The sequence below is a fragment of the Vanessa atalanta genome, chromosome 8 (assembly GCF_905147765.1).
Source record: "Vanessa atalanta chromosome 8, ilVanAtal1.2, whole genome shotgun sequence".
Classification (NCBI taxonomy): Eukaryota; Metazoa; Arthropoda; class Insecta; order Lepidoptera; family Nymphalidae; genus Vanessa; species Vanessa atalanta.
The window spans coordinates 12,616,382-12,742,352 of record NC_061878.1 but is presented as its reverse complement, the minus strand read 5'-3'; the positions used below and the strand labels follow the sequence as shown (position 1 = coordinate 12,742,352).

The 125,971-nt window shown below is 34.3% G+C and overlaps 5 protein-coding genes across 7 annotated transcripts; 1 reads left to right on the top strand and 4 right to left on the bottom strand.

The window, feature by feature from the left end:
• Positions 1-7,037: 7,037 nt before the first annotated feature.
• Positions 7,038-8,634, bottom strand: LOC125065843 (sucrose-6-phosphate hydrolase-like). The gene has a single exon (XM_047673688.1). The coding sequence runs from the start codon at positions 8,626-8,628 to the stop codon at positions 7,159-7,161; it is 1,470 nt and encodes a 489-aa protein (XP_047529644.1). The 5' UTR covers positions 8,629-8,634; the 3' UTR covers positions 7,038-7,158.
• A 17,019-nt stretch (positions 8,635-25,653) lies between these two features.
• Positions 25,654-27,987, bottom strand: LOC125065726 (lipase 3-like). The gene has a single exon (XM_047673512.1). It carries the CDS (start codon positions 27,853-27,855, stop codon positions 26,344-26,346), a length of 1,512 nt encoding a protein of 503 aa, XP_047529468.1. The 5' UTR covers positions 27,856-27,987; the 3' UTR covers positions 25,654-26,343.
• A 6,255-nt stretch (positions 27,988-34,242) lies between these two features.
• LOC125065658 (forkhead box protein K1) lies at positions 34,243-87,045 on the bottom strand. Of its 2 annotated transcripts, XM_047673414.1 has the most exons (13): positions 86,247-87,045; positions 44,322-44,482; positions 43,511-43,650; positions 42,698-42,792; positions 42,157-42,312; positions 41,561-41,716; positions 40,625-40,736; positions 40,128-40,236; positions 39,854-39,949; positions 39,158-39,260; positions 38,784-38,883; positions 38,305-38,357; positions 34,243-38,217 (listed from the first exon to the last, which is right to left on the bottom strand). In XM_047673414.1, the coding sequence occupies exons 1-13, from the start codon at positions 86,609-86,611 to the stop codon at positions 38,205-38,207; spliced, it is 1,659 nt and encodes a 552-aa protein (XP_047529370.1). In that variant the 5' UTR covers positions 86,612-87,045; the 3' UTR covers positions 34,243-38,204. The 2 variants fall into 2 exon arrangements, with proteins under 2 accessions (XP_047529370.1, XP_047529371.1); XM_047673415.1 differs by lacking the exon at positions 38,305-38,357.
• Positions 87,046-87,495: 450 nt separating this feature from the next.
• Positions 87,496-93,157, top strand: LOC125065659 (GSK3B-interacting protein). Of its 2 annotated transcripts, none has more exons than XM_047673416.1 (2): positions 87,496-87,696; positions 92,231-93,157. In XM_047673416.1, exon 2 carries the CDS (start codon positions 92,233-92,235, stop codon positions 92,587-92,589), a length of 357 nt encoding a protein of 118 aa, XP_047529372.1. In that variant the 5' UTR covers positions 87,496-87,696; positions 92,231-92,232; the 3' UTR covers positions 92,590-93,157. The 2 variants fall into 2 exon arrangements, with proteins under 2 accessions (XP_047529372.1, XP_047529373.1); XM_047673417.1 differs by having other exon boundaries at positions 92,217-93,157.
• Positions 88,529-125,352, bottom strand: LOC125065950 (dynein axonemal heavy chain 3). Its single transcript, XM_047673810.1, has 71 exons — positions 125,166-125,352; positions 124,954-125,067; positions 124,099-124,296; positions 123,104-123,245; positions 122,138-122,276; positions 121,622-121,797; positions 121,005-121,208; positions 120,595-120,831; positions 120,427-120,514; positions 119,625-119,832; positions 119,158-119,372; positions 118,702-118,892; positions 118,290-118,474; positions 117,679-117,941; positions 117,331-117,488; positions 117,062-117,254; positions 116,378-116,604; positions 116,110-116,287; positions 115,721-115,983; positions 115,352-115,553; positions 115,068-115,238; positions 114,762-114,909; positions 114,363-114,561; positions 113,894-114,062; positions 113,331-113,524; positions 113,005-113,133; positions 112,633-112,834; positions 112,363-112,515; positions 111,828-112,051; positions 111,535-111,703; positions 111,259-111,364; positions 110,711-110,877; positions 110,335-110,449; positions 109,622-109,836; positions 109,045-109,251; positions 108,662-108,733; positions 108,330-108,473; positions 107,850-108,035; positions 107,465-107,691; positions 106,984-107,164; positions 106,469-106,616; positions 105,878-105,966; positions 105,453-105,566; positions 104,998-105,123; positions 104,581-104,741; positions 104,154-104,297; positions 103,958-104,077; positions 103,644-103,809; positions 103,189-103,441; positions 102,761-102,887; positions 102,052-102,163; positions 101,674-101,787; positions 101,151-101,328; positions 100,659-100,763; positions 100,301-100,462; positions 99,638-99,824; positions 99,331-99,451; positions 98,959-99,126; positions 98,475-98,710; positions 97,929-98,112; positions 97,379-97,515; positions 96,990-97,127; positions 96,382-96,619; positions 95,928-96,135; positions 95,571-95,821; positions 95,290-95,447; positions 94,686-94,845; positions 94,309-94,491; positions 93,689-93,897; positions 90,880-91,090; positions 88,529-88,826 (listed from the first exon to the last, which is right to left on the bottom strand). The coding sequence occupies exons 1-71, from the start codon at positions 125,350-125,352 to the stop codon at positions 88,530-88,532; spliced, it is 12,351 nt and encodes a 4,116-aa protein (XP_047529766.1). The 3' UTR covers position 88,529.
• Between the last annotated feature and the right edge of the window lie 619 nt (positions 125,353-125,971).

Genomic DNA, 125,971 nt, shown 5'->3' with positions numbered 1-125,971 from the left:
CTTAATATTATTATTAAAATTATATTATTTTTCAGTATAGTATTTATTTAAGATAAAAAGTTTTTAATAACATAATTAAAAAAACGTAATATGACAACTTTGACACTTAATTTTTGTATAAATACCCCTTGTAAGTATTTTACCGGCCTCTTTTGGTGGCGATCTGAAGTGTCAACGTCTACGAGATACGTAATGTATTTTTATTTTTGCTAGTGTTAGTAAATTATTATTTTAAAATATTTGTGTATAAAAATGATACTAATATTTCCCTATAGTTGTTATTGCTTGTTAAATTATGGATGAATATATGAATTGTGTCTTTTACAATTATCAATATACAAAGTTAGTATAATGTATTTAACTAACATGATTGTATTTTTGGACATTGAAAAAGAGTAACTACTGAGTTTCTTGCCGGTTCTTCTCGGTAGAATCTACATTCCGAACCGGTGGTAGTTTTACTTTAAAATAGTTGGTTAAATGACGATAAAAGCCTTCTTGAATAAAGTATATTTTAATTAAGGTAATTGTTTGGTTTTATTGTAATTATTAATTATAAATTGAATAAACAAATCTAACATCAGAAGTGGGATATGCAATTCACATAAGTACCTACTAATTTTTATTTTTTGTGTTTCAATGGTCTCGTCAACGCGATTCGAGGAGCTGTATCTGGCCGTCACCGTAATGATGACGACGCAGCACTCCGTCTACGATCGAGCAACCAGTGACAACAGTGCGGAAGGCTGGTGTCAGAAGATTAAGAAACCGTCAAAAGAATTTCGATGGAGCAGCGTGGCTGTTCCTAAGGCTGGTAAGACCCTAAGGGGTTCCGTTTAAAATGTTTCGAGTCTGGCGCCTTCTGGAGGTCGAACTTTGGAAAACATAGTTGTCGAAAATAGCCTTAGATGATAATAATTACATATAACTAATTGTTACTAGATATGACATATTTGCCTAAATTGTAATGTCATATTATTTATATTTCTATATATGATTAGGAAGGAAATTTTGAAGTATACAAAAGTTGTGATTGTTAATAAATAAAAATAAAAAAAAAAAGTGCTTGTCCGACGCACTGGCAGCGAGTGATTGGGTCAAGCATGTCGAGGTAATCAATATAAAAAAAAAAAATCTGTTTCCGCTGGTCGGTCTTTTGCTTGATGCAAGTCTATCCCACTAGCAGCGGGTGGAGGGACTTGACATGTCTAGGCAATAGGCAAAACAGAAAAATAAAAAAAAAAAGATTTTGTACTATTTGTCGAAAACCCGGACATACAGATAATATTTGTCGGTACGGTAATAAAAAAGATGATAATAAGGAAGTCAATTTTTTAGGGGAACCCAGCCTCAGTCAAAATTAACAGTAGTATCTATTAATAATGTTAAAATCAATTCATTAATTGATACTGGGGCAAATTGCAGTATAATAAGAGAATCTATAGCAAAGCGATTAGGTTGCCATCTAACGCCATGTTGTTTTTACGTTTTTTGGTATAGGTAAAGGTAGTATAAATATATTTTCGAAAATTACGGTACCCGTTAAATTTAAAAGTTATGTATCGAATTAGATATATATGTGGTTAAGGACAACGATTGTCGTTATGATCTTTTAATAGGTAAAAATGTTATACAGCATCCCGATATTGAGATTATAACAAATTCATTAGGTTCTCGTTTAGTACGGAAGTATCCACCTAAAATTAATCTTGAAATTAATTCATTAGAAAAATTAGAATTTTCAGACGACTTTAATAAGAAATTGTAACACCTAGATGATAGTATACAGATAAGGATTAAGGATATTTTTCAAAAATATCCGTCTGTTTTGAAACCCATTGGAAATGTTAAGACTGGTAAACTAGAAATCAAATTAAAAAGAGACGAAGTTGTGTATTATAGGCCGTATAGATTAGCTCCAATTGAGAGAGAGAAGGTTAAAGAAATAGTTAATGATTTATTAGATAAACAGATAATTAAAGAAAGTAATTCAGCTTTCGCTAGTCCTATGATTTTGGTTAAAAAAAAAGTGACGGAACTGACAGAATGTGTATCGATTACACAGCTTTAAATAGAATAATAGAAAAAGATAGATACCCCCTCCCTCTCATTGAAGACCAAATTGATAGATTAGGTCAGTGCGAGTTATTCACATCTTTGGATATGAAAAATGGGTTTTACCAAATACCCATAAGTGACGATTCGACTAAGTACACGGCTTTCGTAACACCGGATGGCCATTGCGAATTTCTCAAAATACCATTTGGAATTTGTGGTGGACCTTCGGTGTTCCAGAGAGCTATTTCTAAAGCTTTACGACATTTAAAATTTGTATTAGTATATATAGATGACATTTTAATACCATTTAACAACATTGAAGAGAGGGACTTGATTATTTAGAACAAACAATTTTGGCTTTGGATTCTAATGGTTTTACAGTAAATATTAAAAAATGTAAATTCTTTGTTGACAATATTGAATACCTAGGTAGGCACATATCGTGAAGGTGTTAGGCCAAGTGAATCTAAAGGTAGTGCTTTAGTAAATTCTTGTATACCCAATAATGTCAAGCAAGTATATTTTATTAATAGTTGACGGTTTTACTAAGTTTTGTTTGTTAAGGCCACTTAAAACTTTAAATACCCAAGAGTTAATACCTATCATAAGAGAAACGATTACAATATTTGGTACGCCATCCTTAATTATCACTGATCGCGGAACAAATTTTAGTTCTAATCAAATTAAAAACTTTTTTAGAGAATTATCTATAGAACATCACATGATAGCTACTGGTACACCTAGAAGTAATGGACAGGTTGAACGTTATGTAGCCACAGTAGTTAACATGTTAAGCACTATATGTAACGATTTGTCAGACTGGCCGAATGGGTTATGGAAAGTACAACAATCTATAAATACCACAGTCCAAAAATCTACCGGATTTTCTCCTTTGCGCTTACTGATCGGTGTAGAAGCAAATATACCCGTTGTTCAAGCTCGTCTAAACGACATTCTCGACAGTAATAGCTTAAATCCTTACATTGACGTACAAGCTGATCGTGAACTTGCTAGACAACGTTTACAGCAGATTTAAAAAAAAAATTCAAAGATCGTTTTGATTCTGTCAGGCGAAACAATATAATCTATAATGTAGGTGATTTAGTTTACGTTAGTCAGGATCACAGACACAATGATAAATTAAGACCGAAATTTAAGGGCCCCTATGAAATTACTTCAATTCTTTCTAATGATCGTTACGCTTTAAAAGGACTCGGTAATTTAAGAGATACTGTGATTGCAAAGTCGCATAAAACATTAAATTTTAAATTATTGTTAAATATATAATATAAATAAATACAATTTCGATTAGCCCTTTCTGAAGTTATTATTTGGAATAAAAAGAAAATATTATAAAATGATTGTTTAATTTTTATAATTAAATATAAAACATTAATGTTCGAATAGTATTAAGACAATTGTTATCGATAATACATAAAACATCTGTTAATAAATCATTTAATTTGATATTAGTATATTATTTTTTTTCTAGATTATAAGTTATAAATAAAAATTAAAGTTATATTTTTAAAATACAATTCTTACAAAATTTTATTGTTATAAAACATCTGTTATTGAATCTTACTTTGATATTTGCACAATTTTTGATATATTATTTTTTTTTTCGAGTTATAAATTTAAATTGGGTAGGCTGCTGGTAGGCCATGATTTGGTGCTGATTAGTTACTCATCCTCCAGCGGGTGAATGGAATCAGTATGTCTATGTTATTGGCTGAAACCTCGCTGGTAGGCCGTGATTTGGTACTGGTTAGTTACTGACCCCCAGCAGGTGAATGGAATCAGTATGTCTATGTCACTGGCTCAACTGTTTCGCTGTTAGGCCTTATACTTGGTGCCAATTATCTCACAAGCAGCGAGTGAATGTGATTGGCATGTCTATGTATCTGGCTCAAATACAAATCTTATATAATATTTCAAAATCTAATTCTCGCAATTGTATGAGAAAGAAAAACAAATTGTGCAAATAACAAGTTAATGTTTCAATCAAATGAAACGTAAAAAAATCTTTAAATTGTTACAACTTTTTTACAGTTATTCCTTTTGGTTATTAATACTTCTTTATCATTTTTGTTCCACTATTAATTTCAATTATTCAAGATTGTCAACTATTACGATATTATATTTTTATTCGAGTTGTCCTTCGTGGACGAAGTACTGTCAGTATGGCCGTGATAGATAGTTGTATAAAATTATCAATATAATTAATTATTGTGACTTAATATTATTATTAAAATTATATTATTTTTCAGTATAGTATTTATTTAAGATAAAAAGTTTTTAATAACATAATTAAAAAAACGTAATATGACAACTTTGACACTTAATTTTTGTATAAATACCCCTTGTAAGTATTTTACCGGCCTCTTTTGGTGGCGATCTGAAGTGTCAACGTCTACGAGATACGTAATGTATTTTTATTTTTGCTAGTGTTAGTAAATTATTATTTTAAAATATTTGTGTATAAAAATGATACTAATATTTCCCTATAGTTGTTATTGCTTGTTAAATTATGGATGAATATATGAATTGTGTCTTTTACAATTATCAATATACAAAGTTAGTATAATGTATTTAACTAACATGATTGTATTTTTGGACATTGAAAAAGAGTAACTACTGAGTTTCTTGCCGGTTCTTCTCGGTAGAATCTACATTCCGAACCGGTGGTAGTTTTACTTTAAAATAGTTGGTTAAATGACGATAAAAGCCTTCTTGAATAAAGTATATTTTAATTAAGGTAATTGTTTGGTTTTATTGTAATTATTAATTATAAATTGAATAAACAAATCTAACATATGCATGTATGTAAACTCTTCAAAACAATTTGACCAATTTTGATTAAATTTTAATATGTGCTTAACTGAGTCTACGGATGGCTTATATTGAACCCGGTAGGTGGGGCTGCGACCGATGTTATGTTTTATATAAAAAAAATGTATTAAAATAACAATAATTCATTCTCACGTATTTATGTAAATAGTAAAGTACAGTCCGTTACAACATAACAAAGTAATATCGATCTTTAATCTTTTTAAAAATTAAATTAAAATATGTTGAATTATAAAATGTTTTCTGTTTCGAGCATGTTTTAATTAAACGCGCGTTAACTTAATAGTAAAATGTCGATCACATTAAAAATTGTTTATTTTTTTTTTTTTTTTAATTAATTTATATTTTAAAAGCAACTACCATTATCGTGATATTTTGTGTTAGATGTGGTTACGAAAGCAGCATTGGATCAGGATTCAAGGGGATATATGGTTTTTTTTTTTTTAATGACCGTGATTTTAGTTCTAATCTTTAAAGAAAGATTTAACACAAAGAAAAAAATTATATATGTTTCAAACTGGGTCTGCAACTGAGCTCTGGATAACTAAGCCGCTGTAGAGAAGGTGGTAGAGTAATCTCCGACGCTTAAAAGAAATCTTAGCACCATGCCCAACTGTGGAACAACTATGTCTACTTGTCCAAATGGTATTATAGCTTAAGTACTACTAGCCGCCCATTCTAATTTCGTACGAGTAAAATAGGTTTTTTTTTGTTTAAATTGTAAATGACGTACCATCAATCTGCACGAAAATTCATCAAAATCGGTCCAACTATTTTGGAGTAAACTGACTTACATAGGTGCAGAAGAATTACTATATATATAGAGATAAAATTATGATGTACCATGTATGTGTACTAATATATCAAAAATGAGGACATACATGAAAGTCACCTTATCACCTCTAGTCTAAATTTATACAAACGAGGCTATATTATATACCAAAACCGTCTCTGAAACGTGCTCTATCATCTGGTATATGTATATAGTTTTAGTATGTTTTTCAGTTAAAACGTCTTCTCGTTTCATAGTACAGATATCTTGTTATGTTATATGATTTAAATTTTTACATAATATCCGCTGTGTGTGACGCGCTTTAAGCGCTTAACAGATTGAATTGATCAAACAGACGGTGCATAAAAATGCAAATGGTAGCTGAACGTCAGAAACACTGAGAATATATGGTTAGACCAAAATGCATGTAGAGACGGATAAAACTATTCGAATTTTTATTTCATTCGGTTAAATTATCATCTGCCTTGAACCGTATCTGGTAACGAATATACTGGATAACATGTTCAAATCCGGGAAATGTTAAAAAACAAAAATAATTCACATATTGCTAAGTACCGTGATTAATTTAATAAACCACAGGCCCACCCCTCGGTCCAGCTATATTGCAAACATTTCCCTTGGGTCACAAATACAAATGGCGGTCACGGAATAATACAACACACACAACAACACTTGTGAACTATCAATATCTCATCAAGAATTAGACTTCATTTATCTTATTATTTCTCGTAAAAGTAAATTACAACATAAAACATTATCTTGTTATACATTTCAGGTAATATTATTATCATACTCATGTTATGTAGCAAATTTAATTAAGTGTGTTTGCTTCATTAATAGGTTTATATCATAATAGCCGTATGACATTGTAAAAATGTAAATTTTGTAATTTTTAAATTTACAATGCATTATAATTTGCAAGTATCTCGGTTGCATTAACGTTTTTCCATTTATTTTATGCAAACTCCGACTAATGTACAACGTTATATATATTTGCTTCCGTGATAAAATCAGAAACAAGTAATATAAACTCTATTTCAAATAGCTTTAAGACCTAGAATAGTTTCAAAGTGATTATTTTTTTAAAACATATTTGAATACAGCCCTCAATCTTAATTTAAATCTACTATTTATAAAGAACAAAGGGAATTGTGCGGTAATCTAAAACCGACTATTTAAGTTAACGAAACGTTGATATCAACTTCAACATTTTGATTATATCGTAATACTAATTGATTCTATCGTAATTGAACTTATTTCTAATATAGTGCAAATTATTAGTTATATTTAATGGTTTTCATAATTATTGTAAGCGTTTAAAAAATAAAACAGGTTATAAAAATGAGGATTTATTGAAATTTCGTTTCATAAAAAAAGTAAAACAAATACTAATTTAGATATTTACAAAAATGTCAGAAGTCGTTATGAGCATAATCGTTATCAATTTTCTTGCCAAATTATTCCGGTACGCTTCTTCTTAAATTGTAAGCCTTAACGCGAAGAGCTTGAGGACTCTCGTTGACCATCCTCCAACCGCCGAGAGGATACACTCTACTGCTGAAAACTGCTTCACCCTCTCCGCAGAAAAGTTCTATGCTGCTAGAATCCAAGAAGACTCTCCAGGTTTTCGATGCAACAGGTTCCCATAATACTTCCCTCACATCATTTGCGCCTCTGTCTACAACAACTTTGCGAAACTCTGGATTCCAACGTAGCCATACCTTACCACCACCATCGCGACCATCAAACAACACGTCGATTTTCTGGTTGAGATCACTATCAATGAATATTTCAACCGCTTTTCCGAACTCCCGAACTTCATACGATCCTACGTCACCATCGACCGCTACACCATCACGCAGGTTGACCATCGCCTCAACAGGTTTCATGTAGATGCGGTTGTTAACAATAGACATTTCTCTAGGCATTGTCATTGCCCCGGCCCATCCGTCAACGTCCTCGGGGTGCGCCATTTCCCACATACTATACCACGCAACCACGTAACGTTTTCCATTTGCTTCAGTCGTTGTTGCAGCGTAGAAGTCATGTCCATAGTCTATTTCCTGGAATGGTACTTCTGGCACGAATTCATTAGTATCGTAATTGAAGCTGCCGATTATGTAACCATTTTGGAAGGTGTTTTTGTACCTGTCTCCTTGGGGTGCCATTCCTTGGGGCGACATAAGAATAACGAATTTTCCGTCTAGTTCGAAAAAGTCAGGGCATTCCCACATGTAGCCTAAATCTCCATTGGACTCACCTAATACATTTAAAAACTCCCAATTTTTCATGTCCCGCGATTTGTAAAGAAGAACTCGTCCTCGATTGTCCGAAGTCTTACTTCCGATAATAACGTAGTAATCGTCACCACGTTTCCATACTTTCGGGTCACGGAAATCAGGGGAGCCGTTCGGTGATCTTGGTAGAACCGGGTTGCCCTCGTACTTGTGGAAATTGATTCCATCGTCGCTGTACGCTAGATACTGGCTTTCGTTGTAATAAGGTTCGACGTCAATGCTGGCATGGCCGGTGTACATAAGAATCATCGTGTCGCCATCGCTCACAGCACTTCCAGAGAAACATTGTTCCTTTTCAGGCAGCAATGCTGTGGGTAGCGTCTTCCAGTTGACAAGATCGGGACTGCTCGAATGTCCCCAATGCATCGGGCCCCAGACGCTGTCATATGGATAAAATTGGTAGAAAAGATGGAATTCACCATTGTGATACGAGAATCCATTTGGATCGTTCATCCATCCCACGGGTGGGACTACGTGATATAACGGCCGAAATCTCGGATTGATGTCCTTTTTCTTGTTCTGTATGTATTCTTCTAACTGCACTTTGGAATTTTCATAATTGTCAACAGATGCCGAATAGGTTAGCGCGAGGAGACACAGGAAGATGGAACAATTACGTAGTAAGGCCATCTTGATATGAATGAACGCATAGCGTTTACCGCATTATTTATATACTCGATGATGACAATCACGAAGATACCGATTATCTTAAGTGTTTTGTTTAGTGTCCACTTTATCTCTGATGATTTGACAAGAATACCCCGTAGCGATGTATATTAAAACAATATTTTATGCATCATATTTTGGTAAACTCACAGAGTAAAAATGTTTTCAAATGATTTTTGAGCGTAGCCTCAGTGTGAATCAATTCACACTGAGGCTACGCTCAAAAATCTTAATCATTTTCCCCCATGCTTGCACGCACCAGTAAATGCCCTAAAAAAATAACTACTATAGGTAATATATTAAAAACCATGAATTCTAACCGACCATAATCCAAATCACTAGAATTTCATGTGATAGCTGACTGAGGAGACTCCGAGCTCAAACCCAAGTAAGCATCACCGAATTTTTATATACTTAATATGTTTATGTGTGAGGAGATTCCGAGCTCAAACCCAGGTCCGAATTTTTAAGTGCATAAATTGTGTTGATATATCCTTCTCGTGCTCTGTAAAGCAGGAAAAAGATGTGTGCAATACAGGAAAATTGTTATGTATTTTTTTCTTGCACTTGGAACTCGAACGTATGCTAATAAAAAAACGTTGATATTATTCTGTTTACCGGACTTACTTATCATGTAAAAAACAAAATTACATCAAATCGTTTTCTTGCAACAAAGATGAACAATTAAGATTTACAACTTAAACCAGTAATTTCAGATATATTACAAGATTTTTTACTAAATGCCTGAGAAAAGAATATTCGTTGAAATTAGCATAGTATAGTAGCGCACATGAAAAAATACCTTGAAACCTATTTATCCATGTGAAGACAGGGCAGGGGAAGGTTCATAAAATAAAGACACTCTACAATTATTTATTATTCATTCAACTGAAATAAGAACCAAATACATATCTTTCCTGTTACGATATTAATTAAATATTTATTTAATGCGTCTAAATCTTCAAATTATTATTTCAAGTTTTTCAATAAAATTCTTAATTCTGGAAATCAGTAAATATGATCACTATATTATAAAACAAAGTCCACCCGCCGCGTCTGTCTGTCTGACTACGATAAACTCAAAAACAATCGACAACTCTAATTTACAATTGTGCCCAAGCAGGCTTTTTTAGATTTAGTCTACATTTTCCGCACTAGTCCGTTGTATTAAGTAACACTATGCTGCCTTTAGATTTAATTTAATTAGGTACACTATGTTAAATCGACTTTCCAAATAATTGGCAATATATTTATAGTCTATGGAGAAACAGGATAAGACAAAGAATTACATTTATATAACAGAAAAATAACAAAAATCAACCCTTTCAACTATCAAAGAAAATCTTCTAAAAGAATAAAATCTTTTTAGATTTTATTCGCATATGGAGCCCTCTCAGTATGAATGAGTTCTTTACGTAGCAGAAATAAACTACTTTAATATAAATTCTCGACGAATGTAAATGTAAGGGAAACTTAGAGGGAAAATGGCGAATCCGATGAGCCGAAGCCAGGAATCGAACCAGAAAATCGGTAAATAGTACGAATACTGCTGACTAGCTGCTTTATTACCTACCTTTTGCTTCCACTCATATAAAATTCTAGATGAACTTGACTTTGGAACAAATAAAAACCCGGCTTCGCTCGGGTAAAATAAATAATACTAAACAACTATAAACATAATCTAATTATCATACCCCTGCACGAAATTATTATTTGGAACACACTTTCTGAACGCACCCGTAAACGTCAAACATGGCCGCCCGTTGAACTGTCATGTCATTGAATTTCATGGATTTAATATCGAAACATCTCGATTATACGAATTTTGCGAACATAATATGTTATCGATTAAAAATCATTATTTTTTAACGACCAATAATTGTGGATAGGTTTCATTTGCGTAGACCTGCACGAAATTATTAATATAGATAATCTGAGTCAGTTTTCTTTGTTATTCGTACACAGGCTTTAGTAACTTTCTGAGAAATAATAATAATTCAATATTACGTACAAAGCTTCTTTTTATCGTTTCATTGCATTGACCAATTTTTACAGAATGAGACGTAATTAATGAGCCGAAAACGGTGGTGACCCTTCTGCTTTTCTATATCAAATAAAACCAATAAAATGTTCACATAAAATAAAGTACCCTCTCAAAAAGTTTCTCGGCATCTGTTTTAGACAAAAAAAAAAGGAATATTATGAAATATCTTTTATGAGATGAATTTTATGAAGCTATAATAATAAATAGAATAAGTTTTATCACTTAACTTTTGTAAAAGGAACAGTCTAATCTATATTAATTATTAATATTTTTCTTGATACATTAAGCATGTTCTTAAATAAGTCAGACATTCGTTAACATTCTATAGAATGTCCCACTAGTTACAAAAGCATTTCTTTAAAAAGTTTATGATTTGGAGTTTATACCACTCTGCTTCGCGAGTGCAGTACATCTGGTGTCTTCATGATAAGAGTGAATAGAGATCTTAGAATAAGCATATTGGTAGTAGGGCTTCGCGCAAGCAGGGTAGGAACCATCCACTCATCATATATTGTACCAAAGAGCAATACTTAGTACCCTTGAGCAATCGTGTCGAAGACTGCCACCACCAGTGTAATTAAAAGCACAAGAAACATAACTCCTTACAAGATTGGTAAATATGGTAAATATTTCTTTCTGCCCCAATATCTATGGTCTATGTGGTCTGTTGGAAATAAAAAAAAAAAAAATTCCATCTTGGACTGCGTATTTACCATCAAGCATTAATGTTATCAAACTTAAGCTTTCGGACTGAATTTCCCCCGACTTAATATTCAGGTTTCCTGACATAAAAGGTAAAGATAATTAAGGCAGCGTTCCACCTGGATTTGAGCCCACAATCCTCAAATAAGACGACGAAAACAAACATAAATAGATATTCATCTATGTTATAAATTAAATATTGAAATCCATGACCTATTACGATAATACTTGATGTTTATGAAAGTAGCGCGGCTAAATAAAAAAAAAGATTCATTTATCTCATTCTATCGTTCATATCTACAAAGATAAGTACGTTGGGGGGATTATCTAAACATATAGACATGGCATATTATCTGATTTGTTATATAATAAAACTCTAGATATGTATCTTATTGAATATTATATATCATATAAAATACATATACATTGTAATGGGCATATATTTGTCTGAAGCTACTTTTCAACATTTGGCGATATTGGTTGATGTTTCTTTTTTAAAGTAACATACAGGTCAAATCAATAGTACAATAGAATAGTAATATTAATAAACACATAAACCATTATTTCCACTAATATCGAATACAACTAAGAATCAGGAAGTAATAAGGAAGACAAGAGTAGTTAAAATCAGAATTTAAACAATTAATTACAAAATCAAAACCTATTCTATTAATAACAGTGATTAAATCCATAAAAAACAATAATCGCACAACATGAATTAACATTCTTTGATTTAACAATTAATAAATATTACTTTTAAAACTTAAGTTATTTTGGCCATATATATTTTTGGACAGGGTATATGAAAAAAACAATATTTTCGCTTACAAAATTTAGGGATGTTGCAATAATATTATTCAACAGGTTAAATACAAAAGTTTGATCTCTGAGCGTACGGCGAACTTTCTAATGGACTGAATTTAGCCGGACTGTGACATTTGAATTGAATGTGATCGATTAAATTTAATTTGTACTTTTTCTAGAGAATCTTTATAAGTATTGTATTTACCTTTAATATATAATAATATATATATATCTTATATAATTTCACCCGCACCACTTAGATGTCCGTAAATCCACAACAGCGCGATTTTAAGGCATTTTCTGCCTCGCACAACCACTCTGTTGAACCAGCTTTCGCCGGCGGTTTTTCTGAACCGATACGACTTGGGAACCTTCAAAAAAAGAGCGTACTTATTTCTTAAAGGCCGGCAACGCACCTGTAACCCCCCTGGTTTTGCAGATGTCCATGGGCGGTGGTAATCACTTTCCATCAGGTGAGCCTCCTGCTCCTTTGCCCCCTATACTATATAAAAAAAAACCTATCTTTGTGGTACCTACCCAAACGGGCTTACACAAAGCCCTACCACCAAAAAAGGTGCCAATAACTTAAGTAACAAGATTCGCTTGTTTTAAAAACTGGTGAGTCATTCTCTGATCTGCTATCTTTATAGACAAAAAATATATTTGGATACAATAATGTATCATGACAGTTTCCTGCGATAGACGACTTTATCAAAAGTACTTTTTCTCAATGTGTTTGATAGCATTGATGTATTTATACGCAATACTGACTATTGGTGTTTCAGTTTTTTATTAATATTATACTTAAAATACTCACCTTTTTAGGGTGCTGTAGCTTTGAAGATATATCATCTCTTATCAAATTTTCTCTTTCTTTTATGCAGTTGCATCACCTAGCGGCGTTAAATAGACGTATTAGAATATATATATTTTATAATAATTGGAAATCGAGGAGGCGATCCACCTGATGGTAAGTGGTCACCGTCACCCATGGACACCTACAACATAAGTGTTGCTGATACGTTGCCAGCCTACAAGGAACCTTTCTTCTCGATATTTTAAAAGTTCCAAATTGAAGTGCACCAGGTAAACCACAGGAGTAAGATCATTCCACAACCTGCACGTGTGTGTAAAGAACGATTTTGAAGGACGCACATTGGTGGGATACCAAGCATCGACATGCAAACATCCGTACCACATGGATGAAATACACTCCAGGGTGTGCGATGGCGGAAATATGACGGTGGCACCAAGTCAAATAATTCCATGGAGCATTCCTCATTATATGGACAATATTTTCAATTGATATTGCATCTCTGCAATTACTCGACCCCTGTACACGTTTCGATAGAGTCAAACGCTAACGACGACTTTTTAATTAAAAGACTTATCAAAAGAAATAACACCCTAATTAGGACTACTATTATTTGATACAATGTATTTGCAATGCGTATGCAAGAAACACGTGGAAGAATGCGATTAAATAATATATTAAGGCACTGTAAGCGGATGTATCGCTTAACCCGACAATGATTTTAATAAAGATGTAGATTTATTCTGTAAGGAGACACTCGAAGCTCATCGCAGAACACGCATGTGATATATGAAATTGACTTTAATATTTATAAAATTAGGAAGTGAATTCTGACAGTATCGCACTGCTTTTTATATTTTAAATGTAATATACATTTTTAAATTGACAAAAATCTAAATTTAATTTTATTTGTATACTCTAATGTAGACAATTTGATCGTTTACGGAAATATCTAAAAGCTTTTTGAGGTAAATTGGGCGTTCCAATCAAAACCTTTGCATACAAACTCAAGTGTACAAGGTTATGACTTTTCTAAAAAGATTTACTTTTTTTTTAATTTTCTTAGGAAATACCTCATTCTGAATCGCTCTTAATACGCATATATATATATTTGATAATCAAAAGATTATTTATAATATAATTTATTGTGATTAAAAGTTTTATTTGTTCCTAATTCAAAGCCTTTTTTAATGCTGTATCAAAATTGTCACGTTTTAAATTAAACAGCATTCACATGATTCGATTTTAATCGATCAAATATCTATATACACAGACGAAAGGACTGATTTAATATTCTTATCCTCAATATGCGTCACATAAAACCCTATACGATTATTAAAGTTTTCATGTAATAGTTCCGAAGAAAAAGGTAATAAGAAAATCTCATACTATATCACTGTCAACAACAAATGTTAGGTTTGTATAAATCAAGGCGCCCTAAGACCCCTTCACGTACCTTTGTACATACATACGTACCTCGGCCATTTTAGAAGATCGAAACACGTGTTACATTATATGTATTATTGAAATTATACTGACTAATCAACTATAAAGGGGGAAAATAAGAGTAGAAAGTTTATAAGGGTGTCCATCATTTTAGCGGCACTCGGCGCTTACGACGTTTCGATCTATTCTCCATAAGCATTCTAGCGCTGTATGTTTTAACAGTTTGATTAGATGACAAAATGAAGATTTATCGCTGCAGCGAACTTTAGTTCTAACTCTTACCAATATTTGAACATACTGTTTACATGAATAGAAAAATTAAAAGTTATACCACTGACGTGCCGAACATTATGATAAAATTATGGGAATGATTTCATGATGCGCGCGCATATGGTGACGCAAAAACTACGCGATGAAGTGGCTTTCTAAGCCGTCTATTAAGTGTCGAGGCAATCGAAATGGACAATGTCACACCTTATCTTATTTGACAATTATTATTTTACAGTAAATTTAAAATGTGAATGAAATGATAGTTGTGATGAATAATAATTGCCGAGATGGCCCAGAGGTTAGAATGCGTGTATCTTAATCAATGATTGCGGATTCAAACCCAGAAGATTACGGCTGAATTATGTGCTTGTAATTGTCGTGCTCGTCGGTGAAGGAAAACTTCGTGAGAAAATCTGCATGTGTCTAATTTCAATGAAATTCTACCACATGTACTCACCAACCCTCATTAGAGCAGCGTGTTGGATTAAGCTTCTAAAATATTCTACTCAAAAGGGAGGCTATAGCCCAACAGTGGGACACTTAAAGGCTGGACACTTTTTTAATTGCTTTTTAAAATTTATTTGCGTGGAGTTAAAAACAATTTTAACTTCGCCAATGAAGTAGAACTTCTCACGAGCATACAAACGTACACGCATCTTCTTTTATTCTTATCTTTATAAATAGCTTAGATTAAAAAGTGAACTTTTGAAAAATTTTAAGAAGTTATGCTTTAAAACCTGGCGCGCGACCATAACAGATTACGACTTTGATAACACTTAACAAGTTTTACCATTATAGAACTACTTGCTTAGCGATTTAAAGTCGGTCGTCCATTTGAAGCTATTCCAAACTTGTATATAAATATTTTAATATAAAATATATATGAAGTCGTTTGAAAAGAGTTTCGGCGAAGCATATGCACAACTGCCTCGTCGGTCTAGTAACTGTATAAGGACACAGATATCAAAGTTCTGGGTTCAAACCTTAAATCGGGCCAATAAATTGCTATTGGATTATTCTGTCGAAAAGTTCTCAGTCACGGCCCGAATTCTGGAAGTTGGAAGCGTGTACATTCCCGTGCCTTGCCCAAAAAGCCATTGCTCCTGCGCTTGAAATCTTTCGTTTCAGATTTTCCGTCCGGATTATGACTGACGGAATAGAGAGTGTGCCTATGTTTTTGCACACATTTGTGCACTATAGTACGTCCTGCGCAGTTGGCTTGTTTTTTTGTGTTTGAAAACTGCACACACACACTGCAGTCAGTTTCCGCACTTGTCATAAACCAATGGAACGCGAATCTCATACGACCGGAGAATTAGTATGTTCTATCACTCAACTGCTTCTCAGATTATCTAGGCAATAATATAATCATTGATGTGACGCATTCGACTCAGTAAATAAGCTTATATTTTTTTAGTACACTTATCAGAGAATTATGTATATACGCTTTATGTATGATAATTTCCAAGTCATAATATGATTGTGTGTGTATTTGTGTGTAAATTGCTTTTAATATATTTTTATTGCATTTGCCAACATCGCTTTTGATGTAGTGATGGGTTAAAGAATATTTTTAAACACATTTTAGAAGTGCAAGCCACTTAAATATTTTATGTGAATAGTTGGCGCAGTCTGCTCTGATGAAGAAGATTTTGATAGGATTTGTAACCTCGAGTATGTTTTACATCTTGTTACTGAAACGTGAACATTGTGTTTGTCATAAGCTTTCCTTATAAACCGTGCCAATAAAGAAACATTTTATGAACGGACTTTTTACTGTTTGAAGAAAAATCAGTGAACTCGATATAAATATTACATCTTATTATAATTTGCGACTCGCCCGCATCGCACGGGTGCAATTTATACATTAAATAAACTATCTTGAGACTTGTTTACCAATGTAAAATAGATAAAAATAGTTATAAAAGTTCACCTTAAAAGATAGAGTCACACTATCGTGGAACTCTATTAAGGTTTTATAAGATCTACATTTTTCTAATACATTGTTTCGATGTATCTCTTAAGTAAATAGTTTTTGTTGTATAAGACGTCATAGTTGAGACATTTTGTATAAAATATTTACAAATTTTATATACCTACCTCTTGTTTTATTAGTGAAAATCGTATTAAAATCCGTCTATTGGTTTACGGGGAGGAAGTGGAGATATTCATTATAGATATGATCTCGGTATAAAATGAATATATTTAATGTAATTTATTCGTTCAATAAAATATGATTTAATCAAAAGAAAAATAATTATTCAATAAAAAAAGCATTCCACTTACTAATCGATTCACAAGAAAATATTCCCCCCCTCCAGAAACCCCTCAGACCTAAAAAGTAAGGAAAGAAACTCAACGGAACTTTTTTGTCTTCTATATTTCAACAATTGTATTTGCAATGGTATTAATTATATTTCTATTTGAAACGGCTTGGAGGCGATCGTTTCATTCCCTAGCGTAAAATGCTTTATTTATTTGCTCGTACTACATGGCGTTTCAAGAATTATAATATATCTTATAAATTTATGGTCGGACCAATAGTGCACCTGATGTTAAGTGGTCACACCGCTCACAGTCATTGTCGCACTAAATAATATTAATCATCCCTTACATCGCCAATGCGCCACCAACTAAAATGCATGTATATGGCCGTATTTATTAAATAACTTATGAAAAATTAGTCGATATAATAATCTGAATTAATAATACTATCTGGAGGAAAATAGTCATCTGGGTCTGTCCCTGGTTAACATGCTAGATCTCAAACAAGCTTTTTGACGTTTGAACAATAAGACGAAGTATTATTTCGAAAATATATAATTATTTTAAATTACTTTATTTAAACGTAGCGTAAGCGTATCGATCTCATTTACGGTACATAATGGCCAAGGTTAAGTATAACACTATTAAATAAATAAATAAAATTACATTATTTCCGTTGTTAGTATCAGCAACTTAAAACTTCAACATCAAAGATAATAAGAAAATATTTAAATAAATTACGTCAGAGATATGGACGGATATAAAGTGTTATTAAACAGCAATGACTGGCTCGGTGCGCAATGCAGTGCAGCGATCATTTGCCTTGATACTGACTGTAGTCTGCTGTACTATATAAATACAAGTTTATATTAATGTAAAAAAATGACTTAACATTTTAACAAAATCCGTGCGAAAACGAGACACGGATTACTAACAAAAGGATCGATATTGTTTTGTAACCAATTTGGTTGGTATTTATTAAAATCAGATCAAAGGATTGGTTTCTTTAAGGTGTACATCGAACTATACCCTTTGATAAGAAGAATTACAAGATATTAAATATAATCCACATTCCTAACCCGCGATAACGCATAACGATACAACAGTACTACACCAATGAATAAGTATAGGGTAAATGGATAGTTTTATTAATAAAATAGATATTTATCTGTATATATACACACTGGTACACGTCACAAAAATGTGAGGGAGGCGACTAGGAGGCATGACGATAAACGTTATACCGTTTTTGGTTACGGCGTTAAAGTGTGGTTAAAGTGTGTCATGGCGCGGCGCGGCGTATGAGACACTTTAACCCTAAACGCGCCATTATGTGTGTCATATTAAAAAATAAAATTAATTGTTTTTAAATTATTATTTTTTTAGAGCCGAGGTGGCCTACTATTTATAACGCGTACATCTTAACCGATGATTACGGGGTTAAACCCATTTAAGCACCACTGAATTTTCATGTGATTAATCTGAATTTATAATTCATCTCGTGCTCGGCGGTGTAGCATTGTGGAACTAACCTTCTCCTTAAAGGGAGAGGAGGCCTTAGCCTAACAGTGGGAAATTTACAGGCTGCACATGTTGTTACTTTTTTTCTTATTGATACAATTTATTTCATGTAAGTTAAGGTATATATCATTCAGCCAGTTATCCCAAATTTAATTTTGAATATTTCTATTATAGATTCTAATTAGTAACAGTCCTCACATGATGTAGTTGAGGAAATCTTGTTCTACAAGTAGGTACTTGTGTTAGGCGTCTGAAATACTTAATAGACGTAAAAACATCACGTTGTTAACTGAAGTGTTATTTCCAAGATATGCGAAATATTCCATTTCGTTACTAAAATGATATGATTTATCTTCTCTATTTATAGTACAAACGAGACTCTTTATAATAAATAAAGCTATTAATATTTTAATTTAAATAATATAGATTTTGTACAGCTAAAAGTATTAACGTGTTCGGTATTCCTTAAATAAAAATATAATTAAAACGAGATGTGTCATGAGATATAAGATTGGACCGACGTTGCTTTCGTTATATACAGAGGCGGGCTCGCGGTGCAAAGGGCCCGCACCTCACAGCCGAAAATAATTTTGACAAGGATTTTCTTCAATAATACATACATTAGAATTAACATTCAACTTAAATATATTCCACTCTTCGGCGCACGAAGTCAATGTGAATAAAATAATCGATATTTCTTTACAATAAATTAATAATCTCATCTTTGTCGTTTATATTTAGTCTGGCAACATAAGTTGGTGTTAAACTCCTATCGCGAGGAGTCCCCGGTCCCCGGTCAGAGACAAGGCATAGCTCGGGCCTTATATTTATTAGAATGTTAATCAAAGTACCTATCGCATGCAGACGCAGTCTCGCCTACTTGAATAAAGTATATTTTGTTTTGTTTTGTAAAACCAAAAGTAGAAAATTTCTATATCTGTTTTCTATAATTTCTTTTTAATTTAATGTTTCAAAGAAGTATGATTAAACATTTAGGTTTGTCTCTTAATGAATAAAAAACTTTTTAATTTTTAACTTTTAACTTTTTAAAAAATAAAATTTAAATCATTTTGTAATAAGCATACAACAAGTTACACAATAGCTAGAACAACAGTATACAATAGACGGAGAAATAGTGGGAAGGTATTCTGGATGGGTCATAAGCATAACGCTTTTAAGTTCATTTTCTGTAAGCCGTGTACTACTTCGTGCCAAATCTCCTTTATTAGCAAAGAAAATAAGGTGATCATTAATAACTTTATCAGATATATATATAAGCTGGTCCAATCTAAATAATATATGTAAACTATGCTATATAAAAATGATGACGTACGTACATTTATAATGCTAGAAAGTTCCAGAGTCAATGAAATATCTTAAATCCTTATTTGAAATTCGTTTATGAATACATAAAGCGTAAAAATATGACCAAAGTCATTATAAAATGACACTGTAAACATTAATTATTAAAACTTAGAATTCATGATTATTTAAGACGAAAAAAAAAACTAATTATTTTTTTATAATAACTATATATTAAATTTAATTCAGTTGTTTAAATGTAATTATTATAATAAAAAGTTAAAAAAAAATAATATTATTTTTTTACTGTAGCACATAAATTATTTATATATATTTAAGTGGATACATTGTTGGTGTCGTGGTGTCGTCAGCACTACGTGGAATGATTGAACGATAAATTGATGTATAAGACCATACTTTAGTGATCGTCACACAATCAACTTGAGTACCACTCCATATATTAATACTTTAAGCCCCAGGATTTGCTTGCCATCTAGTTAATATAGTTAGGAAAAGTTGAAAGAAGTCTATTCAATTCAAGTCTTAGTTCAAGAGGTTGTGAGGAGTATTCTTAAAAGAAGTGCCAAGCTAAAGAATTAATGTCAATAATGTAAAAAATATATCAAATATTTTAAGTATGCTAAGATATTTTTTTTTGTCATTTTTGTTTGTAGACTGGTAAATTGGCAACCTGATGGCTTACCATACCATCGTCACCACTGCCCACTGCCATAGGAGCAAGAAATATTGATCATTCCTCGTATCACCAATGCACCACCAATCTTGGACACTAAGATGATATATCATATGTGTCTGACTTTACTTTGGTACACTCACTCATCAAATGGAACACAATACTTAGTTTGGCTTGCACGAAGCCCTACCACCAAGTTCGAATCTACACTTCTTTTATTTTTTATTTTTTATAAAAAAACCTTTATGAATATTTAGTAAATAATTGAACAAGAACCAATAAACTGAATTCGATGGCTAATTTAGCGAAGGGTGATTATTCTAAGACTTAAGCAAACTAAGACAATATTAAACGCCGGCGCGTCACGATAGCATACGCAAGCCAACCTGTGATGTCCCCGACGAAACGGAGTGGGTACTACTGGTTTTTTAATTGGTATCTATATATAAGAAAATATCATTGTTCAGATATATTTTTATCTATGCTAATATATGTGACTTTGTGCAAGCCCATCTGGATAGGTACCACCCACTCATCAGATATTCTACTGACAACCAGCAATACTTGGTATTGTCGTGTTCCAGTCTTTAGGGTGAGTGAACCAGTGTAACTAACGGCACAAGGGACATAACATCTTAGTTCCCAAGGTTGGTGGCGCATTGGTGAAGTAAGGGATGGTTAATATATCTAACAGCGCCAATGTCTATGAGCGATGTTGACCACTTATCATCAGGCGGCCCATATGCCGGTCCGCCAATCTGTTACATAAAAAGAAAATACAAATATAAATATTTACTTAAAAAGATATTCAATTAATAAAATATATAATTATGTGTATTAATTTCATGTTTTTATGTATAGGTATATACATATGATATAAGTATCATAGGTAGTTTTAAAATTGTCGTGAATATAACGTCAAAGCAGTTATCACACAGAAACCGGGACGTCACACAAGGGATTTAACCGTTTCCTAAATAATCAGAACTTTCAGTGTTATCAGCGTGTTGACGTTAACAGCGTACTTATGTATAATTTAATGACATTCAAATATTATCAATCTATATTCAATTGTTTCAAGTATAATGTAATGGTTTGTGGACATTTCTGGACCAAGTGGAGGAAAATAACGTTAGAAATTTGTATTTCTCGGGTGAAATTCAGCTATACACAAATCCATACGGAATAAGCGCCAAAAACTTTTCCGACGATGATTGTCGTACCAACTGATGGTTGCATGTTCGATAACTTAAATAAATGGTTCAAAAATGTGATTCATTTGATAATAAAGTAAATCATGATTAATTTATTCATTCGCAATAAGCTCAAAAAAAAATCATATAAAAAATTATCTACAAGTTTAACTTGCATTTCATCACATAGTTAAACCATATGGGCAATTTAACCATCGTAGATCAATATACAGTACATAGTATTAAGTATCGTATGTGTAGTAACATGACCTCATTAAATTAACCTTTGGATTGCATAATAAGAGTTATCTTAACATCGTGTCGACGTACTGTGTACGCGAACAAAATACTCATTATGACTCAAGTATATATCTCGAAACTATATTATATAGTTTAACTTACAATCATTTTTTAACATACACATATGATATACGAAATTTTTAGCAATGCGATTCTGTAACATATCACTCTGTATCTCACTCGTGTATTGTTGACAACCGACTTACGGTGATACGCGATTTTGATACGTATATCCTAAAATCATTATAATTATTATAAGTTAATAACGCATATCACATTATGACATATCAAGCTCGTTTTCTGCGGTGAGATTAGAATTTTTCTTACAGAATACTATTTTGTACTTTGGCAGATCAACGCTATTTTGTACCGTATACCATTGACACGGACACTTCACACTATAAAGTACTAATCATAATATTCCCAATGTACCGCCAAACATAGCATCTAACCGTCCTCCAAACCAGAACACAACAATTTAAAATGTTGATGTTCAGTGGTGAAATTAATGATAGAGGATCTATACCATGACTCCACCTAGGAAGCCCTACCATCTGTTAAATATATTTGATTTACAACAAATCAAATTCAATTGTATAGTCAAGAAATATACTTACTCAAACAATAAATTTTTTTTACAGAATATTAAATTTATTTAAAAACGAAACAAATGAATTATAAAAAAATACAAAAAATATATTATCATATACAAACATTTATTGTGTAATGTAACTATCCCATCAAAAACATAAATGTAAAAATGAGAGCCAAGTTAAATATTATGATATATACCTTGGTTGTTGACTTCAACGACAAAAGAAGTGAGATCTAAATTTGTGCCAAGTTAAATAGTCCTTTCTGAAATTTATTTACAACTACATAAAATATCATTTCTTCTTAAAACTTGGGATAATATATTGTTGCCTAAGGTCTGACTTTGCTAGTTCTCATATACGAATTATATTATAGCCTTCGTAAGTTCTAAGCCTTTACAAATTAATTAAAAACACAAATTAAGCATGCAAATATTCAATGGTACTTGTCTAGATATGAACTCGCAATATCTGGTTAAGATTCATGTTTTCTAGTGACTGGACCATCGCAGCTTCTAATGTACGTTAATACTAACTAAGCAATACTGAGCTGTTCTCCATTCTTCTTAGATGTTCTGAATTATAATTTGTTATTCTAAACACAAACTACAAGTTGTGTTTATAAACATATAAGAACTAGCCAAGTCAGACCTTAGGCAACAATATATTATCCCAAGTTATAAGAAGAAATGATATTTTATGTAGTTGTAAATAAATTTCAGAAAGGACTATTTAACTTGGCACAAATTTAGATCTCACTTCTTTTGTCGTTGAAGTCAACAACCAAGGTATATATCATAATATTTAACTTGGCTCTCATTTTTACATTTATGTTTTTGATGGGATATCACTACTTTTTGTATATAAATTATTAGTAGGTACTTATTAATAACAAAATTAATACCAAATGGTTTTTGTTAAGCTATTCTATTTTCCTACGTTTACGGGGTATAATTGTCTTTTTTTTGATACGTTCTTATTTTTCTTGTAGGTACTTCTGAAATGTTCGAGTGAATTGCCCATTCAGTGTCCGGATTTTTTTTCCGCGTTTTCTGTTTATACTTAATTTGGCCAAGTAGGGGTGGTATAACGTGCGCAGATGGTTGTACTCTACAATAGAGCTCTCTTGTGTCTTGATTTGACTTGGACCTAAATTGATAAGATGTACTCCATCTAAGGTTTTAACTCTGGAGAGGCCAACGTAAGCCTGCTCTTTACTTAATATAGAGGAGCCTATGTCGAAAAGAGCACTTTCAATGCGAAGGCCTTGTAATTTGTGTATAGTAGTAGAATATGCTAAGCAAATAGAGAATTGTTTCCTTTGAACATATATGTACATTACTTAATATCTGTAAGTTGGTTTTGACTTCTAGTTCGCAAATTAAATTATGTTTAAATTGAATCGTTATTTTACGTGCGCTATTGCTGTTGTCGACGTCCCCAATGTACCTTCTCTATTTTTCCATTGGACCCATACACCAGTCCTTTGCTGACATCAGCCTGCTTGCTCGATACTGTTCTTCCAAGCAATAAGGATCCCCGTTTGTAGCGCTAGAGTACAAACTTAAATCATTCCAGTTACGATATACATAGTCTACTACAGTCTCACGAAACCTATTTTATTGAAATAATTCTTATGAACGCGGTTGCCACTCGCTCAGACACGTCCACGTTAAGGTTTAATCGCAACGCTCCTTTCCCGCTACTCCAGCGTCGCGTCGCACGCCGTGTACCGAAATGCCTTTTATTATTATTTTTTTAAGTATAATTATTTTGCACCATTGATGTGCGCTAAATGCTAGTTAATAACCTAATAAATACGAAAGTCAGCTATACTCATAAGTACTAAAACGGAAATATTTGGATTTAAAAAACTTAAGGGTGGTATTCAACTTGTTATATATTCACGTGAAGACTTTAAAATCCACATTAAGACCGGCTGTCATAAGTTTATATTGCTGATTCTTACATCATTTTTTTTATTACAGTTATTACAGGAACTAATAAGTATATGTGTTCCTAATAGACCCAATAAATGAAAAATTATAATAAAATGAAAAAAATTACCAGTTTCAGATTTTTTCCTTTATATTGGCCTAATTATCTACCTGCATGCCAAATTTTAACTTTCTAGGTCACATGGAAGTAGGATATAGTTTTGATCTATAGGTCAGTCAGTGATAAATATGACGATTTTTAGACGTTAATATCTAAATAACCATTTGAGATGCGTGTATGAAATTTGGAACACATATGTATCTCGCGACTCTCAATATATGAGCCAAATTTGACACTTTTATGTCAAATAGGTTTTGAGTTATGAGGAGGTCAAAAGTGGCTCCAAATGGTTCGTGTAATATTACACACGGTGCTGCTCGCCAGTTCTGTTACTAGAACTTGGCTGACACGCTACCGCGTGTCTAGATAGTTAATTTAAAATTACAATTTTAAATAAGCAAGACTATGTTCACAATGGGTTCAAAGAGTTTATACGTTTTTTAAACGATGTTTTTACCTCATAAACAATTCAATCTTCTAATAAAGAAACAATCCCTCGTTGTCCGACCTAGTTTTTTCCACTGGACTAACGTTACAATTGATTTCGTAATATTTTATTTGGTCTGTGCTACTGGAACTAAGTAATAGTTATTTAATTATAATCTTTGTTCACGAAACAATAAGGTATATTGTTCTTCAATTATTATTATAGAACAAAATTGTGCAATAATAACGAATCTGCACTTTGTACCGTTGCGGCGCCTGTCGTCCAGCTGACTAACAGAAATTTAATACTTTAAAATAACTGATAAAGTCTTAAAACTGAGTACATGTAAAAATAGTACGAATATTTTCAGAACCGTCTTTGGTAGTTATACAACTGTGATATGTATTATTATAATTGTATTTAATTAAAATTGATTTTTAATTTAAGTATCAGAAAAAGAGTAAATCAATGTTACTTAAATATTCTTTACTGGACACAACATCACTAAAAAAAACTAAACTAATTTATAAGCTTCTTATGGGTGTTCTTGGTAGAATCTACATTCTGAAACGGTGGTAACTTAAATGTAATCATATTGAACTACTTTTTAAATACTTATAAGAGTCTATTTCAATTAATTATATTTTGAAACTTACAAATTACATTAACACAAATTATATTTATTATCAATCATTGAGTAAGAATAATATGTTTTCAAGACGAGATTGGAAATGAAACATTCTAGCACATACTATTTCCAGCAATATTATCTTTAATTACACACAAAAAGTCGTATTAAGTATTTAATACAAAATCATTTATAAAATAACCAAATTACTTATAAACTTCACTCAATAACCGTCATTATAAGTATAATTTAAAGTTTTACATATTAATAAATCATAAAAGTTTTCATAGCCAATCATAATTAGTAAACAATCAATTCAAAAATAACTATTTATCTGTATAATAGTATAAATATCACAAGACGAACAACAGCTGCAATGGTGGCACTGGCTTCTCCTTCGACATAAATCCTGCGTGTGTCGCGATAAGCTTTAAATGTCTGTATTCGTATTATCTTTTGTTCAAGTTACTCTTTCCGCTTAAATAATTCTTCTCGAACTATTAATATAGTAACTTATAGTACAAAATATCTTGACTGTCTTTTGTAACAATTGAATTCGTTGTCGAATTTCATGCTTATTCACTTACAATGAAACTTTGTTAATCTTTCTATATTTTATCATTTTCCACTCCCTAAAAGCTGGCCCCATAAACTCGTAGACGCTGAATCCGCAGAATAAGCCTTATTTAAAGTACTTATAACTTCCTCGTTCACTAATTTAGATACATCGATGGCCCAAAGATAATCTAAATGGTTGAAATCTTGATCTGGAACCTTATAAATTTGCCTCGAGGATGGTGGCAGGTTTTCGAAAAGAAGTTTTACGTCTTTCTCGCTCGAAAGTAAATCGTTTTCTGCCCAGAATAAAGTAATCGGTAATGTTATTTTACTGAGATCGTATTTGGGTGGTTTTTCTGTACCATAAATTTTCAGGTTATCTTTCGAACCGTAATCGAATTGTTGAAAACTGCCATCTGCCATTATCTCCTGGGCAAAATGAACGGCTGTCTTCCAAGATGTCCCCGTTCCCAGATTTGATAAGAACACTGGCAATAGAGTCTTATTGAACTGTTTCTCATTGTAACCACAAATATAGAAGACAACATTTTTACACACTAAAGAATCCATACTATCGGCGTCACAGGACTTTGTCATCCTACCCAACACTGAATCCTTAGGAATGAACTCATGCGACCCGTATAGCATCTCCATATATGCCACATTGCTCGCTATCGGCGCCAAGGATTTCAAAGGCGACTTTAAATCAGATAGAAACGCAACAGGAGCCAGGGCAATACCCGCCTTTAATATATCGTTGTATTCTGGTCGTAACGTCAGCATTGCAAACAATATAGTAGTTCCCATGGAGTGGCCGATGTATGTAATGGCGGCGTCTCCTTTAACTTTTAGGATGTGATCAATAACGGCGGGAATGTCGTGCAAGGCGACATCATGCCAAGAAAAATTCCAAAATGACTTAGAATCACTTTTTAACGACACGTGCTCTTTTGAATATTTATTTCCTCTTATATTACACATCCAAACATCATATCCTGCATCAGCCAAAACATATCCTAGGGCTTTATCGGGTCCATTTAATATCCAATCAGCGGAACTACCGAAGAGACCATGCTGCAACAATACAGTTTTCTTTGAAATTTTTCCACCAGCTTTGGGATGTGGTATTCTATGAACATTAATTAAATAGCCCTGAGAGAGAATAGTATGTGTTTCACACGTGTAACCTTGACGAAGAATTATAGCCGGCACCGACAAAAACATGTCTGGATTCTCCATCACCGCTCCAGGCTCCTCGGTCGGCAGATACGACCAGGAATCCGTCACTTTTCTTCCACTCTCCTTAACACTTTCAACATAATTATTAATATCAGAACTGATCTTCTTTTGTTTGTCATCGACGTAATTCGTCACTGAATTCTTCATTCGGATGGCATCTTCGTAGCTCGAATTGAAGGCCTTTTCCACTTTATTTTTTTGTTCCTCGAAAAACGATTTCATATTCATGGTTTGGTTTTCGAAAAAATCCTGAACATACACAACTTCGAGTGGCCAAGCTTGCATTTGTTGCGCAGATAAAAAAAATACCGCTACAAACACGTATGTGTTCATAGTTTGATTCTAAATTAAACTAACCTCGAGAGATCCATTTCGTATTATGTATCTGTGACCCGACCGCCGGCCGCTTCGAGACCGACGCGTCATTCGAATGAAATCATTGTATGCGTGAGCGTGCATGAAACAAATGTTTGGAAATATTTATCGGTTTAATAAAAAATATAACAAACTTGTTGACGTATTCTGTGTCATGGACGAGATAAGGGTAAACGGATATAAAAATATAAACATGTCAACTGTAAACAGTCCAATCGATATAAGAAATGTTGTTTTAATAATGTTTAGTTACTATTTATTAAAATATCCATATCGAATAAGGAAAGGGAGAAAAGTGTAAATATATGTTTCAATAACAAATTATATCATTGATTTCTAATAATTCTATTAATTAAAATTCTATGAAAGACGTTAATACATAGACGATATAAATAATAAAATTAATTATTATAAACAATGCAGAAACATATATATATTATATACATATATTTATGTAGAAACTTGAATACACAAACTTATATTCATACCTCATATTTTTAACTTTTGTTTTTGTTTGGCTTAAACTACCAGCCAGTTAATTTCCCACAACTGGACAAAGGTCTCCTCTTGCTTACCGAGACGGCCTGGATCTTACTCCAATACGCTGTTTCAATTCGTTGCAGAAACTATTGGTACGAACAAAAAGAAAATACTATTTCTATTATTTTTAGGAAATTGTTTTAAAAAATCTTGTTTATATAAATGCACTGTGACATGATAACCATATCAGAGGTTTTTTGTAATAATATTGTGCTTTACAAATCTAAAACCATTTACGACATGCAACTAAATTGCTGATAACCGATTATTATGGACAATAACCGTTATAATTAATTATGATGCAAATTACAAACCGTTATTCAAACAGATTTGAACACACACGATACAAACTTGAATACCATCGTGTAATTTCCTAAACCTACCATTCCTAAGACTCCTTGCTACTTCAAAATAAAGATCTTGTATATATTAACTTGTAGGTTTGTTATTAAAGATAGACAAAAATGTAACATTGTATTTATATTTTGGTGGTAGGGTTTTCAAGCCCTTCTGGGTAGGCACCACCCACTCATCAGATATTCTACCGCCAAATAGCAGTACTCAGTACTGTTGTGTTTCGGTTTAGTTTTCGGGGAGCCAGTGTAACTACAGGTACAAGGGACGTAACATCTTGGTTACCAAGGTTGGTGGCGCAATGATGATGTAAGGAATGGTTAATATTTCGTTCAACGCTATTGTCTATGGGCGGTGGTGACCACTTACCATCAGGTGGCCCATTTGCTCGTCCGCCTACCGATATCATAAAAAAAGACATTGTATATAAACTTATTATTTAAAAGTCAAGCCGTTACAATACATTATAATCCTATAAGGGTCAATAAAACTAATACTACTAAGTACTAATACTAACTATAGTATTGTAATATAAGATAATAGCCTTGTTAAGATTTGATTATTTAATCTTAGTGCGTATTACCTCTTTATTTTAATTAAATTGTGTTGTTCATATAGTGGTGTATCAAACTGTATCAGTCCGTGTATTTTTTATTACTTTCTCTTTGTGAATATATGAAATCAAATAAGCTTTAAGTAAAAATTGAGTCGGCAAATTCTACATCGCTTTAAGCATATTCCAACACGCTGCTCCAATACATATATATATGTATATGTGTATCCAACTCGTGAGGCAGAAATATAGTGAAACGAACGAGATGTCGCACGTGGCTTCGCTTGCGGCTTCGCTCGCGTTTAGGGTTTGCTCGCAGGTGTTAGGTATGGATTTCAAGTTGCTTAAACGAAAAATTTCATCAAATTCGCCGCTGAGCATGCGATTGTTTATACATGATATGATGATGAAGCGAATTAATATTCAGTGGTGAAATAAGATATAAACCTATATAAGTATAGCTATTTATCAATATAAGTTATTTATTAGTAAATAATAATTATTTGTTAATTGTTATAATAATTGTTACTTATCAATTAATCCATTATTAATAATTAACTGTATTAATTCCAACAAATTACACTAAGTATATGATTTATAGGGTTTACCTTGAGTCATTAAAATTTTTCTTTTATTATATTTTAGTCATATCTTATGATAAGCTGTTTTCTTCTGGTTAATCGTAAAGTATTTTTATCATGTCTTGATATCTATAATTAGAAGTACCTTTATTTTTTATTTATTTTTTTCGGTTTTGAATTATTTCTAGCAAGGCGTAGCATCTTCGCACGAGTGCAAGTTACAATTTTTTTTCTGTCACTGGAACGGCTGGACCGATTTTGACGCGAGTTTCACTGGCAGATAAGAAGTTGCTTAGCCTAAGTTTAATTTTGGCATGAAACCACTCCGTCGTAGAGTCGGGTGCCTTTTACAAGCGACTTTATATTACAAAAGCTGTGTAATACAGAATTAATAAGTTATAATAAAATCTGCGAACTGAATAATAACTTTTTTGTTAAATTCTAACGTACACGAAGTCGCGGGCACATCTAGTATTATATAAATATAATTGACACCGTATATATTTCTACCAGTGAAATAAATCTAGGATTGGTTAGTGTAATCATTAGTTCCGAAGATTATTATCTACATACAAATACCTCTTTATAATATTCGTATAGATAACTATTCTTACTCATATTTTCTGATACCATCTTGTAGTCTTTGCGGTGTATCTCAAGAACTATTAAATACTATAAAATTTTGCCTATAGGTAATCAAAGTTGTTGACAAATTTTCTATGAACTTCAAAAGTCATTTAGAGCACAAGAAACGAGATCCGTTTTTGTGACCTTTGACTTCAAATTTCTTGATCGCGTACACAAGACAATTTAATTTTAAAACAGATATAAAATGTCAAAACAAAATTTATTCCAAGAAAATCCCGATGCAACGGAATGTCATTGGGTTTTTTTCGTTAAGAACGAAGTGATACTCTTTGTTAAGAAATGCACAGACAAAATAAATTTAAAAGTAGGAATAGCGGAGCTATCTTAGAGCAGGCGTTGCGGTTTAAAAAAAATAAAGACTATTATTATTAAATTATATTTTTGCTGTTTTTTGACATTTATAAAGTACTGTTTTCAAATGTAACGAGACTAGCTAGAAAAAAAACACGTACTAGACTGTCATATAAATTATTAATATATATGTCAATAAATTTATCTATTTCAATGCAACTCCGCACTGGGGTCTGTATCCGCCTAGTTACGCTACTAGTCTTTAACGGTGAGGAAATAAAGATAACAAAAAATATATCTTGCGTATTTAACTTATATCATTAAGAAGGATCATAACACAATTTTATATGCGAAAAAGGTAAAAATTTTACGTCGCAACTTGCGACTCGCAAGTCGCGGATGTCTTGTTCGCTAGCAGAGATGCAGAGGCAAATAAAGTAACGAACAAAACCTTTACTTATTGTATTTAGCTTAATATTCAAGGGCGAAACAAATCATAAAGAGGACGTCCTAATTATAAATACAAGGGAATTACCATTGCCCAATATATTAATCAAAAAGATTGTGATGTCTGTGAAACGTCAATGATTCAAGGCACTGGTGTTTATTTACATTATTTATTTAAAGAGATAATGGCCAATTATATTTTTACGCTTGGATTACACGCACGTTTACTTGTTTGATATGTTTGTTTAGGTATTTACCATTATTACCAAGATTATTTATTCTGATTTTTTAAATTAAATGGCAACACTTCAAATTTATGCAAACGTTGGAATGAGGATTGTTTTTTTTTTATTTGGAAGTGTTTAGTCATTTATTAATATTTTACATTGCCTATATGATTACCACACTAATTAACTGTCTATACTAAGCCCAGTTTAGTGTGTCTTCCTATAAAACGTTTTGTCCTGATTGGTCCTAAAACTTTACGAAACGGGAACGTTTTACACTATATAGTTTATATACTATATCTATCTAATATATAAATAAGAATATATGAGTACGCTAGTGTTTTCTAAGAATTACTTCCGTGGCTGAACAGTGGCTGTGCAGCAGGGATTTTATGGACCTCCATAACCGTAACCCAAACTATCGAACATCCAAATAAAAATCTATCCTTAACACGTCCGTCTATCCGAACCGATATTTTTTTTTTAGGTATATTATCATTTTGTTTTTTCATAGTGTTATACTTAGAGTGGCTAATTATATTTTAAAGCTATTTGTTTTTTTACAGTGATTATATCTAATACTAAATAATAGCCTACAGATAAAGTCAAATTCATATATTGTAATTTTTTCTTTTACAATTTCTAAATAATCCTATATCCGTAACTGTAACGATACGAAACAATCGGATTATCCGAAATAATTTCGTATCCGTAACCATATCTAAAACTGATAAAGTATTATTCATATAAATATATTATTAACATATGCAGAGCCAAAATGACGTATCCATAGATTCCCTATTGCTCAGCAGTATGTACTCAATTCCTCAGTAAATAAAATGGAAAGATTATATAGTCTACACCGATTTTTTTTTTTTTAAACTGAATAGATATTTCGCTATTGAATAATTATTCGTTTTTTATAGTTTTAATCAATCCTAAGTTATTTTTCCTAATTAATATTAATATATATACTAACATATATACGCAATAAATTAATAATTATGTTTCTATACGACAAAATAAAGGCGTTCTTAAAGTATCCTTTGACGCGCGTGTAATATTATAGACGCATGCTTCGTCACACAAATTTCGTTAACTCACAAAACGTTATCAGAATACTCATTTGTTGAGGTAATTGCATCGTTATTATTTGTAAACGCTGAAGTTACATATACATTATTTTTATGTGAAAATCGATGTTTTTATTCACTACACTGAATTTACTCCCCTTTATAGACACTTTTATACAAAACATATAAGAATTTACACTGCACTCATTAAGAATTAGGTAAAGAGTGTAATTAGTATTTATTATGTATTCTATCGATTCATCGAGAACAATCTAGAATCTAGCTCAGATTTTCAACATATTGTGCGGGAGAGTTCGATGACCATTACAGACCAAAATAGTTTATTTCTGATATGAATTTAAAGTCGACTATCGTTCGTAATTTTGTATTGTTTATATTTTGGTATCTGAATTCTGTATAACGAGTTTTAGTGTGTCGACTCCATCGACTTCGAAATCAGATCGCTAAGCTCCTTAAAATACTCTTTACTGTATATTTTGATACAGACAATACAGTAATCCTATAATGGTACTAGCCAGCTCATAGTGGCTTAGATTTAACAGATCAGACATACTCAGCCGTATTTTGCAACGTCGACGAAGTATAAACATCGCGAACATATAGTTAAGGAAAAATCTCACAGCGCTCTGCTGTCGGAATCGAGGACCCCGTCTGACATCAAGCAAACGAACATTACGAAAATCTTAATACTACGATCATAAGCGCACTCCAACTTATAGACCAAGCCCAGAGCAGAGGTGCGACCTAATTTTGAACACCCTCGGGATGGAAATCATTAGGAGCCGGAGAATACTCCAATTTCAAGGACGAGTCTAGTAACTGACGCTGTCACTATAAATGTAATAAAAACCAACAGCATTTACAATAACAGAATAAATTTGTGGTTAATATATATTCAACAGTATAGGTACGCACATGTGTAGACAGCGAAAAACAAGGCAGATGCAACTAAAGCTAAGACTAGACCTTAGTGAACAACTAACGAAACTAAACGATTTTTTTTTTTCTTTTAGTAATAAGGGACGTATTATTAACACCGACGGCATTTTATTAGACACAAGATCATAACACTTCGTGTCAGTGGTGGCATACCGCTACTAGAAGGCAGATGAAAAGGGATGGGTGTCTGCCTATCAAGCTGCCGAGTAGACTAACGAATGGTATTTAATATGAATCTGTTCAACAATAATCATAGTTTAAAATAAGGGCTCCATACAGTTTTCACCAATCAAATCTAAATATATTTAAGACGAAATTAAAAACTTTATTTAATATTATAGCATTATTTAAATAAGTTTGAGTGTCAAGTTTACCACAGATTCGGTAAAAAAGCTTATTTAAGCCGAACGAAATATTTTGTATTTTATAGCGTACCTATAAGATTTCACGAAATAATTGCTATAACTGCAAAAACGCTTAAACATTATCTAAATTATTCATAGTAGTAAACTACCACATCATTGCCGGTCCTTCTCGGTAGAATCTACTTTCCGAACCGGGGTGATTTAATTCAACACTGTACCATGACGAGTGACTTCAAAAGTGCTTATAAGAACCTACTTTAATGTGCTACAAATAAATAAGTGAGGATACAAAATAAAACCAATTAATAAAGGAGATAAAATACGTTTATTTCTTAAAATTTGTCAATAATAAATCGAGTACGGGTAACCGTACCACGACGCGACGTCGCACCGAACATACGCAATATACACAACAAAATTGTTTTACATACTAATATCTAACGGAGTCACGCGAATAAGCAACTTTAATCCATTAGCGATAAAGTTGCTTTTACGATGTGACGTCTGACGTTAGACACCTATTAAGCATTTTAAATGCCTTATATCGTATTGATAGTTATGTCGCAGCCGACTACATGACTACGGTCTTAGTGTGGAGATGGATGAACAGTACACGATAACATTATTTTCTATTGCAAATATTAAAAAGTCAAAGATATATATTTTTTTAATTTAGAAAACTAAATATACTTACGTTATTTTAATATGCTCTTGGAATTTAAAAAAGTAGAAATTAATGTCACAGATAAATAATTAAAATCAAGTTGCTTCATTAAATAACAAAAATGGACGATATTGAATGACATTTGAGTGTAGTCATGTAGCTTCAGTGCGCGTTACATATAGTATTTATACACTACACTCGCTCCCTTGTCTTTAATGTGTTAAAATTAATCAGGAAATAAGAAATCACTGGACCTATTTGGATGAAACTTAGACGTTAACATCAAATAAATTCACAACTCATTTTGTTTAATACTCAAATAAAATTTCTCACTCATACACACAAACATACAACTCTTAAGTCAAAGAACAGCATATTGACCTATCTATTATTACATCATTATCGGTCCAGCCGTTTAAGACACTAAGGGGCAAAACGCATATCTAACGTACACACAAAACATATATATCCTAAATATAACTCGCCGGCTAGGCCGGATACGAGTACACTCGGATCGCGTATATTCGAAAAACGGGAGCGCTACAGATACAAACTCTTCGTACTAAAGCCTCGGATATTTTACAATTTAAATGCTAAATTTAAATTACTAAGTTATTTTCACATTTGTGAATTTTACTATTAATACAACGGTATCTTAGTGACACGATACATACGAATAGGAAATAATTTGTTAGTCAATTTATAATGAAAAGGTTTCTAATTGCTTCAAAGAAGCGGCAAAAGCCCGGCTCAAATGATCGCAACATACCGTGTGACAACATTGCAATATGAAACTATGTCAAATACATTAAGAAAAGCATTGTACATAGTTACGTATATATATAGTTATGATAATTATATAGAAATATGCTAATAAAGTACAGATCACTAAGGTCCCGTCGTACACATATGCTATATGTATATAATAGTGCTAAAATAAACATTAGTTTACAATTTTCATTATTATAATATTTATTCTATATATGTATATTTTTACACCAAAACCGAGAGTTTAATTTTAACAAAATAGTCTTGCTCTGATCATTATTAACTCGAAATGTTTTAGTAAAAAAAATTAAAAGTGTTGCCATTTTTAAAAATATTTTCTTGATTTAGTCTGATGCTTTATTTCGTCATAATTGACAAAATAAGCCTTAGTATGAAATTCGCGAATAAAAGTTTCTGTATTTAATGTAGCATAGAATAAAAAAAATGTGGTCGAAAAGTTTCGAAATATTATTTGACATAGCAACACTACAAAACAAAACAAAAATTCTTATTATCTGTAATTAAACCGAAAAATAGATGACAATTGTTGTTACTATGTATGTTTGTTCTGAAAAACTCTATATAGAATAAGTTAAAATTTGGTATTTCGTAGAAAATAACATTTCAATGGAACAACAACGATTTTATTTTATAATTTTCTTTGGTTTTTCACAAGAAAAACAAAGTATGGAGACAAAATCCATTCACAAAATGGAGTCTTCATTAAAGTGCAATAAATTATAGGTTCCTTTTTTTATATAAACTTATTAATTTTCGTTAAACTAATTTGATCGTTATTCAAGTTAAAATAAGACTTAGAATCGAACTTAAGATCTATACTCTATATTTTACACTGTATTGCAAATAAGGAAATCATATTTTTGAAATAAAATTTTATTAATAACGATTGCTTAAAGGCATATTTCCGCCATTTTATTTTATTATCTGTGACATATTCACATACGTCACAATTATTTGACAGTTCAAGTCATATATTTAGCTAGTTAGTTTTAAATTGTATTTGTACAATATGCTCGAAATTGTAAATTGTTCTAACTGAATTCAGCTAATCTATTAAGTAGATTCATATTAAAAAGTTACCTCAAACTTTAGCATTCGACGTAACGCTGGTGCCACACATATGTTGTAACTGATAAAAATAGTAGCCGTTACTCGAATGACTTGATTTTATTTACCAATCTGTAACTTTAGAAAGGTTACTTGTGTCAAGATCTCAGGGGTAATAGTATTTTTTTTTTCGTTTGGTGACAAAGAAAATAATATATTTTTTAATGTGTTTAGAATTCAATGTAACATATATAGTTCTCACGTCTTACAATTTTAATAAGATGTATATGTGTATACCGTCAACAATTTTCTCATTTCTCTCGAAAAATTATCATGTAATACTTTCCAGTAATCTTATTGGGCGTACGAATGCCGTTATATGGCACCAGAGTCACGCTTACTGCCAAGTCCTATTGAGGCAGTTAAAGATTTCAAAAAAGTCAGTGCAACGATTCAACAAAACCTGAACATTATTAAACATTTTTTTGTATTTCTCTAGTATGTTATCAACAATATCAATTACTTTAATACATTGTACTTCATGAAATTCGTAATTTCACTTATAATCAAAGTCTTTACATTAAAAGGGGTTTATTTTAACGCGAGAGAAATTCTAACGAATTTTATAAAACGACGTTACATTTAATTTTTTAATAATTTAATTCAATGACATACATGAGACAAGCAAACCGTTCAACTACAGGGCGTTCGAGAGGTCCTTTAAGTTTAAATAGCAAAGATTTCAAAGCCGAAGGACACTTTTGTTTACAGACAAGTGTATACTAGCATTCAAGGTTCTGTAATATAATTAAACATTATATAAATTTTCATTTCATCATCCATATAATATATAATGAATGGACTGCACAATGCAGTAAATAATAATAATTAATTACTATATTTTCTATATAATATCGATCAATTTTGAATAAGTTCGATACTGTAGCTTTTTTTTTATATTTTTATATGTCTGTGTTAAAATAATCATTCCATTTATCGTCTAATATGTATCTGTATATTTATTCAGTGACCATTATATGTGTTATATCTTATTATATATGTATTAGTGCTTAATTGGCCAAATACTATATTACTAACACAATAAATTATACTGTATGATTGCACTTTGAAGAAAAAAATTGTACAGTGAGCCTCAAATACACTGCAACATTTTTTTTTATTACGAGCTAACGTAAAGTCGTATATTTGGACTTAATGTATCATTTTTAACTCTTAAAGAAAGCTTATATATTTGAAGTTCACTGTACAAAGTCACAGCACACATGCAATGTATACAACAACAACAAAAAAAAACTCATCCGACGTCAAAACGTCAAGTCCACTTAAACTAAAATTAAACGAAAATAACGCAATATGCCTTACTTAGCGTAAAACTTAAAACCACTCGAAACGACACTTTATACTTAACACTTTAGGGTTCAAAATTAAAAATTCACCTCTTACATCACTGTCTATTTATTGCTATACCACTGTCCCGCGCCATTTCGACCGAGGCATCCATCCGAACTCGTCGACGTCCACCAATGAATACAATAGATAGCGTTATAAGAACGCATTATGATTAGTCCGTTACTAGTCGATGGGTCGTCGCGTAATCAGCGCGCGCTGCGATTGGTCGGTTTCTGTGCAGAGTGCGGGGCGCTAGTGTGCGTGCGGGTGCGTCGCGAGCGAGGCGCCTCGGCCGCGAGACGCGGGGCTCGGGAGGCTCACGTGGTCGCGGCGGGGCGTCAATATGCGCGCCGATCCTCTATATCCGATACCTGTACACACAAAGCATTTTATTAATTGTACATTTTAAACTTTGCCTTGGATGTTACTGACGTTTCGGGTTTTAACGGCGATCATACCTTTTTATTTTGCCAGAGTTGCTTCGGCCGTGGTCTCGAGTGGGGGGATCCGGCTAAAGAAGACATGATCGCGGTTAAAACCGAAACATAATATATAATTAATGCATATTGTTATAATATTTTAACACAATCGCCAGCATAATTAATTTGCAATTATTTTCGAGTGAGATATTTACTCGATCTAAGAATCATCTTGTAGCCGATTTCAACCACAGAAGAATACATAAACAACTTTGAATTGACACGCTATTGGCCGAGATTTTGAACAATCTATGATATTCCTTACGCATTCGCAATCAAATTCTAATAAATATCGGCGAATCGTTATCGAAATTTTGGAAATCAAATTAAACTGGATATTAGTAGTTAACTGGAATAGTGTAATATCATAAATAAATATATATTCGACTCAAGTCAAGTCAAGCAAAGCTATCAGAAAATCTAAGGTTTGTTTAAGAGGACTCCTCTGATAGACGTACGTGATGATGCTTGGTCCGCTTGTGCGGCGGGTCGTCGGGCGCCTCCTCGATGACGAGCTCCCCGCCCAGCGACGAGCAGCCCTCCTCGCCGCTGTAGTTGCTGGAAACATTTACGTACAGCGTTAAAATTTTCATTCGTAAACTAAATGTCACCATGTAAATCAAATATGTTGCCTATCTGTAATTATTTATTTTTAATTTAAAATTAATCGATCTCATAAATTGAATTAAACTGTTGTTAGATTTAAAAGTATTAAGAATTATATATTAGGATTTGTATATTTTGATAACATCGAAAATCTTTATTATTCCCTTGTAAATTAATAATCATTTTTAGATAAGAAAATGATTAGTGTATGTAGTGGTATAGTTACGCGTAGTAGGGCTCGTGCTGGTGCAGCAGCAGGTTGGCGGCCTGAACCTCCTCTTCAGGGATGGTGACCAGTCCGCCGCCAGCCGCGCCTACCACGTACTTCTCTGTAACCGAGCACTCCAGTTATACTACCTACTAACTACGCACTTTATACACAGACACACCTTTGACTGGCGCGTCACGATAAAGAGACTTAAAACATTAAATACAAGGCAATCCTTGTCGCATACTATTCTAAGTGTTTTACCGATAATATAATAAATACACTTTCGAGTTGGTTTAAAATTGTTATTATTTTTTAATTACATATGTAGTCGGAAGGGGAAATGTGACACCTGTTGATAAGTGGTCACCTGTTCCCACATACATTGGCACCGTAAAAATATTAACAATCTGTAATGTTGATGACATATTTACAACTAACTAATTTAACTCAGTGTTAGAGCTCTATGCAAGCTCGTTTGGGAAGGTACCATCAACACAAACATAAATACTTCGTATTGTTTTGTTCCGGTAAGGGTAAGTGAGCCAGTATAACTTCAGACCGAAGGGACAACATCTCAGTTCCCAAGGTTGGTAGCTCATTGGTGATATGAGGAATGATTATTATTGACAGTGGCGAACCCTTGCTATTGGTAGCCCGTCTGTCAGCCCCTGTAAGGAAAACCCTATAGAAATTAAAATGTATCGCATATACCTTCCCGCTCCCCGCCGGCGCCGTTGGTGACGACGGTGATCTGGTGGCCCGCCATCACCAGCCCGCTGCCGCCCGCGCCGTACGACACGCCGGCGCCTGCGCACACATACAACATTACATTTATCATCGCCGAGGCCTTTGGGTTATATACATATATATATATAGACACAGTAAGCATTCTTATCTTTGTGATTTTTGCTTAAAGAACAGAGCAGAGCTGTGCGTGTACCGATACTGATTTCACGATTAATTAATGATGACGAAATGAACCTACCGGGTGATCCGGGCGCGCTCTGGCTGACTCCACTCCGCTGAGGGAACAGGTACTGCGTGGACTGGCTGCTATTGCCGTTGTTGTTATTCAGCCGCTGCTGTCCGGCTTGCTGCAACATAAACACAAACACTAATCAGTATTGTTCGTAACCAAACTTAAAATAAGAGTTTTATATTCAAATTATTAGCCTGTCCTTCTAGATTTCAATCTGTTTCTTTTTATCACTGCATACAATTGCATTGCTGCAATTACAATTGCAAATTTGTACTTGCAAAATCATATCTTCATATATCAATCAAGAAAACTAATCGAGCTAATCAGGTAATTATAGTAGTTCTGTTTGTACAAACTGAGATCCAACTCTCAATTGTTAGCAAAAAATTGACAACAGAAAGTTATTCATGATCAAACAGAGATACGGATCAATTTATTTACTATCAAACTAAAATAAAAAATACACACAGAAAAGATTTCTCTGTGTTTTATTAATAAACCACCTGCTGATCGTGCTCCTCCCCGGTGAAGAGGTCGGGGGTGGGCTCGCGGGACAGCTCCTCGGGCGTCACCAGCCCCGACACGCCCACCTGCGACGGAGACGTCGGCGCGCTCCTGCGGGCGGGGCACGTTAGACGAGGCTACTCACTCAACGTAGTGTAGTCTATGTAAACTCGTATTGATTGATATTATAATACTGCCTTCAACTATAAAGACATGAATGTCTAATTGTATTGTATTATATGACCGAAATACAAATATTTTAATTATTTTATGTCCATTGGATCTCGGTAAAGTGTTGATCCTACCAATTAAAAAAATAATATTCCAAAAAAAAATATACCTAGAGGACATTCAAATGACTACCAATACTGAAATTAAACCAACGTTTGACTAGTTGGGTGCCAACTTCTGTAAAACATTTTATATAAACACAAATTGGGCACAAAAAACTGAATTATGCTTGCCTGAGCTTAAATCTAAAATTATTAACATTACCACATATATTTATCTACAGAACTCCATCAGGACTTTCTAGTAATTAATAATAAGGACCTAACGTTTTCTTATAATTACAATGAATGTAGTCCTTGACGTATTTGTCATAAATTTATATTTATATAAAATTTATGCTTCATCTTGTGCTCGACAGAAAAGCAAAGTATCGTAAAGGAACTTGCACGTGTCGGATGAAATCCGCCGAATAAGCTCCTCTTAGTCTCGTCATTGAGAGAGACGATAAGATCCTTTTCCAGAAGTGGGATATCATTAGGCTGTCCTTTACTTTACAAGATTTTTTTTTTAAATACTGATTGTTGTCACCAATATGATCAAAGACACTAATTTATCAACCAAAAAACAGCACCCACTGCTGGTAATTTTTTTATCAAAACATTTTATTTTTACACATATTATATACAGTTTATATGTAATTGTACCTCGAAGATAATCCAAACGGCGCTCGGAACTGAACGCCCCGGGGACGCCTGGGACGGAAGGCCAGCTCGATGAGCTTACCCTCGCTCTGAGGATCGATGCGCCAGAAGCTACCCTTACCGGGCTCCTCCTGACTGCGTGGAACCTTTATGAAGTATCTGTAATGAATATAACATAGCATCAATTATGAGACTAGTGATTTATTTATGACAAAATTAAATTTAAGTCCATTTCATGTTATTATTTCAGGAATTTTCAGTGACGGAGGAAAATATTTTTCACCAATTTATACAAAATATTGCTGTTACTCTGCCTCAAATACCCTTCAAAACTGAACTCTACCATCTTGAACACCAATCTGATGCTAAGAATTTTTCGAAAGAAAAATCCAAAAATCTTTTAAGGGGATTTGAACAGTGTCCTCAAGATCTGCATTAACTAAACAAGCTACTCACTCTAGTGGGTGGCTTGTCGCCCATGAGGCATGCCCTTAATATATATCACAGCATGAATGTCTATGGGCGAAAGCGATCACTGTGTCATCTATCAAGTTTGCCGGCCACTTTTCTATTTGTATATAAATATAATTCAAACTCACCGGTTAAGCGAGAGATTGTGACGTATCGAGTTCTGCCAGCCCTTGTCCGCGGTACGGTAGTACGGGTAGTGCTTGGTTATGTAGCTGTATATGCCGCTGAGCGTCAGCTGTTTGTCCTGCGCTGAAGCGACCGCTTGCACGATCAGCTGGGCGTAGCTGAGAAGAACAAGTTTTTTTTTAAATATAAGACACCATTATGTATTTGTCGCAATTTATAAAGATGCTTTTATGAAGCAGTAAGACATCAGTTGAAGTCTTTAAGTACTATTAGCAAAACTATTTAGATCTAAATTTCGAACAGGAGGCAACTTTAAATTGAATCTTGCAAAAAGAGATCCTACTATAGTATTGAGGTATATTTTTGACTTTGATGATTAAAGTATTTTTATAAAGTTAATTGTAATAAGTCAACAGTGGTTGATGATGTTTTTCGACGTTGAAAATTACAAAGTAATTTTAAATACACAATGGATTCAAATACACAATCCCACAGGGAAAGCGAGTAATGCTGACTCCACTATTTTAATATCACCGTCTGTACCTGTACGGCGGCTTAGCGTCGTCTCGGCCTTCGCGGTGCTCGCGCGCGTCCCGCGCGTCGCGCGCGCTGTACGCGGAGTCGGATGCGGACGAACTCTGAAATAAGAAAATTACAACGTGTATTCCTGAAACATTATCCGTACCATTTATGATATTGTATTACTTGTAATGGAATATTGCAATGACGATGGTCATCTAATATCAGTCACGGCGGCAGTTTTCATCAGAGTCTAGCAAAATACGCTGGATATATTGCAGTGCACAAATGTTTTTGCAAACACAGGTGCACTCTCATCATCCGATTGGAGAGCAAATCCGTCATGACCAGCTCTACGTGCTGTCTGCGAAGCGGCACTCCCGCTTAAGCACTGCCAACTTTCCCGACTCCAGGTTGCTACGAAGAATTTCACGTAAGAATAAGTAACCCGTTAACTTTTGACTTGATCTACACACGGTCTACACCCAAGACTCCTCAATTTTCTTCTTTATATTCAAGCTAGTAGACCAACGAGGCTGTCAATTGGAATATTTATATCCAAATAAAGAGATATTTACAAAGATACTGAAAAATTTTCCAATCAATTATGCAAATTTATATATGGTTAAAGTTTTAACCATTTCTCATAGAAGTTACTATAGCTTAGCATCACATTGTACTTACAACCTTTTAATATTTTATGGGACAGTAGACGTCTTTAGACATTATAGTAGTTAATTATCTATTCGGTCTAGTATAATGTCCCTCAAAAGGTTAAACATACCGTTACAATATCACGAAATCTAATCCTAAATGCATAATGTCCTTAATACTCACAGCGGTTCCATTAGAAGTCGGTCGCTGGTGTTCCGCTAAAACCGCGTACTGAGCGACTAGACCCAAGTCGGGGTGCCGTCGCCCTGATGATCCAGCCCCTCGGGGAGATGTTGGACAACTGTTTGTGGCGCTAATTGTGCCTGAAATTTCAAGGTTATAATAAGATGTGCGTCCCCTTCCGGATTTTCAAGTTAACTCTTCTCATGAGGAGTTGGGTATCTTGCTGATTCAAGACGATGTTGCAACATTATATTAGGGTTCCATTATCGTTGAATGCATAGCACACTCAACTTTCCATCGATAAGAATATAAATAGTGGGTCATATTCCTTCAACAATTAGAAAAGAGATGAACATTTTGAACAGGTTTTATTTAATGATAGCTAAGAATGTTCTCGTTTTATCCAAAATCGTTGTATCAGTTTTAGAGCGTTACACGTAATATAAGACATGATATCGGAGGTTAATAAATCAATCATCAGCTTCTAAAAAATACAAGTCTTGTGATTCTTGTGTAAGTACCATTAATATCATAATTCATAATACTATTTATTAATTTCAGTTGAGATGTCTCAGTGACTATGCGGTCGTCTTAACCGGTGATTATGGGTTGTTTATAATTAATCTCGTGTTCAGCGGTGAAGTAAAACATCGTAAAGTAACCTGTCTCTTTAATGAAATTCTGCCCCAACAAAATGCAGCGTGGTATAATTAACCCCAAACCCTTCTCCTCAAAGGGATGGAGGAACATTAACAGGCCGTTACTCTTAATATTACAGTTGGGTCATTGGTGTAATCATGATCAAACTCACCAGTAGGAGAAGGCGCAGGGCTGCGACCATCATTGTCCGTCGGTATCGAGATGCGAAGAGGAGGTAAGGGAGGACCAGAGCTGCCCGACCCTCCTCCGCTCTCTTCTACCAGCGACTGGAACTCTAACCGAATGTTTGTGGATGGAAAGCGTAGAGTGCATCTGGAATTTCAAAAAAAAACATATTATAAGATTAAATGTATACAGTCAGGTTTATAATATTAGTTACAATTAATACAAAAAAAAAGAATCCTATCAAAACTCCCGCAAACCCCTTTGTACATATATTTACGAGGAGTAAGCAGCCATCTGATAGACACTCGACCTCGTATGATCTCAGTTCACGCTAGCCAAAGGAGGTTTAATATAAATATAATAAAAACATTTATGGCAACATTATTGAGTTAGCCTAGCTAGGATAGCCAGCACCTGTTTCGTTTGATGACTATTTTATTATACACTGATACCTACATAAGGGATAAGGACAGGAGGATGATGACCTACATATGTATACCGTCCTATATCTCGTATATAATATATGTATATTACGTTTCATAGATCAACCATGTAATTGTTTATAAATATTTTTTTGGTGAATAAATATATTATATATAAGTTAAACAATAAAATGATAATTGCTAACATTGTTTTTACATAATATTTAATATACTGATTTCTGAATTGCTGCTCAATAACATAACAAGATTTTTCAGTCATCGTCATTATATTATAACGTTATTTTTATAAAGAGAATGGGAAAAATGTCAAATCTGTTAATAAGTTCTTACATAATAGAATATACAAAACAATTAAGTATATATTTTTATTAAACGTTTGTACTATAAAAATAATTTGTTTGTTATAAAAGTAAAATAATCTGACTCACATAATTTTAAATCCAATAAAAGTAACGAACAAACTTTGACATTTCGAAACATTAATTTGACAGAACAAGAAGAACTGCTATCCTTTTTAGACCCAGGTGTACGAAAGAGATAGCGTTATTCTTAGCCCGGTCGAATTCACAGACTGCACAATAGAAAAAGCGTCTCTGTAGGAATAGGTTAAAATTAGCTGACAGGCTGACATCGATCAACCTGCGCCTATAAACGTTCACGTTGATTCCACGAACTGAATTTACCATCATTGTGATTTTATGTGATGGTTGTGTCACGCGACCATAATGGTTTACACGTTACTGTAACAACAAACCGACCTTTAAAAACACATCGATCTTTTAAAACTGGAGATATGGACGTTTTTAATTTTAACATAACACAAAACTTGAATAATAGAACGGATTTAACAAAACTACACCCCACCGGGGGGTAAAACGGTGGTTGGAAGTTTGTGCTTTATAAATTTCGCGCGGGTAAAGCCGCAGGTTCAGTTGGTATTGAATTCACAGAGGAATCATAACTACAACCTTAGTTTAGGATACCGAGAGCCTTCATAAATCAGTCCTGATGATCCTTGTGTATATAATACTTGCCTAACATGCGACAGTGACAATCAATCTCGGTTATTTCCTTCATCTCATTGTAATTAACCGCAGATAACTAGTTATTAGTGCATTTTGCAACGTCGCCGGCCCGTCGGAAACGAAATAGATATAAGGAATTTATCGCGTAGTCAAGTAACTTACTACAAAATGGAGTCACTCTTTTTGTCATTCTGTAAAACTGAATAATGGTAAAGAATTCAATGAAATAAAATAACATTTTATTAAAAAAGTTAAGTAACGGATGTAAATATTCAACAGCTGGGGAAAGTCAATCGGTTTTTTTTTAAATATTTTTTTTATGGTGTCGTTAGGTGGACGAGCAATGGGCCACCTGATGGTAAGTGGTCACCACCGCCCATAGACAATGGCGCTATAAGAAATATTAACCATTCCTTACATCACTAATGCGTCACCAACCTTGAGAACTAAGATGTTATGTCCCTTGTGTCTGTAGTTACACTGGCTCACTCACCCTTCAAACCGGAACACAACAATAATGAGTACTGCTGTTTGACAGTAGAATATGTGATGAGTGGTTGGTATCTACTACCTACCCAGACGGGCTTGCACAAAGACCTACCACCAAGCTCCATTAGTAGTGGACATGTGGCAATTTTTGAAACATGCTGGTTTTCACGCGATAGCCTTAACCGCCGATCACGGGATGAATTACAAACACCAATGAAAACACAATGAACATTTGATCTACAAATTTCGCCGGTCTTATTTGATCTCTTGGTTCATAAAAGAGGTCTTTGAGTCGTCATCATCAGCTGACAGCACCAGCTGATTTGATGTCTTTCTTAAACATAGGTGCGTCTATTAGTCATCGTGTAAGTTCTGAACGCATCAATCAATTAAGATCATATCAAGTAATATATTTGTTTATCGAAACGAGTGCTCATAGCTACGATTCGAGAGCGCGGTAATGCAGTTGTCATTCTATATTAATCATATGATTCAAATTCACAAGGATGATGATGACTTCCAAGAAACTAGACAAATGCGCGGGACATATTATAGTACACAAGTATGTGTGTGCACACACATGTACCTATTCTATATTTCAGATGGTATGACATATCTGACACGAACAGAAACAGTTTCTTCTGTGTCGGGAGCAGGACCAACCGCAGCATGGGAGGCTAAATACTGCAACTTCAACCCACCCACTCGTCACATGGTGTTCCGCCGAAAAGCGATACTTAAAAGTTGTTGCTCCGGTTTGAAGGATGAGTTAACTAGTGTAACACGCACAAGGCGCAAGGGATAACCAAGGTTGTGGCGCAAAGGCCATGTAACGAATAGTTATAATCGTAACAGTACCAATGTCTGAGCATAACCACCACTTACCATCAGGTGGTCCATTTGCCTGTCCATTAAGCTAATTTACAAAAAAAAAAACCTTTATTTACAAACGGTTTCCTGTTTGCTCGTCTACCTTCTTAAATTAATTAAAAAAATAATATATTACATGTAAACAAATAATCACCAACTCATACATCATAACGAGCGGTGTAATGAGACCGTTTAATTGGTTAACATCCATTAGTGGAGTAAGGCTGGCTCCTCAGTGTACAAGAACGAAATCGCGCTATAAATAAATATATATCTTCTGATGACGCATTACCTACTTTACTTTTACGTCACGATAGTAGTAACTTAAATATGTTAGATTTCAAGTCATGCGGATCTGTGAATCATGTAAATGATAAAATCAGTGATAATCATTGTATGTGCACAAGAAGTGAGGATAAGCTTATAACGCCAGGTTTCCGATTCTGCAAAGTCAATAAATCATTCTTGGGGCAAAGTATCCGTTTCTATAATAAAATTCCGCAGACATTTTTAACTTTGCCGTTTAATTAATTCAAATCATTTGTAAAAAAATACATGGGTAAAGAAGGCATATTATTCGAAACAAGATTATACAAATGATATTAAAGCGTGGAGTTAATGCTTGTTGACTTCCAGGCAGGATATATTACATACATATATAATTGTATTTAACTAACATGATTGTATTTTTACATGTTGAAAAAGAGTAACTACTGAGTTTCTTGCGGTTCTTTTCGGTAGAATCTACATTCCGAACCGGTGGTAGCTTTACTTAATATAGTTTGTTAACTGACGATTCAAAAGTGCTTGCAAAAGCCTACTAGAACAAAGTATATTTTAATTTCGATTTTGTAGTTTCGGAGATCGCGTCATGAGACATCGCATATATGTACATATAGTATATATAGATCGAAGTTTACATGTTTTATTGGATTCCTAGATTCATGTTCTATCAACTTACATATATACCAATATTATGAATGCGAAAGTACTGTTTGTCTGTCAGTTGCACGACCAAACCTCTGTACCGATTTTGATGAAATTTGATATGAAAAATCTTTGAACCCTAAGGGAGGACTATTTTTTTATGCTAAACCTGACACCCAGCCTCTTAAACAAGAGGGAGAAGCGAGTGACTAGTTTACCTTAATAAAAGTCCTGAATTACGCCTTGTAGACAACTTAACTAACTAAACAAAAGGAGTCTTCTTGAGTATTGTAACCGACATTAAAATCGCTAAGGACAGTGCTATGTGATGATATATCTCCATTGGACCGTGAGGTTAATAAGTTTACTTCCATTCAAGTAATTGCTTTAATTAACACAGCTTTGCATCTGGCATAATATTGACGAGGTCATGTTTGTTTGTGTGCTCTTCGCTGATAAAAACGAGGATGAACTGGCGCTACTGAGACGTTGGGTCAAAGTACTAGTATTTATATACTACAAATACGTGATCCGTAAAATACATCCGGACATTGAGCCGCCAACAATGAGAAGTGCACTAACTAGTATGTCAGGGTTTGATTATTTATATGACTAGATAGACGGTGTGAAAATAGTGGCCAACAGTTGGCCACTAAGTACACGCACTCGAGTAAAGTAGTATAAAGTTTGGTGATTGTCAACGCAGCTGTCACGCTCACTAAGATAATAAAGTTCACTCGTTTGTTTTAGTTCCTTTGTCGTGCAACATTCTATCTATATACATATAATAAAATTGGAGTGTCTGTTTGTAATATTAAAATAACCGATTTTTACTAAACGCATATGTACATATACCAAAATAACAATTTTTACAATTTTTGTCCGTCTGTCTGTCTGTTGTCTGGTAATCTCTTGAACGGCTAGACCTTGATTGTTGGATTTTGACGGGACTTTAACTGGCAGATAGGCTACAACAATAACTTTTTTTGTTAAATCCAAACGCGCACGAAGTCGCGGGCACAGCTAGCCTGCAATATAAATAATCTAAGATGTCAGGTACATTTTACGTTTCTATATAAAAGCAATATTTTATGTTTGGATATTTAACAAGTGGCGTGGTGCCTTCCCAGACGAGCTCGCACAAAGTCCTACCAACGTGCACCAGCCATAATCCGTCATAATCCCTCCAAATCTCACCCACTGATCGTAAAACACACTCATAAACAGCCCAACAAATTACACGTTATATTGCATCTTGATCAACAGTAATAATATAGATGCCCTAATCTAAGTTACCATTCCCGATAGGTAAGTGAATTTATCAATGTTTTTAATGATAAAATTCAATCCTATGTCAACAAATGCATAGAAAACAAAACACGGCACGTACGACAAACTAGCGACACAGATCTTATGGAAAAACCCGGAGTAAAATGAGCCACGAATATTGTGAAACGTTTTAATCGTTTCTTATCTTGAATATCATACATTGTGTTCGTTGAATTTTATTTTCATCGTTCACGTCGATATGCAGCCCACTGTACCGTTTCAAGTCAACAATAACCGAGCAATTACGTCGTTTCTAGAATAAGTAGGTAGACCCTGTATCTAGAAATAAAATCGATACGGTCTACCGCTATACTGTACTGCATTCGACGCTCGCATTTGTTATCATTTTCGCTCGTATTCGCCGTAAAAGGAAGGTAGAGTAAGCGCCCTCCGTTACAAAGTAAGGAATGTAAACAAGATCGTTATTTACGAGAAAGAAAATAATATTTATTACGCTGAATTTATTTACAATATATCTTCACATTTTTTGTATATGTGGCTCAAAACTTGTCGCTGAACTTTAAACTAGTTCCACACTATCGATTGAGCTGTAACTTCACACACATTTGGTTCCAACAGCAATACAATGTAAATTAATGGTTTTTATTTGTAAAATATATTTATATATACATATATTAAATATATATAATATTCGATAATCGTTTCTATAGTTAATATAAAATTCTGAAATGTGTGTTCGTAATGAATCTTGGCTTCGGATAAAATGTTTGCGCATTGGAGCAGCGTGGTGGATTAAGCTCCAAACCTTCGCCTCAAATGGTAGAGGAGGCCTTACCCAAGCAGTGTTCATAATAGCTTGTAACTTTTTTATTTACTTACGTTTTTTTAAATAACACTTTAGTATAATGTAATTTGTAATAAATATAAAGCATGAATCAAAAGAGTGAGAAAAAGACTGCCGATTTCAATTTAGATAAGAAATCTTCATAGATTATTATAATTGGTTATAAGTATACTAGCTAACCTTCCCGTCTTCACACCGATCCGGATCCGGTTCGGTTCCGGTTCAGGCTAGTAAAGTTAAAATTTTCAGGTTTTCTCTACTATAATATGCACGTGTTATACATATAAACCTTCATCTTCAAGCACTGTTTATTGATGAAAACCGTTGCGTAGTATAAAATAACTATACGTACAGACGACGGGAAGCGATTTTGTTTCATACTATGTAGAGATAAAAAAATAAATATAACATATCTACCGTTGGTATATCGACGATAAGCCCCCCAATCCTTTTCCTACACAAGACGCGTCTGCTCAGTGGGGGACATTTCCGAAGCCATTACTGAACTTTATTGAAACCATTTCATATAAAGGCAGTATTCTCACCCCAAAGGGCAAAGCTAACAACGATAGTCATAATAATTAATTATATTCCACCAGTATATGAAAATCTGATTTATAGTCGAGTTCAAATCGGATGAAATTGCGAAGCGCAACTACTTAAATACTTTATTATTAATATTGGTTTTGTAATTTTATGTTCGGTATTAAGAAAAATATATTAGTACAGACAGACATTTGAATAAGTTAGTGTTAAACATAATACCATCTTCCTAGTGCAAAGACTACTATAATACTAATACTTGGTGTATCGTCCTCTTACTTGCTGATTCGACATATACATAGCCTACCTATATAAGCGAAATACTGACTGACTCATCACAAAATCTCCAAAACTATACGTCCGATTTACATTTAACTCATATACTCCTTACGCGACGCAGACGATCACTAAGAAAGGATTTATGGAAATTAAACCTTGAGATAGGCAAGGGGGAGAGTAAAATTAGTTGGATATGTTCTAACTACTAAACGAGTATTTAACATTGCGCAAATAAGTCTATGATTAATAAATTATATTTTGATTATATTTGTAAATATACCATTATCTATATATATATATATATATATATATATATATATATCCATATTTTATTGAAACCGGGGTTTGAACCCAAGTCCACGGGATCTGCAAAAGAGCAAGCCTCGTACCTAGTGAGTTGCACGTACTGTATCATGTTATTATTTCCAAGTTGTATACGTATAACTATAGCACAGACGTTTTAAACGATTTAAAATAATTCCACGACACATTGATGACTTATCGCTCGCTGTATCTTATCAAGAATTGCGGACGCTTAACCGCTGTTTACGAACGAGCGGCGAAAATAGATCGTTTGTATGTAAACAAAAGTTTTATCTGTAGCGTGTAGTACGGTATTAGACTAAGGCCAGCGCTACAGCATCCGAACGACTGTTGTTACTGTCAACAAAACATTGCACCTAAAGTATTTAGTTCCATTGGCAACCAATAGAGGGTTGCGAAATAATTTAATTCACGCGAAAGAACAACTGGAAAAATATTGCCGCTGAGTAAGAATTACTTGGTTTGACAGACTTCTTCTTCTTCTGTTTGTTCAACAAACAAACAAACAAACTGCGAATTAAAAACACACATCAAAAATTGTGGCCTGCCCGGATTTAACGAACTATCTTCAGTTAAAATTCATGGTGAAATAGTAAATTAAAAGTAGGTATTGATCACGCCTTTACCAAAAAAATCTAGATTAATAACAAAATATGTGTTTAATTTTAGTTTAAAGTCCTGGGTTTTGCCTTTCCAAAAAAATAAGTTGAACGATGTTACAATCCTTTAAGCGTGGCAATAGAAAGAGCCCATAAAAATATATTTGAGAAATTTTATATCTAAACGCGTCGTGGCCACGCGCTTATTTATGAGCGCGATTTTAGAGATTCAATTAGGTCTTAGGAAGAAGTGTGAATAGTTGTGTACATTTTTCCATCAAGTATACATATTGCTTTTTCAATTGTGATCAATTTAGTCCCGAACGTAACGCGCTGATAACCGCTATGAACCTCGGAGTTTTGTCATTATCGATAATAGAATTCGAACCGGGACAAGTGAAAACGACACACGGGGATTGTCCCGATTGGCAAATCTATGTTAGACTAAAGGATAATTCGTTTAAATTCGATCGACTTCGACATAATACATACTACAGATATCACATACGTACTTCTTCATTTCTCACTATTATACCTAAACATAAAAATCGATTTCATTGTTCCAATAGTTAGTACGAACACACTCATAGCTCACTACAGAACAAGATCGTGAAATGGCAAAAAGTCATATGCGACACATTTACAGGATCACACGTCAAAATATCGTATCACCGTGTTTTGTCATGGACTAGTGCTGCTAAGCTCGATTCAAGAAACATAAATATTATGTATAAAGACAACTATATTCAATAAGGCCATTGTTAGTGCCAGCAACGTGTAGGTAATAATACAAAGAACTCTCTTATAATAGAAATTCGATCATTCTTATCAGCTAGGTTAAATTGATAACGCATGTAAAGTATAAATAAACATAACCACTTTTTTACAGAAAAATATGATGATGTCTCGGCGAACAATCTCATAGGAGACAAAGCGAAGCATATTAAAGTGCACAAGTGTTTGCACAAATCCAGGTGCACTCTCTATTCCGTCACTCGTAATCCGATGAGACGGCAAATCCGACGCAACCGGAAAGAATTCAGGCACAGGACCAACAGCTTTACGTAATTTCCGAGGCACGGGAGTGTACACACTTCCAACTACCAGACTTCGGGCTGTTACTGAGAACATTTGGACGGAAAAAAACCTTTTATCAGTCAGGCCTGGGGTTTAAACACAGAACCTCGGGATCTGTGGCCTTATATCAAAACACTAGACAAAAGATTCAAGCAGTCAAGAAACGTATACATAAAATTGATTTAATATATTTAACCGAGTTCAAAAAACAAAGGTAATGATACTTTAAGGTCTATTTTTACGAGAAACTACTCAAACTATTGTTCTTAAACTAAGACATTCTATGATAATTCTAAAGTACAGAATCATTACATAGTATAATTTTGTCGCGAACCGCTGTCTGTCCCTATGTATGCTTAGAGTTTTAAAATTTAACAACGGATTTTGATGCGGTTTTTTTTAATAGATAGACTCATTCAAGAGAAAGGTTTATAGGTATAATACATGCACAATATAGTAGAGAAACACCGATAATTTTAGAGGTCTCTGAAGTGATGTCGTAAATAAACACATTTTTTGCGCTTACATTGCAAACGCTGGCTGAAAACTACGAGATAAATCAAAATAATGCACTACAGTATTGAACACCTTATAGAGTCTTCAAAAAAGTCCGCGATGGTATATCCTATCTCTTAGGGATAACCCACAATTACCATTTTTGTTCTTTACTTTTTACGACAAATATTGGCTTATTTTCGAAGCTATTTTAAACAATACAGCAATAATACTTATGCAATTAGGTACCTTAAATACATTGAGCATTTAATATAGATCAATATAGCCCTTTACAGCATGTAATTTAAATAAATATTTTCGACGATATTACAGATTCAAAATGCAGAGACATAGCGGTTAGTATAATTACTGTAGTATATTTACATTGTAGTATATTTACACGGGTGCAATCAGCATTGCACCCGTGCGAAGCCGGGGCGAGTCGCTAGTAAGTAATATAATAGAATATTAATTGATTAATACTGGTGATGACTTCTTTACTCGGTGAATGGCATTGTGCAAGCCCGCCAAACAGCGATACTTTGTAACGTTATTTTCCGATTCGAAGGGCGAGTAAGCGGGTATAACTACAGGCACAAAGGACATAATATCTTAATTCTCAATGCTGTTGGTTAATATTTTTCTGCTTACTTCCTAAAATTATATAAAATTCTATACATGAAAATCATAGCCCACACATTTTACATAGAGTATGAATATAGTTATCATATAAACATAATAAATTTAATAGCACTTTTAATGCAACGTCGAACATCCAACTATTAAGATTTTTAATTAACATGGTTATTTTTATTACTACAAGTATTTAAAACGGGACATTTACCATGTTTTTTTATTTTTATTTGGTGGAGCTCGATATTTCGACATTATCTACGAATGTCTTGTTCACGTGACAATATCGAGATCCACCAAATAATAATAAAAAAACATGGTGAATATCTCGTTTTAAATACTTGTAGTAATCCAACTGTTATAACAAATGTATGGAAAATCGTTATTTTATCCGTCTGTCCGTTGATTAAACTGTCACAGCTCCAAATAACATTACGTGAATCAATACCGGCTCTTGTTTACGCCGCTTCGGTACACCACAATGTTTACCACATTTATGCGAAAAATATTCAACTCTATATATAAATGGAATAAGGTTTTAAATGCATCAAACGTTCGAGGTAACTGCGTTTTAACTTGATGTTTAATGATTGTTCTATTATTGTAATGGAAGATTAGTGGTCAAAAGTTTATCGGTATGTTTTCGCATAGTTTAAAAACGCTTAACGGACTTTGATAGTGTTCGGAACATACTTTGTCTTCCTCTATCGAATATCATATTTCTGAAAACAGAAAGAGACACATATTCCTGTGTATAAATTTTCGCTCCAAGTCGTAATGGCGAAAGATATTAAATTATAATTAACTTAAAACTATTTCATAATACGAAGGTAGGTTTTACGTATACCTCGTCACTTACGGCCTTTCAGCGATTTGACAATTGAAACTACTGTTTCAAATTAAAGCGTTTATGATTACCTACATATACAAACTATTAAATCTGTAATGATTCATCCATATAAAGCAATCGGTACTTATCTTTAGATCTTTATATATAATTTGTTAGATATAATCACTGAATACAATAACAACTACATTGAAACAAACTATCACACAAACACTAAGATATGTCATCTTTATAAAAAGACTATAATCAAAATACAAACTAATGTTGTACAAACGCTCGTGAGCTACATCGCTGTTAGGGGAAATTGAATCTTAATGCATTACAATAAGACTATTATTAATGAGACTAACGTCAAATGGGAAGCGAAGAGATGAATCTAGCTTTTATATTAAGCGTGATTAAGTCCATATATGTACGTGTAAAGATAAGACTGGTCGTCCAGTTACAAGTCTGATGATATAAGTAACTATATCGTGTTGGAAGTAAAGTGTCCCAGCTTCCATATGTTTTTTTTTTAAATTTTTATTTAGTATTGTACACGTCACAATATGACATATAATTGTGAAACATAAAGTAACAAACAGATAAACAAAGTAACAAAACAAGATTAAATATATATATGTATATACATACATATATTATCATAGTATTATTTACATGGGACGCATAATTTTCTCTCTCATCTCAATCAAGTAAAGTTACAAGGGAAGATTCACTGTACTCGTATATATAAATTAATAAACAAATTGCTTTTATTCTGAGTTCTTAATGCTCCAATAAAAATAAATAATTTATTTACAACTTGACACGCTCATCTAGTATCAAAAACGTATGAGGCCAGTAAGACCTGTACAGGTATCCCAGAAACGTATTTATTTGGATCTGTGGGTTGACACTGAAAGGAAATACGCTTTGAACAGATTAATTGGATAAAATTAACGATATCTCCTCCTACTTGAACCGCGGAGCACGCCCTATAATCAATCCAAATCTCCCGGTGCGCTCGATGAAACTATGAACATCTACAAATTTTGAATCTCTATATATTGAAGGCTATAGCCAGTCAGTGAGTTTTTGACTTTCATGGCGTATTGCACATAGATATAATAGTATATTTCAAAATAACTAGAAAAAAATATGAGTGCACGATACAAATCTTTTGAGACGAAATAATTTCAGCACGTAGCTTCTTTTTTTTTTAATAAATGATTTCTCGCAGTAAGCAGACTTTATATACAGACGAACGATCATAGGAGTTAGGAAAATTTATTGATATACATTTATCAAATGTTAAGCTCCATCAATAACAAACTTAAGGAAATCGTAATGTAAAGGAAACTTCATGTCATGAGTTCAAAACTTTCTAGCAGGCGATTGGAAAAAAAAAATGACTTTACAAGTGCAATCTGAAGATTAACGGTGCTTCCCAAAGTCTAAAAACTATACGAAAACGATTCATTTGTTTGTCACAGAAAGGCAGATTTGCACCCAATAACTAATACGTGTAAATGTGACGCTTTGGTGGAGGAAACACAATGACAATTGACCAACAATGAACTTTACTTGTTAGTGTGCGATTAATTATGGACACTAAACTGTTATGCTCTTTAACCAGTAATTATAGCTCCCTCGAGAATAAGATCCTACAATTTAATGCTAGAGACAATAATATACATCTTATTGAAAGAAACGGTGACAATCATTGTATAAACACGAGGAGGAAAGGTAAATTAATAACACCTAGTTTCCGACTTTTCCAAGTCAATACATCCTTCCTGGAGCACGGTATTCGTTTCTATAATAAGATTTAACAGCTATTTATAACTTGGCCTATTAATAGTGCAACAGATTCAAAGTACTTTTATGAGCATAGTTGAATGAAGAATATTTTAAAATTGATTTTATTGCTGAAAATGTATTTCAGTACGACCTACAACTACACAGTGCAAGTTCAAAACGGATATCGTCACGTGTACGTTAACTATTACTTCATATGAGGAAACGTAAACGTAACGTTAACGTAAACTCATTTAAAACTTATACCAGGGACTTTTATTTCTTTTCCTAATGTTTTTTGAGTACCGTTCACATAAATAAACAAACGATACAACTAAGCTTTTAGTAAATTAATTGGTACTGCTTTGAAATAAAAAATATATATATATGCTCTCCTTTACCTCTTAAGTTTTTTAATTAAATTGTAACATACATCTTGACCGGCAACGTTTAAAAAGTATACAACTGTGTAATAATTTTTAAAAGGCACAAACTTTAAATAATTAAACTAAGGACATTCACTCATACCAAATACAGAAAGAACATTAATTAAAACCTTCTTCAACATAGACTGAAAAATTTAAAAAAATTAAAACAATTTTATCGAAATATCAAATCCGAAATAAGCCGACTACCCAGTCCATTGCCATACAAAACAGCAAATAGCACTATACGTTGATAGTACGAAAACTAAATCAGTATCTACAACATGCTAGACCGAGATGGAACTAAAATCGGTATCATGATAGAACGAGATGGATAGACTACTCGTTGCGCAACGTGGCGCTACGTATCCGGTGGACGCCGGTCCAAGGCCCGTCGTTCAGACACGGTATCGATCGTCCGTCTCACACGCGTCCTTCACCCCGTGCCCTTTCAGAATTAAACGGCTGTTTTGGGGAGACGAGTTCGTAGCTAGTAGGCGTTCCTGCGTGACAGTCTTCGTAAACAACAGGCTAGACATGACTACGGAATATGTTTACCGAAAATAATAAAAACATTATTTTTATAGCCTGTTACAATTTCAGAAGTAGACAAGATAAACATACTTAGAATTCGGATATGCCAAAGGATATGCTAATACATAGCTCTGTCATATTATACTCTACAAACAGTTCTTGATTAACATACATTTATTTATATAAGTCCTCTTAACTACTGCATCCACTTTTAATTTTACTTCTAAAGTTCGCATAACAACATTCAGAACGCTATTTCTATAGATTTTAGATCTTAACCCATAATGACACGTCGATTCGATGTCAAAGTTTATTATTTGCCTTCACTTATCCTGACATTGGGATGGGCTATAGGTACATTAATTAATACGAAAATGTTAAAATATTTTATTACACGTTTAATTTTTTTATTAAATATATACCTAGAGTATAAACTAACTTTTTTCCTTCTTATCTGTATAAAAAGATTAAGACACAGTTACTTTTGCATTTATAATATTAGTATAGATTAAAACCCAGACCATTGCATTACTTATAGATCTGTGCACTTAAAAAGGGGCGAGCCTCCAATTTAAATAATCGGCGTGCTTTAGCAAATATAAACTTTTTTGTGTTTTTTTTTACTCACGCACACTACGACATCTTGTAAGCAAGAGGCGCGCCGTCATGAGTGCTCTATACCACATCTTTTAAAAAAAAACTATAACGTGTAAAAAAAATACATAACTACGAAGAAGAGTCAGATAAAGTCTAAAAAGTGTACAAAAATCGATAAAACTTTTTCTGCGAAATCGTGGTCACGAATTTTTTATAAAAACATTAAAACCTGTCACTGTACAAAATTGATTAAAGAAAAAAAAACTGAAACAACATTTCACTTATCCGTTATTTCTATTTAAACGAATATATCAGCAATATATTTTGCCAATCTGAGCCTATTGGAATAAATAGCGTCAGATCAATAAAATAGTTTTCAATTTGTGTGTATTAATTAATATACCAACCCACCAACGAAAAAATGTCCTAAAATAGTTTTTAACATTTATAACAGTTTTTTTTTATTCTGTCAATTAATAAATTGACATCGTTTGATATTAAAAAAACCTTAAAGATAAGGCATATTACTTATTACAAGATAATAAAGATATTAATAGAGCGTAGTTAGTATTTGTTGACTTTCAGGCAGGACACATTTTGGGTAAGTCCACTAATTAAATCACTACCACCCATAGACACTGACTCTATAGGAAATTTTAATCTTGGGACCTAAGATGGTGTTATTTGATTATAACTCATTCTAAGTTATATATTAAACATCCCTAAACGTGCATAAATGTTTATTGAAGAAAAAGTAAACAAAAAAGAACCCCAAGGTTTCAACCAAGAATGCAGGCTCGCTCAAGATATAATGACGTATACATATGAAACATAATCAAGGGAATCCCCGCAAGACAAGCACGAGAAAACAACACTCCCTGATGTCATTAATATTGCGACGAATACAAAAGACGACAAGATTTCAAAATTAATATCAAGAGTTGATTGTTCGATGCAGTTCCAGCTACTGTTCAAAACGCTAAACAAGTTGTAGATCTTTGTATATAAATTAAGTTTTTAATGAGCATAGATTAACTCAACTAAATTAATACAACTTAGTTTAAACTGAAAACACTACATTACTAATGTTTTGAATATCTGAGAAAAGTTTACCCACATTATAAATTGTCATTGGTAATATTAACTAATTATTCAGGAACAAAGACTCACTTTCCATTAGGATAAAACAAGAATATCAAATAGAAATATTACTCGTGCGTCTTAATGACATTAGATGCAAAGTTCATCCCATATTTTTTAATATTTTCCAAATAGTTTTTATTTGACAAATTCATTGCATAATATAACTCCCTAACCATCTTTAAGCTTTAAACCATTCTAAGCAGTATACCAATTCTTACAAACAATTGATGCGATAAATCAAACGCTTGCTTAAAATCGATAACCTATTGAAAACAAAATCAAGGGACAGTTTTCAATTTGAACATGTTCCGAAATATTAAAAAGGTAAAGTCATCTACGCTACTCACCTGACCAAAGTCGTGTTTAGTCAGAAACAAAACAAAATTCGATTCATCGGAAGACAATTATTTGTTTAGGATCTGTTTTTAAACTCCTATTAATGCAAGTCTACATGTACGCTTTCATTAAAAAAAAAAAAAAATTGGAGAGGAAATATTGCCGATAATCATCATATCAAGAATACATAATACCCAGTTATTGTCTAGAATATTCTCCGTGGTAGAATGCCTTAGTTATTGATTAGCTCGTGACCGATAAACTAAATACAATGACACCACCGGTCTCTCGTACAAGGGACGAGAATAAATCTAAAAGGTCACAGGGTCTGACGTCGGCTTCGGAATAGAAATAACCCTAGAACTAGAACTATCGAGTTCTAGTTTTATCAGGACTTTGAAATAATATGTAACTAAAATTTATTCATAGATATAAATTAAATACCAAGTATTTTTCAAAGTGGAAATTCTTAATATTGAACTATATATATTCCATGTGCTTTGACTGAGTTTAAAATAAGATACGATCAAAGCAACGTCGTATAATTTAATTGCAGAGATGAAGTTCCTACGAACTGAAGTACTTTAATCTGTATACCTAAAGATTATATTCAAATTACTTTTAACCAATTATTTTTGTATATGCAACCAATTAAAAAATCCAATGTAAAAACGATACTAAACTTTAAGCTTGTTCCATAAAAAATATAAACACTCTTTACACATAAAAACAGTTACCAACTTGTTCAGATATATCATTTTCCAATATTGTAACGCAACACGCAAAGCAAATACATAGTTTATGATACAAGCAATTTTGTCATCGAATACCGATGAAATTGAGTAGAATTCAGCTTGGCAGGTTTAGGGGAGGGTGGCTGTGGAATGGTGACGTCACGCCGGTCGACACCACCACCCCTGCGCCGCCCTCGCATCCTGTATTACGTTACATGTATGGCAAAATGTAAAATGTTTTTAAATCTCCGCTTCATAAATACTGACAATAAAAGAGTCGCTAACAAGGGAATAAACGGTAGACCAGATATAGTTGTTTACAATTGATTTTATCCTCAGCGGTGATTTCAACCCACGTTGGTACAACGTAGGAAACGTTTGCCCATTAGTGGGACTTGTAGGATATTACGTTTAGGTATAGAAGATATATATAAAGTACATTGGTATAACAAAAGAAACTAGCGTATTATATTTTATATTAAAGTACAGGAATTCCTTGCGATTTGTCCTCAAAATAGTTAACTATGAATCGGTTTTAGTTTCTTTCATATTGAGAAAGCATCATTCTCGCGGTTCTTTTATGTATGTGTTGGACATTACTTCATACTACATTTTTCAAACGTTGTTTGTGTTTACATTTCATCTCGTGCTTTTCCGTAATTGAAAAATATCATAAGGCACTCTTGTATCGCTGTAGCCGGGATTGAGGGATGAGTGAGCCAGTGTTATTACATGTACACGGCTAAACATATAATTCGTCTGCTTTAAAATAAATCATACATAACTGCGGATGTAGTAGGTTTGACTCAGGTCAGATTGTTTCCTTTTCCGAACCGGTAGTGTTTAATTTGACTATCAATAAGTAAGTGTTAATCCTTCTATATTGAATAAAGGAATTTGAGTTTGATTTATGGCATATAGATTTATATATACGTACAACCTTTCCCTCCGATTTACATCACCACTATGAGTGGTTATCTCTTTTAGGGGACGTTATATTGCTGTGTTTATTTATATCTAATTGCATATTAGTTTCACTTCCGCGCTTCGCCTACGTGTGAGTTGGGCCATTCGCACATTTACAATTTCAAATGTGAACAAAGAAATTGCATATATAACACCTAATTTAACCCCCTTGAATGGGTCATTTAATAAAAAGTACACTAGGTCTTTCCTCGGGATTCAAGCTTGCCTCGTAGCAAATTATATCGAAATCGATTCAACGGTATATCCGTGGAAGAGTAACAAACACAAAGACAGACAGATAAGAATCACTTTCTAGTATATTAATATAGATAATATATTTTATTATTTCTTTGTAACTATTATATTCATTTGTAAGTTTATGTAGGTACAAAAGTCTAATTATCTAAATAAATATATATTTCTTTATTTTAATATACCACATAAACGATTAAATACGACAGAATTAAAAATTTATTTTATCGATTACGAAGCTGAACTTGGCCTCGGTATTGAATTTGAATTCGTTAAAGACACGAACCTGGTACACGGATACACTACAATTTTATCTGTGTAATACATATATTAAGGCACGCTCGCCTTTACCATATAAAATATGTTTATTTTCATTACCTTGCAATACCGCTGAAAACAATCTCAGTCAAAATCAATAATATTCAAATAGCAGTTTTGAGTCGTCCTTTACAACATAAAATGAAACGAATAGAACCGCCAAGAAACTCAGTAGGTATTCGTTGCGATTTGACGACCGAGCACGCAATGGAATCTCCACAGTTGACGATTATCATAATCTATACTAATATTATAAATGCGAAAGTTTGTCTGTCTGTTCCTCTTTCACGGCCACACCACTGAAACGAATTTGATGAAATTTGATATAAAACAAACTTGAATTCCAAGGAAGATCATAGGGTACTCTTTTATGTCAAACATACCTAACGACCCCTACAACGCGAGCAAAGATGCGAGCGACAACAATTAACGCTATATGTAAAATTTTCTTATAAAATATAGGTTGTTTACGAATTGTTTATTACCAAGATAGAGAAGTAGATGAAGCCGCGACCCTATTCGCTTGAAATTCAGTTTATGACGAAAATACTTCAAGAACTTGTTTACAACCTTTGAGAGGTAAAAGGGTGAAAAAAGAAGACTTACAGTCCTCCTATAGAGTTACTTTATAATTATCTATAATATTAGTACAGAGGTACATATATATTGCACTTTAGTCAAGAAGTGTTATCAACAAAGTAAATCCAAATAAGGAAATTTTAAATGATGATAAAATGTGTTTTAATTTTAATACACAGAGTAGCTCTGTATAAAATATAAATACATTTCAAACACAAACTGTGGTTTTTTTTTAACGGAATCGTAGCGATGCTCCATTTAAAAGAGTTTTTCGTTAAAGAGAGTTCGCTGAGTAAATATTCCTATTTACCTCTCCAATTGAGCTTAAAGCTTGTGCTAGGAGTTAATAGTGGGCTATTGACTCCTGGAGGAGAGGATAGAACCTACGACTTCTTACATCGCTAGGCGGCCCTTAAAGCATTGCGCTATTGAAGCTTCTTGGAAATTCATTTGGAAGGATCGTTATATTATATCTAAACAAAATTTCGTGGAGTATGACTTGTTCAGCTCCGGCGCGGCGCTCGTGTTGTTTACTAGTCGGCTCTGTTTACATCGACTCGCATAACATACTTACTCAGCGAACATTCTTTAATATTCTCTATTCTAAAACAAACACGTCTTGAATATTCCTTATTTGTTTCGTATAAATATTAAAATATTTTATATAGCTTTGGATTAAACTGAAATTAGTATAAAAAAAATACTTATTAAAATATACTATTACTAGTATTGCTTTATGTATATGAATATCATAATTAGATCTTTGCGGGCTTTTTACTAAATACACTCAAAGTAACATTCTCTATATGTCCCACTACTGGGTTAACAACTTATTGCACCCAACTGTTCTAATGCAGGTCTAATGAGAATGTACAATTACGAAAATGTACACCCGCAATCTTCGATTAAAGTTCGCATTTTCTAACCACTGAGCCATCACGTCTATACATATATGACATTCGATTCGCAGAATCAATGCCGTGTTTCAATTGGCGGCGACTTTGTACCCGAGAGCACTGAAGGACTAGATCAGATACATCGGCCTTCTACTAAATGCATACTTGTTTGTACCGCCAAGATGCAATAATAGTATATAATAGTTTTGTTGTGTTCTGGTTTGATCGAGTGAGCCAGTATTACAGGGAGAAGGGATATAACATCTCAGTTCCCAAGGTTATATTAAGGCGATAGTGACCATTTACCATCATTTGATAAAAAAATGTTTTGACAATATGGCTACTAGAGGAGACGGTTAAGACGTTCTTTGATTTCAAAACTGTGAAACAACAAACCGTCTGCAAACTGCATTATGGCGGCGATGTAACTTGTACGACATTTATAAACAAAAATCTATCACCTCTTAAATAGATAAACACAGACGTAATTCCAAAAAGCATTATTTTCTAATCAACCAAGAATACACGGTACAAATATAACAATAGAAAATTATATTAAAACAACAACGACTTATAAATTATAATCAAATACACACACGTAAATATCTGAAGACAATGGACAGAAGTATTTTTTCGAACTAAAAAAACCGAATGGTAATAAGTCATAGGTATAACTTAACTAAATTAAGGAGTCAGTAAGGAAACTATGTACTCGCGAGAGATAAGTGCACTGTATAGTAGTTAATAGAAACGGCATTATGTTATCTCAAAATTCTGACTTTTACTCTAAGAGACACTTTCTTTTTTGAGAGCGCACACTTGAAGAACACGAGCCAAGGGATGGGTGATATTATTGTAGGACAGGAGAAGGATAATCGTTCCTTACACTAGATAACTTTAATGTGCGGCACACTAACGATACGTTGCCGCGGCCCACACGAAAAGGGAAGTACGTCATACGTCATACGTCAAAATCATACCATGGACAATAGGTAACGTATTAATATATGCTTTTACCTGAATACGCTATAAACGATTCTCAAAATTGTAGGGAGAAGTCATTTCTTACGACAATGGCTATTAAGTTTCAAAGCCTTACAACCAAGATGCATTGTTAATTATTGTTTATTGATAAAAAAGTATGGAGTTAGTAGTAGTATATTTCCATGCAGAATAATTAATCATTTAATTATAGGTATTTATTATGTGTGTAGCTATGTAACTTGATTGTCGGAAAGGCGTAACTACGGTGTTTTGTGCTGGCTCTTCTAGGATTAATCAAATTTAATTCTGTAATGTGACTCAAAAGTCCTACTTATTTGAATAAAGTATATTTTGATTTGACTCTATAAACAATATTTGAAGGCTGTATGCCTTACTATCTATTACTATCTCACTCTGAATCTCTTGAACTCTACTATTAATCAAGATAATACTTTACATCCTTTCTTTGCAGTAGGACTTTCTGCAAGCCCGTTTCGGTGGATATCCACCACGCCCCACATCACAACACAAATTCACCCATCAAACAGGAAGGCAGGTGTGTGAGCAAAAGTCACTAAAGGCACAAGAGACTTAACTTCTGAGTTCCTATTTAGCAACGATAGCCTTATATTTAAAAAAACTTATCAATACTATTAGAGCCGAGATGGCCCAGTGGTTAGAACGTGTGCATCTTAACCGATGATTTCGGGTTCAAACCCAGGCAGGCACCTCTGAATTTTCATGTGCTTCATTTGTGTTTATAATTCATCTCGTGCTCGGCGGTGAAGGAAAACATCGTAAGGAAACCTGCATGTGTCTAATTTCAACGAAATTCAGCCACATGTGTATTCCGCCAACCCGCATTAGAGCAGCGTGGTGGAATATGCTCCAAACCTTCTCCTCAAAGGGAGAGGAGGCTTTTATCCCAGCAGTGGGACATTTACGGGCTGCTAATGCTAAAAAAAAACAATACTATTTATCATAAAATAGTTTTTATTTTATAAACAGGAATATAACATGATTTACTCTTGTTATATTTAGGATGTAAATATATTCAATATAGTAGAAGTCTGATCTATATCGGGGAGTAGAAATAAAGGGACATCTTAACAAAGGACGACCTAGATAATAACAAAAATGACATATTTTTTGTATCTTTGAAGACAATATCTGGCGTCTGAGGTCTCTTGACTCCGCTCTGAGCTTTATGATTCGATAACGTAAATTAACATATAAATACAAGTATTAGAATTATCGAAAATATAATTTTAAATTTAAAATACGTCTCTCGAAGACTCCTTCAGGATATCCTGCATACACTTTAGCGGAGGTTCAGGGCACACATTAAAAAAAAACACACTACGACAAAAACTTCTATGGCCGTAATACACGTCTATTTTATAAACTATCTCGTAATAATTAAATCATAATTAGCTCGTAAACAATATTATTTTGTTCGATTAAACAAAAACCTGTTTACGAATTGCCTTAGTTTTATGTACTGATTTACAATATCCTACATAAAATCAATTAATAATAATCCCACGTTTCATAATCTATGTAACCCAGATCGACCCAATGATAACCCACCCACCAAAGCCATCACGTCACATGAATACAAAAACGCGTCTACATCTTTTATCTTACATATATTCAAATTATCGAAAGCTATTTCCATTTTAAAACTACCGACGATATTAGCATTGTCTACTTACGCACACACACGACAATCAATACATTATTTGCACATAATAAGAGCGTCTATCGACCAAAACCTGACGCATGAATGGACGGAAGGCTGCCCATAAAAACATCGTACCGATTTGAGCGTCTGAGGCGTCACGACCGAGTCAGATATGAACACGTGGTTCCGTGTCCTGACCGCGGAGGACCTTGAATGAAGTGTTAAATTATGACGAAATTTGGGGCCTCTGTTATAATCGAACTTTGAAGATACTACGCGGACATTAAACGGATAAAAATAGAAAAGATACCGTCTATATGGTGATGGGGAAAAACGTTTACATACAAGCTATATCGAGGTCACCGAAACTTATATAGTAGCTAAGTTAACAGCATTAATTACATACTACACTACATAGTTTGAAGAAGGTCTGCATACATATTCACCATACAATTAAAAATATGTCCGAAAAAAAAACACACACACATGATAAACATACGTGCAGTTAGTATTCGTTTGTTTTCAGTATATGTTTTAAGATTTACTATAAAACTATCGATTATTCTCTTTTGAGTCTACATTTCGAACAAATGGTATCATTTTTACCTATAATACTTTTTATGTGGTCATTATTGAAACAGTGCTCTCTTCTTCTTTCATATGAAGACAGAAAGAGAGGAATCAGAGTTTAACTAGAATCTTCTTGCAAATCATCATCTTGCAAACAAAGGTATTGCGTACGACCGATTATGTTTAATTAATCTTTACAATTCAAATGTTTCGAATGAAATATATTTTAACGTGCAAATTGGATTTAAAAACTGACTTATATCGATAAATTGATAAATATATCTAAAAATAATTGTATTGCGAATGATGACGTTCTCAGATTGGTCACACAAGGTATAATACGTGTTTTATATTTAGATAGTTATTAATACGTATCACGTTGTAAACAACACAAGTCATGACTTAGGAATGCAATTAATGATTTGAATTACCCACTACGTATTTTACGTTAATAGGATGAAAGGAAATATTTTAAAATACAAGCTAAGCTACGTTTCCACGATCTCGGTGTTTACAAACATATCGAAACTACTCTAGTTGGACCGAATTTAAGAATACCAAATTTGACATATGTACTAGTCCTTACTAGTAACCTACTAGGTTTTGGCTCCTAGCCTGTATAGATTAAGCCCCTTGTGTGTAACACAATAAACAAAACTAAGTATAAGTTTTGTTCAAAACAATTTAAAAAAAACGTATTTAGGTATCGATCAACACAAAACACGATTGAAGGAACTTTACAGAGGTAAAATCAAAACTTTATAAATAGTTACTCACAATTGTTATCGATACAAATTAAAATGCCATATTACTTTAATTATTATGTTTTCACATCAGGAAATAAAAGCCAATCATAGACAAGAATGTAACGTTTAAAATAAACAGATAAGATTATGTTCTTCGCCGTCGTCAAGTGCAACTTATCAGACCAACGTTATTATAATATCAATAACATTTACAATCGTCGTTAAAACACATATTTATTTAACCCTCTATTATAACCATATAACGAAAATATGTCAAAAGTGAAGTGAGTATAAAAGACATAAATATAAAAGATACCTTGAAACGAAAAAAAAAAAATTATCGGACAAGAAGTCGCGTAATAATATCAAAGAAAGTCTGAATTACAATGTACAGTGAAAATCTGATATATCCTTAGTTATATAGCTTCATAATATGTTACAAACGTCTCAAATGGAGGTTTGAAACCTATTCCACCAAGCAGCTTCAAAGCGGGTTGTTGGATATACATACACACGTGCAGTTTTGAGCAGGTTAGGTTACTACCACGAGATTGATTAAAAATACAAATAAAGCACAAAAAAAAAAATCAGTGGTGCTTGTCCGGGTTTGAGAACCCGCAAACATCGGTTAAGATAACCCCTGGGCCATCTCGGCTCATACATGATATATAAGTACTACACACAGCAAAACCTTCTTCGATGTCCTGCACGTAGTCAAGGTCAGACCCAGATGGCGCATCAAAGTCAGTCATGAAGAAGAGGAACTAGATCTGAAGCATATGAAATTAAAATTCCACGAAGAATAGCTAATATCGGCTGAATACCTAATAGTTACTAAGTATCAATTTTTTTTTGAGTTGCATCAATTTTTCAATGTAGGTACGATCTGCATTTAGTCCAACGGCTTGAGATTCATTCAATACTGATCTCGTAAAGAAATAGGCCTACATAAATAAGATATTATATTTTATCGATTATCGAATATTAGAAAATGACTATCGTGACGACTCTAATCTAAAGTCAACCTACAAAAGTCGTTAAACATTAACACGAAAATATTTAACACGACATGCAACCCGTCCGCCGAAACTCTTAAGAAAACGCCGACAGACATGAGTTCCTCGACGAAGATTGACACAAACGTCTGTTGCTAGCCGGGCATCGTCACGCCAAAGTTTAATTTACACCTTTGTAACACGATCGAAACTCGTATCGCAGAGGACAACAAACCGCATCCACTATTTTAGGTGAAATCAACTTAAGCCCAATAATATCAAGATTTAAATTAGCTTGATTCGGTATTTGATCTACTTCACTCAACTGTATGACTTGATTAAGAGTCAACAAGTCGAGATACGTTAAGAAAATTTTGTTGATACTAAACTTATTTATAGCACATTCAAGGTCATGTTTAAAAGTCCGAAAAATAAATAGTTTAATAACATAACATAATATCAGAAAGTTCATGGAATATCTCATGTTTGGATGGTACCTACCCTCTTCCACAAACGCCTGTCAGTGCTAGGGCTTACCCTGGCACCAAAATGGCAATAAAATGGTATGTAAGATTTTAAGAATTGTATTTGAATACATCTCTGCAACCCTTTCAGTAGGATCATATGCTGTTTGCCAAAAAAGGGTTCTTATTACATTCTGGAACAGACGAAACTTTACCGACGATTTCTGCACGAAGAACAAGCTTAGTTTCATCATGTGTTTAATTTCTGTTTATAATTGATTTCTGGCTCGATGCAAAAGGAAAACATCGTAAGGTAACCTACAAGCACAGTCTCCTCAAACCGCATTTTTGCAGTGTGTTAGAAATTTTCTCAAAATAGGCGAGTCCGTAGTCCAAAAATAGGTCATATACACACTTTACAAAAATTGAAAATGTTCTTAAATTAAAATGTCATCCCAATTTGAACTCCAATCAGGCGAAGCCGCGAGTTAATCTAGTCTAATGATAAAGCCAGTAAATAAATAGTTGAGCTCTTTAATGGCTAACTCGGGCTCATTCGGTATCTTTTAACGAGTGCCAAACATAATTTTGTCATTTACATTATTTTATTAAATAGACAAAATAAAATTATCAAGTAAGATCCAGCCTATTTTTTTTTAAATCTTCCATTCGTGTCTGAGCATTAACAGCGGCTTGAATTGAGCGTCAAGCCATGGGGCATGATAGTGAAGGCAAGGCGTCGTTATGTCTCGGCGGATCAGTGACCTCATGCAAAAGCTCTGGTTGAGTCAACGTTACGAAGCCTATTGCGGAACACATTTGAGATATTTTTTACCCTTTTACAATTATTCTCAAAAATTCAAAGGACGTTTTTCATTATAATTTTTTTTTCATTTTTTATTCAAGTTTATATTACTTAATTTAAAATGTATGTAAATAATTTAAAACGGTCATTATAGATACCGTTTGCTATCGTTTAATGATCATCGAACTTTCTCGAACTATTGGTACATTTGATGTAAGGCCTTAGTTACATTTTGAGCTTAGTCCTGAATTTTTCATAATTCGATAAAATACCTAAACCCTCGTTACACATTTACCAAAATACTATTTAATTAAGATTTTCTAAGATATGAAGAATCATAATAACATTATGGGCATTCTTATAAGAAATCCAGTGTATAAAAACTTATTAAAAAATATTTAACCCTGTTAGAACATTCACGTATATTTTTAATAAACGTAACGTTATTCTACTTTTATTGAAAAACGCGAAATATTGCGTATTATAATGCATTCAATCTAACGTTTTTAGATAGCGTAACGTCATAACAATTCTTAGAAGTATTATTCACAGGACTCCTTATCCAATAATAAATATACACTATGACGTCATGTTTCTGACTCATAAACGCTTCTTTGAGATATACTGGTTCCTTCTATGGGTATTATAAGAAATAGGTAACTTATCAATAATACACAAATTCCATTAAAGGAATAGCCCGTATTAGTTCAAGGCGAAGGATGCCCCCCTCCCCTTAAAAATAAAAACGATCCTCATTAAACTAACCGAATCCTCGAAAACAATAAAAATAAAATAACTCGAAATAGTTCAAAAATGATGATATCCAACATTGAATAACTTCAAGAAAACTTTATTAATTAGGAATTCACCTAATTTCGCGTCATTTTCAAACTGTCGAGTTTAAGGCAGATTAATTCTACTTCAAATATAATTCAACGGAGATCGGCTCAACGATTCTCATTGTTGAATATATTTGAAATTTCAATAGAATTCGAGTTAAAGCAAAACTTTTACAATACTTCAGGAGGTACGATTGCCTCGGGAGGAAGATGCCTACGCTACGCTGACCTAATATGATAAAGAAGGCCGGAGGGAAGGAGACGCTTCGAGGAGCCTAAGCGGGGCTGAGGATGTTCTCAGTACCCTAAGATACCGTCTAGGTATAGTAAGCAGGCCAGCCGTCGGGGCGTCACGGTAGCATGCCTGAGGACTCCCGTGGCGACCTATTACGATGGCGAAAGCACCGCTGGTTTTTAGTGAGTAGTTTGGCACTAATCCAAGACACAACCATGTCTAATTGTGGCGAAAGAGAAAAATCATTTTCCAAATAGTTATATCAAATACCTCCTCTCATATATAAATATTCTTAATCAATATCCGTTAAATTATTTATATATTATTGTTGTAATTACATGGAAATAAGTTTCGTTTTAACTAAGGTAATACTTTATTTTTGCCGACGGTAAGGCTTAGAGCAGGTGCGCCTTGATGGATACCTTACCATATTTCACCACCATATAGTATTCCACTTTGTACTCTAGTTTAAGTTAGTGAGCGAGTGTAATACCAGGCAATGAATGAACGAAGATGACCTTTTAACCTTTTATACGATATCTTAAAAACGTTATATTTATATGTAGAATGTGTATCAGAATGTTAAATATTATATTGTTTGATTATGATTGCCAGAAACTAATCTACCGGATATTAAATATTTAATTTGAAAACACCGTCAAGGAATATTATTATATTTTATAAATAAATATGGTAACGACATATCAATTCTGAGCGGGTATTTATTGTAAATAAAAAAAAATTACATTCAAATTAATTCTTAAATTAATTTATTAAAATCTATCTAGCATATCAAAGCTGAAAATATCATAAGATGACAAATGATTCGTCACTAACGACTTTAAACGACGAGTAAACTTATTATTTTGGTCACGAACGAAATATTATTAGCATCTCTTTGTATCATTATATTTGAATGATATAAATATATTAAGGCCATCCATTGAACAGACCTAATTAATTCCTAAGGAAATTTTCCCCCTATTAGGTTACTTGCTCAATCTAATTTATAAAACTTTATATATAGGCACAAACCGACACCGCCATTTTACTCCGCTTGGGGTGAATAAAAAAAAACTATCTTAAGTCCTTCACTGAGACTCAAAGAATCTGCACACCAAATTTCATCAAAATCGAGTCGAATCGAGGAGTCATATAGAACATCTATTTGAGACCCAACATACATCACAGAGAATATTATACCTGAAATATTGTTTCGGTACATTGTCGTCAAAGTGTTACAAGAGTGCAAAACCGTCGACACGAATATATAAACAGGCCTTTGTCATTAAAGCCTAAGTAAATAAACTGTGCGAGAATACAAAAATAGACGGTGGCGCATCGCACGCGACGCCGGCTGACGGACGTGTTGTATTTTCGGCAATGCAAGCGTTGCCAGTCGGTGGCGAAAAATAGTCGCAAATTCTAATGTAACGACTGTTATACAAAACATCACATAGAACACATGTTCGCTTCCAAATCAAAATCCATCGCACAATATTCGGAGCGCTTTAAGCGATACCTCGGATTTACAAACTTTGAAAGTATTTTCAATTTCGTGTACATTCAACAGATCTAACACAAGCATCTGAAAAACTTTTCCTTAGAGAAAATATTCTATGGCAATGCATCACTAATCCCTTTGTTGATATTTTATAAGATATACGCGAAACTCGCAAAGTATAATATCTGGATAAGTATCTTCATACTTTTTCAATATTTAAAGTTTAACTAGGTGAACCTGCGGTTTTAAAATTTATAAAACTTTACCTACCTTAACCCCCATTTTACCCCCTTCGATGTGCAATAAAACAGTAGCCTTAGCCTCAGTAGCCAGTAGTAAACATGTCCTTCCCTGGGACTCAGACCATGCCAAATTTAATATATATCGGTTCAGCGATTAAAATGTGAAAAGATAGCACACAGAGTTACTTTCGAATTTATAATATTAGTATAGGTATAGATTACAACAAAATGAGAAACAGGTTCACATCTTACAAGAAACAACTAAATTTGTCTTTTCATTATATCTACTCTAACACACACCGATTTTTTTTTTTAAGTTATATACGCCATTTATTGAGAACATGTAATTTGGTATATGTAATACGTCGCACTTAAAACGCAAAATGTAATAAAATAATGTAAATATAATTAGAATCTTCAGAGACTAAAATATACTTTTAACAAAATTCAGAACTTGGAAGTAGAGGACAAAACTCATGAGAATTTATCAACTTTATATGCATTTAAAAAATATCACTGAGGTTATCAGTTAGAAATAGATTTTTACGGTAGATTTAGGTCATGATAAGACGTTTCACACGCACGGAGCACCTGATGAGTTGTTATCTTACAAGACGTATAAACACAATCAATTGTTAACGACCGTGTCGTAATTTTGATAAAAATTACTACGAAGACGCAGACGAGATTTGTTTGAGATGATAGCGAGTACGACTTTGTCAAACCCAATTTTCTGGGATAAAAATGTCGTGTACTGAGACTGACATTCAAAATATTTTTAAAGGTTGTGTTTTTGGCAGCTGCATCGATATTAAGGAGGGCGACGTAAGTACTCACGTATTCTGTGGTGAAGATTTGAAAACGTTTTATGAATACTATTTCGTGATAGTATAAAACGCCTTTATACCCCCTTTATAGTAGTAATACCAAAAATAAATATTATTTAAAATCCGTACAACAACAATTAAATGATTAATTATCGAATAATTTAATGTAATTGTCATTACATGTATTTAAATGAATTATAAACAGTTTCTAAATATGGAAGAAAAATTTTATACATCGCAAATGTTGGCTGGGATCGGGCTCAGGCTGAGTATGCGAAGAGGAATGCCGTTCCCGAAGCGATGTTACTTTATAAAGAGACGAAAGTACCGTCGGATTCATCTTTTTGTGGGAGCCAGCTGGGGACTTTGCGAATACGTTCCGACTAACTGCTTAAATCTTTACAATGCGAGTATAATATTTAAGCAAAACGTTCATAAATATGACACGTCTATTTTCTGATACATAGTAAAATATTATAGTTTCAATTCATATTAAAGAAAACCGAAGTACATTAAAATAAATAACAAAATACGATGTTATTTTAACATATATACATACATATCACGGTACGATCAAAACAATATCTTAAAAACAATTTAAAAAAGATAAAAAAATTGTAAAAACACAGTTCGAATAGCGTCAATTGTGATAAAAACGTTTTTCGTACGATCTTTGATAATGCTTATCAACGATACATGTAGATGTTCGACCATAAACTGTACCTGTTAACAACCGATAAGACTTGAGGCGGGGCGCCCACGCACTAAACCAAATAGAATTGCCGCATTCGATACCCACCTGCAAGCGACTGTAGACACTGTAGCACAGTGATAAGGGTTCAAACGGTTTAACGGATTTGTGTCATGAAGCTAATCTGTGAACGGTGGTGTACTTAGCAAATAGCTTGCATTCTACTGGTCGGCTCGGAGCATCGCACTTACTGTCCCTCTGCAAATGGACATACATTGCATAAAGGGTATAGGTCAGTTCCAGTGGGCATTAGATACCAAAACATCGTAACTGTGATTGTTATATATATTTACAAGCAAAGGTTTCTCCTAGAAAGAAAAATTCGAATGAAATCATTAACACAAATATTCTAAAAGAACTAGTTTGAAAGCAGAGTTCAGGAATACCTACTCTTTCTTTTTAAAACCAGCTCAATAATCTTAAATCTTATAATGTTGAACTTCAAAACAATCTGTTGACCGAAGAGAACGATTGTAGTTATTTACTGAGTCAAGAATCAGTTAGTGTCATACTTATCACATGACTAGTAAGATCAGGTTCCCAAACAAAATGGCGCCTTGGACCTGAGCCCAAATCATTACTACATGCCTCAGACCGAAATATCAGACGAGAAGTTAGATAAGTGGATGCCAGGTTGACGTTAGTTAATATATTTTCCTTCGATGTGACTGAACGGAGAATCGTAAACACGATCAACATTTTGGGATATACCTTGCAAAAAAATTAAAAACAATTCATATTTAAAGTTTCTTTCCGGCATTCCCGATCCGGGTGGTGTGAATCAAAGACAATTTGAATATATAATATACTAAAGTCAGTAAATATCCCATTGCTGGGCAAAAGCCTCCAAATTACCCCAACGTGGGTTGCTGTTTTAAAATAACGAATATATTAATTTATATTCATAAACTAAAATAAGCAGTTGATCGAATAATTTTGAAAAAAATATCCTTCTAACATGAAACACATAAGGGTGTGGGCTCCATTTTTCTTCTATAGACAAGAGACAAAAAGGAACCCAAAGTGAGTCTCTATTCACCTAATATATCTATTCGTAACATTTTAGTAAAGCCTATACAATTGATTCATGTTATATCCCATCAAACACTAGTACATATAATATGAGACAGGAGCGGTCGATACGGTAATTGAATATGATTACAAAGAGTACACTGAGCCTTATCGCTATGGGAATAAGTGTGAGATTAAACTGAACACGTTCAGCTAGCAACGTTACCACCCGATGCTATGACTACTGACGATGAATGCGTATGAAAGTCTATGAAGTCTACTCATTGTTTTCAAGTCAGGGATATCTGGACAATGTTTAGCATTGGAATGAGGAATTTATAATAAGACCTTTTTAATAACTTATTATTATTTTTTATGTTTAACAATGTATCTCCAATCAATTCTAAATTAACATAAAGAAATCATTACGTAGTATAAAACAAAGTCGCTTACCGCTGTCTGTCGCTGTGTATGCTTTGATCTTTAAATTACACAACGGATTCTGATTCGGTTTTTTGTAATAGATATATTGATTCAAGAAAAATGTTTATATGTATAATACATGCACAATATAGTAGAGAAACTCTGATTATTTAAGAGGTTTCTAATGTGATGTCGTAAATAAGCACATGTTTTTTTCACTTACACTGCAAACGATGGCTGAACTCTACGAGATATAACAAAATAATGTACTACAGTATTGTACACTTCATCTCTTAGAGATAACCCACAATGACCATTTTTTATCCTTTACTTTTTACAAGAAATTATAGGTTATTTTCGAAGCGATTTTGTGGGTCGCTATTAAAATATAAACTGTATTGTATTGTTAGGCTCTCCTCGTCTTGGTGTTTGAAATTGTTTGTAAAATGTTATTTACTGTAATGAATATGTGTATAACGATCAACGAAAAAAAAAAAAAAAATTAAAAAATTGAAGTTTATAATTTCAACTATTGATAAAGACAGAATTGCTCCGTTAGAAATGGATTTGGAATAGCTCTACTAACACTGAGCAATTTATAGAGATATCAATTATCAAAAAAATATGAATCGTTTCCTCTCAATGGTGCAACGATTTTCGATACTATACCAAAAACTCGCAGTATTTTTTTCATATTAATCTATATAAAAAACTATAGAACAATAGATAGACCTCGCTTACTTAACCAAATAAAAATAATTGTCTATACAAATAATATCAAGACTAATTAATGATGTTATTTAAATATTTATTCTACATTATTGGGGATCTGCACACAAAACTAATTTAAAAGATTTACAAATATCACAAAACAAACTATTAAAAACACTACACCAACTGGACTACCGCTTTCCAACCAATGAACTTTACAAGAAAACAGATACACTATCTATAGCACAATTATACAAATACAAAACATGCATACTTATGAGAAAAATTCTCTCAGGATCTATACACACACAAACTACTTTTAAGACTAAATCACATAAATACTATACACGAAGTATACATAAATTACAAATACCTAAGTCTAGAACTAAACATTATGGTAACAAAATTATACAATTTGAGGGAGCGCTAATGTACAATAATCTACCGAAAGAAATATTTAACGAAAAATCTTTTTTTGAAATTTAAGGCAAAATTAAAAACATACTGTCAAACTTTATAATTATATTTGAATGTTTGTTTAAATAAGGTCACCATTAACTATATATATGTTTATTATTATGTTACTAGTTTAAGTTTCCTATGTAAGTGAACTTTGTTCTTAATGGGAAATAAATCATCTCTAAATCATTATTAGATATTTAACCGACAGGGATTTGTCCCAACGTCTTAGGTGGATATCATTTAATCTCACTTGTTATTCTACTACAATACAACTAAACTTTATACTACTGCTTCCTGCTCGAAGTATGAGTGAGCCAGTGTGACAGGCAGAAGCACCTGAGATACCAATTCCCAGCGCATTTAGGGCCTAAGTTGTATTTACTAACTATGCAAGATTATATGGGCGAAGGTACCCTACCACCAGTTTTAATCACGTAAAGAATCTTTTAAGTTTCTTGTTAGATCGTCAGTAGAATCCACGTTAGAACAAGCAGTATATGGATCGGTTATTTCAATTAAAGCTAAATAAAGACCCACAAGTGTCTAATCAAATCAGGCTCTTAAAGTCAACATTAATTAGGTTTACTTTACTTGCGTCAATGATTTTCAATTGACTGCTTAAAACATCGCGAGTTCAATTCCTGTTCATGGTAAATATTTTTATTAGTCATGTCGATATTATTAGTCACATCTCCTGGGCCTTTGGATAGAGACGTCAAATTGTAAGGAATAAGTTACTAATAAAAAAATACAAATGTCAAAATCTATTAAAAAGAAACATTTATGATAAATATTTAACTACCGGCGCAGGTGGCTTAACAAAACATTATCATAAACACACGTTTACTGGGTCGCTAGACCTGTATGGTACCAGAATAAAATTGTGCCAATAGAAAATGAACCTTGAACGTATAAGTTAGAACTCATTTCGATACGTCTTTAAAGTCGCAAATTAAAGTTAATTAACCTTCAAAAGACGATAAAAACGATCGGTTTCGGCGTCAAAACAAAACACGCGTATTTGAACATCAATATAAAACTTTATTGGAAATGGATCGTTTCACTATACATATAGTACTAAGTTACATTTATATGTACGTCTGCCAAGCACACGCGTACATGCCGTTGAGTACAAAATACATTTTTAGTGCTTACCAAATTCTAAATTCCAATCATAGCACCCAGTCTTTCCTATTGGAAATTACTGGCCGATAATTGACTTATTACGTTTTAGAAGTAATCAAACACGAACGAACAAGATTAAACTCAAGAGTCGTAAGCAAAAATTTTATATAAGTTTTCTATGCCATATTTGGGTGGGCATAGTTAAAAAAATTCTACTAGGCTGAGATAATAATTTATAAAAACAATGTTTTTAATATGAAATAGTTCAATAAAAACATGACCCCCTATTCGATCAAATGCATTACGTTAGCTTGTTTATACAAATGTGTGACATTACATTACGCAACGCGTTACTGACATTAAGGCGTGTACACACTACGTTATTTCTGTATAAACCGCTCGTATTGATTTGCACTTGACGTTCGAGCTCAATATAGTTACGATTTGTACGAATGGATAATAATTTTAAAAAAGACGAAACAACCAATCCTCGTAGTGATTGGGTCCATTCGAGAACTTAAACCGGGAGGGATTTTATATAAAAAACTTAGTATAGATAAAATAAAGTTTCATTCATAGACAGCTGTTTATATATTATAAAAAATATTCGGTTACTCAAATGAACTCAACACAATTATATATTCTTATATCATTCTTGGACATATGAACATACTTGCATTCATACATACACATTGACTAAATTCATATACAAATCCAAGTCATGTCACGAATACTGGCAGAATAACAAGCGTAAATTATTAATAAAGAAGTTTAAAAGAAAATAATTCTCGTCGTTGTTTGTTTCATTATAATAAACCATTCTATTGTTTTTAAAAAAAATGTTTTAAGTGAGATTACAAAACTTTTCATTACTTATATATTTTATTGAAGCCCCACGACTGAGTTTCTTCTTAACTTTTTGTAACATTTTTATCCACAAATGAAATTATATTATTAGTATCATAGCTATTGTCCAACCCAAGGTGTGACGTCATTATTCCCACAAGATACCTTATAATTTCCCAAGTTCCTGTGTAATTATGTAATACCTTTTCTATTTTCAATGAATACTGTAATTAATATAATTTAATAAAATCAATACAACCCACTGTACCTAAGTTTGAACTAGCATTTAACTGTATATCTGTAATTATTTACATTAAAACGGCGTACATTATCGTAATATTAAAAAATATGATTTAACCATTTTTAAGTAACTTGCAATTTATCACATTTAATATAAAATAATATAAAAGTCATAGATTAAAATTATAAAAAAAAAACAAAACCTAAACAAATTTACCATTATCGTGTTAATCAATCGTTTATCTCGATATTTATAACAAATGAGATAAGAAATCAATGAAAAATCACATACCGGCATATCGTAAAATACTACGAGTTTTTAAACTAAACACACGCTAGTGTATCACACAGATTAACACGATTCAGTAGAAAGTTCCCTAGAAATGGCATACAGTCTTACGACGCGGACGTTCAACTGAAAGAGAATACGATCCAACATATACAAACTTCTTAGAGTACATAAATCCTTTTGAAAATTAATTTAATACAACCTTTGCAAAACATTTGGGAGATCACATCTCTGTGCTCGTTATACTAAAGTTCTACTATATTTAATAATATCTCAAATAATTTTAAGTATAAATGGAATCTGTGGCTTCTGTGGCGTCTGTGCTCACTATGGTACTGTGTTATATGTAACATCGAAACAAAAATCGAAATGTGTTTCAACGTTGAAATGCTGCTAGCATACTTGCCGCCGTTACACGCGTTCATGATTTGTACAGTAGCTAGTTTTAATATTGATTTATATACACCCATTTAAGTTCTAAATGAAAACAATACATATAACATTATATATACATATGTATGTACAATAGTACGCTTATGTAATAAATTCTACGATTGTACAACAAATTAAGGCTAATCTATACCTTTGTTGGCAGTGCATTTATATACAAAACTAAATGTTCCTTACAATGTAGGCAATCAGGCAAAGTGGTCTAGTCTTCATTGCTTATTTTATACTTTCCAATAAAACAAAAAATGTAACATATTTTGGATATCATCACGTAATAACTGTAAGTGTTTTGTTAACATAAAAATGTTTATTACACATTTTATATATATATATATAAAAAAATCTTCTGTGCGTCTGTATGTAAATGAACTCCCCTAAACAATTGCAATTTTTTTGTAGGTATTTCAGTCGGTAGGTGGCGCTGTGATCGGAAAGTAAATAAAATTCTTATTTCAACCAGACGAAGTCGGGGCAAGACGAAGTTAGTGTTTTTACGATAACAACACACTGACAGTATCGTTAAATATCTATGGCATATCCAAACTCTCAATTCTAAGTATTACGTAAGCGACAGACGCATAAACAAGCGATTCGTCAGAGCCACGATGTCAACATGTGCCGCCTGCCCCCACTACTCGCGGCCGAGATACACATGAATAACCTATGTGTCCAATTATCAACGATTTATTTAGATTCATATTTTTTAATATTCATAAATTCATACATGTGAATGTTTGTATGGACCAGTGAATAGATTGCCGATGATAACGGGTTCAAAACCACGCAGTCACTAATTTATTTCATTTGTTTATCCAAAATATAACGTTTATACAATATTTAAAATAATGTAGAATTGTACGATTTTCGCAGACACGACAAAAAAGCTTATGAAACAAAATTATTATTATTATTGTTATTTTTTTGTTCGATTCATATAACAATGCCTGTTTTAGTTATTATATTTATATTATTAATAAACATCAATTGCATGAAATTAAGAAATAGATCTATTAGCAAAACATAAAAACAGTATCTTCAGTACCCTGGCATGCATTTAAGCGACCAATAAAATAAACTACTTTAACCGGATCGATCTGGTTTCTATTTTCCGAGACTTGAACTCGATAAAGCATCGTCCAAGGTTTGAGTGTTGAGGGGGAAAGAAGCGTGAGAAACAGCCCCATCCATTGTATTACAATTAAACTTCAGTGATTCTAAATGCATGAAGGTTAAGTGTAATGATAAATAATAATAATATATATATAAAACTTTTTGATTATTTACACGTCTAGATGTACATTCAAATGTACACGTTCTCAACGTGTCAATAAAAATATTGGCCAACAATTGGCCGCTAAGTAAACACACATTATTGAAGTAAAATGAAGTTTGGCGAGTGTCGAGAATAGCTGTCACTTACCAAAACAAAAAGGCAAGCTCGTTTGAGTTTGTATCTGTTCTGTAGTAGTATAACACTACCTAGATATATAAATAATGTAAGGGTAAGAGGCTCAAAATGTTATCAACAACAATGTGCCTACAACCGGTGGTAGGCAGTATCCGCCTGGGTGCAACACTCTTCCGTTATTCGACTAACATCAATACTTTGTATTGCCGTGTTCCGGTTTGAAGGATAAGCCGCAATTACATACACAAGGGACATAATATATTTGGCGGTATATTGACATAATAAATAATAGTACTTTCATTCTAGTGTCTTGGTTGATATGGTTATCAATTTCTCTCTTCGTCGGGTAAACAAAAACAATCTAAATTTATACCAAATTTAATATAATTCCGTGCACACTATTCAAGACTTTTACTTTATAATATCAATAAAATAATCAATAGCAGATAATAAAAAAAAAAAAACAAGGTAAATACACTAAGAAGGTTTCATATTGTCGCAAACATATGAACATTTCTATGTCGGACAAGGACAGTCGAGACATGAGTACTTTAAATCGCGCGTGACACAAATACTAGAAGTCTAGAACTAGACGAGACTTAGTATCTAGAATACAAGGCATTACACGCGATAGCGAATTAATTTATAAAGTAATAATTCTGCAACGCAATAAAAGCATCTTGACTTTTTAATGAGACAAAGCGTATAACATAAGTCTTAAAATATATATATCGTCAATGCAATGTGAACCTTCGTCTGATGGATGAGAGTCTCATTTTGCACGAATAACAATATAGACTAGACAAATAGTTGAATGACCTACTCCGATAACACTTAGATTCACTTATAATTTATTATGTTTTACGACTATGTTTACAATTAACTTGCTAAATATTTAAGGAGTCTGTATATATATATATATTTCAGGTACAATTATTATCTGTATACAGAAAACATGCCAGAAATTAAATCAACGATATACAACACAAGCTTAAAAATTCTGTACTTTGTTCTTTTTTTATAACATTCAATATAGAAAAAAAAAACTTCTTTTGGCAGTAACAAAAGTTAACGTATAATGTAAGCCTGTCGTGATGGGTACAACTTACCACTTTTATCGGCAAACAGTACTTTGCACTACTAATGTTCCGATTTTAATCGTAAATAAACCAGCGTAATTACAGGACAAGGAACATATTATCTACGATCCGATGTTACAGCAATTTCTTGAAAGAACTGTTTTATATTTCTTATAGCAACATTAAACATCAACAGTCTGTAAATTTCCCACTGCTGTGCTAAGGCCTTTGAGGAGAAGGTTTGAAGCATATTCCACATGTGGCAAAATTTCGATGAATTTGGATACATGCCGGTTTCCTCAAGATGTTTTCCTCTACCGCCGAGCACGAGATGAATTATAAACACAAATTAAGCATATGAAAATTTAGTGGTGCTTGCCTGAGTTTGAACCCGAAATCATCGGTTAAGATGCACGCGTTCTAACCAAAGGCCATCTCGGCTTATTTCTTATAACGTCCATAACAATTGTGACCGCTTACTATTAGATGGCACATTTCTACACATGCGAACTAAATCAATAAAAGTCCTTAAAATGCCTTTAGTCCTAAGTCATCAAACACGACACGTTTTGTTCGGACAAATAAAAAGTTCGTTAGCCTAGCAACGATTAAATTAACGCATTCAAAGCGCAAATGTTAAAAATATGATAAATATCAGCTAAGATTGTTGGTATGTCCTTCTGCGACTGATTAACAACGTATTAACGTGATTTTAGGATAGAGATAGCATACTTGTTGCGTGCAAATCCGTGGGTAAGAAGTACTAAGTACAATAATAATTTATTTATTGAATAACACGATTTGAAATTTGAGATACATATATAATAAAAAGTTAAATGTATTTAATCATCATATGTTTCATCTATTGGTCTTCTCGGTAGTAGCTTTAAATTTATTTTACATTAAATGTATTTTTGTAATGTATGTATTGAAGTTTATAGTAAAAATATATTTCTTAGCAGTAAAATTTCCACGAATATTATACATATCGCGCTTAGAATCAGCTACTGGGATCCGACCCTCAGTTGGACACGTAAGTAGGGTTTTTAAAGCGTAATTAATACTTATTATTAAATGTATTTACACATTCGAAATTTTATCGTTAATGTATTTCGTATTTAACGAATGCTACAAGCAAGGGAGGATAATGTAACTTCAGATGTAGACCAAATACTATAATCCTGTTGTTTTGTCGAAAACTTTCCTGTAATTTAATCATATCTAGTATACTAGCTATCCGCCCCGGCGTCACACGGGCGCAAATTTTATATATTTTTATTGAAGCATGTTCTATTAAAAAACCCATGCAAACTCCTAATAGGCGTCCTATAAAAATCTTAATTTTTCTTCAAAATGTTCAATTTCCTGCGAATTTCTTAATTTCTACGAAATATTACAAAACTTCCAAAAAAAAATATGAATGAAATCGGTAAAGTCGTTTATAAGTTATTGCGTGACCAAAGGAAATATGGATTCATTTATATATAACACATACGTAATACGTCCTATTTATCCTTGTTTTATTTTTATCCTTTAAACATAGAAACAATGATAACAATTTATTAAAATAAGTATCGAAAAAACTACAAAGTAAATTATTTTTAAATCGATTTTTCCAGTATTCAAGCAATCAACATCGTAATCGGCCCACAACTGGGCAAAGGCCGCCTATACTTTGACCACGCTGCTCTTATGGTTATTTGATTAAATTAGACCTACATCATCGAGTCCGTGATTAAATATAAACATAAATCACGACACAAAAAGATCACAATTAACAATAATTCTATCTCAGATTCTTGTATCATCGTACTCAGTTCGTATCTAACACGTGTAATATTCAGAATCGACTTACGGTAATACAATATTTTTGTGGACAGGTAGACGGGCAAATAAACCAGCTGATGGTAAGTGCTGACTACTGCCCAGACATTGGGGTCATAACAAATTTTAACCATTCCTTACATAGCCAGTGCGCCACCGACCATGTGAACTAAGATGTTATGTCCCTCGTGCCTGTAGTAACTCTTCAAACCATTAACAACAGTACTGAGGTGCTTTACGGTGAATATTTACGTACAGATCGTGTTCTGTGCACATTTTCGAGTAAGTTCTTAAAAGATTGCTATCATAAAATAATAAAGATTGTTATGAAATTTCTTAGAAGGCATCGCTATAAATGCGTCATCAGAATGACGTCACATTTGTTTAAAAAATATATCAATAGATTTGTTTTACCCAATTAATTATCAATTACATTCATTACTATTATCATAAAATGTAACATAAGTAGTAGGTAGGTCTTGTGGAAGCCATTCCAGTGTATTACCTCATAGTTTAACTACAAAATTACTTCACGGTAAGGATTGTTGTGGAACCCTATAAAGAGAGATATAATGTACCCAATATTATTAAAAAAATATATTATTATATATGTAATAATTGTTATAAATAATTAATACAAAATAATTAATATCAATCTTAATTAAAAATTAACTACTTAAAATGATGCATACCATGTACCATACAAAAACACTCATTCAATAAGATAATGTTTGTATAATGTTGCATCATTCACTTGTTACTTGTATATGTTAGTGTGAGAAATGTACTTTAGTAGTAACTTTTTATTGGAAAAAAAGTATTAAAAACACTAGATAAGTTAAGTTTTATTTCTATAAGCATGTCATAGGAATGTGCGTGACTAGGTCATGTTATAACAAATGCCGAGAAAGCACCAACTTGGTGAATTAATACTAAGGTAATGTATTATGTCGTTAGTCAAATGACTTTAGTTAATTTAGTTTATCAATAGTAGTTTGACAAAAATAAGCTTTAACATATAGGTGAATTATATAATTATATTAACAAAATATTAGATTATATAGTTATTTATTGAACTCGATCCGACACTATTGATAAAACGCAAATTCCACGATAATATAACCATGTGAAGTCAAAGATCACATTACCAGCAATACTTTTATGAATGACTTTAATCTTAATTATTTTTATTTTTTATCACTGTTGTAGGATTTGCGTCAAAACATTTAATTATTTTATTTTCATTGTGTTTTTTGTTACAAAACAAAGTATGTATTCATTATAAATATACTGTAATTTTTGAGATATTAAAACACCTTGATGTCTTTTTTAAATAATATGTTTTAAACAGGTAATATTGTTTTTGGTTGCTGTGTTTTTAGAGCTCACAACGTATGATTAAAATTAAATGCATACTTAATGTTTTCGTATATTGAAATAATGTTGCAATGTAAAATGATTGAACACATTATCAACTGCTAAGCTTTGATTTTAAGATATTAGTCAGCAAAAGTTGACTCGGCTCTTAAAATCAATTTACAAAGAGATAGTTTTTTCATATCAAATAATAAAAATATAGTAAGAGGTAAATTGTTAACGATAATAACTAAAATTCAAATTTTAATCTCAATTTAACTATAATCTTATACCCAATGATCAAAGTCTATTCATAATCTCTTTATTTTGAGTTCGGCATTACGTGATGATTAATTTATTGTTGTTACAGGATAATATTTTCTTTGCTGCCATGGCAACCCAATTATAAACATTATTACATTGTTTACATTCTTTCTGCATTTGATAAACAATTATAATTGTAATTAATTAATTGTATAACCAATTGCCGGTAAACCCAATATAAGTTCTAACATAAATGTATGTTTGTCGCACAGCCATTATAAAATAAGTTATTTGATTGAAGAATTTTTATGAATTCACTACTACTACATATTTACACTATCAGCTTTGTTATTATAGCTTGAAATTAGGTATTGGAATAAGAAATCAATATGCACACAATGGCTTTGTTTAAATATTAAAAATAACAACAGGTGGGTAGACATAAATATATAAACAAATAGTTTGTTTACAAACAAAGCCATTAACTAGCAATAGGCCGTAATGACCTCTAGCTTATCTATGGAAAGTGTACTGACCTTTTTGGCAGCAACATCGCGGCCGCTCCCTTCCGCTGGAAGACCCCGTCCACAAGCACGCCATTCTTGCTGTTGCACGTCAAATAGAACTCTGGGTGGTCGTAAAACAGTTCGAGGTGCCGGCGTGATATAAAGCTCGAATGTCCCATGTTCACGTCCACTTGACCCCGGCTAGAGTTTCGTCCGATTATCACCCTCTTCTGACGTATCAAATATTCGAAATCACGACCGTCGAGCCGCGCGATCGCGATCGGAGCCGGCTCTTGCGCCCACTGCACCTTGGAAGGCGATGGGGGCGCTGACTTGAGCGCAAGGAGCGCCCAGGCATCGCTCTCCGAGCTTCGCGAGATCTGAGTTTGAGCCATGTCAGGCGCGTGTACCTATATCACCAACGTCCACACGCGGGGCGCGCACCCTCGCCGCGATAGCACATCACAAACCCGAGACCGCCGTGCCACGACCCGGATATCCGGAACCTGCCGAATCCGTGTCCGTTCTACAATTTGAGGTTACTGACGGGACGCACATGCGCAAAGTTTCGACTTGTACGGTAAACAAGAATTATATAAATCACACCACCACGTGATAAAACTGTATACATATATCTAGTCGGGAAGCGCAGATCGATACTATACGGTATAGTAAAATCGTCTTTGACCGAAATTGAAGGCTTTATGCTATTGCACAACTAAATATTCGCAATTGGATCGAAATTAGACACTAAAGTAAACACGAGGCGAGAACAAAAATAACCAAAAACGTCAGTTCGCCATACGCAGTTTACAAGTTCGAAGCGCCATCTATGCGACTCAACAAAAAAGGCTAAAACAATGTGTTCCGTTCAACGCATCATTTATTGTTGTTTGTCGCCCGAGTACCAATTAATAAAATAACAATTAAAAGGTATTTTAACATGTTTATTCATTAATAAATGTCAACAATATAATAATTTATAATTTCGATATCTTACAGGTGATTATTTAATAAAAAATAAAAAGATTTCAGAAATCCTAAAAATCAATTTTGAGTACAAATTTCAAAATATACGGTGTTCATGATTATTTACTATGACAATGCTCACAAAAAATATTTTTAGTTTTAATGTATTACTTAATTTTAACATAATATCTGCATATCATATAGTATAGCGTTTATATAAATACGGTATAAGTCTTACTTACTTTAAATGTTCTCTGTGCCTAAACATGTCAATTTGTTATTTGATGCTTCAGCGTTCAGGTATGTAACTGTCATCTACTTTTATTTGTCAATAAAGCTCAGGACGTCAAATATATAAAATTTATTTCTGAACTACGCCTATATAAATTGATATTTGGCATTAATAATTGGATAATTTGAATTTATGAATAACAAGTGACCGTCTGCCTTTATAAGTTACGTGGGCTGAGACATAGCCGAGTATAATCAAATCAGTCATCTATAATTTTAGGTAAGTTTTAAAAACAAAACAAATACCGCGCCGTATTTGAAATAATTGTATTTATTGATATTGTTTTATTTATTTTATTGATATATTATAAATCCAAAAAAAGCATTTAACATAAGTTTCGTTACCCACGATAATCTAAAAATAATATATATTTCATGTATAATGTATTTAAAAATTATCAAGTAGATCGGATATCTGACTTATATATTCTGTAACCTGTTGTTTTCAAAGTGTTCAGACTATTATAATCAGCTTGGCCTTTGAATAGGTCAAATTGAAACAATATTTACATTGTAAATGATAATCAGTAAATTCATTTTTATTATAAAATGAAAATGTATAATGATCTTGTTATCTGGAATAAGTAATAACTAAAGCTTACATTATTATTCTGTGCTTTATATTATATAGAGATGGTAAATAAAAAAATGTAACAATCAAAAATAATTCTTTATTCAAATTTGACTAGACATATCACAGACAGAATAAATTTCATGTATTCATTTTAAAAAAGTATGATTTGACATTGTATTTCATTTCAAATTGTACAGTATTTCCATAGACATGTGTTTATTTATACAATACTGTTCGTACAGAAAACATTTTTATTATTTTATAAATTCTATAATTAAAGAAATGTTGCACATATAAATTTTCAATGAATTACTAGTATTCCATTTATCCCTTTCTATTAAGCTTGTATTTTAAGTTGTAATAACAATAGCCTAAGATACAATAATTATTCCAAAAATAGTTTATTTATTATTAATAAACTAAACATCAAATTAAAAACAACTTCAAATAATAAATATATATAGTAAATAATAAAAATCTTAGTCATCTAGCTGCGTTAAACTAGCCACGCCTCTGTTGATCCAATGCTTCTCCGGAATATCTGATCGCAAAGTTATATACATAACAAAGTTGCTGGAATGACCTGTGGTTGCAAGAACACCTTTTCTCTCACTGGTCTTGTAGATTGGGCAAAAATAACTCGGAGGAGGGTTGAAGTCAGATATCAGGGCCGGTTGGAACCAAATTATTGGAATGGTGTCAAATAGGATCTTGGGATATGATTCATCTAGTTGCATAGCTTCACGGTTCCATCGAGCACCCTCTAAGAAAAGTCCCTGAAAAAATATGGGATTAAAAATTTTTTTATTTGTTATGACTAATTGTTTTTAATCATAGTTCTCGTATATTTTAATAATCATATACCTTATATACATTTGTAGCTAATTATTAATACAAGTAAGATTTCATTTAATCTAAGATTAAGAGGGGGATTTAAAATTATCCCACAAAAAATAATTATTATAAACAATGAATCAGTAGTTTACTCCCACAATACTACCAAGTACTTATATAATATATAGAAAGTAGTAAGTTTCTTTATGTATGACATAATTGCTAAACTCTCTAAAATGTAAACTAATTATACAACTTTTGTGAATTTCGAATTCTGATATTTTATATACTTTATACAGTATAGAATTCAAAATAGCACACAATTCACGAATAGGATGTAGTTTTAAGTATATATTTTTGAATAATAGGCGTTCTTAAGGAATATATTACTATAGAACAACAAACATCGCATCGGAAACTAAGTTACGAATATCAAAAATGAAACCAATTCTCAGTTTTATCCAGTATTTTTTTGTCAATTACTTATAATAATGCTGAAAGCCATACTTAAGTTTAAGTTATTAGTATAAAGTGCTATACGTGTCTAATATTTGCAATGATCTAAATAAAAAAATATTTCATTCATATTTTTATGATAATGACAGTTCATTGTCATTAAAAATAGATTATGGATGCGGTTTAGCGATTCCATGGCTTTCACATCAACTTTAAGCTTACATAACTTTGTTAACTATCGTAAACAATTCCTATGAAACAAAAAAAATAATGTCGTTTGAATATCCAATAATTACATCAGTGGTAATTGATTTTCCACATTCTTTATAGTTTTTACGTGACGTTCGTTGCGTCGTCGTATTACGCCATATTCTATAATGATTACTATACATACAACCAATGTCTCATGGTAAGTTAACTATTCCGATCCTACTGAACGGAATAGTTTACATAAACGTCCTTTCTTGGCCCTCAGGATAAACTGACAATTCTCATCGGTTAGGCTTGTTTCCCGACGGCTGGGTCGAGGTCCCCCGTTTATAACGACGTATGACGGCGCAATATATAGCACACGCATCCTATTCCGACGTCGACGGCAACCTAAGCCAAGGCGATCTAAAACGAGCATCATTATGCACATTATGTGGCCTAAGTGAGTTCCCATGCTTTGGATTCAGTATTCGCCTTACTGAACGGAGAAAATGTCAAAGAGTAACTGTTTACATATTCAAAAAAATAGTTTTCAAGCAATGTTACTGTCCTTCACCTAGTTATGCCACTAAAAAAATCACAAATCTTTCCTTTACTATATAAATTGCTTACAGATTGAATTAGGCTCCAATGCTCTTAATCTTAAGTATATATAAAAAAAATCGTCACAGAAGCATGCACAAAACGATCCTGACTCACCCACACAAACATACTGTGCTCCTGACCTTGCTTGTCCATTTGTTGAGTTTGCTGCTTGTAAATATTAGCAAATATTTAAACACAGACCTATTTGTAAACACATTCCTAACGTTATACTAACCATCAGAAATGACTCCTTATTCATATATTTTTATTTATAAATAAAATATGAATCTGACAATTTAATGTTATTTCTGTTAGACAATTTTTTATTGAATTATTTACGTGTGCATTCAATACAGTTGAAATAATAACAGATCTTTTAATGTTATTATTACGTTTCTACTAACCAGTTATTATTATTATAATTATAAAACCAATACCAGATTCTAATCCAATTATTGGATTGTTCCATACTGATTACCATAGAGAATAAAAAAAAATAAGGTCAACAAAGCGTGTGTAGACTATATAATGTAACGGTAAATCCAACATGTCGTATATGAGTAATTAAATTTTGTATTTATATAGATAAAAAAAATGACAAATGTATCTTGATTAGTGGATACTTAGATTTTAGCGACTGTCGCAGTATTGCGTTAATGTAATATCATTCAATATCCTAAATTAATTGTTGCGCATTCACAGAGTATAAGCTTATTTATTTTTGATTATAAAAGCATTTATTACCTTGCAATATACTCCAAACGACGGTTCTTCCTCGCATTCAGCTTCCATGCTGGTGATTGTGAACTCGAAATGAACTTGGTCAATCGGTATCCGGTTGTGCCGGGAGTAGTTCTGCAGGACGCCGGTGAGGAAAGACTGCGTGAAGTAGAACCCGGACACCCAAAAAACGATCGGTGGACCCTCGTCTATCCAGTCTTGCAGGAATTTTAGCCTAGACATTAATTAAAAACTAATAACACGTGCTTAAAAGCAGTAACGGGTTCTACAGATTTCTTTGCTGAAATCAATGAACGAACCGCAACTTATTCAAATGCACTCGAAGTATTCGTCCAAAGCCTTTATGTAAATGATTTCCTAAATCAGACGAGTACATCGGTAGAGTAAGTAGTACTTCCTATTAAGAATAGACTTATTTGTTACTAATAATTAATTATTTTTTTATTACTTGGTGGTAGGCATTGTGTAAGCCTGTCTGGGTAGGTACCACCCACTCATCAGATATTCTACCGCCAAACAGCAGTACTCAATATTGTTGTGTTCCGGTTTGAGGTGAGTGAGCCAGTGTAACTACAGGCACAAGAGACATACCATTTTAGTTCCCGAGGGTGGTGGCTCATTGGTGATGTAAGGAATGATTAATATTTCTTACGGCGCCATTGTCTATAGGCGGTAGTGACCACTTACTATCAGGGACCTATTTGCTCGTCTGCCTACCGATATCATAAAAAAAAAAATATTATTAAAAAGACTTCAGAATAGTAACACATATTACCTACAATAGGCACTTCCTTCGCTACTAAATTGAATTTATATTTTCTGTTTACCATGTCCGTAAACATTGCATGTCACTGAGATAATGGGTATTTACTACCACTAAATAGTAGTATAAATATGGCTGACGTACCTACATAATATATTCATGGGCTTACAATATTTATAACGTCCACACCAAATAGAATCATCCAACAAACTCAGGAAACGATAAATCAATACGGCAATACGTATACAAAATACACGTTAATTTAGTATTCATACATAATATATTTTATAATTATAGAATGAACGGATAAAAATATAATTTGTAATGTAGGTTCCAAAATATCTCGCTAAAAATCAAGGACAATATTCGTACTTACTTATAAAAAAAATATATCAAGCAAAGTGTAATCCTGTTCGGAATGAATATTCCACCGACAAGAATCTCAGTAGTTACAGTATTTCTCAAAACAATGAATACGAACTACGCCTTTATTATCATCTTTATTATTTGTTCAAAGAGGAGAGATATGGAGTTGTGCTTTGAATTTAAAAAGTGAAGCTTACAAAAATGTAAATAGTTTTTGTGTTTCAGATATGTCGGAGCAAGTATTAGATAAAGAGACTTGGCCAGCTGAAGCGGAAGCAGCCATCAACGATATCCGAAAACATGTCAATTCAGCTCAAGTATCCTCTAAAGTGAGGAGCACCAACCAGAAGATCTACATTAATCTCACGACTTTGGAAAATGCAGAATATTGCGTCGAAATGTCCGCCTTGGGATTCAGGGTCGTCGGCAGAAAATATGACGACACGAGCCTGTCTACCATAGAAAACATGAATTACGAGACGCCCTACGCTTTACTCAACAACATCAGTCAGAAGTACAGGGAATCATTCGGCGGTGAACTCATGAACAAACTGCTACACCTGGCTAAGAAATCAGAAGGCTGAATCCGAAATCGACTATGTCAATTTGGGGTCTGTAGTATTTTATTTAAAAACGTAGTGTGTTTTTGCTTTACGGTTTATAGAGAACGTTTACATCTTACAAGATATTGGTACTAAACTGCATTTATAAATTATAAGACGAACTCGACGTATTTGTTTAGATTACTTTTAACCATTATTTTAGTTTATTATATTATATCAAATTTATATACATGACTTACATACATGACATAGAAATTATGTTGTTTGTTATATAAAATGTAAATCAGATTTGATGCTCATATTGTTTAATCAATCACGTTAAGATCTGGATCTTTTAAGCGTTTATTGTATAGTTTAAATGAATGTTGCCATACTTTGTTTTTGTATTAGTAACAGATGATAATTTTCACTATTTAAGTCAAGTGCACATAAAAATAACTATAACGATGTTATCTTTATTTAAGTAATTATTTATTGGATTCAATATCGGAGCTTATTTGAGTATGTATTAAAAAGAGCAGACTGAGTACAAATATATGTGAACTTTAGAAAAATATACAATTGTAGCACGGTGTTGCAAAATGCAAAAATAAATTATTATATAATAATTTGTTTTTTAATAAATTTCCCTTCGCATCCTCTGTCATTATACAATTTCGTTAAACTTAAAAGTTTATTATACGTTATACAACTAAGACTATTACACATTACACTGTTGTATTCACACGTCAAACCGGATTGTCATGAACAGGTGGTGCCCCTAGAGCCCTTTTAAAAAATAACAGTAGCAAAGTAAAAGTATGATCCTTTAATAACACATCCTTTAAATTACATGCTGTAAAGGGCCATATTGATATATATTAAATGCATAATGAACTAGGATAAGGATTAATTAGGCTTTAAAGCTTAAAACCGCTTCGAAAATAAGCCATTATTTATCGTAAAAAGTAAGGGATAAAAATGGATATTGTGGGTTATCCCTAAGAGATTGACATATATCATCGCAGACTTTTTAAAGACCTTTTAAGGTGTACAATACTGTAGTACATTATTTTGATCTATCTCCTAGGGTTCAACCAGCGTTTGCAATGTAAGCTCAAAAAATAGGTAAGAACCTTACCTCGCCAAAAAATCCGTTACATATGAGCCTAAGGGCTTCATCGAGGGATAAGATTTAGACATCCAAGCTCCGGGCACCACGCCCTTGATGAAGGCGTTGTTGCACTCCTCTAGCTCGGCACTCATGATGGCCAGACCCTGGGCCGCTAGGTATACCCCATGTAACGTACGTTGGACTACACTCAAGAGGCGGTTGTAACGTATCAGCTCCTTGAAATATAAGACCAAAGTTACTACTAATCAATAAATGTAACCAAGAAACGTTTTTAGATTATTCCATAAACGTATATGAGTTTTGAATAAATAACATAAAATCTATGGAGCTACTACTTCTATAGATATAAAACATACTCTCTTCATAAACTATCGAGATTTGTTAAGTCACTGCTTTGTTATCACTTTTTAAAGTCTCGCTCACTAATTTAAAAAAATACTAATTTTATCATAACATAGTGTTCTGGCAAAATTAGACATTATAGCATAGTTTACAATTTTGATATATTCCTATGTGTAACACTAACAATAACCGATTCCCGAATTCCGAAACTAGCTCTCTGGTTTTCAACATGAACATCGACAACGATCACAAATTCGGCGGAGTCGTGACAGCGGCCCGCGTACCTGCGTGAGGACAGTGTTCATGCTGTTGTAGTACTGCACGGGGTAGCGGCGCGCGGCGTCGGCCACGTCGTAGGGCGGCGGCAGGCGCGCCAGCACGTCGCGCGCCAGCGACAGCACGCCCGCGCCGCCCGCGCCCGCGCCGCCGCCGCCCACGCGCTGCGTCGCGCTGCAGCCCCACAGCAGCTGCTCGCACACACGTACAGAGGTATAAACCGAAATATTATCCAGTATTTGACATAATACTCTTTAAAAAATTAACGTTTCGATATTAGGTACCGCGATGTCTAAAATATATTAATGAAATGAAAATATTGCAAAATGCGGTTAAACGTTAATATCTAAAAAGAGCAACGTCTATTACAATGATTTAAGCTCACCGCAGCCGCCTCTTTATTGTCTTTAGTGATGTCAGCGTTCTCGTGCAAACCGAAGACCTCGGGCTTCGCAATCATGGGCAGAGCTTTGATATGATCTAGCACAGAGTTATAGTCCATGCTGGGAGGCATGCGATAATCACCACTCGGAGAAAATGAGTAACTGAAAAAAAAAATTCAATGGCTACAAACATTTTGAAACACGGAGATGAACGGCAATCAGCAATGCAATATCTAAGAATTAAATGATTAAAGTACAAGTTAATACAATTGCACATCAATGCAGCTGTTGAATGTCATCTGCTACCTTTATTGGTTGTATTCACTGTAAAACCATCTTCGTCACCAAGTATAGATCCATTAACTAATTCAGGCACGCCCTTCCTTGATTTTCTGATACCAATGTCTTTTGTGGGAGAACTTAATATAAACCGTTGTAAAGGGGAAACTTCGTACCTCTATGTGTTATAACTGAAGTGAGTCATACGTTAGGTTTACGTATAATAGATTTTGTAAGCGTTTCTTTTTATACTATTAAGCTATCACTGACCACTATCGTTGGCGACGTACATAAAAAAAAAAAACATATATTTAAAATTATATTTACCTGGGATCCGAAGTGACATCTTCGTTATAGAAGATTGACAAGAGAGACAGAATTAGTCTTCTATCTTTATCATCCGTTACTCTACCGCCGTAATTACATTCTCCAGCCAAATAGTTAAGAGCTTCGAAAGGTGTCTCCGTGTACTCCGTGAGGAACATCTAAAAGTCACAATGCTATTATAAAATCCGAATATGTACTAGTGATTATAAAGATAAATATACGATAGCAAACTTAGTCCGAATATAAGGCTGAGGACACTCTACCACCATTACAATAACTACCTGTAATTGCATTATGCAAATCCTTAAATCGCTCTCATTGAATTCGTACTGTATATTCCAGCCCAAGGGTCCGAAGGCTCGTCTTTCTTGAACGATAGCGTGGAAGAAGCACAGAGCGAACAGCAGACGTCTCCACTCTTCGGTACGGGGACAGGATATATAAAATTCGGGATCACAAATTGGATCAGAAATGTACGAACGGTAGATGTTATTCTTTAAGCCTTTGGGCGCCTCATTTGTCATTTTCACACCTAAAACACGAAAGGAAGACGTTACATACTACGAGGTGATCTTCGATTCCTACTCACAATCAACGGTGAGTAACGTTTTTACCATACCGACACTAAGACACAGTACCGTTCTGTAGCACGGTGACGGGGAAGGCGCGGCTGGGGTAGGAGGTGAGCCACAGTCGGCAGGCGCGGTGCGTGTGCGGCGCGCTCAGCACCTCGGCGCACAGCCGCTCCAGCTCGTTGAGCCACGACTCCAGCACGTGGCAGTTCTGCAGCACGGCCCAGCCGCCGCCGCTCGCCGCACGCGTTATCATCTCCGCTGCAATCGGGCCCTTGCAACGAGACAAACAGCCCATCAGCTTTGACTTCTCAAAATTACTGTTTACGTCCACCATCATAATCTTGAGGGCATCTTGTTGCAATATCTTATTCAAAAATACTAAATTGTAAACACCACCTAGTCAGTCCAGGCATATCGATGCAGGTTTCTCCTACCGAAACTACTTTATGTTTATGAATTATGATACTGTTCGTGAATATGAATTGAATGAAACGTGAATGAATGAGTCCAATTTTACCTGTCCTTGTCCTAGCGATATGGTCTCGAAGCTGACCACCTTCTTCTCCGTAGCGAACTTAACGAGAGCAGACATAGGGTCTGAGCCGGGAGACAGGATAAAAATGAGCGGAGACGCGCAGTTGCTGTCATTATAGGACTTCTCGAGATCGAAGGGTGGCGGTTCGATGTAGGGACGACCCATTTCTTCTACCACGTACTGCTGTACGAGTGGAATCAACTTGTCTGGGCGAATACATCTGTTAAAAAAGACGAGAGAAAGAGATGAAAAAGACAAAGAGATAAATTAAAAAAACGACATTGTTACAAACGTATTACTAAATTACTATACGAGTATATGGGGAAATTAAGACTGGTATTTGCTTAGCTAGCTGCCACATCGAACTACTTTGAATTATTAAGACGGCGAAAGCAAAACTCAATAACTGTTTAAAAACGTTTTACTAACAATGGGTGATAAAAAATATATATCTAAGATATTGTCAACGTTGATTAAAATAGTAATTTTCACAATAAAACGATTACTATTTATTATGGCGATGACGTAACTGGTGAAAAATAAGCTATAACCATCATATGGCTGTTAAACAAACAACATCAGAAGCTGACCTCATAATGATAAGCTTGGGTATTCCCCGCACAAGATCGAAAGGAGGCGGCAGCTCGCTCTCGTGCGGCGCCGACGAGTCGTAAAGCGCCTTCCACGGAGACGTGTCGGCCTCCACATTCTCCTTGAAACCTTGGAGGCTGGCGATGCATATTGATCATGGAATAATATTTCAGTAGAGGCTTCTTTTCGTTTAAACGTTGCGGTTGAAATAAAATATAATCATATCAGATACATAGTACTTAACGCAAAATACTAGCTTGTAGAAACTGACCATATAGCGATATATTTAAAACACTTAGGGTTCTAAGTTTCAAAGAATGAAGGCAGTTAATTGTTTAGCCAAATTTTTTAATAGCAAATTTTACAAATGGATAGCAAAATGTCGTACCCATGAAGGTTGCTGCTACGTACGATCTCGGACCAGGACTTCTCGGAGAGCCAGGAGGGTGCGGGGTTCTCATACGGGTTGTCCAACGCCACGCCGCCCGTCAGCAGGAACGACAGCAACTCATCATCCAGCTCGCCCTGGATACTTGTATGAAGTTAATATCTGAAGAGTGCTCGTTCTAATTTGTACGTTAAAAGTGCCTTCAGTTAGATAATCATAAAACACTCTAAAATGTAGGCAACATGCATTTAATTATTCTCATTTTAATTATTTGAGTTTGACGGTTGATTTCAAGTTTTTACCGTTACAGTCGATTATCCAGTAAGCTTATTAAAAATGAAGTGAGGTATGTGAATAAATATTATTTTTCCGAAACGTTCAAATAGCTGTGAGGTACTTTACAATTTTTTTAACGTATTTTTAATCGGTATTTTTTAACCTAGGTTTAAATAATTATTTTAATTGATATTCATATTTGACACATAAAATTGCTAAGAAATTAAGCAAATCCAAACATATTAAATACTCTAACCTATTAACATTTTAATACCTTAGCTCTTAAAATGCCCAATGTGAGAACGAGAGAGAAAATAAGCTTGTCCTTTTCGAAGAGACTGCGACACACGTTTTCGTAGACGCTGCGAGTGAAGAATGCGTTGAGTCCCGCCAGGCGTTCGTCTAAATTATCACTCTTTGGAGAGTTCTGGATAGCCTGGTTGTATAGGTTTATGAACCTGAAAACATAAAAAACCATCAACCATCAAAAAAACATCTTAATAGTGAATTCGCAACGTTGAACGCTATTGAAGATTCAGACCACGATTTTTGTATCCAAATCTTTTTTCTAAAAAATAAAATCTAAAACCATCATCCTAGGTACCCGATTGATTACAATAAAACCTCGCATTCATTAAAGAACATCATCATTCGCATTCCCACTTATTTGGAAAGGAAGCTATGGAAAGGGTTTAACGAAAAGATTCAGCCAATTGCCTACCTGTTCCCGACACTATTTGGACTGCCTAGTTCCACTGCGTGCTTATGCACACACACACGCCGACATGGCTTTTTTCTACATCGCAGAATTTACACTCACCAATTGAGCGAATACTGGTACATGGGGTCAATATTAGCCAGGTCCGAGATGCAGAAGAATAGCACGGAGCTGTGCTTGGAGACGGGCACGTAGAGCAAGCGCGCTTCGTCGATCTCCATCTCCGTGACGGCGGCCGCCGCCTGCTTCGCCTCAATCTCGATAGATAGCACCTTTGACGACGACAGAATCTGATTCGCAGACTCGTCTTCTAGAATATTACCCGCAGAAGACAATACCTGAAATGAACGACATGGTTAAATTCTTATCGACGACTAATGCTGAGGGTGCTCATCTATTAAACGCATTTTATAATTTAAAATATAATTACGTTAAAATTATAAATAAATCCCAATAAAAATATACCAGAAATATGACATAGACAATTTATCAGTTTCTAAAAATAATGACAATTTGTTTCAAATAAACAAAATAACTACAAAACATGGATCTAGAATTTTTTAATTGGTCGTTCTAGCAACCTTACCTCTAATATCTTATCTTCTATCTCTTTCAGCGTCCTTTTATTATTGGCACCTTCTACAATCAACTGATTCTTTTTAAGTTCCAGTTCAGGTCGATCTTGAGCTACTACTATACCGAGAAGCTGATCTTGGAGTCCTTGGGGTGTTATCATGAAGTTCAACAATGTAACCTAGGAAAATGTGCATAGGTATAGTTTGTTTCACAAACTTCTATTATAACTATTGACAAAAGCTTATAATACTTACAACAGTAAATTTTGAAAATTTAAAGCTAAAATGTGTGAGAAAGTATTAATCAAGAAATTAGTAAAATTCGCCAATAATATGGATATAATACAATTTTAAAAGTATATTAGTCGTAAGTCAGTACTAACCTTCACAGCTATTTCCGGTAGATAATGCGGGTTACTCAATCTCGTAGTGATGTAGAAACGAAAGTCGTTGTTATATTCCAAAATGTTATCACCTAACTTCAAGCAATCTATACCACCAGATCTGTTAATATATTGTGAGTACTACATATTTTGTATCCAACATGTTTCAGCAGTAATATAAGAGAAGATTGATTTAATATACTATTGCTAATAAAATTACACTAGGCCAAAGATACTTCAGATAGCTAGTTAATTATTTTTTAAAGCTCCTCAAAAGAATCTGGATAAAATATAATTTCGCAAATACCTGAATACATTCCTCAACAGCACAGGTTCCAGCACTGCGTCCAGTTGCTCGCGCACGTTTTCCAGTATGACGGGCATTCCCAACTGGATTGCGTTCTCCAACACACGCACATAGTTGGGGTCGCTCAACTTGATCACCTTCAACTGATTGTCTCGCTCCATGTTTTTCACCCACTTATTTGCTTGCTCTGCCAATACAATACGACCACACATTTAATTTAATTAAACAAAATAGAAGACACGCACGTCCAGTTCAGCCCTGAGTTTGGAACACTTTTTAAGCTTTGTTAATCTTGAGTGCCTCGTATAACACATATAGACGTTTATCTTAACCCTAGTCTCTCTATTTAGACCTTGAATGTGATAGTCAATTGTTTTTGATTGTGGGCACACGAGTGCACTTTAATATGTACTGCACATTTAACTAGTCATCACAGCGAATGCCCTGCCGTAGCCATAATTCGCTCAGAACACTTAAGGCGTTGTTTTATCCGAAAATTTATCGTAAACATATATACATAATTTTGATGTGAAATTATAGGTCACCTGCTCTAAACTAAAACAAATGCTTTGCTAACGAGTCTTGCAAATCCGAACCTTAAATAGATAAATGTCAGAAACTTTGGAAAATACTCTACTATTTTCAGACACATAAAACACTAACCCTGAGGGTCAATCATCAGCGGCCACCTTCTAGATTTCTCCACGATGATTCCGTTCTCTATGGAGAAGGCGTCCACGGGTAGACCAGCGATGTTCCAGGCGCGGATCACTACAGGTTCACCCAGTGTGCTGATCAGACTGAAGATTTCCGAACATGGGATCTCTGCAGAGCATCATGCCATTAAAAAATATATATATGTATATAGAAACATAACTTTGGGCTCTTTTATTTTAATTCATTTTTTATATACTATTGCAGCATTTTCCTCTTACGTTAGTATCCTCATAAATTTGTATTAGAAATTAAAAATATTTTATAATCAAATTCTGAAAAACCCAATGGAGATAAAAAACCTCACCTAATTGTATTGCTCGTTCGTTCCACATTTGTACGAGTTCTCGTCTGTAGTTGACAGTGTACGGACCGAGGTAGGCAATAAATCCAGCGGCGAGTAGAACATCCCCTGTTATTATGGAACACATCTAAATTCAATTAAAATTAAAATAATACTCTATTCAAGTAAAAAACCATATTAGGAAAGCACGTTAAAATCGTCAATTAAAAATAATTTATTAGGTAGTTCTGCGAAGCTAGTTCAGAACGTAGATACTACTATTTTCTTTTAAGTTTGTAATGTCATTATTCATTCTAATTATAAAATTTAAGACTAAACGTTTAAAATAAAGTCATCGATACAATCCGTAATTTAATATTGTTGTTGAAGGTTGTCTTGTGGGGTGAATAGACGAGTTCCGAACAAAACAAAAACTGAGAAAAAGGTTCTTGTTAAAATGATTTCAAAATTAAATCCTTTGATTCGATAATATTTAAAGGTGGGTGTGTCGCTGACCAATGATATTGGAGAGCAACTGTTGCAGCTGATTGGCGAGGTCCGTCCAGCGCGCTTTCTCGCCGCCCAGACCTCCGATCAGCTGCTCCGCGCGAGATAGCTTAGTGGAGCACAGCTCTATCTCGTCCTCGAGGCCCTTCTTCTTTCGTGTCATCTCCGCGAACTCGTCGTTGAGGGCCTTAATAAACGAGCATACTTGTTTAGTAATTCAAAGCTCTACTCTATTATCCCGTGGCCTATTATTTAATATTATATCAAACTTATGTATCCTTAACCAGGTAAGATCAGAGCAGACTTAGCCCAATCATCTGGATTGGACTAAGTCTCGTGCTCTAGTAATCGCGGAAGACCAATTTGTTTAAAATACAAAAGTAATGCGAGTATTTTTTTTTTCTTATTACTTAAGATATTTTATTAAAATTTTCAATGGTTCAAAGCTGAGATTAACATATACAAATAGGTAGTTTTACCCTAAACTTTAGAGGGACGAGACCGCTTTATTCAAGAGTCTGTCTTAACAAACCTGTAGTTTGTCCAGCACCCCTTGAAGTTGAGCTCTCTTTTCATTTAAAGTATTCATCTGCGTTTGTAACTCCGCCTCGGCTTCTGCCAGCGCAGCTTTCTTGGGCGCTACGACCTACAACCGCAATATATTTGTTTATACAAGTTTCATTATAAGAATCAACATTCAATTCTTAGTTTAATAAAATATAATATTATTAAGTATCATTCTTTTTATGTAAGATCAAATTAGTTTTATTAGAATTCATCGATTCAACCAAACATTATAACCTAAAATAATGTATAATATTTTTTAGCTCTGATGTTTGATTAGATATTTTATTTTGATCTGTATAATAAAATTATTGTACATTATTTGAATTATGGTATGGGTCGCGACCTTGATGACTCGGTCGTACACGTCCATGGCGCGCACCCACTTGCACAGCCCCTCGCACGCCGACGACACCTTCGCGATCACCACCGGGTCGAACTCGCGATCCGGGATGTATCTGTATTCAGACATATGTCACACACCCACTCTAGTATCAGCTCCTCTGGGTAAATGTCTCCCACTCCTCGAGCGTGAATAAGAAGTATTGTTACTAAATTGTAAGGGTCTATGGGCAATAGGGACTTCTCATCAGGAAAAAATTAAATAATATAAAAAGGAGAACCCCGAATGCTCTTCGAAAGGTACGCTTAATCTTAATCTGACAATAATATCTACAAAACAAAACGTGGAAATTGATCATAATCTTGACATAATCCCTGCCGGAGTTCATGGAACTACTACCTTACGACTTCTAAAAGCCATTTCAAAAATCTTACTAAGAATTATGTACACCTACAAATAACACAAAGATCGCTTGTTCTGCCATAAAATCACATACAAACAATATCTGAATAAATGTAGTCATGAGACAAGCATCTTTAAATATTAGTAATTACAACTACAAGCACTAAGAACATAACATCTTGGATGTTTGGCGATACATTGAGGGCGTAGGAAATGATTTATACTCCAAGAGTGTATAATTAAAGGTAACGGTTACGATCAATCGCTCATTAGCATGTATTCCTATAAAATAAATTAAAAGAAACTCCACTTGTCTCTAATCTTCTTCATTATAGCGGCTGGGATATTATCCTTGTCGTAGTTCTTGAGACTCTCCAGAAATTTCATGTCACCGAGCATCTTCTGAGATGGTCCCCAAAAGTCTTCATAAGGTTTACCTGACCGATATAAATTCATAAATAGAGTTAACTAATTGCTGTTTCATATTTTATTACATTAAAATTAACGAAATACACGTTATAACGGCACACAATAAATGAATTGTCTATTTCAAGTTGCACGAATCAAAAATCATAATTCAATCTCACAGCTAAAATATATCCAACCTTATTCATATTTAATTACTACCTGAAAGAAGTTACATAATAATAATAATCAGACAATGAGAGTATTTGAATGTATGTTTTTTTTTTAATAGTTCTTTTAACATTTCTACTTTTATACAATCATGGTACTCACCATTGGCATCCATTTTCCGATCACCTTTCACCCCCTTCATTACACATACCGCCTCCATTACCAACTTCACACCAGCAGGCGGGTTCTTCATGGACTTGACAAGTGTCACGTCAGCTGGTTTCAGCGTATCTAGCGCATCTAGTGCTGCTCTGAGTGCTGGAACAGCTTCAGCAAGGTCGGACTCGCAGTCGTCCTTGATGGCCTGTGCTGCAGCTGCAGCTTCGTTTGCTAGAGCTTCGTCCGCACCAACGATCTATAAATACAATTCAATTTTGATCTAATTTTTAATCGCCATACATAAAAAGTAACAACAATTTTAAAAGTTAAATGTTGTCTGTAAAATTTAGCAAATAGGGCTTTAATATTATATATTTCGAATTCAATTTAACTTAACAGAACTGATAATATTCTATGGTTTAGTTTAGTTTCAAGTTCTTCTTTTTAATTTTAGTTACCTCTTTCTGTTTCTCAACGACCACAGTATCCTGTTCTATTTTAATCATGAGTTTCTCTGTCTTGTCCGAGGTGTCCACAAGCAGCGGTTGCAAGTCGATTAAGTTCTGCTGCATCACGGCTACTTGGCCAGCAGCAAAGTCTAGCTGTTCGAGGCCCGTCTCGTATCTAGAGAAAAGATATAGTTGAAAATAAACAATCGTATCTTGCCGGATATCAGTTTTATATATTAAACTTGTTTTTTTGACCCGAAAGAATAACTTTAACTAAATTATACAAGATAAAATGAACATACAACACATGCAGGAACACGTACCGAATTCTCGACCTAGTTATCTGATCTACTTTTAGGGAGTACAAATTTTGGAAGGCCTTTATAAGTTCCAAGTAACTCGTTGGAGTTACATATACTTTTCGCCTTTGTTCATCGTAGAATCTAAAAAAAAAGTAATTATGGTCAAAAATTTTATTTAAAACAAAGTTTGAAATAATTAATGAACATATATTAATACCGATCACTGAGATCTACGACGCTGATATGGAAAAGTTGACACATTTGGACACAGGCGTCGCGGAGTTCCTCCTCAACGCCCTCCATCTTTGCGATAAACATAGATGCCACACGCTCCAAGGCCTCCGTTGGCCACGCTGTAAACCTACAACCAATACCAATCACTGATTTTCAAATGACTTATATAATTTTACAATAAGAAAATAGCAAACACCGACGGAATTATTTAGGATGTATGGAAACAATAGAAGTTTTAAATTTTTGTGTTTCGTATCCATTGTCAGTAATAAAAACATTGTAAGGTCTTTTATATATTTTATAAAATCCTACACATATATATTTTTTTTATATTCCGACGTGAGCATCGAAACCTCGTTAAAGAATATTTAAGATGATCTGTAATGAAGTAGCGTAGCGTAGGAGATCACCAGTCGATGGTGCAGCAGTTGATGAGCGAAGGGAACATGCGCAATCGGTTGCGGAACGAGTCACCGATGGGCGACAGTGCCAGCACGATGCGCAGGTTGGCCTTCACGCGCTCCACGTAGAAGCCGAACATTGCCAGCGGAGTCGTCTCCATCTTCTTGCCCTGGAGGATTGATTGAGACCGATGAGTGTACACACAGTGATTATCTCGATTGAAATATTGACTGGAGTCACATGCGACATTATTTATTTTATATCTGAATAAGTGAAGCTTCTACACAAAAACATACCGTACTGAAAAACATGTACGTGTAACACGCTTGTTACACCTGTATAGTATATCGATTTAATAATCTACAACCTTAATTAGAATACTAGTTAACCAAATGTAAATATCGATGCTGTAACGCATCACTCACGGACTCCCGAACAGCAGCCTGCATCTTGTCAAGTATCTCAACCTTCTCATCCATGCCGTAGAGATTGGGTATATCTCCTGTGTTCAACAGCATATTGATATCTTCCACCATACCCTCGTACATGATCTAGATGACAACAAAGTTCCTTCATTCTTTTAATTGAACCACTTATAAAAATATATCAAAAACATTTTTCATATTATTTGTAAGGGGAAGCCAGACGATAAATTGGTTTGGCCGGTAAGTAGACATTTAGGTAGATATTGATACGAAAAAAATTATATCGGTAGTTTTTTCTGACTGATCGTGACGGTTTTTAAAAAATACCTGCCAAGGTTAAATAGAGCATATATTTTTTTAGCAGTCCCTTTAACCGCGAAGAAATATCTCATTCCATAATGTTTTGGAGTTAAAACTGTACTGTTTAAAGAAGAAAAACAAATTCATTCACCTACCTGATTGTCAGCGAACAGAAAGACAAGTGGTTTTCCAATGATGCCAGCCTTCATCAACATCTTCCGTATATCGTCACGCCATTCGCTCTGACCGTATACTCTCGAAATCTCGATCTATCAACAGTTATATCGATTGTTGATTGTTGCACTATATCACTTAAAATCATCCATTATTGAATAATACGTATTCCATACATGCTTTCTTTAAAAGCAAAAATATATATAATGATTTATTGTCTGTCCATATGTTTCTAGAAAAATTTACGAGCACACTAAACAGAAAAAAATTGTATTTTTTGCGACTTCCACTTTTTCTTTGTGGTCATATAACCTATTACCAGTTAACATATAACCTACGTCTTAAATCAAATACACAATAAAAACAATATTTACATATTAATATAGAAGGAGCAAGATGAGCTTACCTGAATTACATTCATCTCCAGGATACTGGCAGCTAGTTTGACGGCACTGCTCCTACCACTGCCACCGACACCGACCAGTAGAAGATTCCCTGAAAATTATCAAAACATCATTTAATATTTTAGTGGATATTGATGAAGGCATCATCAATTGATATTATAGAGCACATGATAACATGAACCACAAGTCCAAACATACGTAGATGCACACCTCTATTCCCTCTCTTATATGTAGACCTATGAGACCACCTGAAATATCTCCGGCGCGCCGGACTTAAGTGTCACAGGCACGGGAATGTAAAAACTAGATAATTACAGGCTATTACTGATTTGTTTATTCTATGGAAAAACCTCTGAATTTGAATCCTGGGCCTTGGAATTTGCTACCTTATTCGATAATTCACTTTTTGTTGGATATTACACACCAATTAAACACTTCTTTATGGAGTAGCCCTTAACAAAATTTAAAAAGAACTATTACAAGGTTGGAGATATTCAGCTTCATTACATGTATAATAATCGTGATCAATAATTGAATTGATAGACAATATTGGTTAGATTCTTACGATAGCTATTTGTTACTTCAATACGTACCATTGTCCTGTAACAGCACACGTGTGCAGCGGGATATGTGGTCGAGTGCGTAGCGGAACATCACCAGAGACATCGGAGATGATGAGACCACGTTGTACTCCTCGAGGTAATACTCCATCTTCACTGCCATGTCGTCGAGATCTGTCACCTGTTGTAAGCATTGAGGTATCTTTTTCAAATAATCTAAACTCACGACCATGGTATTTCATAAATACAGCATTCAATATGTTTTCATAAAATATTTAAAATGTGTTAACATGTTATATGATATTCCAAATGTGTATCGATAGATCGGCCAAGAAAGTTAATTAATATAATTCACATAAATGTAGTTCGAGATACTCTGGACCTCTGTGAAGGAATTAGCTTTTTTGTACAAATTTTTGGTATTTTGTGTGCCCGAAAGCACTGTTTGAGCACACGAAAGAAAAATATGAATTAAACTATAATTAGCAAGAGTGCAGTATAAAATGATATTTATAATATGACAATAATGTTAAAACTAACATTCATACCTGGTCATATATCTTCGGATCAGCATCCGGTTCCATATAGTTACCGAAGAATATATTCGCAGCGTGCTTGTTGGAACATTTTTCCCCATCGGGTACGTACCCCAGGTCACCCAGAACTTGATCCATGTGAACTCGGTAGTGAGCGTACACCGCTTTGTAAACTATATCGAATAATTTCACTCTGAGGAAACGAGTTATTACAAAATGTTATTTTACTATCAGATTAATATTAGGAATGTTCAAATAAATTTGCCTGTTAGTATTAAACTATCAGAACTGAACCAAACGATACCTCAATAGCAATACTGGCATAAATGAATAAAGGAATGGACGACAAAAATAAACCCAATGTGGAAATAATCACGGTGAGCAGGAAGTTATTAGAATATAAAACATAGAGCAGACGTTATGTTAACTAAACTCCAGCCGTATTTAGTAAGCCAGTGGAAAAGTTCTCGGATGGTGACGGATGTTCGCATACCTGTCGGAGTCGTCGACGAGGCGATCGTAGAAGACGCGGTAGATCTCGTGAACCCACAGCAACACGAGCTTGGGCGCGTCCTTGAGGTGCGAGGCGGGCACGAGCAGCACGCCGCGCACCACGCGCGCGAAGTCGCGCAGGTTGAACAGGTAGTGGCACTTGCTGGGCGTGGGCAGGAACTGCAGCGTCACCGCCTTGTACACCTCCATCGTGGCCGACACCACCGCCTGAGGGACTCGATTACTTACATCCAAGACCGCGATATCCGATAAGTTTATTCGAATTAATAATTTTGTGAGCTGATTATTACATTACATTATAAAAAATTGTACAATTATTATTATTTCTATCATATGCGTACATGTATAATTATATAATAGAGTACCTTGCTTTGTCTGGCGAGACTATCGGGAAATCCTTTAGCGAAATGCCAGTCCATAATAGTGACAAAGATCTTGTTTAGCGTATTGTCTTCGAAGGAATCGAGAGCGATCAGCAGCATATGACGAGTTAGACGTGACGATATCAAATTGGAACCCCCGCCAGGAGGTAACATCGCGGACACAAAGAGCTAAAAAAATTAAACTGATTCAAATACTTATTACTCTAACATCATAATATTTATACGCTTATTAAGATTAATCATAAATTTGAAGATTTAATTTAAAAACTTTAAATATCCCAGAACTGGATATCCTTCATTTCAATTATAGAAAAAAATATTCAACCATATACTTGGGTTTTAACCATAACCTTCGCTTAAGATTCACGTGTTCAGAAAAGAAAGCCTTCTTAGCTCTTAATTTTCATATCTCTAAAGATTATAATATAATAATAAAGTAAGCAATTTTGATACAAAACATACCACATCGACGACTTCTTGGCGCACCATCTCCTTTAGGTCGTACCAGTGTCCGTGGTCGATCCATTGCCGCAGCAGCTCCAAGGGTGGCTGTGCCCCCCATTGCTCCCGTTGCGGCATGCTGAGATCGTCCACGAATAGCACACACTAGAAAAAAGTTATGAGATCAATGTCATTAATATTTAGTTTTTTGTTAACAAATATTCCTATAGGTATCATATACTTTTCTTATTTTAGTATTAATATATAGCCTAATGTACTTAAAGTAAAGGTTAATATATTCTATTTTTTTAATCGACTTTATAAGAATATAATATTAAATATCACAGTTTTACCTTTTTACCCATTGATGGTCCAAAAACGCCTTTCCTACGCCTGTCCACTTTTGACATTATGATATCTTGCGTCTGTAATTAAAAATGGTGTATTTATGTGCCATACTACATAAAAAGGTATTATTTTTGGCAAAGTAATGTGTATTCATAAAAGTGGTGGTACAAATGCAAGGTTATTCCAATTCCAAATATACTTTATTGACTAAATAAAAAATAATAAGACTTCGAAGGTTATTGAGATTTTATCAACGATGGCCAAATAGCTTAAAGTTTCAAGCTCAAATCACGTAATCATACTTACCTTTCAAAAATAGCCTACTTACCTAATTTAGATCCTCTTTAATTAGGTAAATGGACCATTTTAGATCTTAAGAAATTCTTACCTGGTTAGCAGTGGTCCTCGCGGAAAAGTTAATTGTGTTAGTGATATATTTCTCCTTGGGCAGTGACAGTAAGAAGTTTAGAACGAGAGTGGACTTCCCAGTGCCTGTGGGCCCCACTAGCAAAATCGGTATCTTCGACTTCACCATTTTGCTAACGAAATATCGCAAGCAGGCATTTTCATTTGTAAGGATAATTATATCATTCACCTGTTCATGAGAACGTAATAATTACTTCTTTCTTTAACATAATGCCACTTGTTTTCATATAATAATACTAATAAAAAGATAAATTAAAACTATAAAAAAATTGTACTTTTTTAAATAGTATATCAAACATACAAAATAACATTCAAAGTACAATATAAATGTATCATGTTAATAATGAACTGATTTCAGAGTATCTTTTACTGTCCGTGTGGTAGGTGGCGATAACCACTCACCTTCGGATGAGAGGGCAAATGGCCCTTTTGCATTCATAAATTTAATAAAAAAGAAGAAAAAGCTGACTAATAAAGGTATTGAATCAAGGTATTAAAACATGTCGAATATTAGTAAAATATAGCTTAGCAATAAATACCTTAGCTGTTGGGGATAGAGGAACTTCCTTCTCGAGGTCGACCCAAGGTATCCAGGTCCCGTTGTTCCTTTTATCGTACACATAGTCGAATACAGTGTCCTTGTCCATGAACAGCTGGTTTTTATTCAGCTTAAACGACTTCGGCTTGGGATAAGTGTTATTATTACCGTCTAGCAATTTCCGGAAGAACGTGTCGAAACCTTTACGACTTTCACCTTGAAAATAATTATAAAAATATAAGGTTATAAATTTACACTAGAATCATAGCCCTGTGAAGATTCTTGTGTATTAATTCAATAAACTTGAAATGTCAGTTCGTAAATTACCCAAAAAAAAAGAAAAATTTTGTAGCTTAATTGTCCACGATAATCAAGCGTGGCGAGCCTGACTCACCGCGCTTCGAATTGCTCGAGGTGCCATTATACCATTTGTTACTTAAAAATCTATTCGACGGAATGGAAGTGCAGCAATATCGACTAAAAAACCATCACGTTGATTATCATCATACAATAGACTTCATGTAAGTTTCATAGACAGGAAAGCGAGAAGCGTTTATGTCATATTTATAGGCCCTTAAGCTTGACTGTTAAATTCTATCTATCTCATTCTACGTGGTCTCCTTTATTTTATCGCACCATCGATACTACAACTGAGTAAAATATTTTATACTCAGGTTCCGGTACCCTACAAATATACAAATAAATATAACTCACCATTGATTGTAGCGCACAGACCCCAGAGTAATGAAAATATGAAAGTGCACTGCAACCAGACAGTACTGAACTGCGACTCGCCTTCCAGGAGACAAGTGAACAGACGCGTGAACGACTACATGCAAAAGATGATGGTTGGTTCATCACATTATAAGCGTTGGCATTTTACCCTTAATTCGCCATTTATAATAAAACCTATTTAATAAATTGTACAATGTGAAGAATTCTTTCTTGCTTGCCAAATAATGGTAAAACTATTTGGATTATAGTAAATTACACAGCGGAACAAATTTATTTAACACATCGAATTATTTATGAGATAGATGTTCATTACGTACGTACGAGCAAGATGTTAATTTAAGATTTGAATCCTCACATTGAATTGATGGATCTCCCCAACTTGAACGAAATGTTGGCATTTGAGTAGGAACTCGAAGATAGGTGGCACGAGCCAGTCTATGAGTTCCTGGATCAGATCGAACTGCTCTGGGATGAGACGCTTGCTAAGGTGAGTGTTGTATGATGCGAGGAATGCTCGCCAACCTGGTGAATATGGGACAGCGTCAATTATAAATCAAGGGTTCGTCAATATAACATTTTTAATAAGCATTCACAGATAGATTTTCTTAGGAGCTTTAGTGGGAACGACATACATATATTTAAAATTTATTTTATTCCTTTGAAAATTACAGGAACAATCTTCATAAGAATAAAAACCACTTCCACTTTTGTTTCTCTCAATGGCGCTGCCTCATTTGAACTGAGTTTAGTAGTGATTTTTTAATAAATAAAATTTTAATACAATGAAGTATTTTAAAAACAAAAAAAATAGGTAAAGATTATAAATATTATTTCATTAGTTATTTTGAAACATGCATAACTTAATTTTTTTAATTTGTAATTAGGTACTTATTTCAATCGTACCTAATTGTTCAGGCTCCATATAGATCATGCCGCATCGGGACACGGTGGCCGGAGAAGCGAACTCTAAGTCAGCTGGCTCGAAGATTAAGTTCATTTTATTCGTCATCTGTCAACACCGTACATTTAACAATTTAAAATAATCTCGATCACACATATCTAGTGCAATGTGACGGCTCAGTGCATTCGATACGTGAATATTAACTGAAGAATGACAACTATGATAGATCTCGTAAATTTTTTCAGAAGAGGTCGTGGAATGACCTCCCTACTACCCACCTGTATGATTTCCCCGCTCATGAGGCACAGCTTCTTGTTGTCATCGAGCACGGTGTTCATGTTCTCGATCCACACGGCGTCCACGGGCCCGTCGAACAGGATCCACTTGCGGTCGCGCGTCGCCGACATCGCGTACTCGCGAAACGCGATGGCCAGCACCCCGTCCGACCTGAGCGACGGAACTTGGGTAATGGATGACATCGACTGAGAGTTACGGCACTATAGTAATACTTCCATATAACAAAAAACTATTATTTCTCATACGACAATACTGTCGTTGTAAGCTTTGTTACCATTCGTGGGATGCGGGGTCGAAGCAACCGTAAAGCTGTCCCATTGTAATGGCCTTGGGATTGATGATTCGATACACGGCTCCAAACTCCTTGTGCCTCGGCGGCGGCTTCATGAGCTGTAGCGCTCGCAGGGACTCCGCTAGCGCCTGATAGGCCTGAGTCTTGCCACCCATTGGAGGGCCGACTATCATAAACCCATGACGAACTAACATCATTTCGTATATCTGGAACGATATATGTAAGAAATAAATATATCTCAAGATATTCAAAAATCTTTTAGTCATCATCATCAATGACACTTTTTTCTGTAATTAACATTTAAATATATATATATTTTGTAAAATTCGTTTTTTAATACAATGGTTGTTTTTTTGACATCAATTTAGAAAGGGGCTAATTGCAAAACAGGCCCTAAAAATAAATAACCCAAAGTACAAAATAGTCACAGCTAAAATATTTTTTAGCCTAATAACTGTTGTTGATTATACCGAATACTTTTAGATAATTCTATAACTGAACAATCAACATCCATCACCTGTATGATCTTCTCGAGGTACCAATCGGTGGGCTGCAGGTTCCTCTTTTCGAGCTCCTTGTTCACACAGCGCAGCAGCTCGGCGCGGTCGGGCTGCGGGATCTCCACGCCCGGGAACAGATCCGAGTATATACCCATGAACAGGGGGACGTCCTGGGAGATTGTATTGTTGTATTAAGCCATCAGCGCACTGACAGTGTTAGAAGTAGTTTATGTATGATAATGTAAATGATAGACCAACAAATGACGGTAAGCCATCATCCAATTTACCTGAGATAGAAACTTGGGCATGTTCACATCAATGATAGCTCTCAACACTAGCTGAGATTCATCTTTCTCAGGGTAGTTCTTCTTGAGCGCTCCGGAAGCGAGCAAGACTGACTTGACTGCACGCATTCCGTAGTCGTAATGGTTCTGAGAGGAAAGCTGCTCCGAGCAGAGCTTGTAGGCTTGAACTATTTTACGAGCTAAGCTGAAAATGTAGTAATTAAAATACATTTTGTTGAGTATAACAATAAAATTGATTCTGAAATTTTACCAAAAAAAACATCTTAGAACAGCGAATAATGAAAAAAAATTCAGACAAAAGACAAAAACATTTTTAATTTTGACAGGTTTACATCAAAGTAGAAAAATACTTACGGGCCAGCATTCACGAATCCGTTGGAGTATAGCGTGATCTCCCCTATCATGGCATAGTCCGGCACCATCATGGCCACCGTCCGGAACAGTACTTTGAGGTTATCCGGTAACTCTGTTCGTCCAGCATATCTGAGGCAAAACACCAAAAGCCGTAATAGCAGGAAAATTTCAGAAGTTATTTGATTATATCGATTACGTCATTTTGTTAAGTATATTCTAAAATATATGCGTTAGATATTCCGTTCATCTCGGAAGGCTCACTCTACTATACTAAATAGTAGAGTTCAAAAAATTTGAAACCAATTTTATATATTTTATAAACTGACCCAGGGTTCATGGTAATGAAAACTGAGCAAGTTGGATCTAAACTAATCTCGGTGCCCTCAAAGATGAAGCGCTTCTCCCGACGCAAGATGGCTAGCTGGATGGAGAGGATCTGCTGCGCCACCACCGACAGCACCTCCAGCTCGATACGGTTGAACTCGTCGAAGCATGCCCACGCGCCTGACTGAGCCAGACCCTGGGGGATCAAAAGAATAAGTAATAAGCAGACAGGCAGAAGTGAAGTCAGATATATAATTAATTAAATTAAATTAAGTAAGATAAAACATGTATATATGTAGATGTCGAAAAATTTGTGCTTTGTTATTTGTTATTTAATTATTTGTCCCTTTCATCTAGATTATGAAAAGGATATAGCAAAAGAGGGGAATTCTAGTCCAAAGAAAGGTTTTGTTTATAAAGTCCTTTAAGGAAACAATGTTTATTATGTGTTAGCCAATGATTATCATTGATTATCAGTTAGCCACTGCTTTTCGCATCCCTTGGCTTAAGATATAAAAAAATATATTCTTCGTACACACTTTATTGCTAAACTTTAAAATCGCACCTTGAAGAATTTCCCAAGTGCCTTATAGTCGAGTCCATCAGAGCAGTTAAAGACGACGCACTTCTTCGCCACTGCCTTTGCCAGATCCTTGGTAGTTTCTGTCTTACCAGTTCCAGCGGGACCCTCTGGCGCCCCGCCCAGATTGAGCTTAAGAGCACTCATTAATGTTCTGGTAAAAATATAATTAATTACATCATTATCGCAAAACAAATTAGCTTTTTTTTATCGGTTAATAATTTAGACTATACACAATAAGCAAAGATGTATCAGGTGACTTATCAATGGCGTTTCAGCTAATCTTTGCACAGCTTGGTATAAAGGTATTAGTTGACACGCTCCGGTAACTAATGATAAATATTAACATTTATAGAGATTTATAAAAAAATAAATTTAACATAATGTTAGAAAACGAAGAACCAAAAGTTACCAAATACACATTTTTAAATTAGAATAATCAAATAGTTACTACCTAAAACATCTGTCAGTGAGCGGTGTGGCGACCAGTCGACCGGTGTTGCCCAGGTATTCGAACCCGTAGTCCACGTCAGTGGTGACCATCGAGCATACGATGCGGTCTCCACGCCACTGATACCGCAACTGAGAGATCCAGTTGAAGTCCGTCACGTCGCGCACACACTTCTTTTCCATCTCCTCGAGGATCGAACGACCTGGAGGCCAAGATGACGCTAATTTTATAAATCGAAATCATTAAAGGCCCTACACGTTTAAAAAACCTTGCTGACGGACCTGCAAAGTAGGTACATCAATTTGCAATTATACTACACAGCGTCTCTATTATAATACGATACGACATTTCGCCCAACAAACTCCTGGGAAGGTACCGTATCTTAACAAAGTGAGCAGTCACCGTGCACGTCGATGACGATGAGCGCCTCCACGGTGATGCGCGCGCCGGGCTCCAGCGCGCCCTGCACCAAGTACACCAGCCCGTTGATCTGTTCAGTGCTGCGATCGATCAGCTGCGGCAGGCTGGTGCTCTGGATCGCCTCTATCGCCTGTAGTAGTAGTCGTGACTACTTATAAGATCTTCCGTAGTTTTATTTGATTATACACGTTATTCTACCGCATCGAAAAGAAAAGGCACTCGATTAAATATTCTACATACAATTTACAAACAGCTACAAATTCTATAAAGAAAGCTTAGTTGATATACCTCAGCTGTGTACTGAATGCAAGAGCCCGCCTGTACGATCTGCCCGGGCCAACTCAGGACCCACTCCTCCCTCTTGGTAAGGGCGTACGCGGTTATAGACTCGGAGGCCACGTCTCGCAGGCTTATTATCATTTGTTGTTCCAACTGCTGCAGCCACCGTTCTACCATACCCTTGAAAAAATAACACATTTTTGAAATTATAAATTACATTGCCAAGAGTATTTTTTATGAATGTAAAATGGAATGAAGTTAATGAAAACACATTTTTTTCTATGAAAACTTACTTTAGCATCAGCTGGTTGAATAGTAGAGGACAGTTTGACCATCTCTCCCTCAGCGGACGCCATGCCAACGATTTCTTTGGCTGCGTTGAACTCCAAAGTGTAGATGCCTTCGAAGCATTTCTTGAGGTGCGGTTGGACGCGCATTGGGTCTTTCGTCTCGGAAAGAATTTCGAGAAGTTCGTCGTTGGATAAGAAGAAAAATCTGTTGAATACACGAATTTATCTTAAGGACGTATAAAATATATATTCTCTAAAAAAATATTGTCGTAAATATAGTCGTAATGATATATATTTTATTTTATTAATGAATATCGAACATATTGTAACCCGTTACCTGTCTCTCCTTCTTTGTTTATAATATTAACAAACCTTGGAAAGAATAGCCTCTTCTTTTCTAAGTAATCATTTAATCCTCTTTGAATATCATCTAACAAGGCATTATTGTATCGCAACTTCTTCAATAGCCCAGGATAGTCCGTAGCTTTCAAAACCATAGGCTCCTTCTGTGTGGCCGCCATGATAGTCCTCCACTCCTTGTCGACGTCACGGAAGTTCCTGGCCTCAGTTGGCATTTGCCGCATTATATCCTCCGATGAAAATATTGGTTCGAGGTACATCCATGTAGCTTGACACTGCAAAAAAACCAATGTATGATAAAATCTCAATCGATTCTTTTTTTTTGTTAACTTTTATGTTCTAATTTAATAATAATAATTTAATCTAATAATGTACGAGTATTGCTTTAAGTCAGAACTCACCTGCAACCACTGGTCCAGAATATCTTGCATACTGATTAACTTCTCCTCCCAAGCGACCATATCTGCTTCGAATGCCTTCACGTATGGCGAACCACGCATCGTCTGCGATTTCAGTATATGATCGTCCAATTGCTGCTGTACATCATCCAGACCTGTTAAGATGCCTACCCCCGTATCTCTGTAAATCAAAAATATAAAGATACTCACTGTAATACTGTATTATAAAAAAAAAACTAAATCAGTCGCATCGCTCGTTTCACCGTCTCACCGATAGGGTACTACGTCGAAGCGCACACCAAGCCATTCCTCCTTCATCTTGGCGAGCGCCTTCTCCAGCGCGTGCTCCTTGGAGGCGTGCTGCTCGATCTCCTCGAGCTGCGCGGCGAACACGTGCACACCCTGCTCCACCATGTCCGCAAGCGTGCTGCTCGGCGTGCGCACCACCTCCGCGCCCACCAGCTCGCTGATGCGCGCCCAGTGACGGTCGCGCATGCCCTACGCAAATCTCACTCGTCTTCAATCGATATGAGCAGTGACTAACAGTACTGGTCCAAAAGGTTATGATATTTGATTCATCCTAAGGCATTATTATTCCTCAATTTAATTATACATACTTTATAATGAATATCGTATCTTGAAAAATAAATGAAAGCAAAACTGCAAATACCGAAGAATCCTCGAGGACATTTTAATGTTAATATTAATTATTTCTAAGCCTATCTAGTCTATAGTCATTTAAAGATTTACAATTTCTCTTACATGTACAATATAAAATGACAAATGAAAAATTTAAAAACATTTATGTTTGTGATCATGTGCTGCTGCGAGATGATAAAAACATCTCAATATGGCCCACGATCCACGCCACGATTACAAATTAAATTCTATTTTATGCATTAATTTAAACTTAAACATATACATTTATATTAATTTCGGAATGGCAAATTCTTACCTTGTTGCAAATAGCGCATAAAACAGGTAACAGAAGCTTGAACTTCTCCAACTTATTCCGCACCATGTCTGCGATACGCTTAGCCCCGGGGAATTCGAATAGCTGTTTTCCAAGCTTATACAGCAACTTCCACCAAGCCTCCACGTCTTCGGCGATCCTTTCCGCGTCTAGTCCCAGGAAAGGCCCGTGATACCTAAAAAAGTATTATTAAAGACAAGAACGTAACAAACATTTGTAATTGAAATTTTTAAATATCTATCTAATTTTACCATTTTTCGTAGCCGTCATAGAAGTCGTAAGCCGTGTGCCACAGCTTGTGGAATGGTTCGACGCTGGCTAGCATGCTCTGCAAGCTAAAGTACACCGAGGCCTCTTGCTCCAGTAGCGTCTCCTCATTGATTATTTCGTCTGCTTCGCGTTTATCATCCTAATTATAATATTTGAAATGATAATAATTCCTAATTATATTTTAGAATGTACATCGATCTGAGTTAATTAGAAAGAAACTTTGATTAAATAAAATATATTTGATTATAGAAATTAGTGACATTATTGATACAAGAAATTGTTCGTTGTTTGATCTTGTATTATAGATATAGACTATAGAATGAAATTACCGATAAGTTCTTAAAGATATCGTCGACTTTTCCGACAACCTCTCTCAACAGATCTAAATTTAGTAGAGGCGGGTCAAAACGTCGGAACTGTTCAAGTTCCTTCTCGTGCCTCTTTAGTTTCTCCTCGAAGATGGCCTTTCTAGTCCTCAGCTTGTCTTCCGCCATCGTCTTTTTAGTGTTAAGAGTCTTCAGAGTAAGGTCGATTGTTTCCTCCATGTCAAGAGGCCAGAGGAATACCCGCGTGTTAAGATTTATATCTTCAACTGTTGTTCCAGAAATAAAATTATAATTTAAAAAAACCCTTTCCCAGGCTTTCATAAATTAAAATGTTTACCTAATACATGTAAAGGGGTAATTTTATTAGACTAAAAGCAGGTTAATGTAACAACAATAATTATTTTGAATGATACTATTTTCTGTAATCAGGGCCAAACAATTGGATTTATAAATATTATAATTAGGGTTAAGTAAAAACATTATGATGGCGTTAATCCCACTGCAATGTATGCCATGCCTCCCATAACTTCCAAGGAGTAAAGACATTTATCGTCTACTTGCTGACGTCAGTGTGTGTCTGTATGTTTTTGGATATATGCGAGAGTTCTACTGACACGAGAGATGTGCGTGTTCGTGAAGGAACAGCACGTAAAGCGCAGAGGTGCGTGAGCGCTCGCGCAGCTCGAACAGGGCGCAGTCGCGGCAGTCCTGGATGTAGGCGAGCAGCTCCACCAGCGCGGCCGTACCGTCCGGGCTCTCCGACGTGCGCGCCGCCATCTCCTCGTATACGTCACAGATGCTGCACACGACACCCGTAGTATTTTATTCGATACCAATTACTAAACAGACTACATTGTATACTAGTTTTAATTAAATAGTAAAACTCAGATGTTACCAAACACATGTTAAGAACAAACAATCTGACTGCAAATAATCTTTTGATACTATAATCAACTGATCGAAACAAGTCTTAAATTTATCATACTTTTTCTCGTGTATAGAAATGATATAACATAAAGAACTCACGCTCTATTCCACTTCCTGTTGACAGCAATGAAGTGATCCACAATATATTGTCGGAGACCGTCCGCCACGCCCCAGAGCACGTCGTTGATAGGGCCGCAGTCCAACATTATCATGTTCAGGGGTATATCTCGTCGGAGGAATGCGATTTCGTCACGAAGTTTTTCGTACATTATAATACGAGCAGAGAAATCCTGCAGAAGGTACATTAAATTTACACTACGCTATTCACTGTGAGTTAGAAAATACAGATGTTTTTGTTTTATACCAATAGCCACTCTTCGCTAACAATTAATACACGAACAAAATAAGTTTCGGATTGCCTAGTCGGAAAATGTAGTAGTAGACTAGAAAATAAATTTAAAATAGCATAAATTTTACTCCTATACAAATATTTTTGGTATGCCTTGTAAAGTATGAAATGTAAAGCCTACTAATATGGCTCTAGACGTAACCAACCTTTAAAAATGGCGGCGGTTCCAAAGCGAAGAATTTAAGTAGATCTTGATGAGCGGTCTCATCAAGGAGATAGAAGTACTCCTCGTATCTGAGAAGAAAGCTCAGCGGTCCGGGACGATTCTGGTTGAAGTGCTTAATACATTTGTTAACTATAGCCGTCATATATTCTTCGTCTGGGTATACCGACATCAGGTAAGGTTTTGGACGATTTACTCCTAAAATTCAAATTAATATTTAGATATGAATTCCTTTGTTTAATGATTTTAAACTTACTTTAATACTTATTGCAGTTAATTTACTTTGATTATCAAAATAAAAATAATTGACATATTTACAAAATTTTTATATAAATAGCAATATAGACAGAAAACAACATATTATCAGGTATGTTAACTCTAAAATTGAAATGTGTCATGTTGTCAATAACGTATAAGGTAGGAAATAATCATGATAAATAATCAGCATACCAGGATACATTATGTTGTCAACACTAGGCAGCTGGTGGTTTACATTGATGATAGTGTGGAACCATTTGATAATCATAACACGCATATGTTCGAGGGTCGGGTCGAAGGAGATAGTTGTAGAGCCAGGCTTCCCAACCACCTTGATGCGTAGGAGTGGTCGCTTGATGAACGTATAATCCTTATACTCTGTGCCGTAGTCGTTCCCTTCCTAGTTACGCAGAAAATACGTAATTTTTTATACAATTATAACTACAAGTATTATTCAGACCTGCACTTTACCATTACACCCTCACTCAAATAATCCGAAGCAATAGCAATCCCATATCAAAATACGGGAATATAATCATCGCTATCATCGAGCCGAGATGGAGTGGTTAGAACGCGTGCATCTTAACCGATGATTTCGGGTTCAAACCCAGGCAGGCACCACTGAAATTTCATGTGCTTAATTTGTGTTTATAATTCATCTCGTGCTTGGCGGTGAAGGAAAACATCGTGAGGAAACCTGCATGTGTCTAATTTCAACGAAATTCTGCCACATGTGTATTCCGCCAACTCGCATTGGAGCATTGTGGTGGAATATGCTCCAAGCCTTCTTCTCGAAGGGAGAGGAGGCCTTTAGCCCAGCAGTGGGCAAATTTACAGGCTGCTAATGCTAAATGCTAATGCTATCATCGAAACTCTAGACTGCTTCCAAAACCGAATTACTTTTTAGACGAGATATACTCTAGGCAGCACCAACCTTGGCAGGATGTAGCGCTATATAAACACTACAGATACTAAAAATATATTATGCACTCACCCAATAATAAGAAAAATATTCTGCAAAATGATTCACGCTTCTCTCGACTAAGTCACGTACTTGTCTCGACATTAACGCATGGATAGCGCTGCACAAAAATACATACGATTAAACTAGAAGTTTATAGATCTCACTATTATTCTGATCTCATCAACCATTTGGCAGTACCTGAAAAACTTCTCGACTTGAAAGGTGGACTCCTTCTTCTTCTTCGACACGTAAACGGACCAGTGCTGCCTCATCTTGACCATAGTATCGGCGACATCTATGAGCCAGTTGTCCAATAACTCGGTTCTGGTCTCCGCACACAACTCGGTGAGACGCTCGGTGAAGTCGGAAGAGTAATGTGGAAAGGGGTGACGAGATTGCATCTTGGTCATGTCGCAGATGTACACATTTTGATATCTAAGATTAAAAGTAGAATTGTCGGTTCCGATTCAATTAGTCCTCATTGCCTTTTTTTCTCAAACGATACTATTAGATTAGAGAAATAATCAATTGAATGTAAAGACGAGTATTGTGAGCGAAACGAGAAAAAAATACTGAAATTTAAACGACGAAATAAAAAATATTGGTACCTCTCCTGCCAAATCCTTCTGAGCTCTAGCAGCACGGGGTTCCCTTGGTAGTACCGGTAGGCGAGCGCGTGGCGGGCGCGCTGCGCGGCGCTGTGCCACGGCACGGGCGCGCGAACGCTCAGCGCGGGCCACAGCGCCGGCAGGAACGCGATGCGCAGCCGAGTGCGCTCCTCGGGGTCCTCCAGGATGTAGGCCAGCAGGCATCTAGTCACGGTGACTATTGTTATGTCGAGCCCCACGCCGATCGCCGTAGCAAAAAGGTGGTCGTGGACGGTAGAAATAATTGAAAAATATTGTATTTTATTATTATATTGTTTTTATTTTTTATTTAGGGTCTAAGGAGCTGTATTTATTCATTGGCTGCATTGTAATAGACTATCTGAACATAAGTACGACGCTATGTTAATTCAGCAATTCTCCATCATTACTTTAAATAACTTACCGAATTAACGTACAAGTAATATAAATGGAAATGTATAATAGACTCTGCTTCGTGTCCGTTCAAGCAATTGTAAAATTTGGATATAGGATTGATACACTAAATATTACTACATATTTCATAGTTATCATAAAATAAGTCCTCTATTATTTCAGACTTAATCAGCTAGCTAGGATACCTCTTCATCGCCATCACGAAGAACTCCCTGATATCCGCCTCGTTCTGTCGGACGCAAGCTTGGTAGGTCAGTATCATCAATCGTTTCTTAATCTTCGCCGTCTGTTTATCCACTGTTACTTTAGCGCGTTGGTACAAGTGTTGCGGGAACTCGGGAATGTGAATACCGGTGATCGACTGTTGATTTTGAATAACTCAAAACAAAAACGGTTACAACTTTTTAAAATTCAGTAACGAATTTAAACTTATACAAATATTGTAGTTCAGATTCTTGATTGTATCATTCGTAGGTCGCGAGAATCTAAGAATTAAATCGTTTCAACTTTTCATGTCTGAGTGCTTGAAATTTAAAAAGAAGGTATCATGAAATATCTTGGACAATGAGCTCAAGAAGAATCTAACAGTAAGATCTAACATCTACAGGGGAGTCAACCGAGTAACTGTTGATGACAAATTAATAAAAGATATATGCTAACTGGCACAAAATATGTATTTTTAAACATTTGTGGGTGCTTACCGTCGTTAAATAGTACTGGATTCTTTCGAGATCCTTAGGATGTATATATCTATATTGCTCCTCTTCTGTAATTTTTAATAATTCGTCTTTCTGATCATCGGGATCACGTGGTAATTCGAACTCCAACTTTGCTAAATGCCTAATTAAGTAAATGACTGTAATTTCATAATATACATAAATTGGACATCTTAAACTAGAAGTGTTAAACTAGGTCATCAATATATTAGGGCGTCCGCTGATTTTTTAGTGGGTAAACCCGGCGTACCTGGACGCACTCGGCGTTCAAGGCTCCGGGGAGTCCCACACCCCCCCCCCCCACATTCCATCACATGGGGGAAGCGCGTAACGCGTTTTTCCAGTGAGAAAAAAAAATCATCAATATATTAAGGAGTCTTTATTCAAGTAGGTAGTAAGTAAGTTTCAATATCTTTTTTTTTATGGCATTAGTTGGCGGACGAGCATATGGGCCACCTGATGGTAAGTGGTCACCACCGCCCATAGACAAAGGCGCTGTAAGAAATATTAACAATTCCTTACATCACCTATGCGCCACCAACCTCGGGAACTAAGATGTTATGTCCCTTGTGCTTGTGATTACACTGGCTCACTCACCCTTCTAACCGGAACACAACAATACAGAGTACTGTTATTTGGCGGTAGAATATCTGATGAGTGGGTGGTACCTACCCAGACGGGCTTGCACAAAGCCCTACCACCAAGTAAATATCAATAGTATACTTTAATTAAAAACACTTTAAAATCGCCATTTATATGATTAGGTATATTAATTTAAAATTATAGTTTAACTTTTTTTAATTAAAATAAGCTTTGTGAATTGTGCTTTTTGGATTTCCCAAATTTATTTTAATTTTTAACACAAAATAATTTATATTTTTTTTGGATTCCTAAAAAAGCATACAAAAATATTAATAAATATCGCTGGTAATAAATCGTTATGCAACGTACTTTTTCAAAGCCTCCTGCGCCGCCAATTCGGCTTCTTCTTTTTCCTTTTTTCTTTTCTCTATTCTTCTTCTCTTTGCTTCCGCCTCAGCTGCCTTTCGTTTTTCATAAGCACCTGAGACCAAGTCTTCTAATAACACCAACCCTGTCGTCGAATTACAAACGAATACTTAAATAAAAGTACAGTAACAGCCTGTAAATGTCCCACTGCAAGATAAGGCATGCTCTCCCTTTGAGAAGACGGCTTGGATATGGATATGGATATGTACAAATGGCAGAATATAATTAAAATTAGACCGCCGAGCACGAAATTGCTTGACTGGTTTTAGCATTAGTCGCTTAAGATGTTCTAACTATTATCGGCCATATCAGCTATCGGCTCGAACGAACGCCAAGTTAAACCAAGTTTTCAAAGCCTGCACAGTCGAATTATTCTCTTATTCTTTATCTTACAAATCTAATTGAAGTTATATAGCTAAAAATTCCGTTGTATAAAATGTTATATTATGTATAATTTAATGTTTGTTTTATAAATCTACCTAGATTTCAAAAACCATAACCGAAAACCGAAACCGAAGTCCATCCGCGTTCCTGTGCTCAAATCCTAAACAAGACTTTAAAAAAGTGCTTAGCTTAGTTGCCTACATAAGTTTATCAACATCAAAACACTACACTCTACAGCAATCTATTAATTTAACTTCGCTAAACGCATCCAATACGCTGGGGGAATCCCCGTCTTTATATCAGGTACTTCCCCAGGAATCCATGAATGAATGGGGGGCATCATTCAGCTTTGTCCCCCCAGGCGTCTGACGAGCTTAGTCCGCCACTTATATAGACTATACTCTTTTACACCACAGATATAAGAGAAAGCTAGATCTAGCTATATATACGTATATAAGTCTGTGTCTTGTACATAAAAACTTATGGTTTTTTGTAACTTAACAATTATCCTGCTCTTTGTACATACCAAGAAAAACTAATTTAAAACTTTTCACCTTTTGGCAACTTATTTTTCGCCTTTTCTCTATTCAATGCTTCGAGTTTTTCTTTTTCTCTCTCTGCCCATGACTTTAACGGTGGAAATTGAAGTTCTCCGTTTGGGCCAAGTGGTCCATACAGTTGAGGAGGGGGACGTCTTTTCGGTGGCATGTTTATAGTTCGCATCGTCTTTGTAGATCTCGTATAACAGTTACCTTTAAGTATATATTTACAAATATTAAAGCTAATCAATTTATTTTTAAAACACCAATAATTTTTATCCAATAATAATCGATTGCTGGATTCCAATTCAAATGTTAGGACACATTAAAAGGGAAGTGCATTTCAGGTATGCTTATAAGACTATAATTGGATATCTGTAATTAACATTTTAAGAGTACCAATATATATTGTATTATAGAGTGTCAAGATTCAGAAGATGAAACGCCTCACCGGCAACGCGCTCTTTTCGTTTAAGCACTCATCTTTGTAATATCGTTAGACCGATACTCAGTCGATTTTTAGAATACCTATTAATGTTAGTAGCTTAGTGTTTTAGTTATGTTATGTTTTAAAGTTCTTTTATTGTTATTTTCGTAAAATAGGTTGTGATCAATTTGGACAATTGTCTGAATAAAAACATCTCTCCTCCAATTTATGAAATTTATTTTTCAGTGCCAATGTACTTATGCGGAGGAGACCACTAACCATAAAATTGCCAAACTGATCCTTCATCGCATTCATAAATCACCAATGTGATAGTAAGTCTATCTTATATGATCGGGTCGTCGTGATATAAAGTCATTTAAATTAATCAGATCCGTTACCCAAATTGGACAACAATCCTATTCTTAAATCTACATAATACTTACCAATAGAGTCTACGGGTTTCGCATGGTTAAAGCTATCTCTATACGGAACTCCCCTCGTCCAAGATTTCGCCTGCACTAGAGGAGGAAATTCGCTGCAACCGCCATCGCCCTCGCCTTGAAATTTGACAAACCCTCATTGCAAAAAATATTATTCTGAGATGAGCAAAAACATTATTATTTCAATCTATTATTAGTAATGCGGTGCTTGATACCTTCAGGATAATAGTTTTTAGCAGCTCGCAGCAATTGGCCATCTTGGCCAAGCTCCTGGTTATAACCAGCTCGCGGCATCCATGGTAATCCTGGCTGTTTCCTCGCTGGAGTTGGCACAAAGCGTGAAGGACATTTCTCAGCCTTACTCGCTGACGGTGCTGGCCGTTTTCGATCGCGACTATTCATTCTTCCTGGACAAATCATTACAGAATACTTACACTTACTAAAGAAACTACAGTAATTGCATTAAATTGATTAATTTAATTTTATGTTGATATTTATGTAAATAAATTATTGGAACATACATGATATTCTGCTTATATTCGAATTAAATATATTTTATTACCTATTTGTGCATTTTTAATGTAATTTTTTACATATATTTACAACATTTTTAAGTAGCTTTCGTATAAGTAGATATATAACAAAGGAAACAATTTCAAAACTATTCCTGCAATAATAATCAACGATATATTTACCTCAAATTCAATTATTGCTCTATACGATATTGCTTAAAAAATACAACTTTTCGAGGTCAAACAATGACAGCGTCGTAAATTGTTTACGTTGCCATGACAACGCCACTAATTGTCAAAATCACGATAAACATTGATATTATCAGCCAGTTGAGCTGACGGAGCTGATTCACAATCAACGCGTATTCAAACTTCCTATGAATGCCCTTCCTAGCACACAATCAAGTTTAGGCTTGGTTCACACTGTACTTACGTATGTGTTTTATAATATTTTCTATTTAAAATTTTGAAAAAGGGTAACTTCTGAGTATCTTGCCGGTAAGCTAATT

Coding starts and splice junctions, on each gene's coding strand:
- LOC125065843 (XM_047673688.1), bottom strand. CDS start 8,628: ATGGCCTTACTACGTAATTGTTCCATCTTCCTGTGTCTCCTCGCGCTA.
- LOC125065726 (XM_047673512.1), bottom strand. CDS start 27,855: ATGAACACATACGTGTTTGTAGCGGTATTTTTTTTATCTGCGCAACAA.
- LOC125065658 (XM_047673414.1), bottom strand. CDS start 86,611: ATGGCTCAAACTCAGATCTCGCGAAGCTCGGAGAGCGATGCCTGGGCG. Junction 43,651..44,321: donor CCCTGCGCCTTCTCCTACTG/GTGAGTTTGATC, acceptor TTGAAATTTCAG/GCACAATTAGCGCCACAAAC. Junction 40,237..40,624: donor GGGAGGAGCACGATCAGCAG/GTGGTTTATTAA, acceptor TTTATGTTGCAG/CAAGCCGGACAGCAGCGGCT.
- LOC125065659 (XM_047673416.1), top strand. CDS start 92,233: ATGTCGGAGCAAGTATTAGATAAAGAGACTTGGCCAGCTGAAGCGGAA.
- LOC125065950 (XM_047673810.1), bottom strand. CDS start 125,352: ATGAATAGTCGCGATCGAAAACGGCCAGCACCGTCAGCGAGTAAGGCT. Junction 114,562..114,761: donor CATCGTCATCGACGTGCACG/GTGACTGCTCAC, acceptor CTTGGCCTCCAG/GTCGTTCGATCCTCGAGGAG. Junction 107,165..107,464: donor CTCGTCGACGACTCCGACAG/GTATGCGAACAT, acceptor TCGTTTCCTCAG/AGTGAAATTATTCGATATAG.